The 144,179-nt window shown below is 37.0% G+C and overlaps 3 protein-coding genes across 3 annotated transcripts; 1 reads left to right on the plus strand and 2 right to left on the minus strand.

Annotated features, from left to right (window-relative positions):
- Positions 1 to 10,394: 10,394 nt before the first annotated feature.
- Positions 10,395 to 76,424, minus strand: rnf144aa (ring finger protein 144aa). Its single transcript, XM_006626121.3, has 8 exons — positions 75,743 to 76,424; positions 39,641 to 39,790; positions 38,577 to 38,681; positions 25,937 to 25,997; positions 22,441 to 22,645; positions 21,416 to 21,563; positions 21,076 to 21,165; positions 10,395 to 17,729 (listed from the first exon to the last, which is right to left on the minus strand). The coding sequence occupies exons 2-8, from the start codon at positions 39,773 to 39,775 to the stop codon at positions 17,598 to 17,600; spliced, it is 876 nt and encodes a 291-aa protein (XP_006626184.1). The 5' UTR covers positions 39,776 to 39,790; positions 75,743 to 76,424; the 3' UTR covers positions 10,395 to 17,597.
- Positions 76,425 to 79,367: 2,943 nt separating this feature from the next.
- On the minus strand, positions 79,368 to 87,661 carry rsad2 (radical S-adenosyl methionine domain containing 2). The gene is made up of 6 exons (XM_006626120.3): positions 87,031 to 87,661; positions 85,123 to 85,284; positions 83,208 to 83,437; positions 81,767 to 81,916; positions 81,528 to 81,560; positions 79,368 to 80,425 (listed from the first exon to the last, which is right to left on the minus strand). The coding sequence occupies exons 1-6, from the start codon at positions 87,344 to 87,346 to the stop codon at positions 80,261 to 80,263; spliced, it is 1,056 nt and encodes a 351-aa protein (XP_006626183.3). The 5' UTR covers positions 87,347 to 87,661; the 3' UTR covers positions 79,368 to 80,260.
- A 759-nt stretch (positions 87,662 to 88,420) lies between these two features.
- On the plus strand, positions 88,421 to 98,577 carry cmpk2 (cytidine monophosphate (UMP-CMP) kinase 2, mitochondrial). Its single transcript, XM_006626179.3, has 5 exons — positions 88,421 to 89,128; positions 90,381 to 90,495; positions 91,064 to 91,265; positions 92,296 to 92,529; positions 96,387 to 98,577. Exons 1-5 carry the CDS (start codon positions 88,457 to 88,459, stop codon positions 96,505 to 96,507), a joined length of 1,344 nt encoding a protein of 447 aa, XP_006626242.3. The 5' UTR covers positions 88,421 to 88,456; the 3' UTR covers positions 96,508 to 98,577.
- The last annotated feature ends 45,602 nt before the right edge of the window (positions 98,578 to 144,179 follow it).

The raw sequence follows: 144,179 nt of genomic DNA on the forward strand, positions 1-144,179 counted from the left end.
ATTGTGATATATATATTAAAGTTTTAAATGTTGTGAAGATTTCACAGGTCTCAATGTGAGAAAATGTGAGAATATTGTCCAGGGACACAGGAACAATCCATGGTTTATTTGCTTCCTCGTTATGCTCTCTAAAACTCAGAACCAAATAATAAAAGTCTAAGATTCTATTTATTATAGAAGCTTGGAAAGAGAAACAGAAAATCACCCAGTAGATATGTAAAGCAATAACTTAAACAACAGGAAATTGAAAGATGTACAGATTACTGTTTTAATTAGACTTTGCTCAGGTGTTTTCAGGATGTTCCAGATGTTTTATGGATAGTAATGATTAAAATAGGAGGTGCTCATTTTTGTGCAAGGAAATATTAAATGTCAGGTCAAATTATAAACTCTGTCATTATACGTGAAATGTTTTATCACCCTCGCATATGGTACCCATTTTATACAAGTAAGCCCTCAGTTCACTGAGAAGAACAATCAACAACAATCTTTTATGTTATGCAATATAACAGCCTTTAGGATGATATGGTTACCACACCTGAGAATTCAAAATCTTTGCACTTTTGTTGCCTTTCTGTTCAACACATGGATTGTTTTTTTCTTGTTTGGTGCTTTAAAGTTACGAGCCATTGGTCTTAATTTTAGGGCGCGACTCTGCGAAATGTTATTTCAAACAAGCAACAGTTTTCCCCTAGAGCACTATCTGAATATTAAGAAGTTAAACAAATGTGTCACAGGTACATCTGACTTACTGCAGGTGATGTGCTCCTAGGCATCTGAGGTATACACACACAGAAAAGAAAAAAATATTGTGGGAAAAATGTGTGGGAAAATCATTGAAGCCAATTCATTTCTCAATATTTAAATAATAGAAAATACAGAACTGTTTTTTATCCTAAAATGACATAACCATGGACAAACTGCACGATGCAAATTATTGTAGAACCACAGTCACAAATTACATTTGTCATTATTCTTGTAAATGAGGTGGGGGTAAACACAGTTCAACGGCTGGATAAGAATTAGGTGCATATTTAAAAGATTTCTGTTCGGACATGTCATGAAGAGATTTTGTGATGTGGTCTGTTATTGTGTATTTTAATGTCATGTGAACTTCAAGGTTGGTGCATTGAGAACCTACCCGGTCTGCAGCACATTGTAAAAAGCATGAAAGTATCATTTTTTCATGCTGTGAAAACTTCCCATGCATTATTGGCATTTTGACTGATAAAATAGTCAACTTGAAAGGTACTGTATGACTTTTTTCACACAGCTTAAAATTATTGTTGGATGCTAGGTATATTAAAAACAATTATTTAACTGAAAGCAAATAAATGCTTGTAACTTTTGTTGTGAGATAAAGAGTTTTACACTTCATATTACGTTATTCTATTTTCTTTTAATTGTATTATTTATAGTTTATTCAGTGGTATTCTTATGTTTGAAGAGTATACTATATTCAACAGTTAAACTTTCTATCTTGGCTTCACAGATTGTTTTAATTATCACAAGAAATGTATTGATTAGGATGATGTCGTAAAATACAGATATTTCCTTATGGACATATGAGTGGACACATTTAACCTATTTCAATAATGTCTGAAACTGAAATAATCCTGCACTGAACTTGATACATAAATGGAATAACAGTTGTGTATTCCAGAAGTTTAAATTGTATAGCATTCTGATGTTTTTAAAAGCAATTGGTATATAAACAGCTATTTCAATGTGAACATTGAAATACAGTACATAGTCAGAGTCATCACACTCATCATACTGGTTTAACACATTAAGAGCTAGATCTGATTCAGGTCTGAAAAGTCTGCTAAAGAGAGCATCATCCCACATGAGCAGGAATTAATAAATGAAAGCTCTTGTGAGTTTCTCCAGAGATTTCCAAGACAGTACATCTCAAAACATGCCATTTGCTATTTGTGAAACTACTGCTTTGGAAGACAAAGGACCCCAGTGTAACACCATCAACCATTAACTATTAGTCCTCTGCTGTGTGATGTCATCTAAAGCTTTGGGTTTCAAGAGGTCATTGATTCACAGAGGTGGTTCAGGCCAGTGTTTAAGAGGGTTGATCAGATTAGAGTCAGAACATTAACCTTCAAGGCACTGGCAAAGGCACCATTTGAAGTCTAATTAGGGAATTTTACCATCACATGTTCCCACTGGGAAAACCACAAAAGCTTTGTAATATTATGAAGCTATACTGCTCAGAATAGAAATATGGCAAGAGCTTGTGATATTCTGAATCAACTCTACACAGTATGAAAGAACAACCTAAAAATACCACAGTTTGACTTCCTTGCACAGTTCTGAACCATAGAAGTAAAGAGTAGAAGTGAAAATTCAGTATTAGATAGATACTTTATTGAGCCCATGAGGGAAATTGAAGAGCCATTATTTGAGACAATCAAGATGACATTGTATATTTTTCCCCATACTAGATGATACTAAATAAATAAAAATTGGTTTGTACAGTATATTGTGATTTTTGGGAAGTCTTTAAAATTTGATAGCTTATATCTAAAGAATGAGATATTGTCAGAAAAGAAGAAGATGTGTTGCAGAGGTTGTGACTAAAGATGGGGGGAAGGGTAGAGACATCAGCAAGCCACAGTCCAGGCCTGATCAAGCTGGTCAACTACCACTGGAGATGTCACAATGCTATGAGAGACCAAAAAATACCCTGGTAGTCAAAGATGGCATAGAGCTGACAAGTTCACTAAGAAGTTTTTACAGTAATATTAACTTGCTTTTAAATTATTATACTGATATTAAACTATCAAAAAACTTTTTTTCTTTTACAATTAAACAACTCCCAAATTTCAAGCTTTATAGGACTCTAATGGCACTTGAAGGGGAAAGCCTGGCTTAGTGTATACGTCTCTGACAGACATGTTAGGGGTTCAAGTTCCCTCTACGGACATTACAGTTGTACCCATGAGCAAGGTATTTTACCCCCGTTGTTCCAGTACACCTACCTGTAGCTGTATTCAGTACGTGGGGACCAGCATTGCTAGAAATAACCGTATGGTGGAATAGCTTCCCGTCCAGGGGTATAGTCGTTGACTTTCAAACTATTGAACACCATAGTCAACAGGATGAGCTCTATCCTGATGAACCACTATGCTATGGTATGCCTGCTTACCCACAATGCTATGCCACCACCGCCTCCCCACTTCAGTATTCTTGTTTTAACCTAGATCCTGATTTTCAGTCAACTGCCTGAGCCACATAAGGAGGCAGCAAACCGAGTAGGTATAATGACACACGACACACACACCTGGAGCTCGGAAAACTACTCTTCATTGCAGATCTCTGGAAACAAAAATGATTAAACAGCATTGAAGGGACATGACTACTCCTTTCAAGGTAATGTGGGATTTAGACACAATTCTTTTTAATATGGCACCTTTAACTTTCACAGCTTATGGTTCTGAGGTCACAGGCCAGTTTTCATGTGACTGAAGACGAAAACTAGCATTTTGAAGGAACTATATATAAACTAAATTTCTACAGTATATACATTTAGTCATTGCTGAGCAATACTTGAGTGACAATGATGTGTCTTCTAAGTTTGTTGAACTCCCCCATTAAAAACTAAGAATTCTAGTGAACTAACAAACTCAGCTGAATCTTTTTACTCTTTTTAATGAAGTCAACAAGGGAACACGATCCAAGTATTCAAAATCCTCTGGAGCACTGACAAATAAAAAATGAAAAAAATATTTATTTAACAAAATTGTGGGATGAGATCCTCAGATCAATTCTTTTTAAAAAAAAATCTTTAATAGAAACATGCATTTAGTATATGAAAATGTCATTCTAAAGTACAGTACTACAGTGCAGATATACAGTAGATCTGTAACTCTATCATATACATCACAGAATCCCATAAGGTTTTCTGCGATAAATATATAAAGTTAAGCTGCATGAAAATAGATATGTATCTGTCCCTTCAAGAGGCACAGACACTAGACTCTACTGCCTTTTTGTCTGCTGTGTTTTGTGTGATGAAATGTCCTGCATGGGCTAACTGTTCTGTCAAGGCTGCTCTTTAGGATACAGTAGGGCTCTGTGTTTAATCCATCTACCCGAGGCCCAAACTATAGCAAAACACTGATCCACCTGCCAAATGCAAATTATAAACCCAGTACTCAGTGTCAGTTGTCCATGATGTAAACACAAGAATCCTCTTGCAAACAAAAAGCTGTCATCAAGTATTGGGCTTGTACTTTGTTTTTGGCTGGTAGGATATTTCTGGGTATTTATTCAATTTCTGGGTTTTAGGCAGACTGACAAACTTACAGATTATTACTGCATTTGCATTTTTTTGGGGATAGTACTTTCCTCCAAACACTTAATTTTTATGAATAACCCAATTTGCGTCTTGAAAGCCTTGCTATTTATAATCTGTCTCATAGATTGCTTAACCTTGTTTAATGTTAGAAAAGGTGTTTTATGCCTAGCGAGTTTTAAACAAATTAAATTTAAAAGTTATCCTTCCAGAATTATCTAATAAAGATACACAGATTTCCATCAAATATTTCATGAGATAAGCACTATTAATACAAAACTTTTGATTTGCTGTTAGAAAATTGTTCTTAACCAAAAACCCAATCACTTAACTTGAACTTTAAATTACTTAATTTCTAAGTAATGGGATTCAAGTAATGAATAATTCTAAAAAATGAACACTTAATTAAAATGTAGAATATTCTGCTCGATAATGATCTGGTTCATTTATCTTGATATTATTGTACCAGTGTAGCAGAATTCAATTATCAACAATTGGCTTTGGTTAATAATTATATATCATGGAAACTACATTATCAAGCATAAAAACATTAATTTTAATCTAATGTAGTTTAATATCTGTAAAGGCACAACAAAATTGTCATTACGTCAGTATGGTGTTGAGGTTATACACTCTTTTTGATAAAGTACATTAGTTCCCCCTGCTGGAAATTATTGGATGTCTTTCTTGTGGAATTATGTTTGAAATAAATGACATGATGTTTTACAGAGATAGGTAAAGTGAGAAATGAGTTAAATAATAAGCTTACTTGACAAGTAGCTTTTCTGGATTTTGAAAGGTTGAGATTGAAACAGCATTCAATGTTCTAAAATATGATTTATGAACTCCTACATACTGTGTACCAATTTTCTTCTAAAATCACTTTTTCTATTTTTTGTTGGACTCTCCTTTTTAATGGCTCCAGCTGGAAGTGGAACTTTCTGTGGTTAATTATTTTTTAGCTGGTGGCTTTGAAAGAAAATTAATAAACACAGAATGTCATGTTACATTTCCAGAGAAATGCCTTTTCATGTTTATGATATTATTTTACAATGAGTCAACTGAGGGCCAAATATGTACTCAATTTTATTGAGCAAACAGATACAAATATTGAAAAATTCAACATTTCAATTGAATTGATTTCCAATTGATTTTTTTCAACTTGAAACATGAAACATGATGAAAATTGAAACATAATGTTCTATATTTAATAAAATGTTATTATACAGATTTTTTACCTTTCCTATTTACAGTCGAATTGTACATCACACAGGAAAAGGTCTCTACCAGTTACCATCAAAACCAATATGAAAGAGAAGGGTGCTCAGAACATTTTGTAGCACTTTGAAAAACAAGACAATTAAGGTCTTTATCATCCCCTTCCACATGATTTCCAGGTGCCTCCCATTAAAGGAGTCACAGAAATAATGTTCTCCAATCAAACAGTTTGCTAAATTGTTAAGCTTTTTAACCCCACTCTTAACATCACACACAGTTAAGCACGCCTGTACTTTCAATTAGCAGGCAAACACAAAAAATCTTGGGGCAGTTACAAAATACCAACAAATAAATTATAAACAGCTGAAGAACATTGTTTAAATATAACATAAAGGACTGGCAATTGCAGTGTAATTTCCAGTGTCAGATTATATAGAGTGTCATCTATACACTTTTGTGTTTGAAATCTTAGTTCACCTTTAAAACTCAACATAATACATTAGAATTTTTTTCTAAAAAAATTTTAGAACAGAATGTTTTTAAACAGCACACTGGAACATAGATGAAAAAAAATTACAGAGTTTAAAATTATGTAATAAAGTATGGTAACTTCTGAATGGGTGTTAGAAAAACCATTGTAAATCCATCCGTTTGACTCTCAAGAGACAACGAAACCTGAACTCAGTGCTGTCCTGTACTATGAAAGAGATCAAATAAAGTAAAACCTCTGAAAAATAATCCATTTTTATCTCCATTTTCCTGTTATATTTGTTACTGATATAAGTTGAAGCAACTCATTATCAGGCCTTGGCTTCTGCATCCTGTTCTACGGCCACCTGCCTTAGCGGAATGCCTGCCTTAAAGCCAGTGTCAGCTAAAGCCTTCAGCTGCGTTTCCTAAGCAATCCGAGTTCAGGAAATATGTTCTAGTGCTTAGGAAAACAGCTGGGGTGCACCTGCACGACATTTACAGTGTCTAATCTCTTTCATACATTTCATGGCATATCCATCAAAAGGTACAAAGATTGCAAAAAAATTCCAAAAGCGTATCATCACAGTTTCAACTTATGCAGCTGTTCCTTAGACGTATCTTTGTTCAAATTCAGCGAAGGAGGATTTATGTAGACGATTTCGAGTCTGAAAAACCTCCAGATTCAGAAAGCTAACGAGAAGTTTTTATGTTTTTGATACCAGAAATATTTCAGCATGAAATGTATCTTTTTCATATCATGTGTTTCGTCCTCAAGGGTAGTGCTTGATTTGTTTTGAATCTTTTAATCTCACATTTCTTGTGTCATGTATAACAGTGACTTCTAAAATATAAGATTTAAATAACATATAAGGCTATACAGCTTTAAGAGGTCCTGTTCTATCAGAGATACCAACCAATGTAATGACAACAGTCTAATTTGAGAATGGACACTACAAACAAAACCTGATTTCCAACAGAAGAGATTGTTTCGCCACTGAACTGTTAAAAACTGAAAAAGATCAACTATTAATTAGTCCTTGCCTTGAACCAATTTATATATATATTTACTAAAAGGGTCCTGACCCAAGTATTCAAAATTCTCAATGCTCATTCTTCAGAATGACCACTGAGGACACAAGTAGAAACTATAGTACAATACATGGAAATGTATTTGGAAACTGAGGAAAAAGGCACATCTTTACACAGTGCTGAGGGAGTAAGGATCATAATGTTGAAGTTGATACCCTTCTTTCAAGACATGACTGGAAGAGATCCTTGGTCCAACTAGTTATTAATTAAATGCCACAAAAGATGTATAGTTCACATGGTCTTATCTTATTTTTAACCTTCTTATGTTCTTACTAGAAAATTAATGTTGTAGAATACATAGCTCTCCTTGTTCAGGAGAGAAACAGTATTATGCTATAGCATTATTGGGTTTTTGGCAATTTACAGACTCTTACCAAATTATAATGTGTTAAAGATTTAAAACTGAACTAAGCTATATTTGTTTTTCAAAGACAGAGCATAACATCTTCTACAGCAAGTATAATACAAGGACATTATACCCAGAGGAAACTATTGCACATGTTTGATGTCAGAAACTGTAAACCATGAACTTGCCGGTGCGAGTGGCTCATTCTGGCATTTACTGTTTAGCACTTTATTTAATTTTTCCAGACATCCAGACCCATGTATTATGAACTCTGTCACCGTCTTAGTTGCTGATGGGCTTTCTTAGCAACAGAAGTTTCCAGCTGAACTATCTGATTGACTCAACTCCTTGAACCAAGAGCAGCTGGTGGGACGTGATACATCATTAGACCCTTCTTTTTCATATACATTTTTATTTGAAGCTTGTCTCCTTTTCCCTAGCACAACATCTGCCTGCAAATAAATTAATAAAAAACGTCTCTGCCGCATCTCACTGACTTAAAAAATGAACACACAGGTGTCCACATGTTTATCAGAGTTGCAGATTTAAATAACAAAAAGATTGGATGGGTTGAGAACTGATGTTGTGTTACTAAGTGCTAGTCATTTCTAGTCTGTCCCACGAAACTAGACAGAAGAATGTTTGTCAAATGAAAAAGAGGTTCTTGATTTGACCAAGCATACAGCACAAACCTGTCTGGAGAAGGATAAAGAATGATCGGAATAAACTTTTATTTATTTGTTACTTTAAATTTTGTTTTGGAAGACAACAGACAAAACCCTGCTTAAGGCATGTCGTAAAAGGTTTGGATTTATTACAGAAAGGAACATCAAACTTTTTTGTACGCAGCCTATAATGAATGTAATACAACAGCAGCCGTAGTACTGTTCTTTGTTGCTTTTCTTGTATGTATCACAACAGATAGTGAAATGAAAATGCAGTGCAGTGCACCCAGAAAGCTCTGTTGCTAAATAACCTTGAACTTTGTGAATTAGTGTTAAAACTGTTGAATTGTGTCCAAAAAATCAATAGAAGCACAACACAGATGCATGTACAGTATATCATTTAAAAGATCATCTTATTATAAAAGCTTTTGAGATGCAAAATCATTTTCAATTATCACATACAAAAGGATAGGTAGATCTCCATTATCAAAATGTCACATACCACAGATACTACATGGTTTCCAAGGAAACTAGACATATTTAGCATTTGAACTAACATACATGTATATTCCCCAAAGGAAAAAAAAAAACACAAAGGAACCTATTTTGATGTCACTCAATTCTTTTGGTATCTTGGAAAGATTGACAGCTGATATTTAAAGGTGAACATAGCTTAAGCACTGCTTCACGAAAGCCTCATTTTGATGAAAGAATGAACTCAGAATATATAATAGGGGTTATGCCTTCTATTTGCTTCTACAGGCAGCCTGTAGCTATCAGTAAATTACAGATAAAACATTCAGCCTTTTTTTGGTTCATGGATTTGCTGAGTCATGTTATGTTTTCTGCTCTTTTTATAAGGCTGTTTTGGTGCCCTTGATTTTATTTGTCAGGCCATCTATTCGCGGTAGACAAGATATGAAAAATTAAATTAAAAGATCAGTTTAATTTGATGGGGAAATGGGGAACACAAGTCTTCATTCGTGTTCCCCATTTCTCCATAACAATCCATAAACACACTCTGGATTTCTCCAAATGAAGAATTATTACTAAAGTTCTGCATAGAATTAAATTAAGCAGTATTTTTAGAAAAAATCCTAAAACATGGCATAGAATCTATGTTGAACTGTGTTTGAAGAGTAAATGAACTGAAATATTGCAGAATTTGGATTAGCTGCTTTAAAATGACATAGCATTATTAATGCTAGGTGTCACTTTGATAAAAAATATAGTAGTGTTTCCCTTAAAACTTTTTATATTTATCTCTCAACAATGCATCCACAATAAAACTTACTTTTTGTGATTTATATCTTCTAGAAACATAAATGTTCTAATACTTCAATACATTTTGAATTTAACAATATAAAAGCTCAGGGGCACGCTGTTAATGGTTTTTTCTGAATTTTTAGGTTATAAATAAAGTGCAATTTCTACATACCGTATCAATCATCCAATTCAATAAAATATCAATATCTCTTATTGTCGACACTAGAGGGCAGGATTGATGCATGAATACCCTTCTTATTTTGCAATCAGTAAAATTGCTTTTGCACGTGGGTATACACATAGAAAAAAAATAGAATTACGGTATGAAAAAACCACATAATATTAAAAAGGGGCAACATTATATATACAGTACACTCCTCATGTGTATGTCTGTAGTCATTTTTTCATACTAAGAAACTGTTTATCATTTAGATTTCCATAATTTCCACAAGCTCCAGTCTGTAAAGACCCATTATTTACTGTAGCTACTTACTATACATAACCTTAAGCCTACAGTATATACTGTACAGACAGAAGAAAATACTGTGCATAGTAAAAATTTGATTTTATAAGTTCAAAGCTAATAAAATATGGAAATCTTATTATAGCTCCTGTCCCATGCCCTTTTGAACTGTTTTATTATGAGTTGTGAGCAAACAACTTACATAAACGATTATAATTTATAAGGTAATGCATGAACATAACAGTCATAACATTTTAACTTCTTTTAGGCATTTAACACCTCTTAAAGGTAGCCAAACTGTTCAATTAGATGTTCAGTTTAATCCACTATTCAGCGTATTTGATCAACGCATACAGACGTGAGAAAACGTTTGTGAACCCTTTGGAATTAATTATATTCCTGCAGTAACTGCTCCTAAAATGTGATCTCATCATCCTCTCTGTCAAAACTATAAACACAATCTGATTAAACAAACAACACGCAAACATTTGTACGTTTAAATGTTCACTGTCTCTGCTGGAACACGTGTGTGTGTGATATGTAAAAAAACTCAATACAGACACACAATGCTTGTTTTTATTTAATATCACAGTGTTAGGGGCACTATAGAACACTTAAATACATTTAAGGGAAACAAACTAAAGTTTGCTATGTACAAGACTACTGATGCATGCCAATATACAAGGTTATAATTGCACATTTATAACTCTGTTCCATATATAGCAAATAGAAATACAATTATTTTCTATAAAAACAACAACATAATAAAAGTTTAAAAATGATGGCATACATCAAAGGCAAATTAACTTTTAGGATAATTTACATTGCTTTCTGAGTACATTGTAAATTCCAAGGTTTACATTGTGTGGGCCTGGCAGCCTAAAAGACCATTATGCACTTGTTTCAGGAGATGTTGCTTTTACAAAAAATGTGGTTCTGAAATCTCACATATCAAGAAATAGTCATGTAACTGATACACAAAGCCTAGGCAGCTTGCAGTATACATTAAGGTTTTTCATGAATCAGAAACAAAACATGTTAGTTTTGGTGTAAATGGAAAACAAAATGTATACCAGTTTATGGTTATACCTCCTAATCTCGAATGATGCTCTGCAAAATCCACTTTAATTTTGATATGTTTGCATATGTAAAATCTGAATTAATTCAACATCTCTTTTCTCCTTGTTCCAGTTTAAGAAACAACACTGTTAATAGTTTATCCCCAGCGTCAAACTACAAAACTTAATCAGACTTATTACTGAGTGACAGATGAGCAATTTTTATTTTGTAAACTCAAATTGCATCTGTGGCACAACACAATCACAATATACTAGTTTATAGATCAAAACAGCTTATTATATGTATTCAAATTCCTTCAAGGAAAAAAAGGTGTTATTCTGTCTCACAGAACTTGATCAATGGATAAAATATAAACTATGAAACCCAATTATTTAATTATTCAAATTAGGAACTTTAGGAATCCACCCATCTCAGCTGTTCCCTCAGCTGAATGAGCTATTTAATAAATCTTAATGATAGTTCAATATTATCCGTTCAATAATAATAATGAATAAGCAGGCTTACTGTTATAAAATATATATTTTGCCTAAAGCTGTTTCTAAACTGCAGTTGACAGAATCAAACAATGCCTATACAGGTATAGAAAGTCTGACAAAATTATAACTGGCATAAGGCAGAACTGAGGCCATGTCTGAGCTATGTTTGCAAATTTTCGCACTGAGACAATGCAAGCTGGTCAATGGAATCTATTTTGAGTTTACAGAACAGGAACCGGGAAAATTAAGATGTTTTAAGAAGCCCCTGTATATGTCCATTAATAAAATACCAACAAGGAAATAAAACAAAATGTACATGTGAAATTGACATACCTGTAGATTCCACACACCACAATGTTTAAATTTAATTGTAGTACAATTTTCTGATTTTCAGACCATTAAATAAAAAAAAGTAAACATTACAGACGTAGCACATAAACAAATCATTCTAAAGTGGGAAAGTTAATCCCCACTATCTTTGTTAGATGTAAGAAACCAGCTGTATACATGGCACAAACACAGACGTTAGGTATCTTTCACCTGCATTAAATAACACTAAACAATTTAAAGCGCCTAAAAAACTGTGTGTATAACAAATTTGCAAAAGCAACAAAGTGCAAAGAGTGACACACATATAACAAACAAGTTCTTGTAGCTCAATTACAAAATATTGTTAGATGCTACAGGAAGGAGTTTATATGCTTAACATTTGCAAATGAGGTACCTGAAAGTTAAGGCCTACATTATTATATGTATGCAGATGGCTACAGTGTAAATCCTAGTGCAGTGCATTATTCATGGCATGTCAATGGCTGACTGGATGACTTCCTCACATTTTGATCCAAGAAAGAGAATAAAACCAGAAACATCTCTGCTTAATGATCACTATACCCTTAAACCTTCGTAGTGTTCAAGAGCAGTGCACTTCATTATAACATTCCTGGGGTAAAAAACAAATAAACAGTATAAACTATTAACCAAATATGTGGGTTTTAAATCTTTCAAAATGTATAAACCTTTATCACAGTTTTCCAATCTAACACAGCCAAAATGTTTGATGGCATACCACATAAGGAATGTTCAGTTCTAACTGTAATTTAAACTAGATTAGAACAAGTCTTTTCATCATATTACACAAGGGTCTGAGGTCTACATTTGTTTTTGCATCCCAGACAGGAGATCCTATATCATTATAAAGGACAATGTAGACACAAGTCAGTGCACGGTGAAAAATGGATGATGTAAATACTGGTAAACAAACATTTTTATAAAAAAATAAAGTTTCAATGTTCATAAAACAATTTTACTAAGCTAGAAAACTAACAATGTTGAAGCAGCTTCACTGTAAAAAATGCAACAGTTTCATTAGCAAGTAACATCTCTAGGGACCTTTTATGTTAATGAGAACAATAATAACAAGAGAAGAGTATGGACAGTAAATAACCGATTTAGCAGTTCATTAAAAGGTCTGTAAATGTATTTGGAGATAATTAATTATATAGGTAATTTAATAAAAAATATCACTTTATTAATATAACTGTAAAAATAAAAAGGAAACAATGCATTGGACTGTACAATATTTTCAGTCTGAATACAGGTTTTTCACACACAAAAGCCATAATTTTCACTCACCATGCAAACTGTTAATTTTTTGCTAAGAATCCTCAAAATGACATGTACAGTAGCTCCCATCTCTAAAATTAGATCAAAGATCAGCAAATCACACTGGATGTTATACAGTATACACTGATGGTTTTATATGATCAGCTGGTCTTGGATACGTTTCTTAAACATGTAAAGGTATTCAATAATGCTAAATATCATGTCAATCAATTTCCAAGTCACCTGTGCACTGCCACGTGTACTGATGAATCTACAGTACACTAAAAAGATGTCCCTGATGGGTGCTACATATTCCATTAAAAAAAGTAATTACATTTAAAAAAAAGGTTTCATCTCAGGCACAATTCACTTTAGGCTCTGTTTCTTTGGATTTTTCTAGACTAACAGAAGCCAAGATATTTAACCTGATTAAACTCTAAACTGAAATTATGATCCTTGTCCCTGATATGTAAAATGTCAATTATATGTAAACCTATGCTTTATGAAGTCTAGAAACACAAGAGTTTCCATAATGTCTCCAGTATCAGGCATCAGATATTATTCTGCAAGTCTGTACAAATGTGCATAGATTTTGTGATGAAGCTTAAAGGGCATATTGGAACATGAAGATAAAATACCCAATAGTTCAGGCAAGGTCTGTAAGCATAAATATATGCACATTTATGCTCATGTCACAGGTGTATTTAACCAATATTGGAGGACTGTAGAACATTTAGATGAAAATAACTGGTCTCTTACAGACACCAAAGTATTTACAAAATTATATACAGATCAATAACTGTGAAACATACATGTTAACCATCTTGAGCCAGATTGCTTCCAGCGTTTTATCTATTCACACCTTGGAAGCTATGCAGTGGTTTAGGTAAGCCTAAATATTTGATTGGCATAAAAATCAGACATGTAAGACATTGATTCAAAAGAGCAACTCCAACTACAATTACCAGAAAAGAAAGGGATTCTGTAAGTATCTTTTGATTAACAGCTTGTGTATTTCCATTTCTTGGTGAATATTTTTACAAACCAATATTCAGAGGACATTCATTTTTTCCCCATCTGTAATTTGACGTCACCTAATATTTTGAACTTCCTCTGAATTTGAAATTGCCAGTGTCAATTTGAGTTAGCTCAACATCACTGCCATAGTCTTGACACAAGCAGTGGGATAAGTGAGGAACATACAAGCCTTCACCTAGTGCACATCAGACCATTCCTTTGAAACTGTAACAGGAGTGCACAAAACAGAAAGTGTTGGTGGAACACATTACCCAGCAATATTTTTCAAGCTGATATGCAGGCTTCCTTCAAGAAACACCTGGTCGACATATTCAGATCACTTAGCTTCTAAAAATCAAACGAGTTACATGGCCTATTTCAGTCTGCAAAAGTTCTTAGGCTCTCCAACATTTGTGTCAAGGAGCAGGAGCCATTTGTGTCTTATTCTTTTTGTGAGTCCCACTGTAAGGCAGTTAGCATCAAATTAAGGAACTAACAGCTCTTCTTGACAGCAGTGTAAGTTCACACACAGCAAAACACACTGTGTGTGGACTCTGCTACATGGCATGTCTAGGAATCCTGTTCAAATCCTATGACGCACAAGGTTCCGCAATGTCAGCTGTGTCACCTGGCGTGCTGCGTTCTGCTACTCCTCGGCCACAGAGCTTCTCCCACAGCTTCTCATTGCATAGCCTAGACTGAAACTTGCAATCTATAAAACAGAGCTCTAAATTAGTTCTATTTCTGGTACTGCCTTTTCTCACAAAAAATATATATATACAGAAATAACTCCTAATAAATCCTAAGAGGTCATGACGACGTACACCAGTCCATCACAGGGCAGATACAGATACAAACATGCACACACTCACACCAGGGCCAATTTTCCCTGAAGCCATTTAACCTGTCAGTATGTCTTAGGAGTGTAGAATTAAACCCAGGCTCCAGCATAGAAATGTTCCACTGTGCCACACCCTTGAAGTGACATACACTTCAAAATGCACTAGAAAATCAACCATGAAGAGGAAAGTATAGCTTTAAAGGTGCACTGAGAGATGCAGGATTTCCATTACATTTCTAAAATGTCAAAATCCAGAATATTTTTTTTAAACCAGCAAGATTTAAGCTACAAGGCTATATTCAAACTACAAACCAACACATTGGCTGTTTAAAACACTCGTAAAGTGTTTCTATTTGTAGGATACAGGAGTCTTGAACAATTCTCCTTCAAGACTCAGCTGCAGTCATCTTATTGAAACTCAGAAAAACAGTTACAAATGAGAACGGTTAAGTGATCCAAGATCTCATCAAGCAATTTTGGGACGGAAGCTAAGGTTCAACAATAACTCCAAACAACTGATTTGCAATGAAATCATCAATCATATTAAGATGGTAAAAGTGTTTATGCACTTTTATGCATCCTCTATCCCTGCTTCCATTTTAATTTTGTTCTTCAGTGGTCTTTTGCAACATCAGTATACACAAACAGTATCACTGCACAGCATTTCAGTATATACTGTATATAAGAAGAATATGTTTGTCCTTACATGGGGTAGTGCCTTCAGTATTTGCCAAACAAGTTTCCGTGAGCTAAAGACTAAATTAAATATTGATAAATACCTCTAAATAAACGACTGTCATGATCCAGGAGAGCTGCAGCCATGGACATTTTACACAGTAGGTGAGCGAAAGTCTCCGTTGGCTAAGACCAAGGTCATTTAGATCAGATTTGATACAGCAAGTCACTAGAATCTGAGGTGGGAAGGAGCAAGATTCCGCTGTTGCTTTTTCTATCAAGTATCGTATAACCTGTTCAAAGGTATGCGCATAGTTTTGCATATAATTTATGCCAACAAAACCTGATTTAACTGAATTAATTCTGAATTGCATCTATTGTTAATTTTATCTTTGCCTTGGTCCCAATATGCCATTTAACATAGTTTACAGTAACACGAACAGTCATTTTAGTTTAGAAATGTTTTTGGGAAACAAATCTAAGAATTCTTACTTTTTTAAAACCCGTGTCTAAATTAACCCACACAGAATTAGATGCTATTTTTATAACAGAACACAAACCACCTTACGATTCCAATTTTTTTTAAAATAAAACTTCACCATTAAAAGCAAGATGGACCACTCTGTGTAAAGTGGTAATTATTCTGTGAAACTAAAGAGGGTAAAAAAAGGAATTTATTTGAATAGCCAAATACACTGGTATACTTAACCATTCAAAATTCTTCCCTATTCTGATATGACTTCAGTTATGTTTCTCATGTGTTTTTTGTTTTTCAAATAAGGACCCTAGTAAACAGTTCTGTACATTTAATTCCAACACAAATTACTGAGTTCAATGGCAAATATATCTGCAAGAAATTAAAAAGTAGGAAGTTATTTACAACAATTTAGCCCTGTGTCAGAGAACTGTCATAAATTCTACATCGTGTATCTGAAGATGAGATGAACCGTGATGAGGGGTTTGTGTGTGTAGGTGGTACACCAAGGTGTTGCACTGTTGCTTCATAGTCACCAATATTCCCTATGCTTTGTTCTCCAGTGCAAATCTGCTCTTCACTAATGGCTTAGAAACCTCCATGGCAATTTGGTGGTGTGCATTTTCCCTTTCCTCTGAGGGATTTATTCAATGCCTTCAGAATGAAGCTGTACTTTAAATGCTATTAATGCTATCAATGAAAACAACAAATCTTATTTCTCTATGTGAAATTCTATCAAAATAAATTGTACAAAATAGTGGTCGCAGAAAAACACTGAAGCAGTTATTTTGGAAGTAGTTCATTTGAACTTAAGAAAAAACACAATGTGTTGGCCAGAATTACTGACGGGTTAGGTTTCACAGAGAGTTGACTCTTGGTTTTGCTCATTGAATTTGTAATGCGTTATTGAAAAGGCAGTGAGCACCAGCAGGCATCAAGCAGACTAAGCATAAGAATTAAAACTGAAAAAGACACTAAACCACATCCCCAGAGTAAAGGGTTAAGAGTGTTCAAGCAACAAAATTCCCAAATTTGTGAATAGCGCTGGTGAAGGGAATAAAATGGCTTGCATATCAATGAACAGTGTAGCACGCTTTCTGTATAGATGTAGTGTTGTTTTGATGGGTTAGATCACAGACCAAGATTCAGAAATTCTAGGCTTTACATGGAAAAATATGACATTTGAACACAATACAACATGACAGAATGCCCAGAAATCTATTTAATTGAACAGCGATGGCATTGTGTTGAAAAAGATGAAATTGTTTTGCACCCCCTCAGCTTGAAAACAACTAGCTATCTGTGCTTCTCTTGCAACAGGCATTGCCTCATCTGAAGGGCCACGGCCATAGTACCGGCCTTGCAGACCACAGCGCAGCTGCATGGCCTCGGTGCGGCCCTACCTTCACACCGACTCCCTCAGCGTGGGGGTGGGGGAGAGGGGGGTGTCTATGACAGCTCCGTGGTCTCCCAAGACTCAGGGCGCCAGAACAACACTGAAAAGCAGGATGGTTCAGATAAACCCAGGACAGTGCCGTTGAACTAGAAAGAAAGCGCTCTGAACACAAAAAAAAATAATTGATTTACTGCCGTCTGGCACTCTCTTAAGTAGGCAGTGGGTCATCGTCTCCTTTGCTGCATTTACATTTGCAGCAGAGGACGAATGGCGTGGCAAGGAGTAGGAATGGAGACGCCACCAACAGGAGCAGGCCAAAGCCTGCAAAGATTCCCACAACCTGGGGGGAAAGGGGAGATGATTAGGGTTCTTTTTTATATACATTCACACAACAAAACACTGTGCTCAGTGCTGCATGCGTAACTCAGTCACAAAGCACATCACAGGTCCATTTCTAGGACAGTCATAAGTGTAATGAACTACTCTGAAATCCTCAGTTATAACTATCACTAGATTTTGCATGGGTAGGTAAAACAGATGCAAAACAAACACTCTGAAGACTAATTCTAAATTATGAGTGGAATTGTTGACAAGCAGATTTGATTCTTAAATGTTTATTTAGCTCACTTCTGTACAGTCTTTTAGAGTACTCTTCGGCTTCACAATTCACAAAGGACACTGCTGTATAGAAACATACTGCAAGTGATCTACTGTACCTTGCCTCATTTAAATCCAAAAACGATTCTGACAAACATTTAATTTCCAGCAGATGGCACTGGTTAGTCACAGAACCAAAAGAGCCCTGTTCCTGGATAGTGAACTGACAGACCTAGTCTGGAATTTGAGTTCCGAATATTTTCAGTTATTTTGTTCATCTCTTTTTGCAGTTTTTTTTTGTTTACAAAAAAGTATATATTTTGATCTATCGACAGCTTTATTTACAACCCGCTGGGGTTACTGGCAGACACAACACCTACCTACTGTACATATAAATATTTTTGATGTAACAATACACAATCAAACATGCTCCATAGATGATCAAGATGGTCAGTTGGTCAGTTTCATGAGATTAATGAAGCAAAATCTACACACCAAACTAATTTTCCCTGAACTGGAAATATATGTGAAACGAATAACGGATAAGAATAATATAATTTAAAGAAAGGTGGCGCAGTGGTTATGATTGCTGCCTTGCAGTGCTGGAGCCCCGGGTCTAATTTCGGAGCTGGGGTGCCCTCTGTGTGGAGTTTGTCTGCTCTTCTCATGTTTGCTTAAGTTTTCTCTTGGTGCTCTGGTTTCCTCCCACAGTCCAAAGTTATACTAGTAAGTGAATAGGTTTCTGGGAAACATGGAATTGGTATGAGTGAGTGCACGTCTGTTTGTGTGGACTGGAGTATCATCTGGATTGCATCCTGCCTTGTGCCCATTACTTGCTAGGATAGGATCTGGCTCCCCTTCAACTCTGGATTAGAGTAGGAAGTTAGAAAATGAAAACAAATACTGGACACCAGATCTTAACTTTCAGAACAAGGTAGTTGGGATTAACACTAGACCACAGACGTCATCACTAACTGGAAGGGATAAAAGAGCACTCTAACATAGATCTTTAATTATTCATTCAAAGACAGAAATGTGCTGCATACTGCAAGTGATAGAGAAGCCACTTAGTGTCAGCAGCAATAATGCTGAAGAAACACAAAAGCTAAAAAGATGTCTTATATGACTCATCCTGTCCCACTGGGAAACCAATGTTTCACCATTAGTGGAGTTCTCCAAAGATTCCATTAAATCTGACAAAAATATATTAGAATACACCAGGACGAGAAATTATTGTTCAATTCAAATCGTTCAAATTGTAAAGCACCACGTTTATCCAGTATTTAGCTTAGACTATCTAAAGTGGACATTAATGGTGTTTATTGGATAGAGTTAATAAAGTCCTATGAACAGCTGCTTGAGAGTGCAGTGTTAAGGCCATGCACAGGGTCCTGGCAGGATATATAATGCAAAATATGTTTTTCATCTACCCATTTTCTAATCACTTCTTCCAATTCAGGGTCCCAGCGGAGCCGGAGCCTATCCCAGCAAGCTACAGACACAAGTACGGTAAGTACACCCCAGGTGGGATGCTGATCCATTACAAGGCAGACACAAACACTCACACCAAGGCCTATTATACCAGAAGCCACTTAACCTACCAGTATGTCTTTGGACTGTGGGAGAATATACAAACAGCACCCAACATCTGGAATTGAACCCAGGGCCCCAGTACTGTGAAGCAGCAATGCTAAAAACTGTGCCACCATGCAGCCCTGTTTTTATCAGTGCCTTCATTTTGTTTTGTTTTTTGTGTAAATCAACAGTCTGCACCTAAAACTCAGAACTAAACTCCTGAGATGACTCATTTAGAACATATTCTGAGAAATGCACATATTTTTGGATAGCCAACTTTCTCAAGGGGAATATTAATTCAAGCATTTGCTGGTCGGAAAACGTCTGCATTGTTGGCATTTAGTTTTATTGGTTTTATTTTCCTTCACATTTTATACAGAGGACCCCCCCCCCATCCGAGTCAATCTCACCCTTTTATTATGGGTGCTTTTGTTATTTTAAATGGTAGAATATGTTTTCTGTGGAGTGTGGTCTAATTGATAAAAATGTAACGGCAAAATAAATATCCATCAGTATACTCTACATCTGGTGCACAATGTTAAAATAAGAAAGGTTACAAACTCAAGGAGGCCATTTGGCCTATCTGGGCCCTTTGGCAGTTAGTAGGTAATTGAACCAAATCATTTCATCGTGTTACCTGAAGGAAACCAGGGTATGATTTTCAAGGATATTGGTGCATAGCTTGCTCCATACTCCCACAACACTCTGGGTGGAGCGTCTCCCATTCACAATTTAAATGTCCTTCCACACACTTTCCTCTCATGTCTCTTGGTTTGTGTTCACTGTTCATTTTGAAGAGATCGACTGGACTGAATCTGCCAGTGCCTTTGAGGACACTGAGAATGTTGTAGTTCACTCAAAAACAAGTTTGTGATGTTGTCTGAACATCCTTTTTAATTATGCTTATGCTTGAATTGTGTAAGCAAACGGATTTGCTCCAATAAATACATTGCAATTAGTTTCTAATTGTATAATTAACCACCATTCCAATGGGGATCACCTAATGATTGCTGAGATTAGTGGTGTGGCATGACTTAATCTCATGAGTAAAAACTGGGAAGAGATTAAAATAAATCCTCAAGATGTTCATTACATAACATGTTTTATTTTTTATCAGCCAATGCTAACCATCACAAGCTTACCTAGACTACTACAATGGTTATGAAGTTATTCTTAACTAACACTCCATTGTCTGAAACTATAACTATCAATATACTCAATAATGCAGTATGCTTTTTTGGATAGAAAGTGTAATTCTGCTTATAATGTAACAGCCAAATTTTCTCTTGCAAAACTATCCTAACATTAATGATCGTTTTTGCTTTTTACAACATTAATGGACACCTGGTTAACTCGTCCTTAACACAGACAGGACCACTAACTTCGATCAAGATGTAAAAATTTGAAAGTCAAGAGCAAAAAGAAAACTTCCACTGCATGAAAGTGTAATAATGTTAACACAAAGCAAAGCACTTCAAACCCATTTGAAATAATTAAGCAATTTATGCACCTACTTGCGTTCTGTGCCAGATTACAGATGCTCTGGAGTGGCCAAGTTTGTTACGGCAAGGTCCTTTGTCATAATGTATCAAAAGGAAGTCATCCTGCAGTGCAAAAAGCTCCATTAATACTAAATCTGATTTGTAGCCTATAGGACAGACAAATAGGAACAAGACCAAAAGGGAATGTCTGATGACAGTCCACGGGTTGCCTTACACAATTCTATAAAAGGAATACTGAATACTCTATAATATATATATAATTTACATATTTAAGTATTAAAGCAAAATTTCTTTGGTTGAATTGGGAACATTTAGTGTTCACAGCCCAATTTGTGGAGACATTTATACTCACATCCAGAGATTCAAGACAGTACCAGCAGAAAGCATGTTTGCAGTTTTTGCACATCATCTGGGCACAGCCTTCATCCCGTTCAATGTAGACTTTACATTTTGGACACCTCTTGATAGGTGCATCATCTTCATCATTCTTGTAGAAGGAACTGAAAGATGAACCCATGAAGAAACAAAAGTAAAAACCCACCTCACTAATGCTGGGAAGTTTGATGCAATGTTTTGGAGAAAAAAACTAAATTTGCTCGATTTGGCGAACGTTTGTTGAAAGCTACCGGGCTGTATGTAGGAATTCACTGAGTTAAAGCTAGTTTTACCTGTTAAGAAGTACTACAGCACAGGACTGATGGGCCTGCACTAATATGGACTGTTGTTTCAACTCTACACAATTTGTGAAAATTCTCATATGGTCATAATTTATGTAACTATCAATAGTTAATCATACAATTTGTACAGGAGGAAAACTGAACGAAGACATAGGTCACAAAGTGAACTAGAGAAGCTAATAAATTTCGCTCTCTTTCTCACCTACTCATCTACTATCTTTAAAACTTTTGTTATTTTTTTCAGGGTAAAAATAAAGTGGTCGAAATCCCGGACATTTTTGGATATTTGAAAATTCCCCCTGGATGGAGATTTAAGGACCAAAATAGAGCACACGTCCAGGAACATTCGGATGCATGGTAACCCTATCGGCCACCGTCTCTAGCTCTGCTGCTGAACCTGACACAGACAGCACTGCTAGCATTAGCAAGCGTCGGAAAACGGCTACAAGGTGGTACGATCCAAATTATCTAAGTGCTCAGTGGTAATTTTATTGTATGTGTGTGAGAGTGTGTGTGCATGCGCACTCATGTTGGTCATTGAGATTTCCTGTGGTTCCTACGAGAAGATGACTCGTAGGTGGTGCTTGGATGCTTTGGTTTGATCAGGGTTGGTATTTGGTCCAAAAAGTTTGAGAACCACTGGTATGTAGTATATGCAAGCCAACAGTGAACAGGGTGAGTTATACAGTAAGTGTCACACCTGGTCTCCCCTGGAAGAAATGATGGGATGGGCAGGTGTTCCTGGCACATCTGCCCAGGGTGCCAGCTGGCTTTACAAGCAGAGCAGAACTCTAGGCTGCAGGCGGCACACTGCACCAGTTGGGGCGTCTCCGTCTCCTTCAGCTGGCACACTGCCTGGCAGGAAGAGGAAGGGCACCACGTCCGACATGGATCCAACAGCACCTCTGTGGCAGAAAACGCATACGGTCTTATTACCAGATCAAATCACAGGGCAGCTGCTGAGTATTGAGCGACATCAATGTAGTAAAAATAAGCAAAATAGCGGCAAAAATGTGCGGTCTCAGGTGCCTGTGAGCTGCATACCTTTTAATACTAAGTCTTGAGGCTTAAAGAATCAAACTGAATTGGTGGACGTAAAACACATCTAAAACGCTGAAAAATTCATGACCTTGAGCAGTTGTGCAGTATAAGAAACTGTACATGAACATTTTGACCAAATAACAAAACAGTATTAAAAACAATTTTCCTAAGACATCTGGAATTCTGTCTTTTTTTAAGAAAAAAGTATGGTCTCTATATGTTTATTTCAGTATTCATGCTAATTTCAGTATTTGAGTGATAGAAAACACCTCAGGGTGGAATGGAAAACCTGCTATTCTGTGCAAATACTTGCCATACATTTCACCTGTCTTAATCAGCCTCACTCAAGTCATAGAACAAGAACATTGCAGGCACCTAGATTAACATAAACCAAGAAGATGATTTCACTACAGACCAGACAATCCTAACGGATTCATTCAGCTCAAGTGTGGCCAGTCTCCCTGACCAGGTCGCATTGTTCCAGCTCTCTAGTCACATGCATCACATGCAACATATGTCAAGTTTGTTTGGCAAGATCTGTCAGTTCAGCATACATGTATTTATAAATTGTGTTACTATTTAACAGTATATGACATTAATATCATATTATAATGGTAAATTATAATTTATAATGGTAATATAAATATATTAAAAGTGATGTATGGGATGGCTTAAAACAATCGTCTTAGGGAATTACTTATTTTAAACTTCAACACTTTCAGATACTGTCAGGAAGAGGATATAAGCATATCCTCCTCAATATCCATACAAATCATCATGGTTCTTAAATCAGCATTATTTTACTGAATACTGGGTATAATACTCGATTAGAGTTTGTGTGCTGCATTCCACTTATACTTCTTTAAGATAAAGGTGCTGTCTCATTATGATGATCATAGAACAGAAAACCAAAATATTAAAAAAACAAAAGTTTCTTTTTTTTTCAGCGAAAAAAAGCACAGTGTATAGGTATTTGCCACTGATTTTATATTTAAGGAATATAACTTAAGGACTTAAGGAAGTCCTGTTATGTCATACATTTGCCACTCAGTTTCTGTACTTGAGCACAAGCACGCATTAGGTCTTTTATGCTTACTTTCAGTGACACCTAATTACAGTGCAAATCAAGCTCATGAAAAAACAAACTACTGGCTACTGGAGTCAATAATTTGACCACTATCAAGTTCTAATACAAAGCCATACAACACAGGACCGAAGAAACAGGTGACCTGAAACTTTCAAACCTGTCCCACATCTGACTAAAGAAAAAAAAAACATTTTGGTAAGGCTTTTATAAATGTAGTATTCATTTTAAACTATCCATAAACCGAATACAGTAAACATTTTACATTTAAATCTGAGTGATCCGTCTTATATGCAGTGTGGTACTGTCCATCACATTAAATGAGAAGGTATACACAGATATCCAGTATTTTTTACATTAATTATTTAAAATGACATTTTATTTAAGTATGGAACCCAACAAAGAACACCATTAATATAATCTGCTGTTTTTATTTCATACTAACACAAAGTATTTTTGCATTGGTACATGATGCAGTAGGAAAAGGGTACCCAAACTTTAAGACTGTTTCTGAAACATGCTTAAAGAAGATATGCTATATTTTACTTAGTCATTTGTTCCTGCCATTGAAAGTATGCAAATTGCCTGATAATTACACAACATGCCAAACAGAGCGAATCTGCAAATGAAGCTGATCTCTAGGTCACAGCGTATGAAGGCAAAACAGCTTTTCAGCATCTGTCATGTTCTGTCTTTGCAATGTTGGCTTAGCAAAACTGAGACGACAGGGCGAGGGCACGTCTTCAAACTGAAGAATTCAGATCATGGTCATTCTTGTTCTCTCCAGCAATGACAACCCACATATAACTTGACACTGCTTTGATGGAACCATCTCAAGGCAAGAGGACGAGTGGTGTGACGAGGAGTCTTTTTTTTGGAAAGTAAAAACACCTTTAGGATGCCTTAATTTGGAAATTCTCCTTCAATGCTATAGGGGTTCAAGAAGCGTATGCATATTAATCCATTTCAACATTCTTATTTGTTTGCATGTAAATGTTCCTCCAACGCATGCAGAATGTATTTAGCTCTATGCAGGTGTCATATGCTATATGTTTAAACAGTCTATAAAGGTGAATTTAACAAAACCTGAAAGCAGTCCTAATGGAAAAGAGACATTTCTGCTCACGTTTGTTTGCCAGATGTATCCGTTTAAATTTTAACGCAATAAATTAAATCCAAAGTATCAAATTAAAAAAAAAGATTTGATTACGTCTCAAAACGCTTACAGCTGTGCTCTAAAGATCTACTGCTGGTTTGCATCATCTTCTATTTTAATCTTGGTCAAAGTCCAGAAAATCATATGATGTGTTGTACAAACAGCAAGCCTGTTCCCACTCTAAAAACATTCAGATACTCAGAAATTTGATATATATATTTTTTAACTAGTGTTTAAAAAAGCTCTCTCCTACACCTATGTATGTTGTTTTGTATTTTACAATTAGGCACACTTATCCCCCATAGAATTATTTAAAAACACTTTTTTTACATTTTCTAGAGGAAAAAAAAACATTTAAAAAGAGCAGTGATGTTTACATTTTGATACATGGAGTAATTATAATCCATGAACAAATGTTGAGAGCAATTGTCAAATATTTAAACACTCCCTTATCCTAATTAATGAAACACTTTTCACACTATTTGCAGATAAGTCTCATCAAGTAATCTTGCGACCTAGAAAAGCTTTTACAAACTGTAGAGCATGTATTACACTAATCCTCAGACAAAACAATTCACATATTAGAATTAAAACTTAAATAATGGCAGAAGAGCATGTGTTAGTTTCAAAATAAGTAGGCAACTTTTTTTTCTTTTTTATGAAACAGAGACAAACAAAAGTCTTTATGGGATTTATGGATGCAGAATAAGCTTGCAATGACAAAGACTGGTTTGCAGGTTATCAGAGCTTGTTGCCCTGGATTCCTTTCTAAATCTCATTATATGAATAAGTAAAGTCAATATAGACAAAGACAGTACCATATGGGAATTGCATGAGCTACTTTCTTCCACATTAACTGCTTATTACTCAGCCATACAAGGATTCTCTCTAATTGACTGCATTAGTGTTACTTACCCCTTTCAAACTGTAACGTTCTGTACCTTTGCATAATTTCTGCAGCAACCATGCATTCAATCTGTTGAAACACAAAAAAAGTTCATATTAAAAGTAACCTGGAAGGAGTCCATTTTCTAAATACATAATTTCTCTGTTCATTGGAGTAATTATTTCAGGCAATACTGCAAGAACACTTCCAGTCACCTCAAGTTTAAAGTTTTTGTGTTCGGCACATGTGGTGTGTCAGAAGTAATTCAAATGTGATAACTTTTCCGGTTTTAAGTGAAAACCATAATTTTCCAAAGGAGAGCACAGGGTGACTGCTCTGCATTTATTCTCCTTTTTCTAAGAATAACTAAACAACAAATTTTCTTTTATATATCCCTTTAGTTGAAAGTTTCACTCAACTCCACGACCTTAAGAGGGATGAGAGCCTGGCATGCTTTTCTGATGAAAATGTGGTCGATGATAGCCAACAACCACTCCTCCCAGTGGAAGTCCGGCAGTACACACAGCAGACAGGCTGAAGGAGGGACACAGATCTCCCCAACAACAATGCTCACAGGGCATTTGTGTTGCTGTAGTGTGGGAGGCAAGGAAACCCAACCTGACACTCAGACCAATAGGGCTTAGAGAAACCTGTAGTCATGCGTCTTGTGAAACTGGAACACTTGTAACCTTGTAATTCACGTTCTGGTGAATGTCATATTTGGTCTGCATTTGGGTTGAAGCAACTTTTTTTATTGTAAGAGACAGCAATTTAAACACAGTGGCAACAATGCGGGAGTGGGCGGAGCTGCATCGAGCGTAAGAGACGACGCCCCGACCGAGGGGGCGGAAGCACCGGTGTAACGCAAATCCAGTCAGGAAGATTCCAGAAATCCAAGACGGAAACCCACTGATCATATCCAGAGCGGATGTGTGCAAAGTTTTTAAAAAGACCAATCCATGCGAGGCTCCTGGCCCTGATGTTATCCCTGGCCGTGTTCTGATGGCATGCGCAGACCAGCTGGCAGATGTCTTCTCGGACATATTCAATCTCTCTCTAGCTCAGTCTATAGTTCCTTCCTGCTTTAAGAAAACCACCATTGTCCCTGTTCCTAAGAAACCCAGAGTCAGCTGCCTGAATGACTACCGCCCTGTTGCACTCACATCAGTTATCATGAAGTGCTTCGAGCGGTTGGTCTTAGCATACATCACCTCCTCACTGCCTGACACCCTAGACCACTGCAATTTGCAAATTGCAAGAACAGGTCAACAGAAGATGCTATTGCCACTGCCCCCCATACTGCCCTCTCACACCCGGATAAGAAAGGAACATACAGTGCCTTGCGAAAGTATTCGGCCCCCTTGAACTTTTCAACCTTTTGCCACATTTCAGGCTTCAAACATAAAGATATAAATTTTTTATTTTATGTGAAGAATCACCAACAAGTGGGACACAATTGTGAAGTGGAACGAAATCTATTGGATTTTTGAAACTTTTTTAACTAATAAAAAAATGAAAAGTGCGGCGTGCAAAATTATTCGGCCCCCTTGCGTTAATACTTTGTAGAGCCACCTTTTGCTGCGATTACAGCTGCAAGTCGCTTGGGGTATGTCTCTATCAGTTTTGCACATCGAGAGACTGAAATTCTTGCCCATTCTTCCTTGCAAAACAGCTCGAGCTCAGTGAGGTTGGATGGAGAGCGTTTGTGAACAGCAGTTTTCAGCTCTTTCCACAGATTCTCGATTGGATTCAGGTCTGGACTTTGACTTGGCCATTCAAACACCTGGATACGTTTATTTGTGAACCATTCCTTTGTAGATTTTGCTGTATGTTTGGGATCATTGTCTTGTTGGAAGATAAATCTCCGTCCCAGTTTCAGGTCTTTTGCAGACTCCAACAGGTTTTCATCCAGAATGGTCCTGTATTTGGCTGCATCCATCTTCCCCTCAATTTTAACCATCTTCCCAGTCCCTGCTGAAGAAAAGCAGGCCCAAACCATGATGCTGCCACCACCATGTTTGACAGTGGGGATGGTGTGTTGAGGGTGATGAGCTGTGTTGCTTTTACGCCAAACATATCGTTTTGCATTGTGGCCAAAAAGTTCGATTTTGGTTTCATCTGACCAGAGCACCTTCTTCCACATGTTTGGGGTGTCTCCCAGGTGGCTTGTGGCAAACTTTAGACGAGACTTTTTATGGATATCTTTGAGAAATGGCTTTCTTCTTGCCACTCTTCCATAAAGGCCAGATTTGTGCAGTGTAAGACTGATTGTTGTCCTATGGACAGACTCTCCCACCTCAGCTGTAGTTCTCTGCAGTTCATCCAGAGTGATCATGGGCCTCTTGGCTGCATCTCTGATCAGTCTTCTCCTTGTCTGAGCTGAAAGTTTAGAGGGACAGCCAGGTCCTGGTAGATTTGCAGTGGTCTGATACTCCTTCCATTTCAAGATGATCGCTTGCACAGTGCTCCTTGGGATGTTTGAAGCTTGGGAAATCTTTTTGTATCCAAATCCGGCTTTAAACTTCTCCACAACAGTATTACAGACCTGCCTGGTGTGTTCCTTGGTCTTCATGATGCTCTCTGCGCTTTCAACAGAACCTTGAGACTATCACAGAGCAGGTGCATTTATACAGAGACTTGATTACACACAGGTGGATTCTATTTATCACCATCAGTCATTTAGGACAACATTGGATCATTCAGAGATCCTCGCTGAACTTCTGGAGTGAGTTTGCTGCACTGAAAGTAAAGGGGCCGAATAATTTTGCACGCCCCACTTTTCATTTTTTTATTAGTTAAAAAAGTTTCAAAAATCCAATAGATTTCGTTCCACTTCACAATTGTGTCCCACTTGTTGGTGATTCTTCACATAAAATAAAAAATTTATATCTTTATGTTTGAAGCCTGAAATGTGGCAAAAGGTTGAAAAGTTCAAGGGGGCCGAATACTTTCGCAAGGCACTGTATGTGAGAATCCTGTTTATTGATTACAGCTCAACATTCAATACCATAGTGCCCTCCTGTCCTTGTCATCAAGCTCCAGGACCTGGGACTGAACACCTCCCTCTGTAATTGGATCCTGGACTTCATGATGTAACGTCCGCAGGTGGTGAAAGTTGGCACCAACATATCCTCTACCCTGACTCTAAACACTGGAGCCCCCCAAGGCTGTGTGCTCAGCCCTGTCCTCTACTCCTTATTTACCCATGATTGTGTCACCAGGCATAACTCAAACTCCATCATTAAGTTTGCGGACGGTACAACAGTCATTGGCCTGATCACAGATGGTGAAGAGTCTGCATACAGGCATCATGGTATCATGGTGGCAAGAGAACAACCTCCCTCTGAACATCAGTAAGACTAAGGAGATGATTGCGGACTATAGGAAACACCGGGGAGGAGATCACACCTATCTATATCAATGGGACTGCAGAGATATAGTAGAGAGTAGAGAGTAGAGAGGGTCAGCAGTTTTAAGTTCCTTGGAGTTAACATCTCAGTGACTTAATCTGGACCAACCACACCAACACCGTGGTCAAAACAGCACGGCAGTGCCTATTCTTTCTCCGTAGGCTAAAGACGTTTGGCATGCCACATATCAAGGCCAATTTCTACAGGTGCACTATTGAGAGCTTCCTGACTGGCTGCATCACTGCCTGGTATGGGAGCTGCTCCGCCCAGGATCACAAAGTACTGCAGAGGGTGAAGTCAGCGCAGCTCATTACAGCTCATCTGCTCAGCTAGATGTCTTAAGAAGGCCAGGTACATTCTTCAAGGACCCCAGTCATCCCAGTCACAAACTGTTTTCTCTCCTACCGTCTGGTAAACGGTACCGAAGCATTCAGTCAAAGTCCAATAGATTCCGGAACAGCTTCTACCTCCAGGCAATAAGACTGCTAAACAGCCAACCTGCAGCTCCGTTAGCAAATCACCTGTAATGGCTACATGGACATACAGTTTTCAATGTATTCAGCATAACTGCACTACTTGGACATAATATATTGCATTCACTATGGACACATAGCAGCTCTATTCATTTTGAGTTTTTTAAAATTTCTATTACATTATTATCTATTATCATGTAACCTTATTTTCATAACCTTAATTTTGTGATTTTTGTGAGCTCGCAGAAAAGACATTTTATTGCCAGCAACTACTGCTTGCACGCTGTATTGTTGTGCATCTGATAAACTCTGATTTGATTTGAATTGATTGATTGAAGGGCTGATGTTTACACGTTTACAAGGGGTTAAGATATTCTACTTTGGTATATAAACTCATGGTGGCAGATGGTGTTGGGTTAATTTAGAAGTCTTTGTGTTGTAAATGGTAAACTGTTTTGTTGAAGTCTCCCAGAATGATACTGTTGTGGTCCACTGCGATTTCTCATGTGCTCATGCCTCACAAGCCACGTGCCAAGATGTCACACTGACATCAAACCTACTGTTGATTTTCTCTCTGCCAACCGAAAGGTTTTGGAAGGCATACATTTGGCTGCACTGAACTATTCCTAAAACCCCTGATTTAATTCTTCTCAACCTAAACACAAGCTACAGATGATGTGGATCAGCCCTTGAATTACAAATTTACCATGAGCTCCAATTATACAGTTTTTAGGATTATAACCTCCTAAACACCTACTTTTATAAAGCTGTTTCTCTTCTTGCACACCTTGTTTAGTATGGTTATGTGGCTTAAGCTTAATTTCTTTGACATTTTTATTCCTTTTAAGAGGTATGCTGATAAAATGAAAACTTAATTAAACAATTATCTTGCATTTCAACCTAGTTTCCCAACATTCTTTAATAATGCCTTAGGCTACATTCATCAAGGTAGAATTACAGTTTAGGAAGATAAGAAAAGCTGAAAAAGACAGGAGGACATCCTAGTTTTAGTTTGTTCTAAACTGAAGAGATCTGACTCCTTTAATATGTCTGTACTGTATATGGCAATACCCAGAGAGTAGGAATCATAGGAATCATACTTCTTACTTGAACACAATATTCAGAAACTGACATTCTATGTCACAATAGTGTATTATCAAGCATGAACACCACTTCCCTTTAAAGTCCATATTTTATATTATACAGTATATATAAGAATTATTTGCTTTACGGTTTCTCACATTAAGCTTTTTGTAATTCTTGGCAAGGAAACAGAACCCACACTAGCGCACAGATCCCTTCCATGCATAACATTCTGTAGCTTAGCATCAACTAAATAATATTATATGCATTATATACATTCCTATTTCCTATGCAGATAACTTGTCTTTATGAACTTTAAATTTATTTTGCCAAGTGCAAGTCCAATCTACGATTTGTTTCAAAACCTTTTGATAACCAGTTCCCCATCCATGTGCAAACTCTAGCAATATAGACATACAGGGTTCAGAGTTATAAAATCTTCTTGTTACTCAGTCAAGGCATTCTAGCAAGTTAAACAAGACCTTTTCTTTCTAAATTCGTGTTGGCCATTTCTTAAAATTCATTTGTTAGTGTGCTTCTGTTTTATGACATTCCCTGAAGGATGACCAGAAAAACAGTCATTTGAATTTAGCTCTATTAATAATATTCACCTGAAATCATCATTTTAATTTTATGACATTCCTCCTACATTAATGGTAGTGTAATTACAATTCATTGCCTTTTTTATAGCCCCGTTTGGCATTACAGATCCAGACTCCTTCACCCTGCACTACCTTGACAGAGATTGTACACGCTCTCTACAATACATGTGTCATGCAGCAATCTATTCATCATGATGCAGTTCTTAAGTGCATCCAGCAGACTGTCATGACTATTATCACAAAGGCTTCATCCGGAACATACCAGCCAGCAGATTCAGGTATGAATATTCCATAAGCAGAGGTCCTCTAAGCCTTATATCAGAAGCTGAATTCATATGGGATCATTTTTCAATAAAAATCATTTTGCCCAATTGAATATAGTTTCTGTGAGGAAGATGTTTGAAAGCACCTTTTTTCAATGAGATACTGTATGACTATATTAACTGTGTATTAACTGTCCTGGTAATAGGAACACCAGAAAGGTTACAAACAAGAGGAAGCCATTCAGGTCATTTAGCTCATTTGATTGGAAGTAAATGATTAATGCCTGGATCTCATCCAGTGGCTTCTTGAATGAAACCAGGGTATCAGTTTCAACATCATGGGTCTAGGCTCCCTTGCCCCTTGGAATAAAGGGTTCCTTTTCTCAGTCTGAAACACCCTTCTCCTTAGGTTCTACTTATGTCTTCTAGTTTGTGTTTCACTGTAAATATTGAAAACGTCCCATCAGGTTCTCTTCGTCAATGCCTTTGAAAATTCTGAACACTTGCATCAAGTCTCCTCAACATCTCCTTTGTTAAGACCAGACGAGAGTCAGAACAAACTAAAGACATGACTATGGACAAAATGCTTAGGAGGGCTCCAGTCATATGTGCTGATTGTTTATTTTTCATTTTCTAATAAAATTTAGTTTTTATATTTCAATGGTAAGTTTCATGCACATTTATTCAAAATCAAACTAGACTTCACCTGTCATCAAAACAGAGTAGTAATTTACTTACACACATAAAGACTTAAGGATTGACCTGTTTACTGCTGGTGAAGTGCACAAAGATGGTTGCGCAGGTTCTGGTTCTAGTTCATTAGCTACTGCCGTTAGCTACAAAGAAAATGGACAGTGTATTGACTAAATGTGCATCCTTTGGGCTACCAATATATGCTTTGGGAGCAGCGAAGTGCAAAAATAAAAGAAAAATGAAGGCCGTGTCATTTCCTGTTAAATCCATTGAGAAGCATTCATAATTGAAAGGCATTATGACATTTGTGATTGCGAAAGATTGGGAAGTTTGCAGCTGCAGAACATTTAAAATAGCTTCCATGTTTTAAAATGCAGAGGCAGGATACAAAGACAAGTCGTTGTATGCAAAATCTTTAGCTGTACCACTCTCAAGCTGTTCTGCAGAGCTGTCATTTTCTTTATTGAAAAGTGTGAAACATTGTCTCTGATTAACAGCAAAGGAAATAAAACTAAATACATTGGTATTATTAGTGACTACGAACAGCATTGCTCCCTGGATTTTCATTGAAGATAGTAAAGTCTTTGCCAAGAGAAAAGGAAGAAAAGCACTTTAAAAGTGAGTACAAGCAGTGATGCTAATCCAACTGCTTTACAGTTCTTGTATAATTTAATATGTGTATGAGTTTTATTTCATCCTTAATTCCACAGAAAATTCAATTTCACAAAGAATAATGTTAGGCTAAACCACTGCTTGAGCACTGGTATGTCTATTGTTTATATAGGCCAGGAGCGTAAAAGGTTTCACAACAAATATGGCTTAATTAGGTGTAGAGTCTAACATACTGTTTTTCACTTGCCGATGCATGCGAAAAATGTGTATTACGGTAGTGGGGAGGGCAAGCTACTTGTTTGCCTAAGGACCAACAAAGGGTAAAATCCAGGCCTAACAGGATTCACTTGCTTTGAACAGGTTGTGTAAGACATTTGCTGATGCTCACTCAAAATATGACGTGATTGATTTCCTGATTTAAGTAGTACTCCACAGCTCACTCTCTTGGTTCCTCTTACCTCTCAGTTGTACCTTGGCAATCTAAACAACCATGTAACAGCATCCATATTTGTCTGAGTCAGAAGTTTAATTTTAGTTCACAATGCCAGGCAGAGAGCTAGCGAGTGTGTAGGTAACAGAATTCTGCTCGTGATTTTCTCTGCAAGCTAATCATTTCAATTTTGTCACCATCCTGAATATCGGGACATATTTAGTAACAGTACTATAGCTGGGATGACCCAATCCGTCTCACTTGTGTCTGACCAAACCAGTCAGACACTGTGCCCAGACTGTTTTAAGATGCAAAGCTCAGCATAAGCTAAGCACTGTGCTCTCTCTCTCGCTCTCTCTCTCTCTAGTCCAAAGGACATCCCTGGCAGAGAGCCAGCCAGCTGAGGAAGATTGGACCATTACGAAGAACCCAGCCCAGCTGCTATTCCCAGCAGTTCAAGTTCAAACTCTACAAGAAACACTGAGCCAATGAATCTGAGTGTAAGCTTCCATATTTACATTATAGTCCAATGAGATTTACTGTAGACTTGTTATTCCAAGCACATTTGATAAAATTGACAATAGTGAATGAATATTTGTCTTTGAGAATTTGAATGTAATTATGTATATGAGACTTCTAAAACGAGGTAGATAACAAATGTCGGCAGATTTATTTTAACCTAGATGTAATTAATAACTGTCTTTTTAATCCCTGGGAGAACAATCAACCCAAGTGTATCACTGTAATATGTTATTGCATTTGTTTCTTTATTATGAATGTTTTTTGTTTAGTGTTGTATTTATAAATTGTATTTTCTGAAACCATGTACTCTGACAGCTTAATTGATCACATCAGTTTCAATAACTGCTTATCCAATTCAGATCACGGTGGCCCAGAGTCTATCTTGGGAAGCACTGGGCGCAAGGCAGGACACACTCTGAATGGGAAACCAGTTCATAACAGGCCACACACAGACACAAACACAGACACACTCACATCAAGCCAGTTTTACTGAAGCCAATTAAGCCACCAGCATGACTTTGGACTGTGGGAGGAAACCAGAGGACCCAGAGGAAACTTATGCGAACACAGGGAGAACATACAACGGCATCTTTTGACGGCATCTCAGGAATTGAAACCAGGGCTCCAGCGCTGCTAGGCACCAACGCTAAACCATCAACACCCCAAACACCTTCACCAATCCTAACCTTGTTGTCACTAAACCTTCTAACCTTTCCCTTTCACAGGATGAGCGATCCCTCTTCAGCAAAGGCCTCAGTTTTGTACCAGTTCCCAAGAAGCTGGACATCCCCCAGGCCAATATCGACCTTAACCACTTTTACCGCAGGATTCGTCTCGGAGCACATTTTACTGATGATTCCTCTTCACAGGCAGCTGACAACAATCCAGTTATTGATGTCATTAACAACATTAATCCCAAACAGAGCTGTTGGACTCCCACCTCTGGCCGTTTTCCACCAGTCGATTATTTAATTAACCAATGGACCAATCAAGCTCCCAAGACACTCTCTATACCCAGTAAACACAGCTCCAGCCTCACCCAAGGATAAATTCAGGCGCTCCAGTCTCTCTGCAACAGAGATTATATCATCATCAAACCAGTGGACAAAGGAGGCACTGTTGTGGTATAAGGACCTATATATCTTTGAAGCCTCTAGACAACTAACTGACACTTCTGCCTACCTCCCTCTCCAACAGGACCCTTCTACTGACTACCAGGAGGAAGTAGTATCCACCATCTCCCTTCTTATCAGCAGTAACGAGATCCCCCAGGAGGCGAACCGGCTCATCATTGAATATCCGCAGTTATCTCAATTTTACCTCCTCCACAAAATCCACAAACCGGACACCCCTGGATACCCCATCGTATCAGCATGCAACTGTCTGACTACTTACATCTCGGCCTTTCTCAACAGCCTCATGAGACTGCTGGTTGAAGGTCTTCCCTCATACATCAAGGACACCAACCATGCGATCCAACTTTTTAATGATTTCCAATTTCAGGGCCCCGAATGCTACATTTTTACCATGGACATCACATCTCTTTACACCGTCATTCCCCATAATGATGGCCTTACAGCCCTCAAGCACACGCTGGACAAATACACAGTGCTTGATCCACCCACCATCACCCTGGTACGCCTTGCAGAATTGGTCCTTACACTGAATGCATTCTCATTCAATAACCTCTTTTACCAACAGGTGAGTGGAGTTGCACCAGCTTAGGACAGGCTTAGGAACCAAGCTATGCCAATATTTTTGTCGGCTGGATATAAGAACGCTTTTTCGCTTCCCACACTGGCTATGTCCCTGACCTCTACAAGCGATACATTGACAGCTGCGTCGGTGCCGCCACATGCTCAAACGACCAGCTTGAGTGCTTTCTGCATCATTTCACCAACTTCCACCTGTCCCTCAAATATACAGTTAACGTATCTTCCACTACTCTTGCGTTTCTAGACATCAACTTCTCCATCAACTACCCCCAACTCTCCACTTCGGTTTATTACAAACCCACGGATTCACACAGCTATCTCCTGTATAACTCATTTCTCCCCAAACACGCTAAAAACTCTCTCCCTTTTTCACAGTTCCTTCGGCTACGACGATTATGCAACAACTTCGACTTCCAGAACCAAGCCCTCAAAATGTACTCCTTTTTCATCAACAGAGGATACCCCAGCAGTGTTATTGACAGGGCCCTTGCCCGAGCCAAAAACACCCTCCGGACCATCAACTCAATCAGGAACCCCGCCGCAACAACCACATTCCTTTGGTGCTTCCCTACCACCCCAACAAACTTCCTATCTCCAGGACCATTAACGATAACTTTTCCATCCTACAGGATGATCTCTCCGTTGGGGCCCTCTTTTCTGACCACCTACGCATGTTGACGCAGCTACCCACCTGAACTACTACAACACTAAACCTTGCTGCCTCAGACTGGTTATTGCTGTGAGTCCTAACAGCCATAAAAGAGCTTTTACAATATAATGTTCAAATTTATAATTGTTTCAGCACCTAAGAAACCTTCATATCACAGCAGATCTAGCAAAAAATTTAAGAATGTTTCATGGCACTGTGCTCTTCTATTTTTTAAAAAGGTCTATATCTCCTGTTTCTGCAATTCAATCTCAAATTCTGATGTGACCAGTTTTAGGCTTTACTGTGAGCACTACATAATACTCCAGCCATGCTACCTGCAATATGAAAGACCTCAATGAGAGTTTCAGCTCAATGTTGAACTGCATTCAAACCAGTGAGAGACGGGTCAAATGGAGGTATAATTCACAAACTCTATATTTTCAACCATCCTGTTATTATCGCCGGCTTGTAGTTTCTAAAACGATGCAATCTTTGAGGTAAAAGATTTAAACATTATCTAACACTCCTTCAGATACCTTTTGGCCAATATTTTAGCATGGAGAACCTAAGCTTTTTCAATTGAAAATCCTTGATGATTTTCCAATGTTCAGTTCACAACCCCATTATACAGGTTTCTCAAAACTATACAGATGCAGCCATTCAAAACGAGCGGGGTACGCTGTGGTACAACGCGTTGGGTGTGTTGCATACAATTTCGCGTCATACCGTAGTTTACCATATGCAAATTAGATTATGTTAATAGTATCCGGAATCACCTTGTAAAACTGCCTGGTGGAGCTAATAAAGCTTAACCTCTCATGTACAGCATTTGAGCTGTCAACAGAAAACACCTGGTTTCGAATCCCAATCACTGCTGAGGGACGATCTTTATTCAATTAAGAATTCAAGTTGTATACTCTTTAGACTTTTAAATTTAAACTGTGTGTTACAGCATGTTTATCATTATACATTGAAAAGCGATGGGCAAGAGCGGTCTCGCCCCCCTCCCGACCAAACAAACATTTGTGTCTTATCGTTATTAAGTTCTTTAGAAACGCGATTCCATATCATATTCCCTATTAATCCAATTCTAAAAGTATGCTTTTGTTTACTCCGATAACGGGCATATTCGCAGAAAAGGTTAAAATGATAAATTTTCACAAAGTGTATAAACATACAGTAATATGGTCAGGAGCAAGTAAAAACATTTAAAAAAATAACCACATGTAAGACTTTGATGCTTAAAATGTTCAGGGAGAAATGGAATACTGGTGTGTATTTTTTCTTTAAACTACCAATATCAGCAATATACAGTTTACATAATATGTTTATGTTCCTAAATTAATATCGTTAATGACCTTCAGATGCATTATGCTCCTCTTCTTTTTATGCTCAGCTACTAAAATTTCCCTTTAGTTGTAAAATTCCATATAAATATTCAATACTAAGCGGATTAAAACATGCACAGTAAAGAGATTAAACGATTAAATCTTTCCACTACTGACCAATGCACCACGAGTGCCCCTGTCAGTCATTTTGGCCAGCCAATCATGTACCGCAGTATGACATAGGGTTTGTACCGCGCACTTTGAATGGCTGCATCTGTATGTAGTTAACCTGAAACTAAAATAAGGAACATCTTCAGTGCTGTTAATGAAATGGTTATGCCTGAACTGTCAGGTTTTCTTCTTTTTTAGTTGTTATGCAACTTTCTCCTCAGTCACATTTGTTTACATTCTTGTACAGGGAAGTTACAGATATAAAATTATTTAATTTTATCTGCTTCGTTGGAATAACAGCAACTCCTTTACTACACTCTTTCAGGTTTCCTGTTTAAAAGAAAAAATATCTAGGGGTTTAGTTATGAAAACAATCCCCAGTCTTTTGACTGAGACAACACAAAATCTGTTACATAGAAGTTTAGTTTAAACCCTGTGTTTTATGTACTGGAACCATTCTTGAGCCAGATCTCTGTAAAACTATTTTTTTTTTCATTTATAGAAACCCTCAAGGAGAAATCCTAAGATAACGGAGCCCTCTAGATTTTAGCTGTCCCTGAGCTGTTTTCATCAGAATATGAAGGTCAGGACCAGGTTTGTCCTGCTCTTAGTATCTGATATATCTGAAGTTGTTATTACAATAATTTATTTGATCTGACATTAAAAGAAATTACATTATGCTAAACAGAATGAAAGAGAAGTCACCCCTTGAAAATACCTCATTTTCTTGTAAATGTCCTCGCTTTGGGCAGGCAGAATCAGGGCAACTAATAGCGGTTTCTAGGCCCTCTTTGATCAGGAGTTCCACATACTGTTTCAGGCACTGTGGGGAAACCAGAGAAAAGCCTATAAATAACTTTGACTGTAAATGAAGAAATAAATGATAAATAAAGTAAGACAAAGCAAAAGACAAAGGTAGCAGTCTTCTTTAGACTTCTTATTACATTGCACATTAATATGAAGAAACCAGTTTTACAGTTTAGTAGTGTTTCAAGCAAGGTTATCACAGCCAGATATGCGCATTATCCTGAGCAAGCTAATGCCTGCTTATGTCAATCATTAATAAACATCATTCAGTTAGGCACTGCTTGAGTTCCATTGTGGGGAATAGTAAACTGCTTTAAATTTAGCAAACACGTTTACACACATAGGCAAAACATAACATTAAATTTAATGACTGGAAATTTAATCTACTTTGCTGTTAAATTGGATTTCCATTTATTGAAGTACATTATTTCTAACCCTTTCAACTTCCTCAAAACAGGAAGTTATTTTCATCTTATGATTCCTGTTTCTGAAAGATCTGAAAGTACACTAATGTATCATATGTAGTCTATGTAATATACTACGATTTATGTATGTTTATAAACCTATTTTATTCCAAATCCTATTGTAATTGTGCAATTCTCAATTCTGCTGTCTTTTAAAACTGTTTTTTAAAACTATTGCTGGAGGGGCAAATACCAGTTCTCTAACAAAGCGATCACAAGCTGCAAGCATGCCTAGTTACTATTTAGAGAAGTATTTGTTCAGTTCACTGGGTTCCTTATTTAATTTGTTCCCCTCTCTAGACCTCGGCATGCAGACTCAAGCAGGTTTTCTAACATCAGCCTTAAATTGGCAACAGCTGAAGGCTGAGGGGAGAGAAGAAACTGGTCCACTTAAAACTTAATTGGATCGATTTAACTCTTCTCCCTGGTGAAGAGCTGCTTATGAGTTGGGAAACCTTGGGCTAGACAATTATTTTAAATTACTCCAAAGTGTTTGCAAATTCATACAAACCAGTGTACAGAAGATGCATTGACACTGTGAGATTGTTGTCATTTGCTCCAATGGGAATTCTCCAAGACACAGTTTACAGGACAGCAGTGGCTCAAGAGCCAAATCCAACGTTGGCCGATATCTTGTAGTAGTCATTGTGTTCACCCTAACCTGAAACACAGGAAGCAAATAAAGACTGGCCATTTCCAAATATAACACACCCCGAATGAGCTTCCGGCGGACATGCACTGTAGAGCATTACAAACTGACCAACTCCCTTCACAAAAACTGTAACAATAAAGCCTCTACTTCAAGGAAGAAAACCAGACATTCCTTTCAGAGTGGAATGCATGAAATAATAATAATAATAATTGCTTACACTTATATAGCGCTTTTCTGGACACTCCACTCAAAGCGCTTTACAGGTAATGGGGACTCCCCTCCACCACCACCAATGTGTAGCATCCACCTGGATGATGCGACGGCAGCCATAGTGCGCCAGAACGCTCACCACACATCAGCTATCAGTGGCTCCCCACTGATAGCTGATGTGTGGTGAGCGTTCTGGCGAGTAATGTAGCCAATTCATAGAGGGGGATTATTAGGAGGCCATGATTGGTAAGGGCCAATTGGAAATTTGGCCAGGACACCGGGGTTACACCCCTACTCTTTTCGAGAAGCGCCCTGGGATTTTTTAATGACCACAGAGAGTCAGGACCTCGGTTTTACGTCTCATCCGAAGGACGGCGCCTGTTTACAGTATAGTGTCCCCATCACTATACTGGGGCATTAGGACCCACATGGACCGCAGGGTGAGCGCCCCCTGCTGGCCCCACTAACACCTCTTCCAGCAGCAACCTTAGTTTTTCCCAGGAGGTCTCCCATCCAGGTACTGACCAGGCTCACACCTGCTTAGCTTCAGTGGGTTGCCAGTTGTGAGTTGCAGGGTGATATGGCTGCTGGCTATCACTGGTGAAATGCACTGGTGCTGATGGTCAAACGACTGACTTTGATCTGGCGATATAAAAACAATCTAAAATAAGTTACACTTGTTTTATTTTATAATAAATGTATACTGCAATTATACATACTTCATGTCATGTATTGGTATTTAATATTACCAGATCACATAAATATAGGTTGCAAATGAAGTACCTTGCATCACTGCATTATTGTGGTGATAATACAAAGCACGACAGATTTTTATTAAGCTGATAATCCTGATTACCGCTTATAACAGAAAATTTCTGAAAACGCACTGAAAATAACACAAGCTGTCTTTAATGCTGTTTCCTCTGGTTGCTATGGAGGGTTTATTTCTGGCACCTCCAGTACAGATCTATGTGTTTCTTTTTTTTCCCTTGGGAATACAAGAACAGGGCAGCTTTAGACTCAAATGTTTACAGGAAGTTCTCCTACAGCCAGCGTCATCAACGTCAATACTTTGCTTGGGTTGCTAGGAAACCAGTAAGGCCGATGGACATTACTCCCTTTATAGGCATAAAGAACAAACTCCTTTAGATCAAGCCCAGAAACCCCTGTTATAAGCTCAGTGTTTTTTAACACACACTGCCCAAGTTAATTTGTACATACTAAAGAAACTTTGTTTTATTAAACAGGAATGACAGCTCCCCAGTGTATCTCAGAAGAGCTGCAGCAAATCAATGCAGAAAAACTGTTCCAAAGGTCAAATGAACTATTCCATTTGTAACACTTCAAATTTACTTAAATCTTCAGTGTGCCTGACAGTAATTCTGGGATTGTTATGTTCCCAAAAGATTAATGTAAAGCTTTTATATTCATATCAATATTTAAATATCCAGATGAATGGGGAAAAATAAAAGGGACAAGCTAAAACTAACAACTAAGTATTGCACACTATAATGTGTACACTGCAGCAACGTGTAACACCTGAATAGTAACACAGTATTTCAACAAACCAGTAGTCTGATCAAATTAGTGCAGTTTTATAGAAGATTAATTGTATGAATTAGCCATACAGACTTACTCCTGAAAAATGAAAATGCTTTTAGAATTCTTCTAGTGATTTATTTTTAAATACAGGGCTTACAGCACTTAAATAATTTCTAAAACAAATGAATGAAATGAAGATGAAGAAATTAAGAATTAAGAAAAAATCATAATGAGGAGTACCATACAGACTCTATTAAAGATTCAAAGATTATGAAAAATTATTAGAACGGAAAAGAGTGAGGAAGTAACAAAACTAAAGTAGAAACTATTGCAAAGCATTTTGTTCAGTAGTGTAATAATAAAAAAATAGTAAAAGAGTTTAGTATACAATAAGGGATCAATAACAGAAGAGTTCAGAAGTCAGTAACAGTAAATTTAATCAAGAATTTTCACAAATATAATTAAAGCGACCATATTATGGAATCAGCTTAATCAGTGTTGGATAATTTTAGTTTAATAATTTGTTAACTGACACTGAACTTCTGCAGGGGCCTGAATGTATCTGAAGATGGAAGGATTTCTTATTTATTCGATTTCAATCCATACTATCTTTTATACATATAAGTAAAAATACCCACATTCAAGGCATGAAAATTGATTTGTTATAGATAAAACTCACATTCTGCAATTTTCACATTCAAAATAGACATTCAGACATTGTAAAGACAATATAACAAAAATAATTTCTAATGAATAGATTTAAATTTTAAATGCTCAGATATTTCACCATTAAAAATCTCAACACCTCCTAAACTGGACAAACATGCTTCTTTATTAAAAAAAACATGCCTTTAAATATTCACCATCTTCTTTACATGTAGGTCTATACATATAAGTGAAGATGAAGCAATATGTATCTTGACATAACTGCAAAGAAAAGGGTCAGGAAATAGAAGAGCTTTTACTATAAACTGGATTTTGTCCCAAATGTTTTACGAGAAACAGAAAATCCTTGGACAACACCACAGGGTCAAATTCTTCTGAGTGTTGAACAACCACATGAATTCAAAACAATTACCTGGTATTTTTTTTACCAACACACACAATTTATATCACAATTGACATACAGGAACTACAGAGAAAAACTACTTAAAACCACACAGCTCACATTCACTGGAAGATACAAATGTTAGCTACATTTATTTTCTTGTTTGATTTTCATAGGTAGTAAAATCATCTTCTGATATTAAAGCAGGAAAGGTATTTATGGGAATACAGGTCACACAACATTTTATCTCAGCCTAATGAATGTTTAGCTTGTTTTCAGTTTCAAATTCCCAATTTCAACACTACAGGGTTCAGGTAAAGAGAAACTTGCCAGCCTATGTGCTCCTCCTCCTGTCTTCGCAAATCAAATGTCATTGTCAAACTCTACTTCTTACCCAACTCCTAAACGATACATTACAATTCACATGGGTTGACATTTAGTTAATCTTATTTTTTTGACATTGTATGCTTACAAAATAGACACTGGAGATTTTATGTCCTTCTTTAACAATTTAGTTTCAGATTAACAGCAGCAAGAGCATGTCTCATAATTAAAAAAAACATTAATTTAGCAAACGTATTAGCATTTCTTTTCATTCCACCTATTGAAGGTTTTCATGTTCACTAGAAATGACTTCTTGCCATGAAAAAAACAGTTTTGCTTTTCATTTACATGGAGAGAAATTACTGTTCACAATCGGGTCCACTGTTTAGTAAGGCAGGACCAATTCTTTCCACAGTCACAATGATGGGAGTCCATCCCTGAAAATATCAGAAAGAAAAGTGCATTGGAGAAAACATTATTGGGGGTCTAGCATCTTAAATTCTCATAAATTAGTTTTCAGAACATTTGTATTTATGGGTGTTGAACTGCAGGTAGTGGAGAAAATAATGGAAACACTTTGGTGAATGAGGGACACCAAGTGTATTGAGAGCAAGGGCATCCACATAGGGGTGACTCATGAAATAAACAAATAACATTCCAGCAGGGCATGCTCAGGGTCATGTATAAAAATGCTAGACAGGCCTGATTACCTATAATTATGGTTAGCATGACTGCAAGAGGAGACCACAGGGATAGCCATCAATTGCATTAAAAAACGCTTCAGAACAAGATGCAATTGAGATGTGAGTCAGAGCACATTACCTTATTATTTATAAGACCTTTATTGATCAGGCAGTACCAGACAACAAAATGGAGGGGATCATATATATGCACAGCATTTATATTCAAGAGCCCCATATTACCAGACAGAAATAATCAATAAATATTGTTTATCTGATGTTCTTGCCTCTATCGATTATTAGGTGTATGTCATAGCTTCATACATACCAGAAATTAGGCCATGTATTTAAAGTAACAATGAAATATGCATTTAATATAAAATATATGGAACATACTGGCTGTTATTAAGCACCAACTAACATTCATTGCATTTAAGTCCCATCCTTTTCTGCTGTTTCTCTGGGCCAGTTTTCCCAGAAGCCATTTACCAGTCCTACCAGTATGTCTTTGGATTGTGGGAGGAAACTAAAGCATCCAGAGGAAACCCAAGTGAACACGGAGAGAACATTCAAACTCCATGCAGACAACACCCCGGGTCTAGAACCGAAACAAGGGCCCCAGCACTGTGAGGCAGCTAACCATTGTGCCACAGTGCTGCCTTTATTTTTAATTTGTCAGAAACAATTTTCAAATAGTCATATCTAAAGAGGGATTGCTCTGATGGCTTTCAATTGTTACCAGTTCATCCACGAGGGAAAGAAGAACTTGATTTCTAGTGAGATATCTGAATTATATATATATATTTTCTATAGGACACTTAAGGTGTAAGGTGTAAATCCATCATGACATAAATATGAGCGTCCAGGAAACAAAAAAATTGTGAACTCTGACTCACTAATGTACTGGATAGTTACTGCTCTTGGTTGTCTTTAAGTTCCAACTGCTCATTTTTCTTTAAACTGTAATTAATTATATTTGCAAGATCCCAATCTAGTAAAAATACTCAACTCATTGCCTATGAGCATAGGATGAATTTTAATACCAACCATAAAACCATAATGATTTGTGATTACTGCACAGTACATACTGTACAGTGCATCTCCATTCTTCTGAAAGGAATACTCATTTGGATATCTCATTTCACTGCTGGAGAAACTAAACCTGCAACCTTAAAAATGGCTCCTCTAAAAAGCATTAGAAAACTCCTCAATTTACTACAGTATAGGGATGCCACTAACGATTATTTTGTAAATAATTAATCTATCGACTATTTTTATGGATTCATCTAACAACTAATTAAGTCCAAATAACGCAAGTAGGCACATAAATGTTTTCCATTTTAAATTCCAACTTGAATTGGGATTTACATACATGCCTATTCATAGACGTTGTGAATATAGCTGCTAGATTATTTTCCTGAATCCAAGGGGGTTGGGTTGGCTTGGCTACGTATCTTGTTAAACAGGACTAAAGAGGCTAAAGAATGTTTGTAAAGAATAAAATGATATCCATAGAAAGTATGGGGCAGGGAACAGCAACTCATGTTGAGAAGACTGAAGTGGAACAAATATACAGTACTATACTTTGGAGCTGCAATGTGTGAAATAATTATATATATAAAAATTTAAACATTTCTGTAACAGCTAATTTTGGCACTGCAGACTCTGGTACAGGCTCGCTCTCCATTCTGAAGGCAACATCTGCACAATGAGCAATCTTTTTTTAATTACAGCTGTTTGTTATTGTCATTACATTTAAACATTATTTAGGCATACTTTTTCAGTGCGACTGAAAAGTGTATCTGTGTATCGTGTCTTTGCAGTTTCTCTCAACATCTGATTTCTTATTGTTTGACAATTTCTTGTCACATATTAAATAGGACTATAAACGTGAATAAAGCATCTTTAAATTCCTGATGTTCATTGCCAATTTTTCTATTTTTGGAAAGCCAACCAACCATCTTAAACAGTAGGCTACAACGCAAGTGTAACATGCGGATTCTTAAACCGGCAAAAATCCTGTGTTCTTCGGTATATTTAAAAACACATCTTCCTGAGATGTCAGCCTGATCATTTGTTGAATGTGATTTATTTACAATTTAATCACCGTAGAAAATACTTAAAAATAACTTTCAAATAACTTAATAAAGCTCTCATATGTTTATATAGGATTTTACTGCTCCTCAATTCTGAAAGGCTGCTAATTTGTATTTTTCTTTTGAGCCCACAAGGTGACAGTTAAAGAGCCATGTTGCAGACCCCTGGCATATATATATATATCTGGCAAAGGGTTAAAATGCTACTCTGCCCTTAATAAAGCTAGCAAGTGCATTTAGCAGACTAGTTGATTGGATTTAGCTAGCCTATCTATCAATATTTGGAGGGGCCTTCTTCGGCAGAATGTGGTGAAGCTATAGCCATGATTAGCCTACTCAAAAACTGTACAGAGCATTATAGCACCCTAATAGCGTGCAATTTGGGGGGGTAGGGGGAGGAGGGTGATTAATCGATTAAGAAAATACGACTAGATTATGTTTTGCGTCGATTAGTCGATTACATCAATTAATCATGGTAGCCCTACTACAGTGAGATGTAACAATAAATATTAAAATAAAACCTAACAAGTAAAATATGTAACCTTATACATATTAAGAATCCAGTATTATTTTCTGGTAGATGACCTAGACAAGTAACAAATGATTTTTGCATGTACTGTATATATTCAGAGCACCGTAAGGTTTTCTTCCTTCTGTGTATTTTTCAGTTCTAAAATTATTAGAGAACAAAATATTCATATGTAGTCTATTCACGGATACTGCAAGTGTATCTAGGAATATATCAGGAAGCACATTCTGGTCTAATAAAAGCTCCATGTTCTTTAAATGCAACAGAACCTTTTGTGTCCACTTGCTCTCCCTTGGATCCAAGGACTATAGTACAAAGCAGTGCACTACAGCTTTCTCAGAGTTAAATGGCTATGACTAAAGGTTTTTCTGACAATAGTTTAAGAATTGCATCTTCCACAGAAACATGGGTTTCTTATTCTGCTGTTCAAATGACCTTAACATGTTTTGGGGAATTACTTAATGAATAGTTTAATTTTCACTGATTATTACATTTTACCAAGAAAACCACAGCTACTGAAACCTTGATGAACACTGATAAAATAGATGTCACAGGAGTAATTTAAGATATACATTCGCAGAGAAAAAATCTTGGACTCAACAGAGTAAACCAGCAGAAGACAGAGAGACCCAAAGTCTGCCTCTGATCTCGGTTCAGAGGTGTTTTCAGCCTGTTGGTCTACCCCATCGGACCACTTCAGACCCTCTGAGTATAACGCAACTATGGACAGTAATTTAAAAGCAACAAATGACCCACTTGTCTGTGAGATTTATGTGTGACTTATGTAGGTGAAAGGGATTGCTACATTCCATATTACAGCTTTTAAGTCCACACAGTGTTTAGGGCTTGGACTTCACATTATACACATTTTACAAGATTTTAATATTTGTATGTGTCTTCTATGATCCCTTTTTTTTCAATTCAAGTTCTGTTATCAGTATAAAGGTGGAAAAGCAGAACAAAACATTCTCAGTATGTAATTTCTGGACAGTCTCCAAGACTAGAAATTTTCATTGGCCAATCAAGAAGTACAGCATCACATTTCTTTAAGTTCACAGAGCTAGGCCACCAAGAAACAGAAATTAGAGAAGGAACTGATATTAAAGCAGTTAATGAACACAAGTAAGTCATTTGAAAACATAGAACATAAGCGTTTAGCAGTAATAACATATTCCCGCACATTTTATCCTATCTCTTGGTATTATTAATCTTTCTTAGATCTAGACAAGTAGGTCATTCTGAAATGAGAAACCTTCTACTTGAAGAGGCAAAAATGAAATGCTGATAGAGAAAAAATTTAACCTTGAATCCCAGCCACGTTTAGAAAATTTAATCATATGGTATTCCGAGTGGGAATAGAGACAGGTCTGTACAATTCCCCTGGCTGCCTCAGAGTCACTATAAAATATCTTTTGAATTTACTTTGAATGAAATGCTGTGAAAAATATCCATACATCTAAATGATTTACAGTGAACAACATGTTTAATGTATTACAACAATGTATGGAATATTTTTCTATTTATCTCCCCAAAATACTTCTGTACAAGTTAGTTAGCAAAGGAAAAGGGACTCTGACCCTAAAAAGGACTGGGCTACAGCATGTTTGCTTTGGGAGTTTGTTTATAGCAGAGTTTGGTTTGCCAGTGAAGAGAGACACCTTCAAGAGAATGTCGTGCAGGTAATGCTATTTCTCAGAAGAAATGACAAGTTAATATTAATACAGATGAACTGTGTTGAACTGGGAATGGGCAACTGTAATGAATGTATAAAAAATAGCATTCTAAAATGAATTTGCTTTAATGGACAATAAATAATACAAAACAATTAAAACACATAACTATATAATTACGTATTCAATATATTACCAAAACTGTGGATTACTTAGATTTAAATCCTTTTATGTATTGCTATGCAATTTCAAATTCTTACAATTCAAGGTGGTCTTTCTTAATTTGATTACTTCAATAATACACCCGAAGCACAATATTGCTATCTCATGTTGTAACCTACCTCAAAGGGCATTGAAGTATTGCTTATTATGAAAAGGCTGCTAAGTGAAATTAAATTTCATGAAAGAAATATTTTATATACCATAAAAGGTTAATACAACTCCAGCACAGATTTGAAAACACAAGCTATGGTCACCTATAAAAAAACAAAATCCCATCTTATTGTTCCAGTGCTGCTGCTGCTCTTATTTAACAGTCAAATACAGTCAAACAATTTTTGCAAAAGTTTATTACATGATTAAACAGCTTATTTTTTTAAATGAAACTTCAGTGCATGCAGCAGTTTCAAGACCAAATATATATATATGGAAAACAATACAACAGAGAAAAGAGTGTTCTAATTTGGTTTTAGCCTAGATACAATTAGATATAAATAGAAATTATGTAATCTTTATGCTGAAAGCTCCCCGAGTTCAAAAGGGAGTCATCTTCTTCCACCTCTCCCCTCTCAATGGCACCTCTCATTAAAACACAAATATGTAATATGTATAATGTGCTGATCTTTACAATACATTGTTCTAAGTTTCTGCATTTGATGAATCAACATTGAAAAAGAAAGTCTGAGGCTGTCATAATATCAAATACATTTAGAAGGATTCAGTACCTTCAAATCCAGACCCAAGTTAATTAAAAAAAAACCTCTTATATTCAACCAAATCCTTATTATAAAGTAAAATCAGGAATATTGTGCATCTATCCATGTTTTATTATGTCACTAATACTGATATTGTTACACTGACAAAAAGAAATGAACTGCAAGAGACAAGTTTACTGTTGTTCATTTAAATTTTCCTACAAGGTGTTCTTACTTCTGTTTTTTAAGATGCTTTGAACTACTGTTTTTATAGTTCAATATTACTGAGTCTGAATAGTTTGTCAACTATATACTGTTTGTGACCCTCTATTTGGATTTGCTTTGTTTTTTTATTTCAGCCTATCAATAAAGTGAAGATCACAGACTGTAGCTTCTTCTCACTCTGTCATAAGTTAAAAAAAGTGCTAAACACTTTTCCTTTTTTTGTTCTGGATATTTCTTTCTAATGCATGTTATGAACATGCCATACTGTACAAATCTGAAGGTTTAGACTTGATGTCCAAGGGATTCCCTTGAATTCAAGACCCTACCAGACCTGTACTGTGTTTACTTCCCAAGATATTTCAGGATTATTAAAGAGTACATCCATTCTTCACTTGTCAGCACTTGGGATCACAACCATAATGGGAACAGACACCAGGACTTGGGATGAATAAAGATTTTGAATTGAAATTGAAATAACTTTCTTTCAAGAAAGTAAAGCGCTTGACTTACAAGCTGGAGATTGGCGTTCAATACCTGTTTGGATTGTTATGATATCGACTAATCTGTTAAGCATTTATTTTAGTTTTTAACCAATTTATTTCATCGTTAAGTAACCATAGCACTGCAGAACAAATTACAGCCTTCACCAATACCACTCATCCACTTAAGAACTTTCTCTTTTGCAGGAAGAGATTTTTCTCCAAAAAACGTTGATGTTTTCCACAACATATCTTGGAAAACAAGTGGCCAGGGTAATGAATGAATCTTTATCCTGATATCTCTAGGTGCTGGGATTTTTATTGGATGCAGTGCTCAGAAACCCCAGAGGTTGTTTTTGAAAAGAGTCTGGTGTGTACTGGAAATTCAACTACTGAATAATGTAATAGACACATAAATGTAATGTACTATAAAGGAGTGTAATATTAATATTTTCATTTTTGGAATACACATGGCTTCCTATGCACTCAGTAGCGAGTAACAGTAATATAACGTTAATATTACAGGAGACTTTTAAGCGATGGAAAAGGTCTGAAGCACATAAGTGTACGTATTTTACATATTGGGTACACAGTGACCATGACTGTCTGTAGTCATGATGTATTTACAAGCCAATTTTTCATTTGACCAGAAGCACTGGTCACAGGTCATATTTGATTAAATCATGTGACCAATCAGCTTTGTCCAGCATGAACTACAATCCCCACAATGAGATACTAGAACTTTTAGAAGATTTAGCACTTTCCTATCAAACTGCACTATAGATAAATGCATCCCTAATTACATGACATTTTAACTCGGGCACACTGGACCATCACATTACAATGCAATTAATGCAAACCCCCTAGTTTCTGAAGCAACAGACTCGGCAGACAGCACTATGGACGTTACTTACTGTATATCAAATTGCATTTCATTTTGTCTCTTGGTTTTAGAGCTAAGGTTGTTCTTGAGTTTGTAAAAAACAAACACCAAATGAAAGCCAAATCAATAACCTTGTCATGAACATAAGCATTTACTACAGATGTGATGAAATAATCCAAGATGTTTCACACTTCTACCATGTTTGGTTTTAGAGAATTTTCAAACGTGTGAAACGTAAGAAAACCAACACAGTAGCCAAAGCCTGCCAGTGCAATTTTTTACACTGATAGAAATTAGAGAAAGAGATGGAGAGAGAAATTACTGTAGGCCTTTAAAATCCAGTTTTGTTTTTGTTTTTTACCAGGAGTTTGGATTTCATGGGTGTTTGAACATAAAGGTGGAAGCAACAGAAAAACTGCCAATAGCAACAGAGGTCCAGAAATTTCGATAGCTGTCCCTCTATTTATAATAAAGTCAAATATAATCATGTTTGAAGGAATGTTTGTATAACGGAAGATATAATTATCATAGGATATTTTAATTTTCCTAACACAGATTGGGAAAAATCTACTGAGGATAGCAGCAGCCAAAAATGAAAATGGAAAATATAAATATAAAATATAAAAAATAATGGGTTTCTGAGCACTATATCCAATAAAAATCCCAGCACCTAGAGATATCAGGATAAAGATTCATTCTTTACCCTGGCCACTTGTTTTCCAAGATATGTTGTGGAAAACATCAACGTTTTTTGGAGAAAAATCTCTTCCTGCAAAAGAGAAAGTTCTTAAGTGGATGAGTGGTATTGGTTGCGACTGTTTCCTTACTCATCCTATTAGAACGCCTACTACTTAGAAACCCTGTTCTGATCTACGCATTTCAAACACTCAAGACAGAATGGAGGGTGAGAGAAGCATTCGGGAAGTGTGATTCCAATAATTTAAGCTTTGAAGTTTACAGTATTTTAAAACCCTACATGTAGAATCCACAACAAATGCTTTCACTTTCAGGGCAAAATGGAAGAAATGGAACAGAATATGATAAAGAAACAGAAACTGTTTAAAGATGATTTGCTTGAAGCATTAAATAAACCAATTCCAACAGCAGACAAATCCGAGCCTAAAAAGCAATGATCCAAACGGATCAATTAAAAATATATGTAGAAAGTACTTTAGAAAAAAAAGGCTATTAGAAGGGTCAAGAGAGGCGTTTACTGCAATGGAGATGTCCATTATTAATATGACAACACCAGAAGCACAGTAAAGTGCCTCGGAGACAGCGAATGGGAATCTTAAAGATACTGAAATGGACACATTTACGAAATTAATATTTTACTCAGGTGTTCACCAAGGAGGAATCAATACCAGAAAATAAGAGCTAAATAATAAGAGGTAGACATGTAACAGGTATTGGGAACACCGAGGACAAACAAACATATACAGGGAATGATGTTAATCCTATATGAGGAAATAAACAAGGCTAACAAAATCATCCCAGCTACCACCCCAGACAGGGGCAATATCAGCTGACTAAATAATTGCCTGTTTAGAAAATTGGTGACAAATCCAAGAACTTATAGAATAATAAATCATACAGTACCTGTAGTTAATATTATGAAAATGATCATCTGAAATCAACCTAAAGCTCATCGACAAGGGAATAAAATTCTAGAGGACAGTCACTGTGGATGAAAGGGCAGATAGATCCTAAACGGGTCCCTATCCTACTGGGAGAGGAAGGAGGGAACTCAGTTGAACTGGCAGCACAGTACTGTATGTGATCTCCTGTCACAGCCTGAAGAACAGTGAGTCTGTCTCCCAGTAATGCTCCATCTGTTTACAGCATTTGTAAATATTTTAGATGTCTCTGTTGTAAATGTTTGTAATATGTCTGTAGATTTTATTTTATTTTGTTTCATGTCAATTTTATTATTTCTATTTGCTTTGGCAACACTGATTGTACCCATCGTTTAATGCTAATAAAGCACCTCGAATTGAAATTGAACTGATTTGAATTCTGATTGTAAAGAATACCTTGGTTAAAAAACCGCCTCTCCTGGTTAGCGAGTGCATTTTTAGAATGTGGAGATATGGTTCCATTCATTTGGTGGCATCCAGGTTTACAGAGAGATTTAACTACAGGCTGTATTCTATTTAGTATAGAAGGTCTCTTATTTAGTCTTTGTAGGCGCTATTTAAAAGTTGAATACTTGGTAACAGTTTGGGGTTTTATGGGTTGTTAGAACACAGGCCTCTGGGACACCTTATTTGTAACTGTGTACATAGCTCAACTTATGTTGTATATTCATGTTTTGTGTAGTTTCGTGCGAGTATTGTCACTGTTAATACATATCCGTTTAACCAAGTGTGTCTGAATTATTACTTTTCATCAAAGCCATCAGAATTCACATGCCTCTAAATATACCAACTGCTTATATTCTTGCAAGAAATAATTTACAAGTTGGAGGTTATGAATGTTTATTTTACTTGTTTATCTTCTTGGTCATTTTCTACATTATGGTAACCCCTATTAGTACCAATATCAACAATTTATTTCTGTGTACAGTTAGTGAATTAGTCAAATTAGGAGATTATATCAGCAAACAGTGTCCAGATTTATCCAGATTTAGAATTATAGACAGAAGACGGGGTTAAAGATTATCTGGCATCTAGCAGATGGTATTTAATGTAGGCACACTCTAGAGCTACATTCAAGTGGAAAACACAAAAACTATAAATGTAACATTGGAAACACTGAGGTAAAAAAAGGCTGTTTATGTAAAAGAGACTTGTCTAGTGATGTGAGGAAATCTTTTTCATCCTCTAGATAATGTGAGAAGCAATATAAATATTAAATATTACAAATATTATATATGTATTCAAAGGCACAGAATTTAAATCAGGGGATTTTATCCTACAATTGTACAAGTCACTTGTTAGGAATCAAGTAGAATATTATGCAGTATTCTGGTTACCACTTTACAAAGAGAGATATTATTGCTCTTACAACAGTTGGAAGTGTCCTACTTATGACAAGCTGAAGAGACTGAAACGTTTTAGTCAGAGAGGACCTGAGACAAGAACTAAAATTCATCTAAGGCTTTGACCGTGGTGTATAATTTACAAGGATGATCTACAAGTTTACCTAAAAGAGCTCACTTAAACTGAATTATAAAACATTCTTTTCTGATTTAAGGACATCTTGGCTAAACAGTACTGCAGTACCTAGAATTTATATAGTGCTTTTCTGCACATGCCATTCAAAGTGTTTACACAGTTAGTGAGAACCTCCATCACCATGTACCGCTCCCAGCTAGATGATACGATGGTAGAAAAAAGGTGCTATCCGTGGGGAGGAGAGTGAAAAGCCAGTTTATAGAAGGGACTTATTAGGAGGTCATGACTGGTAAAGGCTGGGGGGAAATTTGGCCAGGACACCACTGTTAACACCCCTCCTCGTTTTGAGAAACGCCCAGGGATTTTTAAAGACCACAGGAAGCCTCGGTTTTATGTCTCATCCAAAGGGTGGAGCTTTATATATGTATATGTATTGTTGCATGGAAAGGACTATTGTTATTTTGAGTGTTATTTGTTTTTTTATCGTCATACCAAAGACAAATTTCCACCCTTTTGGATGGACAAAAAAGTTATATAAAGATAAACAAAAAAAACGTAGATGACAGAATAGCATTGTGTTCTTAGAGTATGGGACGACACAGAGGTTTCGCTTGTTATGAATCTAAGAACTCAAAAAACCAATTAAATTGACACTCATACAAATATTATATTCTAACTACATTTTTAACTCCTGTATGGCTGCAGTATTAGAAAACCTTTTTGTTTCAGCAATTTAAAATTTCCATAGACCGTGTTTCATTTATATTGGTGTGAGAAATATATACTACAGAACAAAAATGTATAAATGTGATCCTATGGCACCAGTGAACATAGGCTTCATATTAACTGAAGACGGGGCATATCCCCTACATATGTTATTACATATTCCCTAGAAATGTTTTGGGGTTTGACGTCAGGCAGTTATGGTACTCACAACCACTGTGCTATAATTCCCATAACCATGATGTACTAGGCCAGATAATACATGAGAAATGCCTTACCCTTAACTAGTTCAGGTGGGGAGCTGCGTCAGCATGCATAGGCTGCAAAGGAACAAGTAATAGGTTTATTCCATGCTGGAAAAAAAAGAAGAAAGAAAATAACGTTTCGGCCTTGGAGCCTTCTTCACGGCCGAAACCTTGTTTTCTTTCTTCTTTTTTTTTTCCAGCATGGAATAAACCTATTACTACTTCCCTTAACTAGGCTACTCACCGAGCACAAATGTAGGGTGTAAACATAAGCTCAGAACCTGAGAGTTTCTAGAGAAAACACCTACCAAAGTAGTAACATAACATCACTTTATTAGCACTATACAATTTCTTGCATTAGGAATTGGTCTTTTCGCAAACCCCAGCTTGCTCTCCATGAGACACAGACGCACAGACAGGGAGAGAAGCTTGGGGTATGCGAAAAGATGAATTCCTAATGCAAGAAATTGTCCAACTGAGTAGGATTCCTCTGCCTGCTGCAAGATTTGAACCAGCAACCTTCCAGCCACAGGCACAGATCCACAGATCCACCGCTCCGCCCCAATTTATACATGCAACAGTAGGCAGGGGATAATTTCAGCTTAAACTTGAGTGATAAATGCATAAAAGGAATATTTGATCGAACAGTCTAAGAAACTTAAACAAAAAAACTTTGTTGGAATTAAATTACTGAAGGTTTTACAAAACTCAAACAAACTATTGATCAGGATTTTCAAGATTTAACATTATTTTGAGGAATATCCAATATGGCAAAGACAGCTTTAATAGAAAGATATTTTCAAAGTTCAAGAGAGTTTGATAATTCCTTTAAAGTGAGTTGCTGGGTTTGTTACGGAAGGAATTGTCAAAATGTGATCGCTGCAGCCTTTGTTAAATATATAACGGGAGTAAGGAGTTCAATTCCCCTGATGTTGCTGAATCGATTTTTCCCCTCAAACTAAGCTAAGTTTATAGACTGCCGTGATGAATAAACTCAAAATTGTTTAAAGCAGCAACCAAATACTTGATGTTAATGGGAGAAGAATATAAACCATCTTTATATTCTGTGTCTTGACAGACCTTGACAGTCATCAAGTCTTCGTTGTGAAGAAGAGGAAGTCAGTTCTTCCTCAGCGTCCTTAATCAAACCCGAATATACCCGCACAGATTGTATAGGTAGAAGCATACCAATTCTTTGTTCTTTGGCACAGCTTGGTAAAAAGAGCAATAATTCAGGCACACTTAGTTAAACAAATATTTATTAACAATAACAGTAACATAAACATACACCACACAAGTTACTGTACTTTTTAAGTCTACATACAAGGCGTTTCAGAGACCTATGTCTAAACCACCCAGAAAACCCCAGGCTGCTATCTGACTCTTAAATAATGCCGACAGAGGCCAAAGAAGAGGTTAACTGCATTCTATACTAAAAAGCACATAACCTACGGTTAAATTGTGATTCTGATTCTTTCCTAATAGGTACAGTATTGCAAGCTCTCCTGGGAAGATTCAAATATTTAGCTCCAATCGTGTTTTTCCGGATGATTATGAAGTAGGGACTCTCGTCTGGGACAAGCTTCAAGTTCCTGTGAAGTGTGGTCTGACCTTCTTTAACTTTTTCCTTTTCTCTTCTCTTCTCTTTCTTCTCCTGATCTCATATGGTATATTTTCTGGGCTGTTGACTAACACTTAATCATTTAACCAAAACTTAATTAACTATGGTCAACTAAGGTAAACTTTACAATTGCTTTGATCACAGACTCTGGAACCCCTACATCTCAGAAAACATCCCCTCTGCTTTGAAGTTGAAAATGTTTACACAAGTGTTACACCCTTTATGTAGATTCTTAGAGACCTCCATTATCACCTACCTCTGTCTGAAGCAATAATATACAGCACAATGAAAATGAAATTAACAAGTAATAGGTTTATTCCATGCTGAGAAAAAGAAGAAAAAACATTTCTGAAGAAGGCTCCACGGCCGAAGTGTTGTTTTCTTTTTTATTTTTTTCAGCATGGAATAAACCGATTAGTTGTTCCTTTGCAGCCTACGCATGCTGATACAGCTACCCACCTGAAAATGAAATTAGCTAACCCTGCTAATAAAGCATTCAATACAGTATTATTTTCACAATATATTACAATCACTAAATATACACTACGAACATCAAGCTTCGTGTATACAAATCAAATCTCATTTCTGGAGAAAAGCTTCCAGTTTGCTTACCTACAGTAATAAAAGCAGCTTTGCAAACTTGCAATTAGCAAAATTAGTTTTCTACACTGAGAGGCATTAAAAATGCAACAAATTATTATTGCACCCAATAGTATTTGAAGCTTTTTAATACCTCTCAGTAAATTAAGCATGACAAAATTACATAAATAGAAACAACAATAATAATCTAAAATATCTGCTTTTCCTTTTTTCTTCCTACCCGTGACTGAGAACAAACATACGCTAATCTTTTTGCTTGGAAAGTCACCAGTGACTTTCTGTTAACTGTACTTTGAACTATAGATTCAAACAAAAAAAAAACGTGTCCAACTCGAGACTGAAACTCAGCTATAATAATAAAGACTTGTAGACACCCTTCCTTCCAGGATGTACTGTCAAGCCAAAACCTTCACTGCAAAGCGCAACTCCCTTAGAAGAGGTGTTAGTGGGGCCAGCAGGGGGCGCTCACCCTGCAGTCCATGTGGGTTCTAATGCCCCAGTATAGTGATGGGGACAATGTACTGTAAACAGGCGCCGTCCTTCGGATGAGACGTAAAACCAAGGTCCTGAGTCTCTGTGGTCATTAAAAATCCCAGGGCGTTTCTCGAAAAGAGTAGGGGTGTAACCCCGGCGTCCTGGCCAAATTTTCCATTGGCCCTTACCAACCATGGCCTCCTAATAATCCCCATCTATGAACTGGTTTCATTACTCTGCTCTCCTCCCCATTGAGAGCTGGTGTGTGGTGAGCGTTCTGGCGCACTATGGCTGCCATCGCATCATCCAGGTGGATGCTGCACATTGGTGGTGGTGGAGGGGAGTCCCCATTACCTGTAAAGCACTTTGAGTGGAGTGCCCAGAAAAGCGCTATATAAGTGTAAGCAATTATTATTATTATTATTATTATTATTATTACACAAACAGCAGGGCTTAAGTGTGAACTGGACAGCTGACAGGTCCCACTCATACTGCTCATCCCTGCTGGCCCCTAGCCAGAACAGGACCTGGATTTAAGCAAGACTGGATTGAAACCCATAACATTCCAAGATGTAGGATTCTTTCTAAAATCACTGAGGGGCATTTTACTGGATTATACAGCAGGGAACCCCGAGTTCATGGGAAAAAAAATATTGCAATGAATCACCGTATATAGTGCGATTCATAAAATGTATTTAAAGAGTAACCAAATTGAAATCACTGTGCAAAGCAAAATAATGGAGACCACAGGGTTGTGTAATATGCAAGTGTTTAATTACAAATGGGAACCATACACAATTTTTTTTTAATCCTGAGCAGAAGAATCACCCTGCATCTGGGTAGGGTTCTGGGTGCTGGCCCAAAACAAGGTTATCAGATGGTATTAGTGTGATTTACTTGCTTTTCTGGCTTTGATGTCTTGCCTAGCTGCTTATAGGGCTGAAGTGGGGCATGTAAATCTCACATACCCAGCACTGCAATATTACCACTTAACCACACTGTAGAAGGTGTTGCTGGGGTCTGCTAATTTAGCCTTCAACAAAGGTTATGCTTAGATGCAATACAGCTGACTTGCTTTAGCAGCCCCAGTGACTTAATGCTACATAACAAAAGACAGGACCAACACCCACAAACATATCAGAAACAGGATAAAGCAGATCAATGTCTGCTGCATATCAAAGGACAGAACCTAGAGCAGGACAGAGCAAGGCAAGAAGTAATTACATATCAAAGAACAGGATAAGCAATCAGATGTGAAACAAACTTCTTTTTGACTCTATATAAGCTTTGGGAACCCCTTGCAATGGGTCTGTTCTGCGTTGCTGTCTTTATTGAGCTCCTATCCTATCCTCTGATGAAGAATTTCCCACAACAGGGCAAAGATAACAATCCTACCCAGCCACCTAGTGTGTGGGTAAAAGAGGCTTATCTCTTTTCTTGCCTCCTCCTCATTATTTCCTCTAGTCAGCTGCCTATTTGAGGACTGGATCTCCTTAAAGATTGGTCTCTCAGTCACAGTAGCCTGTTCTGTTCTCTTTTCCCACACCTGCATGAGTCAGGCCACAAACTGAAGCTCTCATCTCTCTGATCCTCCTAAACAGTCCTCAAATAATCATTTGCTCCCAGGAGACGGAAAAATCCTAAATGAGCCGACTTGGCTTCCCTTGTTGAAATGTCTGAGGCATAAAGACTTGATGTACAGTATTTATTTCTAAGTGTGTCTGTAACCTGTGGTGGCTAAAATCGGAATTTCACCTCCCTTCCCCTGCCGATCTGCCACACTTGTTAACTCAAGTATATTAATCTGTTTGTTTAAAGCAGCAAATCTGTGAAGCATGCTCATCAACCAATTTCAGCAGAAAGTAACCGGACAGGTTTGCTTGGACTGTAAGGTCAGCCACATTCAACTATGGCTTTTAAGGATCCCAGAATGCTGTTTACAGGAATTACATTTGGTGCTTATGAAGGCCAAACAAGAAGAATCTCCTATATACAGTACCTGTAGAACACACTAGTGTCGGATAAACCAAGACTGGATCATTTTTAGGGAATTGTTAAACGTAATACCTGCTATGGAGGCACTTGTTGAGATATTCTCCTTTTGCTCCTGGGGAACTCTGACTGGTAATTAAAATCAGAATTGTGTCAATTGACAAAACAGAATTGACAATGTCCTCATTTATTATTTATGCATAAATGCATAATTTAAACAAAACAATCTCGGAGGAATTCTATGTCCACCAATACTGTAACCATAAAATTGCCTGTACTAGTAGTTTGTCTTTTTGCATACCCCAGCTTGCTCTCCATGAGGGAGACAGATAGGGAGAGAGAAGCCTCTTCATTTTGGCCATGAAGTCAATGATGAAGTGGTTGATGGCAGCTGAAAGTTCATGCAAAAGGCTGCAATTAATAATAAGTGAAAGAAATTATGTAGTATTTTTTGCAAAAGTATTAATCCACTTGAAATGATTCTGTTAAATTATAAATGGCGTTCACGCATTCATAATGTGAATACTTTTAATCAAAACCTAACTGCTGAAACTGGATTTTTATGGGTAAAAACTGGTTGGCCAACACCGCAAAAAGAAAATCCAAAATAAAACACAGATTGCGTAAGTACTCATCCACTTGAATCCATAAAAAGGCATCTTTAGCATGAAAAAAGAAAAGCAGAAAAGAGCAAAGATTTTCAAGCCTTGGGTGCCAGGATTAACATCCTTACACTTTCAAGAAGTGAGATGGGAATCTTTAATGACTATGAAGTTGCCAGAAAAGTGTGGACCATGTTTGATTTTGCACCTGAGGGACAGCACTTATAGCACAACTTGTCAACCACCACTATACTGGTGCACAGGCTTGGACATTCTGGCACAAAGAGAAGAGGTCCATGCATTTTCTCTAGACTGTACAGAATCAAATGAAGATGCATCTTACATCAGCAAGGTTCAGAATACACTATAACAATTCTGGCGAAACTCTAAGCGCATGGCCCTATTGCCAAAGACCCTATCAAGATTATTCACTTAACCTACCACAAAAATAAACAGATCCCCATCAGAAAGCTGAAGAAAACATGTAAGACAAGGTGGCCATTCTGTGGACTTTGCAAAACCCTGACAAACTTGAACTGATAGTGTGTGATCCCTTGAATATAGGAGTTTCTTGTTTAGGTGTAAACCTCTAACTGCCAATTCTAAAGAAGTACTGCAAATCAAACAGTAATTAATTTGTTGACAAAGCCTCATTGCTGGAACAGTATATCATACCCGTGACAGCTATCAAAACCTGAGCACAGAATTTAACATGTCCCCAAAGCAACTTAATGGGATACTAAAGAAATAGATCATTGCTGCTTTCACTTCCTTTGACCAATTGAAAATGTTAGACATTGATATCAAAGAATTTAAAACCTTTGGTGAGAATGAAATCACAAGTATTGCAAAACACTTCAAAATACTTACATCAAGGAGTATTTTTCTTTCTTGTCAAAGAAGCTCACCTGTTATGAAACACAGTACTTGAGGGTTCCTTCACATCCTCATCACTGTGCCAACAGTTAATGAAAGTGCTGCAGTTGTCACAGAATGGATATTTGGTTGAAAACAAACAAAAAAAACACAGGAATTTCCCAAGTCCCTGGCCACTGAACCTACAGCAGTGCTCCAAATACTGAGACAAACACAAAGAAACCAGACACACTACATGTGAAGCCAGACACGCAGAACTACATGCTGACCAGAAGCATTCCACTTCTTAGTGTCCGTGTAACTGAGTGAATCAGTCTCCTATTCCAATAACCAAGAAAATGTGTCATCCTGTTAAGAAGTTCCAATCCCGCCCTGACCCAAGCTTTTCAGCACGAGAGATGCCCTCCTGACTGCTTGGTTAGAACCTAATACACTTCTCCACCTCATTCAATTCATCAACTTCCGCTTGGGAACCTTACAGGCACCATCTTCAGTAAATCAGCACAGGGAAATTTAGCAGGCCAAACTGAAAGGATACTGGCTTTATTAAAAAAAATAGAGAACAATAAATTCATAGTTGCAGATACAAACGTTTCAGGTTTTTGTCAGCCTGTTGACATACAGAGTGTGACCAGAGTGGCCAGAATAATTTTTGGTGAAAGCAAAACCAGAATTTTTCTGGTGAAAATGGTCTCGCAAATGTTACTGTTTGCACAATATTGTTTCCTTCATATAATTGGTTTTAAAATGCCTTGTCTGGAGCTGGATGAAATATTATGTAGTTTAACCTGTGCCAGAATAATGTAAATGATAAATTTACATGCAGTTCTTTCATATCTAATGCAAAGAACTCAGCCAAATTTCACAATCCTGAAATTGCCAAATCATCATCTGCACTATTCATCAATGTATTTAAAACAGTAACAGACCTTTGACTTACATTTTTTCTACTATTTACCCAACTTATTTTAGCTTTAGTTTTCAAGCATAAAGTGGGCAAGTAAACATATGGTTACAAATTACAACACAAAAATGTTTTTCCGTAATTTCCAGTAAAACTGCTTCTATGAAAACGTCAGCAGTTTCACCAGGCTTCTAAGGAGCACTTTGCAATGTTAAGGTTAGTGTCTTCCAAACTAAGAATGAAATGTGCAATTAAGAGCAATGCATTACTGAATCAGCGTGGAAGAGGGAGGCAGGCCCCTCCTTAAACTGGAAATTGAGTACGATGGCAAAGGAGCACAACAAGCACAAAAACAGAAGAGCTGCAAGGACAGTCAATTTAAGGTCACGAGAAAAGGCCCTTGCACTCAAATACCTCCTCTTTAACTGGTTATTCTGTAACCAAAGCAGAACACAAAGTTAAACTAAGACAAGTCAGCAGATCGTGGCTCTAAAAACCAACTTTGAAAGCCTGTTCACAATGCATAATGATAAGAATGCAGTGTGAAAAGGGAAGATGTAGGTTTTTGTTACATGAGAGAAAATTTAAAAACATGCTAAATGGATTCAGCATAATGAATTCTAATTAGAGATACCTGTAGCATGCGTAACAAGTTGGAAAACATTTATTCCAAAACCTAAGGAGCAACATGTGAAAGACCATTTAATTTAATTTGCAACTGCAAGCAAAAACCTAGTAGCAAATATTCCAGTCTATAAATTTAGTAGACAAGCATTGTGTTCCAGTGTACTCTTGTACTCAGTATTTCTATAGATATTTGAAAAGTATATAAATGTACTTTATATAGGATTTAGCATTGGAATTAAGGCTGGCTTCAATCCTGAAAGACAATATTTATTATATTACACTACTGTATACCATTTGGAACATAAACTACCGACTTTCAAACTGATTAATACACATGATTTGTTAGCATGTTTTTATCTCAAAACTATTTTCTGTTGCAATGTGTTTTTTGGGGGGAAGTTAAATTTAGATACAAATTCCTCATTTGTTTCTAAAAGAACTAACAACAGACATACAATATTGTATCTGAACTCGATTTTCAGATAATACTGACAACCAAATGCAATTAACATTGGCTTGCATACTACTGTATGTTCTGGTACACATACAAGACCTAGACTTCTATTTCAAAAGCTAAATATTTTATTTTCTATGTTATAAATGTGCACAGAGCACAGAATAATCCTTTTTTCCCCCTAATATCCTGAACATTGTTTTGATTTTGGGGAAAAAAGCCATTGGAGATTAGAATCCAAAACAAGTCTCCTATAAAGTACACATCCACTTTTGCCAGGCCAAACCAGAACAGAGTGATATAGCAAATAAAATGTCTTAAAATACCTTTCAGACTTAATGTCTACCCTTACTTGCAATATGATGCAGAGCGAAATATCTTTGCTTAACACCCCGTAATTCAACACCCTTCATCTACACATAGGCAGGAAGGAAAGAAAAACATAATGAAGAGCTCAGTATACCACCCCCACAAGTAAAAGCTTTACTGGTATTATTGCCAGCATCTAACTGTGACTCCAAACATAGACTAATATCATTTCAGTTAATTTTCATTTCAAAACATAGCCTCCATAAATGGAATATTGCCCACAGGGCACAAGGTAGGGAGCTTATTTATTAGAGCTTAAAACCTGCTCCCACCTGCTCCCCGTGGATATTGCCATACTACAGTATCTCCAGAAAAATCAGTTTCTTCTTTCCTTCCTCGTGACTTGCAGTTAAGTGTACATTTTTGTACGACGCATCTCCGGTAACTTAGAGCATGTGGACATCTCAAAGATTCTTTCAATGAACCCTTTCCCAGATTCGTATCTCTCCATTCTGAACCCCCTTCCCCTCCTGAGCTTCTGTTTGAATCAGCCCAGCACCACTGGGTCAAAAGTGTGAAAGAAGACAACATCCTTCCAAAAAGTGAGCTGGGTTGTGGACCCAAGCTTCCACTGAATCAGCTTTAGTATGCAATGCTATCACTTAAAGTACAACTATCAAATTAAAATGGTATAACAGGAATTGTTAACTGCTGAAGAGCTGGGATGGTTTGACATCTCTCCTCTGAGAGCACTGTCACTCCATTCACATTTCTGTTAATTTGTTTTCCCACCACCTGTCGCTGACTTCTTTTGGAGCCTGTCTGTCTCCTTTTCTTGTTTCAGTGAATGTGTGATGTGGATCAAGTTTTGATCTGAAAGGGGCAACACTGTATATTTTCAGAGGCAGCATCTTTAGTGCTCAGATGACTGAACTGAAGATTATAGGAAGGCCATATTGACCACAAAAGGTGTGTTGCACTCTAAAGCAGAGTCACCAAATATGTTATGCTCCTGCTGTTACTTGTGATGGCTGTATTAATATACCTGCTAGAAAACCTGTACTGTGGTCCAGTAAACTGTGCCTCCCATGAAACTACACCTTTAATGCCTCCACACTATCCATTCATGCTGTATGACTGCCACTACACTAGCATCACCTCTTTTCCCTGACTTCCTTACATTCCACATAACCTGGACTCACCCCACCTCTGAAATTCCAGTGTTCTCACAGGGTGCAGAAGGCATCCTCCTGGATGCTTCCGTTACACCAGACCAGACCATGCTTTTGGTCCAATATTAACTCAAAGAGCAGAGCCCTAAATGCTCACAGGTTGAAAGGCAGAACACTGCCCTTATGTAAGGAGCATTGCCTCTTTCCATTGGCAACCAGTGACTTGTCATCTTCAATTCATTACTCTTAGTAATGTGAGTGGACTAGCTTCCTAACCTCGTGTTCAGGGCAACCTTAAGACCTCATGTCCACGGCAGCACACATTGAAGTTCCAAAAATGCCTTCTTACCACAAGACAACGTTCCCAGTTTGAAGGGAACAGCACAGTGCACATATTAGAGGCTGCAGATGGCCTGATGGCCACTTCGCTCATCCTCCTTCTGGGGTTAATGTAACTCTGGACAGTCCAAGTGCAGTTCAAAGCCTTTCCTCCACACCCATCATGTGTCAAGCACCATCACCTCTTGGGCAACATTGTGCTGGTGTAAGGACTCAGCCAGTCTGTGTCAAGGTGTTCTCACATGGGACTTCAGGCGAGAGTGATATCCTCCAGCCTCAGTTGGGGACAGGTTTGGAACCATGTAGAGGCACCAACACTAGATCAAGAAGCCAATGTTTGGCAAGAGGCCTGCTGCTCTGAGCAGAACTGTCTCTAGCTTTTTTTCAGGCTTTTCACATGCTAGGCAGCAGTCTGAGTTTCCAAGGGAGAACATCTGACCATGCCAGAACCATCTAACCCTCTTTATCCCAAACATATTTACTGTTTCTGTTGTCTACACTGTGTGGTGTTGTACCTACTGTGTGTGTACCAAGAGATCAGCGCGACTAAGAAATCCAATGTACGTGTACATATGGCTTTAAACTACTCTACTTAAACTTTAGCCTTGTAAATGAAAATGTAGTATTCCATGGACACTGAAATTAATGTTATCATTATTCTAAAATAATAGAAATTTCTAATAATCTATCTTGATACTTCATGACAGAGTTGAATTAAACTAACCATCGCAGAAAATTAAAGAAGTATTGGAAGCAGTATGCATGAAAAAGAAAACTGCACCAGGTTATTTAATGAAAGTGCTAGGTTAATGGTATTACGTTAAACAACATCACAATGCATCGGAAATGCATAACATATTAATATGTAAATCAAGAGAAAACCAGTTGTCTGAAAAAGTAGAAGCAAATATTTTGGGGGCTTAATATTAAGAGAAAAATCTGTTTTTGTTACTTTTCACAATAAGAAGTTTAATTTTTAACTGATTATAATTGTGTCACCTGCAGCACTTTCCAAGGCTGTTTGAGCAGGAAAGGTGATACACCACTAATACCAATAATTTTTAAGTAGCCCAGTACTGCTCTACAAATCTAGTTTTAAAAACACACTCTACAAATATCAAACATTAAATAAGGAAGTGACAATGCTCATTGTGTTGTAATTGATTTATTCATGATCATTTTAAAATTCAGAAATATTTCCCTATTTGTTAGGCATAATACCTGTTCATAATTCTCAAAGAATGCTTTACTCTCCTTTTAGTGTGTTAAACTAAACATGGCCTTCATTTTTCAGGTAATTCATTAAGGTGAAGGACATAGGGTCTTTGTGTATTATTCGGAACACAAACCTCCACTGCCCCATGCTGTATTAGATTAAAAGAACAAGTAATAGGTTTATTCCATGCTGAAAAAAAGAAGAAAGAGAACACAACGTTTCGGCCGTGGAGCCTTCTTCAGGTGTGAGTTCAAGGCTCCACGGCCGAAACGTTGTGTTCTCTTTCTTCTTTTTTTCAGCATGGAATAAACCTATTACTTGTTCCTTTGCAGCCTACGCATGCTGACGCAGCTACCCACCTGTATTAGATTAAGGCATGTGTTCTGTAACATCTTGATTAAAATAAGTGATGTTTCGGCTAGCTCTATAATCCAGACAACACATTTGTGGTTATCAGAGATAACGGAACTGGAAATTGACAGTGATTTTTTCCCCCCCCCCGATGAGAAAAACATAATTATATGTAACTGCATTTAAACTGTTGTCACCTCTAACATTGTTAGAATTCAAATATTAAATGTTTTTGGATTGTTTTTTTATAACTAGATTTCTGAGATTACTATTTACAGTTTGACAGATAAAATTACTCCTACTAATTCAAAGAAAGTTTAATAAATGGTTATAGTATTTGCTATAGCATGACTTGCTAGTCAGAAGTTATATTGCATTATTAACTGCATAAAATGTCATTTGGGAAAAAAAATTCAGAAGATGAACCAGATTAAATTGAAGCCGACGGAATGTATTGTTAGAAAGGCAAATAAAAGTTTCATTTTGAAACTGGATGAGTTGGAAATGCCAAACTAATTAATTAAATGTGATTTTTACAGATTCTGGTTAACATCTTTTAAAAATAATTACAGAGCTCTGAAACCAAAAGGGTCTTTAACAAGCCTTTAAAGGCAATTCTGCGGTGAATAGTCTTTTAACTTAAGAGTTATAATGGAGTTTAACTCCATTATAGTCATATTACAGTACTGTGGATGCAATCTTTAATGTTCTTGGTACAAATAATTCTCTACATTTTTTCTCGTCTAAACCCTGCTGACTATCAGCAGCAGCAATCATATGCCTATGAAAATTCCTTTAATAACAAACACCCTATAATATCTACTATACAAAATCTACATTCCACTGGGAGTTGCATTGTTGACATGGCAATAAAGTATTGAATTGAACTGAAATTGTAACAGGAGAACAAGGACTTGCAGAATGTAGGTTTTTTTTATCCCATTCTGGAGGCTGCGACACAGTCTTATTTGTAGTTAAACCAGCCCATTCACATCCAAAGGAAAACCTTATAACACAAAAAAATAATGCTAAACCATCATACGATAATGACTGTACGCCTATTATTAGGTAATGGGTTTGTATGCATTGTAAGCGCGGTATGTTCCTCAGGGGAACTGATGCTTGTTAACAACATGACACAGAACATTTCACACTCAGCAAAAAACGTACAAGGATGTTTTAATGGAGTGTAATCCACCAAAAAAAAAAGAGTGCATTTTGAGTGCTTGGTTTTGGAAATACATGACATCACTGCAGTCGTAGCGGAGCAGTGGCACTGTGGCTAAGGATCTGTGCCATTGACCGGAAGGTTGCTGGTTCAAGGATGCTGGTTACATCCCTATCCTGGGAACTTTTCCTTATCAGGAAGACAAACATCCCTAAATCAGTGCAGCAACATGAATGGCTTCTCTGTGGCTTGTACCACAGAGATGAGAGAGAGAGAGAGAGGGAGGGGGGGCTTACTGGGAAAAGCACAGCAACACATAATTCTGTCTTATTAATAAGCATTGCTGCTACAGTAACAATTCAGAAATGTCAACAGAAATGCAACTTAAAGTCTGTGACAATTTTGACCCGGGTAACTACTGGTACAACTACGAAGTACATCTACCATCTCAAATCTGTATACATGAAGCCAATGCATAGAGCCTGCAGCTGCAAAACCAAATCTTCCTGCATTTATACTAACCTAAGTACCCTAAATCTAAGTCCTACCACTTACTCTGAAAATACTGCAATTCCTATTTACATCCACAGTTTTTATCCTGCAGTCCTACATCCTAAGGACGTTTTCTAACTTTATCAGTTTTAATCGGTTTCTCCAAATCCTAGTACATCATCCCCACAAGTCACATTCTGGTGAATATCATTGTCTTACTTACATTCCCCCAGTGTCTTTAACAGTAAAGTGTCTGTTCTAATCCCTGAATCATTAGAAGGTTTAATATTACAAGGCAGGGCGGGGGGTGGCTGTGATGATATAAACAATACAGTTTATTCCATTATATCTTACTATAATAGGCATCTACGTAATCTAATTAACAATAAGACATGCTTAAGAAAAGTAAATGCTTAATTTCTCATAAGTCACAATGTATTTTTGTGTTTAGAATTATTTCAATGTAGAAGATCTAAGCGAGTCATTCATGCTTCTTTATGCTCCTTTTCATCGAAGGAGGTGTCAGCATCCACAGAATGAAAGCACAGTTTGTGCCCAGTACCATTTTGGTGCTGCATACTTCACATACCACAGACAGCATTTTCTCTTGCACTGGTCATTAAATTCAAGGGACAAATTCCAATCTGTTGTCTAAATGCAGTTTTTCAAAATGCACATGAAAGTAGCCATGTAAAACATATTCTGAAGATACTTTATATAAGGAACCTTTTTTTAAATCTCCACATTCTGTTCATCTTCTAAGAAAGAAATTACAAAAGCAGAGTGAGTTAATCTTCAATGTTGAAATGTGGAATAAAAAGAAACAAGGAATCTGGCCTTGCGTATTGAATAAAGTGTAACAAACAAGGCCAGTTCGGAAACATTTTATTCTATTTTTCAGTTAGGAAAATCTTAAACACCAACTGGTAATCATGTTCATAATGTAAGTGTATTGTAGCAAAAATGGGGATCCAAAATATAAGTTATTTTTTCTCATATTAAAAAAATATTTTACTTCATATGGATGCATACATGTATTCAAAGACATATGCCCGTATAAGACCGTACAACTGAAAACTACTTACGGAAATAATGTAACATCTTGCTGTTATTGACACATTCACCTTATGTAAATATGTACCTTCTAAAAAATCACCACAGCTCAATAATGTCACAAATGCACTCTAGTTACTACAGAGCTAATGAAAACAGATGACAATCATCTTGTCCATTTAGCTGAAAAGCCCATCACAACAACCCTAAAATAGTTTCTCCTCATTCTCAAGCTTAGAAAGTACTGAATTTTTGGAAAATGAAAAATGATTTAATGCCATTCATGTAATCATCCACCCCCATACTGTCAAAAACAGAATGCTATTTCCAGAAAGCTTAAAAAATGAAGCTTAGAAAATATCATACTGAATGGAGCCAGCTGTGATAAAAATGGCATTCAATTTCATGAATATATTTGGAATATTTAATAAACATCCACTGATCGGAAAAGAAGGTACAAAGGAGATGTACAGTATTGCTAAAGTGTACTTGGAGATAGCTCTAAGAATACCCTAACTCAATGAGCTTTATAATATTTCTTTAATTTTATATGATAAATTAATGGTTCTTAATCTATTGTATCATCAAAGCAACATAAATGCCAGCACGACCTGAAAGAATGATGCTTTCAATCAGTCTAAGTTTATTTTATATATACCGATATGCTCAAATGTCAATATGTTAATGTGGTATATAACCAATTCTAAAGTACTCTGTTTATATTTTAATTTATTTTGTGAATTATACCAACAATACTATTCCACGGAATATCATTCATACCATTTATTTTATTATTATTAATAATAATAATCATCATCATCATCATGTTGCTTTATTAGCCCTATACAATTTCTTGCATTAGGAATTTGTCTTTTTTCGCATACCCCAGCTTGCTCTCCATGAGACACAAACACACAGACAGGGAGAGAGCTTGGGGTCAGAGCGCAGGGTCAGCCATTGTACAGCGCCCCTGGAGCAGTTGGGGTTAAGGGCCTTGCTCAGGGGCCCAACGGAGTAGGATTCCTCTGCCGACTGCGGGATTTTAACCGGGAACCTTTCCAGCCACAGGCGCAGATCCTGAGCCACAGAGCCACCGATCCGCCCAACACAAAGGTGTGGGTTAGCGTTAGGATTGTGGATTCACCTCTTTAAACGTTTGCAATAATTCACCACCTTTTGTTTTATGTGCAGTTTAGACAAAGCTTTTGAGTTTTTTTTTTTTATTTGGCATTAACAGCTTTGCGTTGATCAGTGGTATGAATAAATCCCTTTTGATTACACAAAGTCTGAAAATAAAATGTGAAAATGCCAAAGGGCGTAAATACGTTTTATCACCACTGTAAGTTTCAACAGCAATTCATTGAAAAGGTATTTGTATTTATTAGGTTGCACACCATTATATGAAGAATAGCTGGACGAGAAAGAACTTAAATGCTCATTTCTCACTTATTTATACTATTTTATTTATTTCTTAATCTCTGAATAATCTAAACTATTGCCGAATTAAATATACCCATGAAATTCCAGAATAACAAATCAGGTGACAAACAAATCCAGTTCAGATCAAAGCAAAGTAACATTATCCCCAACAAAAGCCAGACACACCTTATCACTACTATTGATTGATATTGGCTATAGGCTAACTTACACCTTCAAACTCCAGAATATCTTCTACAAGAAGGCTAAAAATAAGCAGTGAGCATAGCACAACAGAAGATGACAACTACGAGTGGCAGTGTGGAATGAAGCGAAGGAATGTCTCCCAACAATTTATCCTCTTCAGGCAGTCTATTTCTTCTCAGAATGATTCCATTTTCCCCAGCAGTCTTCACAGTACTGCAACAGAGCCCATGCACTATGCCAGTAACAAGTTACAACACCTCTCAGCAGAATTCTCCTCTGGGTTTAGAGTGGCGCTGTGTGGCTCTGGGCCCTCTAGCAACCATGATGGAAACCTGGCAGGGTAAGTGTAGAGCTGGACGATTCACTGGTGTTGTGTAGAATCTTACTGCTCTTTGAGCTTGGCGGACTTATCCGCTGTCTACAGAGAGGCACTGATGCACACTCAGCACCCACGAGCAAGAGCAGGGAAACCCACGCTGATGTCTAGCAGTGGAGAAAAAAGGAGGTATCGAGATGGAGAGAGTGTCACTGGGCTCATGCATTGAGTCAGAGAGAGAACTGATGTCACTCTCCCCCCCGAGATACTTAAAATGGTGTAAATCTCTGCAGCAGCAAAGAATACGGCCTTGTGGGATAGTAGAATTCTCTGCTGGCTGTCGCAAAACGACCAGGATCGAAAACCCAACAGTGGTAGGGTGAGCTGCGCTTGTCACATTTGCAATATTGTTTAAACCAGGTTTTGTTTAGGTTTATATGAAACACACAGACACCATCATAAAAGATAGCAGCCTAACCATGACGTACAAATCTCAGGCATACATTTATTTAATACACCTTAATGAAAAACTGGAATATAAATAATATTTATAATGTATAATATACGTAGCATACAATCAGATTATCTTAATGTTCAGGTGGGTAGCTGCGTCAGCATGCGTAGGCTGCAAAGGAACAAGTAATAGGTTTATTCCATGCTGAAAAAAAGAAGAAAGAGAACACAACGTTTCGGCCGTGGAGCCTTCTTCAGGTGACACCTGAAGAAGGCACACACCTGAAGAAGGCTCCACGGCCGAAACGTTGTGTTCTCTTTCTTCTTTTTTTCAGCATGGAATAAACCTATTACTTTTATCTTAATGTTATTCAATGTCAGCTTTAAATGGTAAAGTGCTGACAGAAAATGCTAAAGCAGAAATGCTTAAACCTTACAAATACAGCTTTATATCTATTCGTTTTCCTTGCCCTATTTTACAGCATCCTTGTGTGCTTAACTCAAGTAACAAGGTGGCTGCCAAAACCTTTTTTTGTTTTTTAACCCTAAAAGTTGACACTTTCAGGTGAAATAATCGCACCTACTGGTAAACATAAATGCTTACAGAGTTAGAGCTGAAAACAATTACAAAATGTCTAATTAGTAAAACATTAGTTAAATCTTGGATTTAAATTAAGAACTCGGGTGGAACACAATTTAGCAGAGTGGGCTCACAAAGTCCTGGATTTGACTCAAAGATCTACTCAGCAAAATACAATCTGGAAACTGTAAAGCAGACCTCACAAGAAATGCTTAGTTTTACTTTATGTGACACAAAGCCAAAATAAATTACTATTTTTCCCATAATATTGGCTGAACCATTTCTTCTTTTTAAAGCAGTCAAACATCTAAAAGATTACGGAAGGAATTGTACAAATAAATGTTTGCTAGATTTGTTAAGTAGCATTGTAGCTATCAGAGACTCACGCAGTTCTGCACTGATTAGATTACAGTGAGACCTCAGCATCACAATAAACAAACGAATTAAAACATCAGCTATTTAAATAGTTTTTAAAAAGCTTAAAGAAATTCTCAAATACCTCCACATTCTTACTAATACACAACTAATTCAAGATCACAAACCTCTCTTAGCTTTATGTACGATTCAGCCTGACCCAGACAATTCAGTTCTAATGCTACTCTGCAACATTTAGGTTACATAATCTAAAACAAGGCTATTCAATTTCCAGCCATTACAATCTATTCAATTCCAAAGTTTTGCTGTAACCAGTTCCTCGAATACTGAATTAATAACAAGCAGGATGAATATAGTAATCAAGGTAGTGGTCAAATCAATGTGCAATGCAGTGGTTTCGGTCAATAGAACTGATCTGGAGGACAGACAGTAATTTCAGTACTTTTAAGAGTGCATGGACAAAAACCGGTTGACTATTTTTTCTTAGGTGGGTAGCTGCGTCAGCATGCGCAGGCTACAAAGGAACCACTAATAGGTTTATTCCATGCTGAAATTCCATCTCTTTTCAGCATGGAATAAAACTATTACTTTTTTTTTTCTCTGTAACTCACTAATTTGTGAATAATTTGTGAATATATCAACACCTCATATGAAAAGTAGTGAGAGCTCAAATTTTAAGGAGAAGCCACAGGCTTGATTCCAAGGCCTGTCTACCAGTGGAGTTTTGCATTAAAGTTATGAAGGCCAAACAATACTTTGGCACCCATCCACCCAACTATGTATAAATGTCACGGCTCTTCTTGCTGTTCACATCCCTCTCTCCACTCCATCTTCACCCTCGTGGCAGATCCATGGTTCATGGATTGCAAAGGGTGGAGGGGTAGGGGATCTGAGAGCTTTATTCAAATAACCCAATTCAAATAACACCTCCGCTATAAATTAGACTTTAGCCAAACTACCGAGCAGAGTATTATTGCCATAGATCTTCGAATATTTATGAAATTATCAATAAAATTAAATTAACTAATAATATATTAAATTACAAATGACAAAGACAAAAGACAATACTGTTTCATGTTGAAAACACTATGATTTTAAAGTTTTTGTATTGCAATTAATCTGCAGATACCAACTACATCCTTATTAATAAGTCTAATGTAAAAACATCTAAGCGCACACAAGCAGTAAAAAACATCCTTATCTTCCTGTGAAGATATCCAAAGGTAAGCAGATGGAAACTTTAATGTACAAAAGACTAACACGCCAATTCATTATTAAAATGTGACTAGTGTTGTTAAAATAATGCAGCATATCCCTATATAACAGATAACAGGAGTCTGGATGAACTTGTAAAGAACATAAGCAAGGTTACGCATAGAGGCAGACTGGAACCTCTATCCTCTTGGATAGTTGCAAATAGATCTGAGGATCTCATCTAGCAGGTTCAGACTCCCATCTACCTTTAACAAATAGGAAACACCTCAAAGTGTTGTGCGGCATCCTTCCAGGGTGATCACAAAAGTGAAGAAAATATTTGGACTTTTCTATTTCCCAGTGGTTGTGGAAAAGGCAAAAGCTGAAGAGAAAGGAGAAACTATAGCATTGGGTTACATTATGTCCTGACACTTTAAGCCAAGCTATATTGTTGTGAAAATGAGCTGTGCTTTGTATTTTTTTTTTAAGATCAACAACAATCCTCTGAAGTAAGATGCAACAAATGCAGCAACTCTTATTCTCAGTTTAATGTATGAGAAGTTATAAATGAGTGCTGGAAATCATTCCTGTCAAAGGAGAATGGACTATAATCATCATCACATCACTTTCAATAATGGCTTATCCAATTCAGGGTCACGGTGGTCTAAAGTCAATCCTTGGAAACACTGGGCATAAAGGAGTATATACCCAAGACAGTATGCCAGTCCATCGCGGGGCACACACAGAAACACACACTCACACCACAGCCAGTTTTATAAAAGATAACTAAACTATCAGCATATCTTTGGACTGTGGAAGGAAACAAGAGCACCCGGAAAAAACCTATATGGACACAAGGAGAACATGCAAACAGATAACGCATTAAAACAAATAGCTAATTAATAATAAAGCTTCTACCACAGCCACAGTTTACAATAATTAGTCACTTCACCTTGACATCACTGTTCTGTCCTGCTCTTCAAAGATAAGTGTCCCATAAAACCTTTAAAATTACATTTTTATTGTGTTGTGTGAAATGTGTCAGAAAATACTGTATAAAGCATAATGGTGCATGGTGAAAAAACATGTGTTATATTAAATAAAATAGGAGCTATTTCTTAGGCACCAAAATGAGGGAACCTGCAAAAATACATATTGACAGATTTGCAAGATCCAAGATTAGGTGAGTTTGAGTTCCTGTAACGTTGTACCCTGGGATACGACTGGAAATGTGGTAAGTGGAAATGTAAAGTTACAAAAACTCTTGAAGGAGAATTTCTCAACTTCTCAAAGAGCTCAGAAGCTAGACAAGACTGGGCCCGATATAAATACTGCACTGAGAGAGTGGCTTTGCTGGACTGGTAGATTGTACTCTTCCCTCTGAAACAGAATTTCCAAATCAGTTAACTAATATGGTGACTAGGGTCACTGTGTTGTAGGTGTTCCCTTTGTGATGTTAACTGCGATCTGGACTTCTTGGTCTTTAAAGGTCTCAGGACACTGTTCACAATGGTAGGTGTGTTAGCCCTTGTAGTTAACTGTAGTGACTAAAGTCATTATGGGCTTACCCAATCTGACTTCTGAAATACTTTCCCTTAATTAAATTGTGTACGATATTATACTTATACTCCACCTGATCAGCTGTTAGTGGCTGGTGCATACCCAGGTGGGTGACGCACTTCTGTGAACTAAATGCTTCAGTAGAAGATCGAACCCATTAAGAATTTATTCCCAGATCTTGCAATGTTTTTAAATTAAGGTACCAACATTAATCCATGATAAAAGAGCACTTTCCACTCATTTAAACTATTCAAGCACAACACATCACCTCTGTGGTTTACGATAACGCAGTATCTACCATTAAATAATTAACTGTTCAAAGCTGTATTATAAGGTTTAAGGTCAACATACTTTGATGTTTAAGATGTAAAATATCCAGTTACTGTAAAAAAAAAACTTGGTATTACTTTTTTCAATGAAACAATGGGAGCCGGATAACTACAGAGTAAAACTTTTTTTAAAAAATTTACCACGTTAATTTCAAACTGCATACTCAAACAATTCCAGGTCACAGCACGTCTGCTGTCTGCAGTAATATACTCAGCTCAAGCGGGCATCTAAAAACTTGACTCAGATGAAAAGAGCAAAATGGAGATCCCAATTCAGATAGCGGGTCTGCCCTTAAATTTCACCTCAAAGTTACTGAATTCATAGCTATGCCAGGGCTCAAACCTGGCGATACTTGCAACAAAATTACAGCTGTAGTCCTGCCTGCGGATATTCACGCGTAATCGCCCGGAATACGCCGTTGTTACTCTATACTAATACTCTCTCAACGGACGCTCCCAATTCTGCTTTTTGCACCCATAACACGGACGACCCTAATAATAACAGAGCCGATTCCACTGATCACACTCAACTCAACTGGCTCTCACGAGTTTAAAATCGATCTCGACCAAAATCCAAGACTACGCAGAAAACCTTACCTGTTTTTTTTGTGTATTCCGCCGTCCGTACTTAAACGCTGCCAAATCTTTAAAAAGCGTTGAATGATGGATGTTTCTTTCGAGTTTCACTAAGATTATCTCCTAAATCGTATTTTAACTGTAGTGCAGGAACTGATGCGATCTGTTGTACTTGCAGAAATGCATATATTACAAGAACTGGATACAGAAAGTATCACAGGGTATGGTGACTGACTGACATTGTACTTAATATATCCATGGCATTCAAGCCCAGCAAAGGCAGAATACAGTAATTCGATATACTGGGAAACTGCGGATGAAAGACGATATCAATCGGGGTACGTTAAATAGAAAAAATAGAAATGCATCGTTCAACAAAACAGGTAGTTGAATAGCGCGCAAAACAAGCATCAAATCTAGCAGCTACAGAGCATCAGAGCAACTAGAGAGCTGAAGAAATTATTTGCCTCTGATTTCCTAGAAGCAACTGGGCGACGTCCATTTTTGGAGCTCCTCTATCATCGTTGTCTCAGTGTTACATCCACATAATTACCAGGGTTTGCCGTGGTAATTCTTCTTTGCAAAATTCAAAGTGGGCGAGCCTCGCTCTACACGCTCTGGAGACAACCAACTACTCGGTCTGGCTGGAAAGACGCCATTTGTATGTATTTGCGAGTTGCAATGCTGGGAAGAGGCGACTACAAATCCGACACAAAAAATCAGGAAGAGCGCCCCTTGCCGGCCAAAAGTATTGCACGTAAAACAATTGAAGCCTACCTAATGGCTTTCGACTGTTCGCTAACCATTTAGGGCTGTACAGGTACATAGATTAACTTTTTTTACATAAAAATATTATTTACATTTAGCCAAAATCGATGTACAAATTCTTTGTATAGAGAAATCTATTTTATTCGAAATCACGTCATTTCACCATTTAAAACCAGTTCATTTTGATTATTCTCTTCACCTTTGCTTTTAGGATAACGTGCACAACGTCGCGTAACAAAAGACGTGCATACACATTTATTTTAAAAAAGTATCGAAGTAAAGTAACACCACGAGTAAATCCTACATAAACACACATTCTGCTAAATGTACGTATGTAAATATAAGTAAACTAGTACGACAGTTTTTAAATATGCATTCAAACTATTCAACAAACTGTTTTGAATGATAAAGCCATTTGCTGATAACACGGACTTTCAAAAATCATCAAGGAATTTTTGTAATGAAGTGAACGAGTTGTAATTTAATGGCGATGTTGTTTTTTTTGTAATTCAGTGGTATAAGCAACACTTTTTGTATGAAAAGAAATTTCGTAATGAACTATTAAGATTTTTATATTCGTTCATCTGAAGACTTTAATTCTAGGGCGTTATCCCTGAGCAATTGACCTCAAAATGTTTGGACAGAACATGTTGCATACAAATCACAACATACAGTGAAGTGTTGTAGTGAGAAGCAGCAGAGGAACAAGTAAACCTTAATTGCATGCTGAAATGTTCAAATGGAACAACCCACCTGCATTAGGTTTCACAGTCAAAACATGCTTTTGACTTCTATTTCCCCATTTTCCAAATTAAACTTTACTTATTAACATATAAGAGATAGTTTTCTATAACAAGCTAATCCACTTGTGGAACATGTTTGCTCCTCATTCAGTGTAACATGCTGAGGCAAATGGTACAGCTTTTTTCTGTTAAAATCAAGCACGTGGTTTCTTGTATTTATTTCAGAAAAACATTTTCTTTCCAGGAAAGGTGAAAAAAAATAGACCTCTGTTTCAAGTTGGTGTAAAATAGTTGTACTCCATTATTCACTGGTTAACAATGAATGGTGCACTGAAACTAGTGGGTGACACTGCATCCAGTATTCCTCAAAAATAAAGCTTGGAGTTGGTGGTTGAGACAAATTGGTTAATAATAATAATTCCTAACACTTATATAGCACTTTTCTGGAAAATCCACTCGAAGCGCTTTACAGGTAATGGGGATCCCCTCCACCACCACCAATGTGCAGCCCCACCTGGATGATGCAACAGCAGCCATAGTGCACCAGTACACACATCAGCTATTAGTGGGGAGAAAAACAGAATGATGTAGCCAATTTATAGATGAGGATTATTAGGAGGCCATGATTGGTAAGGGCCAATGGAAATTTGGCCAGAGTATACCCCTACTCTTTTCAAGAAAAGCCCAGGGATTTTTAATGACCACAGAGACTCAGGACCTCAGTTTTACATCTCATCCAAAGGATTGTACCTTTTTATAGTTTAGTATCCCTGTCACTATACTGGGGCATTAGGACCCACATGGACTGCAAGCTGAGCACCCCCTGGTGGCCCCACTAACACCTCTTCCAGCTGCAACCTTAGTTTTTCCAAGGAGGTCTCCCATCCCAGTACTAACCAGGCTCACACCTGCTTAGCTTCAGTGGGTTGGTAGTTATAAGCTGCAGAGCGATATGGCTGCTGGCTATATATATATAAAATATTAATGTCCATCTGGTCACTAAAACAATTTAATCCTAAATGAGAGGAATTTGATATCTGAGTTTTGATATCTGGCATCTATTCCAGGGTCCACGCTAATTCCTAATCCTGTCCTACTATTTAAGAGCTGCAACTACTAAAAGTTTAAATTGAAGTTAAATTACCTAAATAAAGAAAGAGATTAGCTAGAATGAATACCAGAAAATGTGGTTGTACTCCTGGAATGGGACTGGGTTCGAGGACCATCAAGAGCTTGCAAAAATATTTTAAGAATGAACACGAGAGAGTAGAATGAACAGAGATTGAATAAATACTGAATTGAGAAAATGCTGGGTTGGGAACCAAGAGACAAACAAAAACACACACACCCAAGAAAAAGATGTGTAAGATGATAAAACAAACCCACTGTCTGTGGGAGTAAGTGAAATGAGAACAGACGAAGACGGGGGTCTGTGGAAGAATCTGGCACAAGCTCTTCTCCAGCGTAAAGGGTAAAGATGATAAAGCTGATGATGAAACTTATGACTGTATAAAACCTCCTTTACTTAAAATGGCCTTTTTTCACCTGCACAGTATGTTTGCTTTCATAGTTTATATTTATATTATCCCTGTGGTGGACTGATTTGCCAAAACTCTTGCCAGGAAAAAGTTGTATTCTGATAATAAATGGATGGATATTTATGTTACTCTGTGTGTTGCTTTTACCAAGCTCCTTGTGCAACAAGCATTATGGATCACTATAATGGCTGCTTACTTATGCAGAGAAAAGTGCTCTGTTGAATTAGAAATTACTTCAGCTTGAGACAGACCTGTGCAAGTCATTGATTATGCAAAAAACAGTAAAAGACAGTTTACTTTTCAGTATATGGACTAATAAATACAGTATTGTTTGTATTTTTATATCATCATTGTTATTCATGAAGGAGGTACAAAAAGGTTAAAATGTCAATTTCTTCTAAAACATCACATACCAATACACTTCTTGTGTTTGGAGAAAACTATATATCTATACAGTATATAGCAATACTCTCCCAGAACAGTGCAGTATTTGATTTCTTCATTTTATGTGGGCTTCATTTAGGTGATTTATTCGACACTTTAAATGAAATTCTAAAAAACAAGTCATGCAGCCACATGATTTTATTTTTTTTAATATTGAGTGGTCATTTTATTCTGTCTTTTAAATTCATTGTACATATCTTTAAAAACATATATATATATAATTAAAATCCATAGTGGATAATTTAATTAAATATTATTTAGCTTATACATTCTTAAAAAAAACACAACATAACGCAAATGCTTACTGTACACAGGAATACAAAAATAATAATCATAGCTAATTAAATTAAGAAATACCATATAATACAACTGAACAGTTCAATACAGGTATGGCATCTGATGTAACACAGTGGGTAGTGTGAAGTAAGGCTGTATTTGTGATGACAGATTATGTGCTGTAAGAAGGAACAGATCACAGGAAGGACAGATGCTGTTTGAGCAGGAGGTGGGTCTTAAGAAGGTGATGGTAGATACTCAGAGTTGCAAGTGAGGAGAATCAGAGGCAAGAGAATGAAGAGAGGGAAGTGTTAAGTGGCCAGCAGAAAAGTGAAGAGAGAATATAACAAATACAGGGGTCTGGAGATATGGTAGGACAAAGTGATGAAAATAATCTGTTGAACTACTACTACTACTACTCTTACTACTACTAATAATGATAATATAATGCCTGCAGATAAAAGTTAATTATCAGGATCACTTACTATAAATAAACATTCCTTATTTATAAGGTGCAAAATGTAGGAATATATTTACATTTTCAGCTATAACACAAAATGTATCATGGTGCTAAGTATAAAATTATTAAAACATACACTGCAAAATGTATATAAATACGACAAGGTTTGAAAATTCCACAAAATATAAGTGCAAAATCTTAGTCTCAACATTTTACATTTTGTAAATCTTCTATATTTTGATCGCTAAACATTTTATCTGGAATACAAAATACTGTATATGCTGCTGGTGTACAAAAGCTTTCCTATAAGTCACCACTCCAGTTTCATATCTGCTTTGCTCCAGGTGTATTTTCCACCTCTCTTTATGAACATCTTCTCATCAAAGCCGCTAAACATAATGGCGTTCTCAACACCTACATCAAGGATGGACTTTGAAGGGTCTTTTCTGCCTCCTGTGCAATCCAAGAAGCGCATCTTAAAAGGAAAAAACAAAAAAGAAATGCAAGTGAAAGGAATTATAGTGTGGCCTGAGTGTTTTAAAAATGTGCACATGAAAAGCATTGGTACTCGTTCTTTGAAACAATAAAATATAGTTTATTGTTTCAAAATATTGTCATTGTTATTTAAAATATTGCACTTGGAGACACCTTATCTTTCTACTGGATTCTTAATCAGTGCATTGTTGAAAAGTTAGAAGATATAATGAAAAATTACCCTAGACTCTGCAGTTAGAGCTCCCTTATAGTTCCAGAAAATACCTGTAGCTAATTTTCCTCTGAGGACTCCATGAAAAAAAAATGACTTGGCTTTTCCTCTCTACTCCTAGTTGTCAAAACTCAGATAATGTGCTAACTCATTTCCTTGTGCAGCTTTGTGACCGAAAGGGCAGTAGGGTATTACAGAACAGGCAAGAGGACATAGAACTGTTTCCTGTGCACAAGGAAACATTGTTTTAAAAATAGTTCTTAATATTATTTTCAGACATTTCGAGTTGCCTTGATGACTTAAGGTGATGTAAATGAGAATATCTTTGGCTTGGAAAGTGCATGGAAGCTTCCACTTACACCCAATTTTTTAATTGTGGACTAAACCCGTCACAATGACGGGACTTAGTGCTTTAGACGAGAACTGCAATTCAGTTTTAGATTTGCTTATTATTAATCTGGAGAGTTTGCTCATCAAAGCACAGGCTTCTGTATGCAGATGTTTCACTTAAGCATTCTGAAATTCCATTAATAGCATGTTTCACTTGCCATAATAAGAAAATGTGACCTAACCAATGCAGCAGAAGAATTAAATAAAAAGACATGAAAGACAAGATGTCTGGGGTTTGATTTTCTGTGGTGGACAAGTTTCCATAATAAACTGCTAAGCAGTGTGTAGGTAACTACAGATGAAAGTGAAAGCCCAGACAGCTGTATTGCAAGGTAGAAAGACATACTGTATGTGGTACAATGTAGGTCAATGTGTATCTGCAGAACCATGCACAGTAATTTAAGTAATCATCTGTAAATATTCAGAAAATTGGACAACAGGCTCTTTATGTAAGATATTAAACAGTAGATTAAGGACTTACATATTCATCCAGGATGAGGTATGAGTCTCTCATCTAAAACCATACAAAAAATGTTAAGCATTAATATAATTTGAAATATTGGGTACAAAGGAACATTTCTTATATAAATTACCCTTTATTAAGCATTACTGAGGAATAAAGAGATCACAATTTGTCAATAGTGAGCAATCCTCTTATGATTCATGAAGAGGTCTGTGATTGATCTATTTTCTACGATTACATCACCAGCTGTACTGTACCTTTTGATTTGATTCTGGCACTAAACACTCCATGTCACTGTGGCGGTCCAGGAAGTCCTGGAATTGTTGGTCACTGATGACAAACTTCTCAGCCTCCCTCAGGGCATTTTCACCAGCATTCTCCCCCTCGATAATCAGACACTGAAATACCTGCAGGGAAAAAGTACTATCATGACTAAGACTACGATGACTGGCACTTTAAAACTGAGTTAAGGCCTATAATTTTGAGATATAATAGCATAGACAATATTACAGGTTGCAAAGCATTTAACAATATCAAAGCCTTTTACAGCAGCATTACCACCTGGTAACATAATCTTAGCATCTCCAACTAAGCAGGTTTGGGCCTGTCTAGTACTGGAATGGGAGACCTCTAAAGACAATCAGGTTGCTGCTGTAATTGGTGCTGGTGAGTCACTTTCCCTCTGGACAGCAATTTCGAATTAACGGTGCTCCAGTATGGAGATTGAGGGCAGTGTTGTAAGAGGTGCTGTCCTTCAGATGAGACGTTAAACGAAGGTCCTTACTACTTGGTCATTAAAAATCCCATCGCTCTTTTCATAAGAGTAAGAGTGTTCATCCCAGTGTCCTGGTTAAAACCCATACTGGACTTGAACGGTCTACTCAACCTAAAGTTCTCAGTTAATTCAGTTGGTGGTATAATTTCTTCATTCTTCATCTCATCTGTTGTAATAATGAAGCTGTAGGACTTCAGCACTGGATAATGTGGGTCTACTCTTACACTGCATGTGTAAAGCACTTTGGGATGAAAATTAAATTTGAAAGTGAAATGCAAACAATAACTTCATCTTACTTACCACTTTCATTTCCACATAAGCCTAGAAAACATAATTAGCACATCTTCTATTCCCCTCCTGCTAAGTACTCTAGCAAGGTTTAATTGTTTCTACCTGTTTAAGAAAACTGCAATGATCTACTCCCCCTACAATAAACTATTATTAAGTGAAACCTTATGAAAATCCCTCTGTGAGGGAAATGTATATCAAACAGTTCAGAGTCTAAGATACATTTTGTGGCTATTGTCTTGAATTGTCTCCTTACCCAGTATATAGTTTAGTGGAGAAGTGTTTCTGACCTATACACATTTTAGTCTAATGAACTGCATAAACTGTACATTCATCAGTCACACTATTTCTGAGACTGGATTAGCTAGTCCTTAAAGAAAGGCCTAGAGTATAAACCTTCTTTGGAATTCAGTATGGAATTTGCATTTTGGCAGCTAACAATTATCTTATACAATTAGATACAGTTTTACATGATTAATATAATAGATTTAATTGAGCAAGTATGGTACTACACTGCAGGGAAGAAAATGTGGAGGCAAGTCATGATCACACAGTTTTAAAATATCAAACGAAGAGCAATAGGAAATTACATCATTCACCTAATTCAAAAACAGGCATAAATTAGAAGACCTTACCTTCCAGCGCACTGGGTTGAGTTCCCTGATACAGTCTCTCATATCCTCTCCTACGTTAAAAGTGTTAATGACTGAATTAATTTTAAAAGCCACTTTGTACTCTTTACACCAGTTCCGCACTTTGTATATGTTTTCCAAGTGGCTTTTCTTCCCCTGTCTTCGGCCAATCAGAGAGTTGGTCTCCTCATTGAAACTGTCACAGGAAATCGCCAAAATGTCTAGATATTCCCCTGCGGAAGGACAGGAAGTCATTCAGGTTACAACTGAGTTCAGAAGCAGCAGCTCAAGAATACTGCAAAATACAAAGTGGCTGTCTGGAATACGCCCTAGAGAAAGTTTGTTTTTCTCACAATAAATTTCTGATTTCAATTCATGTTTTTTGGGGGTTTTACTATTAAAAACGTATTTAAAGAGATGAGCTCAGGATCCCTATTTACTGAAGTTTTTCACATTCCACCCGGCTGCTTACCAGAACTAACTGCAACACAGGGCGACAGTGAGCTCAACAAAGCTCTCACAGTAAGCATCTTTTCCCAATAAAGAAAAATATCCTTCTGAATATCAGGAGTCAATTTTCACTGTGAAGCACCAGCGCAAGATTAAAAAGCAAAACTGAATTCAGAATTATAGCAGGATTTATGTGACTCTTTCCTCAAAACATTTAGTTTTTTAATAAACACTGCATTTAGAGCAGGATGTTCTATTAAGATGTAAAAAAATAAGGACATCTGGGCCTGCTCTGGGATAGGAGCCATTTTGCTGCTATAAGGAGTTAAGTGGTACTCTACCAGTAGGTGGCAGTCTTCCACTTAGAACAGAATTTACAAAACAATGTTACAGAATTGTGAGAGGAGACACTGATCTCTCAATCCCCTAACTGCAATGCACCACCATTTTCAGAAATAAATATTATGAATTAACAAAATAAAGGGCTGATTTATCCTACTTTTTTCTTTAAACTTTAAAAATGAACAAATTCTTTATCGTTTTGATTTATTAAGATTAAAATATACTTGTAAGGAAATTGGTATATTGAAATGACGTGATTAATCAGCTCTTCATTTAATGAATGAAAGCTAGAACTAACACAGCACTTCACTGTGTTACTGTATATTACTGGATGAGGACCTTTTACACTCATGGGATGGAAAGTATTTTCAATATTTTAGTAGCAGCAAAAAAGACATCTACAATCAATTATGATGCAGCTGCACATAAATCACTACCGCCATCTGCAGGATCTGAACATACATAGAAGTAACAAATACATCGCAGAACAATGATGTCTACAGTGCAGTATACAGGATGGGGGAGCACAGTAAATAGTAAGAACAACTATATATTTTAGCCACTCCTATGAAATATTAACCTTTTACCTTTTATTGAGCTAAACGTATCACAGTAAGAATTCAATAATAATGTGGCCCTGAATATGTGAGGCTTTAAAGGCTTTTGTATTTGAACGTGAAAAGAAATTTGGGTTAATACACACACACATTATATGTGTATGTAGTTGAGGATTCAAAAATGATTTGTACAAATGTTTCAGCCCTTACTGTAGTCACTGACTCTGACTACAACATGTACAACTGTCTTGGACAGCATAAAAGAAATGGGCTCTGTGGCTAAGGATCTCTGCCCATGGCTAGAAGTTTGCCGGTTCAAATCCTTTGGCTGCTGGAGGAATCCTACTTTGTTAGGTCCCCAGGCAAGGCCCTGAACCCCAACTGCTCCAGGGGTGCCATCTAAATGGCTGACCCTGCACTCTGACCCCAAGCTTCTCTCTCTGTCTGTGTGTCTCATGGAGAGCAAGGTGGGGTATGTGAAAAGACAAATATCTAATACAATAAATTGTATATGGCTAATAAAGTGATCTGATCTTATCTGCAATGGAGTTTGCATGCATGCAACTTACCATATCGCTGAAACCATTTTTCTCTTATCATGCTTCCATTGCTTACAATGCTGACGCTTGGCAACTGCAGGTCTTGTTTGCAGAACTGAACCAACTGTCCCAGAAATTCACCTCTTTCGTGTAAGAAGGGCTCTCCGCCAGAAAAATTGATTTTTTCCATCCCTAAAACAAAAAATGAGTAACTCACCAGCCTAGATTATTTCATTTCCATCATTTCTGTACCTGGGGTATACTCGCCTGTTGCTTATTTCTTCTTAAACAATTGCTTTTCCTCCAAACTTTGAGATGATTTTACATTTAGCTAAACCAAATTGGTCCCAATGAACATTTGACTTTTTCATTTTACTTCAAAGTAAATGTAAAAAAAACTCCCTTAATTTCTAATTATGAATAATGATTAATTGCAATTATAGTATAACATACTGTATGTACTTAATTTTAGTATAATACACCATATGTCATGACATGGGAAGAGGGAACAGGTCAGATAACCAGGACTGCCTAACATGTGGACCAGATGTGAAATCATGTATCCCTGTCATCACCACCATGATCATCACCTACAAAACCCAATGTGAAATACAAGCAGGTGGCTTTATTTACTATTCAGGTGGGGAGCTGCGTCAGCAGGCGTAGTCTGCAAAAGAACAAGTAATAGGTTTTTTCCATGCTGAAAAGCGAAGAGAGGCAGGAGGGGCAGAGAGCCACTTTGTGCACTTTGCACTTCCTGAGTGGCCTCTCTGCCTCTCTCCCCCTCCTGCCTTCTCCCCTCTCCCAGCTTTTGTTCTTCTGAGCTATTAAATCTTCGCTGTCTGCCCTGGCTTTCTCACACCTGAAGAAGGCTCCACAGCTGACACGTGTTTTCTCTCTTCTCTTTTCAGCATTGAATAAACCTGTGACTTGTTCCTTTAATTACTGTTGTTAGGGAATGAAGCGCTGACAGTAGCTTCCATAGTAACATTATTTAATCAGATCTCAGAAGCTTAACAAGGCTGGGATTCCTCAGGACAAGAGTACCTAAGAGTAGGGATGTTAACCCCTCCTGCTGGCTAAATTCCATTTGGGACTGCACAATCTACTCTTTTGAAATTTCTTCCTTAATTCAGTTGGTGGAGTGATGGAGTAAACTGCAGGGATGCCGGTGGAAGTGATGGGTGATCTGATTTACCTGCGAGAAGTCAAGCGTTGGGGGATCCTTTAGGGTGAAAAGCGACATACTAATGACTGCAATTATAACTGTTAATGTTGTTGTATAGAAATAGGTGTGTAGATGAAGACCTGTTTAAATGGATCCGGTTCTTGGCTGAGTTCCTTAATAAATGGTATAATTCTCCAAGACCCCATGCCCAACTTCAAATATTGTACGCAGACGTAGGGCATGCAGTTCGCCAGCTGGGTCCCTACAGAGTGACGCGGGAGTCCCGGGTTCGAGCCCCCGACGGTGGGGGGCCGACCTAATGCGGCAAGGGCGCCCACCTGAGCCCCCGTTGCGTTACAATATGTATCACATAAGAGTAAAAGATGCACATACTGAAGCATTCGTGTGCTTTCTTTTCGGGTTCCCTTGTCTTGTGTAAAAAAAACTCGGGCTTTCAAGTTTTTTTTTACTGTACTCTAATCCCGAGCAAACGCATTAAATGCAGAGTGAACATACACAAAAGTAATATCGATTATCCATATCGTAATAAGCGAAGGCACAGGCATGTACGCAGGAGCTGCCTACAGTACATCGTTAAGTATCGTGAAAAGTTTTGTGGAGCGCTTGCCGTGCGAATTACGGAGATGGAATACAGGTTTCCATACATGAATGCATGAATACATTAATTCCATACAACACCGGCAAATATTGGATTTATGTTGTACTTACTCTCTCCGACAAAATCTTATACCGATACACTATTCACATACCTGATTGCTTAAGCAAACGCAGACCCTTCTTAGCTTCTTCTATTGGTAGAACAAATGACGTTTTTGCCGTGTGGAAACAAAAGCCGCACTTGTAGTTGCAGACCCGAGTAAAATGGTAATTGACACTTGTTGGAATTGGCGTCTGGATATTTCCTTTGCAGCTGTCTCGTTCAGTCTTTCTCGCAGTGCTTCCTCGCAAACTTCTCACCCCGATCCAGATCCAGACCTTCTCTGACAGACTTGCAAAGACCTTGGAAAGATTACTCATACAGAGCTGCAGGACCATTTTCATAAAAAATAAATCAATGGCAAACATGTTTGTTTGTTTTTTCACTTCCAGACCTGTCCAGTCTCCCCCGTATTTGTCTGTGACAAGTGCCACTAACAAGAGGCATTCGATGTTTTATAGACTATCGCACAGGTCACGAGTTGCGCGTAACATTACTGTTTACAAGCTGCGCCAAGTTTCGATACGTAGGTATCGAAAATGCACCAGAATAAAAACATCTGATAATACATTGTTCGAATATCTGTAAGCACAAGTATGCAAGCAAGAATAGAAACTCAAGACAGTGCTAAAACGTCACCAGTTAATATGCCATAACTTTACGTGAAAGGGTTCTTAATGTTATGAGCGTCTTTCAGATAACGAATGAATGTAACTTTGATTGATGCTATATTATTAGGGTAAAATGCTTCTGTATTTACAGTTATGCAATATATTGGATCATTGTACGGCATTGTTACTAAGGCTTTACGATTCCTATGAAATACTGAGGTAAAGAAGTGTTCTATGAACTACAAGGCTTACTGCAGACTACTGCACAGGGAATTTTGCGCAGATTGAACTCATCACGGCATCTGAGAGCAGTCCACAAGTTGTAACATGAAAATCAACAAGCTCAGTGGTGCCGCTGGTACTCCCTCACCCAGTATTAGTATAACGGTTATGTATATTTCTGGTTCTTTTCATTCTTTACCACGTAAAACTGGTGCATCAGATATTCAATCACATAGTTATGAAAAGTAGTATTCAAACAACATAGTAACGAATAAACGCATAAAAAACTCGATTCTCAATTAGAAATCAGTAACCCAAAAGTTTAGAATGCTGACGTGCTTTTGAGTCCCTGTCTAAACACTTCGGTAACGCATTTTATTAAATGCTACTATATATTTTGAAATGATGCGTGATATTTTCTTCGTGCATTAATGTTGGCTACGCCATGTCATTTAAGGAGCGCTGCACTTGTGTAACACCCTAGCGAAACAAACAGCACAGCAAAATAAAAAAAGACTTCGGTTTGCCTATGCAATTTCACTTTCGTTTCCATACAGCAGCGAGTGCTCTTTAAAGTTTAAGTTTCGATTTTCTATCGCCTACGTCAGGTTAGTCGTGTGCATTTCCGGTTGTGTTTCTGGTATCATGATACCCATCAGACGAGTGGTACGGTTTCTTAAAACACCGTTTCAATACCAAGCCTGTCTTCTGACTATGGCAAGACCTTTGACTTTGTGTCATCTAAACCGATGGTGTCTCCGAAAGTTCGCAGTAGAACTTGGCGGAGGAACGTATCCCGTCTATTTTGCCTTAAACGCAAACCCCTCAGTTAAAGATTACGAAGACGATCTGGCATTTCAAAAGTTATTCGATTGCGCAAAAGGTTATTCTGTTCACGTCTCCACAGGAGACAGAATACAAAGAGCAAGATTACATTGCGACCTTCAAAACACATTAGTTTCCAGGTTACCCAAAACCTGCAACGTTTTGGATCTTGTCGACTTTCAGCCAGACGTGAAAAACTCTGTGATTAAGGGTTTTTTCATTCAGGACTCGAAGGATTCTCAGCAGACTGACCGAGTACTTCAAGAACTGTTTCAGAGGCATCCATTCAATCTGTGCACCTATGTCCGTGAAGAAGACGACAAGTTGTGGTGGCAATATGTTTGGTCTCAGACTGATCACGGGGAGATGACAGTGGTTAAAAAAAATTGTGTTGTACCTACAGAAACACCAGTTACCCACCCGTCAGAGACCAATATTATAAACAACGTTGTTTTCTATAGCTTTGAAGAAGCTTACAACGTTCTAAAGGAGGTAGGGTTTTAAATACTATTCTGTGTTTGCAGTTCAGATTACAGCATGACTATCATTCAGTTGAAAAATATTTTATTTGAAATGACGAAAACTAATGCAGTTCTTCTAGACTTGATTTGGCGTATTAGAATTAAATGTTTTTGAAGTGACTGCTGAGAATGTCTCTAATAAAAATTGCTTGGGTTGAAGTTTGCCCTACTGCCATAATGACGCATCTTGGTTTGCTGACTAAAGGGGAGTAAATCGGGCAAAGTCTCCGCCTAGTGGCAACGACGTAAAATAGACTCAGTCCTGTACCAGAAGATAATATTTGTAATCATGTTAAGTCAAATATATGCATACTTTATATGTGAGTTTTGGAGTTAAATACCCCACTAATTTATTTTAGTAACGCACCTATAAAGTGACTAAGACTTATACCAGACAACGGAAAGTTTAATACAATAAAGACATTATTGCCGCAATGCTACTTGTGGAAGTTGAAAAGTATAAGTAATGCCCTTCCCTTATTCCAAAACATACAGTATTGTAGCGAATTCGGGTTCTAGGGCTTCTGCCCTCACCGCATGGGCTCAAACCCGGCTCTCCGGCGTCGCTCAACAGGGGTCTTGCCGGCTGAGCTAAAAAGGACTTTCCACAGATCCCTGTTAGGCGCAGGGGCGTATTCGTAATAACATATAAAGTACGAACGTTTAGAGTAGAAATTGCTGTACTCAAAAAGGCTACAAATTAAGTGGAAACAGAATGTAAAAAGGTTCAAAACAAGAGGAGGCCATTCAGCCGAATTTGCCGGTTTGGTTTCTAGTAGCCAAAGATGATTCCAGGGAATCTGCTTTACCAACAGACCAGTTGAATGTTTCCGACCCAGCAGTCCCTTGTGGAAAGAATTGTTTCCTGGTTCAGTCCTTGAAACACTCCCTCTTTTCCATGTATGTCTTTAAATCATACATTCACTGTTATTCCCAGAGTCTTAAGGAATTTAATACATTGTATATATGCAGTAATTACAAACATTGACTTGAATGCTATACTTTTCTGAACATTTCTTAACAGTTGGCATGCCTTTTCTGTTGTCTCACAACAAATGTATGTGTTGCTGGTCATTTATTGATTTACAGTCTATAATATGCACATTTACTGTATACTGTACATGTCTAGTAACTTGCAGTTTAAATGCCCTAAACTTGCTTTTGCCAAACTGCCAAACTTTATCAGGCTGCCATTTATTAACTCATTGTCTTCTCTCCCTCAGTGTATAAAGATAATCCCTGAATCAAAACAAGTGTTAGAGGCAGCAGAACAATGTTTAAGTTCGGAGAAAAGGGGCACCTTTCCTGTGATTATAGTAGAAGGATTGGATGCAACAGGTAAGGTTATGGAGGGTGTTTTTAAAATAATAGTAAAATAATATCTTCCAAATAATTTCTATAGCACAAATCCCACCTGTTTTACAGTAAATGTCCGCTTCTAATTCTCAATTAAGAAACTGGAGAAATTAGATTTAGTTTTGTGATTAAACAAAATTAGTCTTTTGAAGAGAGAAAAGCTTGTACTCTGTTATTATCCTTTATAGATTTGGTCTAGAAAAAAAAAAGCCCTTCTATTCATGACTTAATACTGATTCTTTATAGATAAGAGTTGAATTTCTCCAAAAGTGAACCTATTATTGGGCTGAGACCTATGCAGTCTTTACATCCATACTGGTCTGGTCAGTAATGAAATTTCAGTCTGTATTTCGTTGCGTGTCCTCAGAAATGTACGAACAAACGAAACAAAAGAAAAATGAGCACATCCCTTCAACAGATTAATCTTGAGAGGGGAAAGTAAAGACAAGAATGCATATGAATGATCTGAATTTGACATTTTCCATTTCTGCCCATGTTGTCATCTCCCCACCCTCATTATCCTCTGTTGTTATCGTTGTTATCGATGTAGGAAAAACTACCTTGACCCAGTCTCTCAGTCAGGCTCTGGAAGGATCTCTGCTGAAGTCTCCACCTGAGTGTCTGTCTCCATGGAGAGTGCGATTTGATGCTGAACCCCCTCTGATCAGAAGGGCTTTCTATGCCCTAGGGAACTACATCACTGCAGGCCAGATAGCAACACAGTCAGCACATTCACCTGTTATTGTTGATAGGTATGTAAAGCACCTCTTCATCAATACAGGTAAAATACTGCCTGCTTCAGAGAAAGGTCAAAATATTTTTTTTAAATGAAATAACAGTATGTTTTAGATTCCAAATCTGTTGGCACCCTTAATGACTATTTCTTATTTAAGAATACAAATACTTGGACATATGGAGAACTAAGTCTAACAATGGAATACGGACTTTATGTTATTTTAAGATTTTATTTTGGTGGACTGGAATGATTTCAAAAATTAAATTCTGTTTTTTAATTTGAACGCAATGTATAACAGTGATGGGAATGTGGATTAGCTTCAGAAACCCCCTTTTATTTGAACTAGAAATAATTCTGTTTCTTACTTCTTCCAATATGAGTTTTTAAATTTGACTTTGGACAGCAAATCATTTTCATCATTTTTCTTCAGTCTTGAATTGTGTCTTTCTTATCTGAAGCAGTAATTCTAATTTTGTATCTAATTAAATATGCTCCAAAAGAGATATTGCTCAGGACTTCAGTTCCTTACACCTCGTGTTTTTCTAGGCCAGTCAGTTTTACACATTAGGTCCCTTCAGAGAGACATCTGGTACCATCGCACAGCTCAGTTCATTTTTCATTAGTTATGATTCACATGCTGAAAAATACTGAAATATTCACATACTGAGAATAAATAGGATGTGCATTGACACTTCTGCAGTGGCATGGTGGTGCTGGGGTTAGCATTGCTACCTTGCAGCACTGGGGCCCTAGGTTCAACTCCTGGGGTGCAATCTGTGTGGAGTTTGCATGTTCTCCTCCCGTTTGTGTGGGTTAGCTCCCACAGTCCGAGGATATACTTGCAGCTTAATTGGCACTGGTGTGAGTGTGTGTGCTTGTGTGTGCCCTGTGATGGACTGGTGCCTCATCTACTGTAGGATGTATCCTGCCTTGCACCCAATGCATGCCTGGATAGGCTCCGGCTCCCCGGTGACTCTGTACTGGATAAACTGAGTGGAAAATGGACGGATGAATTCACACCTCTTAATTCACTCACTGATCTGCAGGTATTGGCATAGCACCGCAGCCTATGCAATTGCAACCGAAGTCAGCGGGAAAGCGGAGAATCTCCCAGCCCTGAGCTCTGACGTGTACCGCTGGCCCTCTGACCTGCTCAAGCCAGATCTCGTGGTGCTGCTGACAGTCAGCCCTGCGGAGCGCCAGCGTCGGCTGCAGGCCCGGGGGGGCAACAAGACGAAAGAGGAGGCAGAGCTTGAGGCAAACCAGCTTTTCCGGCAAAAGTGGGTACATTATATTCTTATTGCATTATATGTAATTATTACTTTATATTTTCCCTGCTAACTAGAAGCTACAGTAGATCAATAGACCAGTATCTATGACAGAGGTACATTTTGGTAACATGAGCTTTGCAGTTCTTGAAACCCACAACCCCTTTTACAAGCGGTAATTTGATTTATTTTCCCAAAGGGTCCAGCTTCATCCCTGTGTCAATAAAATGCTCGCAAAAAGGGGAGTTTAATGGGGGCACCTACCTTCAGAATGAACCACTTTGTAGCAAAATAAATAACTTTAATTAGTTAACCTTTTAGAGTTGGTTAAATGTTAAACCTTGCAAGTTATTACGTAGGGTGTCCGGGCCAAATTTCCTTCTGGTGTTTCTCAGTCATGGCTTCCTAATAATTCCCACCTATGAATTGACTTCTTATCTCTGTTCTCCTTCCCACTGATAACTGGTGTGTGTTGAGCGTACTTGTGTACTTTGGCTGCCATTACATCATCCAGGTGGGGGCTACACATTTAGGGTTGTGGAAGAGAGTCCCTATTACCTGCAAAGGGCTTTGAGTGGAGTGTCCAGAAAAGCACTATACAAGTGTAAGGAAATGGATGTTGTTATAATAATAGGCATCCAGAAGTAAATTCTTCTAATGGAAGAAATTTCTATCTTCCAGGGATGCTGCAAGGTAGTGATGAGTGTGTGTAGTCCTAAAAACACAGCCCTCTGGTTTTGTTCAGCTGATAATAATGACTTATTTTGAATAATTATATGGGCAAGAAGTGGTATTGTAGATCTTAATTAGCCTTTTGGAGCGGTGGCACTGTGGCTAAGGATCTGCGCCCATGGCTAGAAGGTTGCCTTTTCAAATCCCGCGGCCGACAGAGGAATCCTACTCCATTGGGCCCCTGAGCAAGGCCCTTAACCTCAGCTTCTCCAGGGGTGCCGTATAAATGGCTGACCCTGCGCCCTGACCCCAAGCTTCTCTCTCCCTGTCTGTGTGTCTCATGGAGAGCAAACTGGGGTATGTGAAAAGACAAATTCCTAATGCAAGAAATTGAATATGGCCAATAAAGTGATCTCTGTAGCTGGTCACTGAAGAGCACGTGTTAAGTCTGACAGAATTTGGGCCCTTGAAGACTGGAGCTGCACATCCCTGATGTTAAGACTGCAAGCAAAGCTGACCAAACAATAAGGATTGTGCCAGGTCTGAGCCTGTGCTGGATGGAGGAGTTGCATCCTAGACTGCATGACATTCGTCCACATAGGAAACATTCACATGCACACAGACGGTACAAGGAGAGTTTAGAGGTGTCATTACCCTAGCCAGTCTGCTTGTGGACGGTTGTGTTGTAAGTGGTAACACCTAGAAAAAATACCTCAAACAATCAATACATGGGCAGAACGTGCGATCTCCAAACAAAAAGTTCTCCAGTCCAGAATAAAACCTGGGACAGGAGAGCTGTAAGACAGCATTGATAACTGCCAATTTCACTTTTTTATTCTTTACAGTTAAATTATTTTTATATATATAAAAAAAAACAGTTCTCATTATGGAATCTTTTATATTTTGCACTGCGTATTAATAAAATCCTCTCATCTAATATGTACTGATGGCGGCACTTCTGCCTCTCCTGTTTAGTCCAATAGAAACTTATATACAGCTGTACTTCAGCAACTTATATTACCACTGCAATTCAACAGTTTGTTGCGTAATTTGTTGCTATTATCTATGTGAATGATCCAAAATAGAGTGTTCCTACATTCCAATAGGAATGTACAAATAATCTCACATAGAGTTTTATAGAGTTTCCCAGATGCTCAGTGGTACAGTACATCACACTTGGCCATTCATTGCATCGTAAAGCCAAGAGTGTATTTTTGGAACTTTTATTTAAATTTGCTGTCAAGTTTCCATGTTGGTTTTTTTATGATCCGAAATAACTTGTGGAAATTGCTTTGATTCCCCTTGTGTCTGTTAACCACTTCCTTTCAGTAGCAGTTACTGTATAATGCTGCTTTATAATGTAATAGAACAAAACATTACAAAACAAACAAACAAGAAAACAGCATAACACCTGGCAGAGTGCATTTTAAAACATATTTTTTAACATGTCTCCTGTTTATTCCAAGCAAGCAAGGGTGGGGGAAGGGAAGCAGATCTTAATGTTGCTCTCCCATATGGGAAAAGCAGTGCTGGTTGCTGCTGTTGTTTTATATATCATGTGAAGGTAATGTGAGTGTTCTGCGATGGATTTAACATTTGCAAAAAATGTTCAGATATGCTTTGAACTTTGACACGTGTTTGGATATTGCTTTCTGCTACACCTTTCTCACTAAACAGGGCATCAAAATGAATCTGATATCTCTTGAGTCAGTCCCACTTTTAAACCAAAACTGTCAGGAGTGGTAAACAAATAGGCAGAACAAAGGGTTTTGTGGAACTTAGTTGACCTTGGAATACCAGGGAAACGTGGCTCTGGCAGTTGAAAATGATTTGTGGGAGGCTTAGACAGAGCTAAATTTGATTTAATCATGTCTGCTTACTTCCCTGACTTCCTCTGTGGAAACATTACATTTAAACCTGTAGTTCACTGCCCCAGAATGCTAAACTGAGTGCTTTTCTATCTCTCCTCAGAAGATCAATAGGAAATCCAATCTTTGATAGTAATATCTTCTTACCCTTTTCTAGATCTCTTTGCAGCTTTTAAAGGGGAAAACAGTATGCACATTTCAGGTCGGTTTCAGTGTAACGTAATGTGAACAAGAGAATTTTACATGTTTTTGAAGGATACAGAAATGTAATTATCTTAAATAAATGTATCAATTTTCTCTCTTCACATTAATTCTTGGGCATAATGTCAATGCAATGAAAATGCAATTTCCTTTCTTGATGAATTTCCACTTTTAGGTTAAATTTCCTGTTATTTCCTTTCTGGCTGAGAAATTGATCATGGAATTGTAAAGGAACATCAATACAAAATATAATAAGTGTAGTCTTAAAGTATGACAGATTCTTAGGTAATTCTAATGAGCCATTTCATATTGAGGTTGTGCCATACAATGGCACCACAAGATAAAAATAAAATACTAGTAAATATTTCCAGAAGCATCCAACCATATTATTTAAAATGTATTTTGTTCTAAAAGTCCTATTATAAATACAAAATATCTATTTTGTAGAAAACAATCATTTACAGGCAGTATTTATACTAACATTGTAGTATTACTATCCACTGAGATAATTACAGTATAAGATTGTTTGAGAATTCCAACTTTAATGTAACCCAGCACTAAGCTCCAAACATTTTAAGATTCCCTTTCGACATGAATCCAAGTCCATGGGAGAAACAATGGGCACAGTTCATCATTGTGTAGTTGGTGAGTCTCACTCAAACACCTTCTTGGGAGGATGAGGGGTAAGCGTTGTGACTTTTATATTTTCAAATTAATTTCCAGTTCTGCATAAGTTAAAAACAAAACCGCTCAAGACACATTGCTATTTGTTATGTCTTAATAGTAATCTCAGGGAGAATAGCCATGGGAATGGATTGCCTTATGGATAAGGGTCTAAGTACTTTTCCAGGGCTTTATACTGTTTTACAAGTTTCAAAAGAGGCTACAACGTGACTAAAAGGCTAAGAAGAGATAAAAACTAAATTGCTGAAGACAAAAAATAAGACCTAAAAAGATCTCAAGAAAAACAAGTTAAATGTCCTTATTAAATATGTTTTTTTAAATTCATTATTACTTGTATTATTACTGTATGTTCATACACCGTGTTCTCAACTGTGCTATCTAAGTTGAGGTAATGTAGAAATGAAGTAAAGGATTGACTGGCATCATGATTCCTCCTTCATGTAGGGTGGAAGAAGCCTTCAAGAGAATTGAAGATCCTGCCTGTGCTGTGATTGATGCCGGTCCAGCGAGAGAAGAGGTTTTGAAAGAAGTGCTACTTTTAATTAACAATAAATGCCACTTGTGAAGATGTGGTCTCCACCGGAAGAAGCCTTCTACTTCTAGAAACCTGAATGTTTAAGTAGCACTAGATGGCACTGAAGTGTTGGTAATCGGCATTAGAAGCCTGCGTTCAAAAACATAAGCTCAAGACTATGGAATTTACAAAAAAGCACAAAACCAGAATACAGAACTCTTCAAACTCAAAGATATTTTGTCACATTGTACATGTTGAATATATATATACATACCGTATATACATCTATGATAATTGAGTATTGTAAAGCCCCTTTTTTCCTGTTATTTCCTTTCTGGCTAAAAACTGCATGGACATCATGCATATCTATTTCTGTTTTTACCTTTATTTGGTTAATGAAATGAATCAATCGGTAGTTTCTTAAATGAAATCAGAACACTTGCCTGGTCATTGTGAGGCACAGTGAATTATGTCCAGAACCTGTTACAATGAGAAAATATTTCAAAAGGAAAGGTGGTCCACTGCACCTCACTGTTAATGCAAGACAAGATAGGAAACAAAATGTACTTACAGTGAGAAGAATGCAGCTGGCTTACACTGCAAAATTAAATCATCATATAAAATCAGTCACACACAGTTCTTTAACTTTGAATTTTGTTAGATTTGAAAACTAATTAACAAGCTTGAAGTGTTCGCTCTGTTTATCCATTTGATTTCTTTCCATATGAACACCATTCTTTCCATTTGTCAACTGAGACATCTGTCCTGTGTAGATAACAAGTTGTCATTATTTTAAAAAACAGTTCTCTTACAGCAATAAAAAGATGTTAATTAACTTCAGCTTAAGGTTTTGCCATTGGTACAAGTTTTTCATACTAAAGTATGTGTGTCTAATATAAACATCTGCTGTCATTTAAAGCGAAGAAGACACAGAGCCATTTTTTACAAATGTTTTAAGTAGTTCTACAATGTTCTTCTTGTGCACGTGTGGGCAGAGGGTGTGGGAATTGTATTTAATAACTTGTGATAGGATGCTGTTCTTACTGTATATATATATAGCATATAAAAAAATAAACTACCTAAATTTATTCATACGTTACTGCAACCTGATGCCTGTCTTAAGAGCACAGGGTGCAAGCTGGGATTGAAAGCACATGGCTGTTCTTACCCTGGACAGAAATCCAGTTCATTGAGGGTCCACAGAGTAAATGAAAATGTATAACAGCCTGTGGAACCTAGCCAGTATATCTTTCAATGTGGAAAGAAGCCAGAACATGTAGAGAAAAGCTGTACAAACACCAGGAGAGAACATGCAAACTCTACACCGAAGGTTTTGCAGTCCAGAATCAAGCCCAGGAGCTAAGAAGTATTGAAGCACAGTACTGTCTAATGCAAATGCATAATACAGATTTTTGTCTTGTGCCTTGGGATATGTTTTGTTAAGTCAGTTAAATTATTTTCTGCACTATAATAAAACATCTGAGTTTCAGTCCCTAACTCTCCAGGCTTAAAGTGATTAGAGCAAATAGGCTCTGTGTTTAGAAGATTTATTAGTTAAACGGTTAGTATGGCTTGAAAAATAGACATGAGACAAAATGATTTACCTTAGACCAGTCTTTTACGAACATTCATGATGAGAGTAACTGCCATTAGTAGATGTAATTTACATGACAATTAATGGGATATAGCTTATGTTGTTATATCATTACATGCATGCAGAGTGGAAATTTAATTTATGTGCAACATAATAGAGAAGCAAGCTTTATCAGTGTTTCCATATTAAATACCTCTGCATTGTTTTACACAACAGGAATGTCCCTAAAATACAATGCAGGATTTTTTATTACATGCAACCTGAATATTCATATTGTTTCTTTGCATCTCTCAACAAAATTGTACTCATGGAAGTGGAAAAACTATTTAATATCTGGGTATTGAAGAGAACGAAGTAGTGAAGCCAAGTATAAGCATGGCAGCATGATCATGACATCTGTTTTTGACCCAAACTTTTAGGGATTTTGGTAAAATGTTTTCTGGGATGCTGGCTGCGACTGCACAACTGTTGTCTCAAACAATAAAGAAGAAATACAACAGACCACAATAAATTTGATGTTGCATGAATTCTTACTTTATTGTTTTCTTAACTATCTCATTTTTTTAAGAAACTTGAAAATCAAAAACATATTTACAGAAAGTGAAAGACATTGTGGTTCTTGACATTTTTATGGCTTGTACTAATAAGTAACCTTTATGCTCCACTTGTCTTCTTATTCACCTGAAGTTACACATATCAGTCAACTCTCAATGTCTTGATTGGAATTTCCAACTATGCTGTGGCTACATATATTGCATCTGAATATAAGGGAAAAAGTGAAAAATGTTGCAGTATGGCACTAAATGCATACAACTTCCCTATGGAAATCAAAAATAGTGCTGAGACCTGGAGCAAGTAGGCAAGTGCAATGCAGGTGAAAGTGCTGGGGCATAAAGGCCCAGCAGTGATTCAGAAATGCAGAATAAGCTATATAATTGAAATACTTGACACTGATCATTTTAATGCAAAGGCAGGTATGAAAAGTGCACAAACAATATTGTATGATTTGACCTTATAAATGAGCAACAATGTACATTGCTATCTAAATGTGGGTAAGAAATCTGAATGTTGTATGCCTTTAATAAGTATATAAGTGAAATACAATTGATTTCTGAAGAATGGCTGAGTGACATGGCCATTATAGCTTTATTGATTTTTATTTTCATGGCTCCATCAATGCTTCATGATTGCCCTCTTGTGGTATTGTTTGGGTCACAAAAAGGTGCAATGTGGAAATCAAGGGCAATCAATTTCTTCAATTTAATTGATACATATAAAGCAATTAAATTCTCCAGTCGTAGAAAGATTGTCTTGTTGTTAAAAATGTGAGATGAAACTCTTTATGCACACAACATATAGCACAAATTAAAGACTGTCATCCAGGACAAGAATTTGAGGATTTTTCTAAGTAACCTTGTAAATTGTAACATTGTAACTGACCTTGAATATTCTTTGAGAATCCTTTACATTATTCATTTCATTTCTGAAATGTTGGCTCAAGATAATTACGTGTTCCTTGGTAGTGTAACAATGAAGAGTTTCTTTATTGTCTTCATTGTCTCATGTTATTTATAAACTTAAACTCATTACAAATATTCCTGAGCTGTAGAGCAGGCGTCTCCAGCTGTGATCCTGGCAAGTCCCAATCCAGCTGGTTATATGGACCACCCAATCAGCAAGATTTCTGAAGACTAATTAAAGACCTGGAACAATCCCATCATGATCAATTAAGCAGATGATTTGTTAAATAAACGTTTTTTGGAGATTCCTTAGGACTAAAAGAAAAGTAATCTTCAACCCTGAAGGACAAGAGTTCTCTGAGCTGAACAGATTGCTTGCTTCATTCATCAATAGCTTATACTGTAGTTGTTGTCAATCTTTAAATACAGAAGACCTATAAACTAAGTGGAATGGGGCTCTCCAGGGTCAGGTCTGGAAACTCCTGCTTTTCAGTGACTAGAGGCTGCTGTCTAGCTAATCTGGTGAAGATACAGGACTGCCAGGATGATTCCAATAGCCTCTGGGCCACTGATATGATGCCAAGCTTTAACATTTGCCGACTGTTCCTGAAAGTTCCTATATTGGCTCTAAATTGGACCAAAACTCACCAGGGACCAAACTGGATAAAAGCCAAAGGATTCCATAACTTATTCCTGTAAGGCTCTAGCTACACATTGTCCTCAGTGTGTTGTGTATGTATAGCTTCTCCTGTTCCATTGCAAGACAAAGAGTAGTCGGCTCAATGATTTTATATCTAGGGAGATTTTTTTTTGCTTCCTCTAGATCAGTGTGGGATTTCAGCTGCTGAATTACAATTGGGTATTCCAAACAAGGGGATTAGTGGAGATGGTGAGTGGAACAATTTATTGCTTACTGAGCAAAATGCTTTCTTTTCTTGACTGCAGACTCCTACAAACAACATTTTTTTTTCTCCAAATGGTCATCCATAGAAAACCACTTCCAAAAAACACTGTACCTGGGCACACATGTTTTGAATGACAGTAGTTTTAGTATCAGAGTGCTGACTGGGAGTGACATAGGGTCATTTTATCTGCCTGAGTGCTGTGGTTGAAATAGTATACTCATGACTAATTGTCGCCTTACCTAAAACCGCTACTTAGGCTCTTTTGTTTCTGTTTAAGACAAGATACCACTAACCTGATAGTAGTTGCAATACACTGAAGAATCAAAGTTTGATTATTTAATGCTGATTAATTTATGGGTGATATACTGTATTTTTGGTTGTGGAAGAAATGCAGTTCTCTTTGTCAGTTTGTGCACTTCTAATTGAAAGACTTATTTTTGTATTTGTGTCGTGTTTTGTAGGTTTTCTAGTTAAACAAGTATAGCCTCGACAGTTTTTTTCCAAACATTTACGTGCTTTATGCCTATGACTATCCTTTTCAATAAAAAAGTTAAGAATGGAGGATGATATGACAGATCGAAAGATTAAGATGTGTAGACTATAAAGTGCAGAAAAATTAAGGAGCAATGGGGTATGGCAAATACCTCTACTATTGGCACTGTTGCTGTATTTCTATTTTTCATTGCTATTAGGACTAATACAGTATATACCTAATTATACAGTGTTTGTAGACATACTGTACAGTATTGAAGGAATGTTATACATTTTAGAAAGCTAACAAACTGCTTATCTTTTACCTCCCTAAATGCTTAAAACCCTGGCAAGTGTAAACATACCAGGGGGCATCAATACTGAAGGTCAGTGGAAAAGTACAGCTCATGTCTTAAATATACTAAAAAGGGAAGTCGAATGTCTTGTTTTGCGAATGTAAGCAATAACGAACGTCTTAGTAAGGAGTTGTTTTCCGCTACCCAAGCTTGACTAAGAAACTAATGGTTCGTTTTAGGGATTAGGTGATCTATGTTAAAGGTAGGAAGTTTGTTACTGTGTATAAAAAGCGCTGAGCAACGCCTATCGGAGAGACTAGCTTTTGCAAGCTGATCTCACATACTGGATGCATACTGTATACTGTATGCGAATAAACAGCTCTTCTTTCACCAGCACCCGGACCCTGACATTTTAATGTTTCTTCAGTATAGATACAGTAAATATGAATGATAGGTCTGATTATTAATTAGCTCTTCATAGTTACAAGACTTAGGGGATGGAACTGTATTACAATTTCTTCCTGCCATTATGCACATGTGGAAGTCAATAAAAATGTATTTGCACAAGAAGTTTGCGGAACAAGAGGTCATTAATATTCATACCCTTATTTGCAATGTACTGTGTACTCTATATTCCCACTCTAACCTTGTATGACATCCCTTCTTATATGTAAATAGTATTTCTACTTTATTGTTAATTTACAAAAAAACTTTTATTTCTGTTTCTATTTTTTCATGTATTTCACTGCATTATCTTTACAGTTGGGCAATTCATTATGTTGGAGGATAAATGCAAATGCTCTTCATTAAGGGGTTAAATAATGATTGAATAATTTAATTTAAAATCCAATGTCCACATACTGTATCTTATTTTTTTTCAGTACTCCGTTGTTTGGTAGGATTAATTGTACCAGTCTGACAAACTGTGTAACTGGTCACACAACAAGCCAACAACCACAATTTATTCATATACAGTATGTATTTTTTAGAAAATAAATGCTTTACAGGATTAAAATGATATTTGTAGGGGATGATCTTTGTAGGGGTGTAACCCCGGCGTCCTGGCCAAATTTCCCCCTGGCCCTTACCAGTCATGGCCTCCTAATGATTCCCATCTCTGAACTGGCTTCATCACTCTGTTCTCCTCCCCACTGAGAGCTGGTGTGTGGTGAGCGTACTGGTGCACTATGGCTGCCGTCACATCATCCAGGTGGGGCCGCACACTGGTGGTGGTGGAGGGGAGTCCCCATTACCTAAACAATTATTATTATTATTATTATTATTATTATTATTATTATTATTATTATTATTATTATTATTATTATTATTATTTTCAACTATGCTTCTTCAAAACTCACCAGAAGACACTTGCTCCTACTGTGTAAGTGTACTTCTCTACACTTGCCAGTTCATTTTACTGCATATGCTTATAATACGTTGGTATTATGCTTCATTAACTTTCTATCAAGCCTGAAAATGTTTAGAACTTTCACAAATTGTCCAAAGAGGGTTTTTTCCCCCAGACTCCCAATATTGTTTCACAGTTCATGGAACAATTACATGTGGTTTTGGAAGAACTTAGTTTTATTTTTTATGTGCCCCTGTGAGATATAAGGAGTAAACTAAACTATTAAAAAAGTCAGCCTTCAATTAGTTCATTTCATAGGAAATGCAGTTAACACACTGCATTTTCATTTGCTCCATTAGAACCCACATGAAAATGAGCACACCATTATGAATGTCTTTATTTTAAGAAACAGTTGTAATGTGCAGATATAATTGAGAAAGACCTAAGTTATTTTGTCTGAAACAGCTTGAAAACATTTTAAAATATATGCTATTTTCTGACTTCCATTAGTCTGGGAGTGGTTTGCTTGAATCACTTACCTTGGGGATGAAATGCTCCTGTGTTCTCATTTCCTCTGCAGCTATTTTATGAACAAGCCCCTATTAGCTGCACATATGCCAATTTGTAGCAGTTATACATTCTTCTTTTTTATTGCCATGGTGTGGCTTTTTTCCCATGCTGAAGTTTAGATACATAATGAATGTATAGCAACAATTTCGGGAGAGAATCAGATGAGCCTTTATTTTCTGGTTCTGCTTTTGGATGGGATTGGAAAAGGCACAGAGGGTCTCCCTAGTGGATTACAGTAAGGCTAAACAGAGATATGCTTAATATTTAAACATGCTGTGAGATCTCATTATAAATTTGAACCAGATTGGACCTCCTCAGGCCCAAGCTCACTTATCATGCTTGGCTGCAAACTAGTCATAACTCAGCTGAAAGTGACACACCACTTATTGTCTATTGCCTCTTAAAGTAATGCAGAGAGTGCAATAAATCATGATTTTCTGTCGAATAAGGCAGAAATTCAACTAAAATTGCCATTTTTGGAACTAATTGAGTTTCAACTGAGATCTGACAGCAGAAAGGAAATTATGATTTGACAATTGGTTGCCATTCTCCATCAACAAAACAATTTATAAAAATAATATAAATAAAAACAACAAAAAGCAATTCATTCTAGTTTTTCTGTTGCAGAAATCTAAGAATAATTTTTAATAATTTTCTAGATGGAAAAAACATTGTAAGTATAAAGATTTTCATATGTTTCATATGTTGGTTGTTTAGTGCAAAATTGAATTTTCACTATCAGTATATTAGCATTTCTTTGTGTAAAGCATTGTTGTCTTTGAAATAGGAGGTAGACTTCAGCTTCATATATTCCCCAAACTGGAAGATTTCTACCTCTTTTTGAAACCTTTCTTATAAATAAAAATGATTTGAATTTTAGCCCAGAAGCTTATTGCATCAGGCCCAATAAATCCTGCCCCTGTTTTACTTTCATCAGATAAACATATTCTCTGTGGGTCAAAAAGGAAAGTGATTATTTGTCACATTAAATGCCAAATACTTCTTGTGACACATATACAGTAATAATCAATATGCAGAATTCATGCCATTATTTTCTTACTTCCTGTTTTTGTCACAAAGTATTAAACCAGAAAAAGCGTAAGGTTTGTGAGATGTTAGATCCTAGTTCCTTATCCAACCTAAGCCCCATGAATCCCTCTGCATCTTTTTAGACAACTCACCATGTGGCTTTCTAGTTTCACAAAATATAAGATATACAGTATATCTAATTTGCATTCATCTCACTGCTATCCCAGAAACACTGTGTTCATGGCAGTTCATCTAGTAATCACCCATCTCCCTAGGCAGAAACTAACTAGACATAGGGCTTTAAGCAAACTTTTCCAGATTTTTCTCAACAAAAAACTACAGTTTTTTGTTGGACAGATACCTAGTGCTATTTTTTTGTGAAACTGTAAATCACACCCTTTTCCAGTTTGTACGTTTTTTTGCCATAACCTGGTCAGAATCCCCGTTTCGACCCGAGAGAGTCTCTTTAGGGTGATCGTATTAGGTTTGTGTGCATGTAAAACCAACAAATTGCCAATTATTTAAAATTGTATGATGAGAAGAACTGGTGAAGAACATGTCCTAATTGTGCAAACATTTCTATTGAGAAAAGATCATTCTGATAATTCTGCTTTTACTAGCACATCTTACACTAACGTTTTAAAAGTAAGTCTGTGTTCAGTGACTGACATCAGTGAAGAAGGGACCTAAAGGATTAGTGCAGACAATAATTTTCATAACCCTGCATCACATCAACCTACTTCACAGTTAAAGAGAGGGATATGAAGGAAATGAAGGAAAAGGCATTTTGATTGCTTAAATTAGTAGTTCTTTCCATTCCAATCCCAGCTATCCACAAGACTTCCTTGTTACGTCTGTGATTATAAAACTGGCCTACTATTTACATGTCTTCAGAGATTTATGATACACAGTATATTACATATATCATAACTGTACAGTATATAACTAATTGATGTATGCTTACCTACAGAAGTACCCAAAAAAACAAGAGCACCATTTCACAAGTGTCATGGGTGTAAATCTAAATCACAACAGAAATAATAATGAATTAAAAATGTGTCTATTATGTTAGATCATTTATGTAATTTAACATAAGATTTAAATTGTTTTACTTTCTAGAAGTCTTAGGATGGAGACCATTACAAACTGAAACTGAGCAGACTGTGTGAATTATCATTCAAGGATTCAAGGGAGAACAGATTTATGACTTGAGTTATTGTAGCAGTGAAACATGCAGGAGCCATAATTTGGAAATAGTGCTATATTGCCTTTCATTAATAGCCTGGGAGAGTGCAGATTTCAAACCTTCTGTCGTGCTTTATTTACAATACATTAACTCCCATACAGCCCCAGATATGTCTGTAATTAAGATGTATTGAAAAGCAAAAACCAGACTAACAATATGACAAATGATAGCTGTTACTCCCAATTGCTAATTTTGGAGAAGACCTTCCTTTAGTGCATTAAGGGGCTTTGTTTCCCTGGTTTATGGTGTTTTATTTTCTCTTTTAAAACCTGTGACACACACTAATGATTTCTCATGAAATACAATGGTATTCACTTGTGAATACAGACAAGTATGATAAAAGCAGCAAGTCCAAAACAAGTTCTTAGGATTGCATGGATTAGAGGTATTCTCAGACCACCTTTAAATGCAATGCACTAGTCCAGCATCTAAACAAACAACTTAGTCTAATTACTAATCAAGAAAACAAATTGTTCTACATGACTGTAAACTGGTGTATCATTTTACTGTTTTTAAGTCTCGTCAATGACCCCAGACATCAAATGTGGAAATACCACAAATGGAAAGTACAGAAGTATGGTAAGCCAGGTTTTGCCAGATTGTTTTTTGGAACTTGGCAATTATTTCTGATAACTCAGCTTCCATTACATCACAAAGGTGCTTTTAGTTTGGTGAAAGGAGAGACATTCATGCTCTGGTAATCATGGCTTGAAAATAACAGGACATTCATAGTCCAGCCCACCGATATTACCAGTCGCTTGAAGCGAAAACTGTCAACCCAAAATTGACAGAGATCTGATCAACCTCATGTAATGACCTAGGAGGGATAAAATGAGTGATCACTAAAGGTCAGCAGCAACTCACCCAATTGATTATTACAGAATACCCCAAATCAATTATATGACCAGATGACTGAGCTGCTGGTTTCAGTGCAAGTGCACCAACTGTGGTAATATCAGGACTCAAAGTTGCTTTTGAACCATCCTGTCAGAAACTTGTTGTCAAATGACAAAGTGATCTTCACCTGCTTTGGAACAAGTAATAGGTTGATTCCATACTGAAAAGAGAAGAAAGAAAACACAACGTTTTGGTCGTGGAGCTTTCTTCTGGTGCTTTGTTTGGTTTGTCCCACTAAGTATAGTCTGCCCTCCATGTCCTCCACACACCTCTTTCAGATGCACAGCATCTCCCAGACAAACTGACAGTCCAAAGCCCAGGTAAATGTAGAAGTTTGGGGGCTTCTTGTAATACCTTAGCTGAAGTAGACGTGTGTCTATGCTGTAAAAATTACAGCACTGTGACTTTGCAAATTCTGACAGACAAGTCATTTACCCCCAGAGTAAAATTATACTATAGGTATGATGCAATAAATTCATGTTTGGTTATCAATTCTGCCACTAGATAAGAAAGAGATAATAAATAATGCAGCCTCTAGAATTCATTTGGGGTGCCTCGCAATAAAAGTCAGATATATATTATTACAATCTTGTTATGTACAAGGAGTGAGTCAAGTAGAAATTGCATCTTGACTTAAAATAACTGAGTTGGTACCCAGCAAGTACAGTCATTTTCAACAACACAAACTCAGGACTATCTTAAAAAATAAGGACAAATTCAAATGAAGTCCCATAGTGTAGTGTTTATGTTAATTATAAAAATCATAGTCTCGTTTGTGAACAATGCCATGGTGTATTTTATTACAGTCATCTCTTTTGATGTTTAACTCTTCCTATTCAAAGCAAAATCTAAACTATTCCTCTCTTAGACTGTTAGGAAATTGTAGTGAGGACCCTATGCAGAAAACCAGGGCAATCTCCAGAGACGTAGTCGATATAACAATCCGAGGTCCGAAAGCCGAAGGTAAACAAGCCGGTGCAAAAGTACAAAAAACAGAAGCGGAGCTGTAAGCAGTGAGGAAGCCGAGAGTCGAAACAAGAACAAGAACCAAAGTACCAAAAACAAAACCAGCAGATGTATTCGGAGAACAAACCAGGGCCAGGAAGCCAAAAACCAAGTAGTATGTATGTAGCAAAAATCAAAATCCCTACTACTGAGCATAGGGGAGTGTGAAGCAGTATTAAATACGCTGGGGTAAATGGGCTAATTGGGAACCGTGCCGGAATGCGAGGTGGAATGAAGAGTCCTCCAGGGGTTTGGTGTAACATAGACATACTCAAAACCTTTACACTTTCAAATTCCAGTGAAAAATGACATACAGTACTGTATGCAGTGTGTTTCTGTATGTATGTATTCCTAGGAACATCCAGAATCATTTTGTATATATATAAAAAAAAACATTTGGCTTGTAGAAAATTAATAAAATTTCTTGATCAAACTCATTAATAAAGCAAGGAATAAATTGTCTTAAATTGCTAGTAACTTCATTAATTAATCCAATTGCTTCTATAAAGGACCGATCTGTTTTGACTTTATATAAATCAAATTTTGAATTGACAATGATTTCTTCATTTTATGAATCCATTCAATCTGGAATTGCAAATTAATGTATTTTAAGATTTGGCCTTCTCGCAATCCATGTTAATCCCATACAACCTGAGAGAAGATTGGACATGCAAATACGCTCCACACATGCACAAGCAGAGGCATTTGTTATTTAAAATCCTGCTGAGGGGAGCGAACTAGAAGAGCAGCGCTCAGTCTTGTGAATGTCACTCAAAGCCTGCATGTCACTGATGGCACTGATGGCCAACAACTATATCACCCTGCATCTCACAAATGCTAATCCACTGAAATAAAGCAGGTGTGAGCCTGTCCAGGTCCTGGATGGGAGGTGCCCAGGGAGAGCTTAATTTCCTGCTGGAAGAGGTGTTAACGTGACCAGCAGGGGGATCTCACCCTGCGGTCTATGTGGGTCCCAATGACCCAGTAAAGTGATGGGGACACTATACTGTAAAAAAGGTGCCATAGTTCGGATGAGATAGGGAGAGTAAAGGTATTAACCCTGGTAACCTGGCCAAATGTACCCTTTGCCTTCACCATTTATAGTTTCCTAGTAATCCCCATCTATGAATTGGCTTCATCACTCTGTTCTCCTCCCCACTGATAGCTGGTGTGTGATGAGCATATTGGTCCACTTTGGCTGCCATCACATCACCCAGGTGGGGCTACACATTATTATTAGGCAAAATGGGCACAAAGGGGGGTAAACCAGCTCCCCCAACTGTTTAACTTTTGAAATGTAAATAGTAGATGTAAATGCTGAAGGACTTTAGAGGTCTGAGAGGAGTACTTTCACACCCTAGACGAGCCATTGAAACCAATGTCTAGAAACTTTACTGCATATTCCGTAGCAACATGCATTCTATGTAAACATAGATAAACCTTAAGAACAATAAACGTATTTTGCAAAAATAATAGCTAGGGAGACCCAGGATTAGCACACACCTTTTCATGGAGTAGGATGGGTATTTGGTCAAATAGCACAGATCCTGTGTACACTTAATAAGAAAGATCCAAAACACTTAGAAAGCGAGTGCATCCTTTTTTTCTTTACTTATACAGGAATAATGAGAAAGGAATTCCAAACCTAACCCTAAACTTAATCTAAAGCATACAGTAGGTGGAATACAAACCTTAGTATCTCTAACATAGTCAATGGAAGAATGTTAACAGGAAGGGTGTGGTATGTCCCTAATCCTAATAGCCTGTCCTCAGGACTACCAGACAAAGAAATCATTGATAGGGAGAACAACAGGAGAACAATTGGTTACTCCAGGAACACAACTAAAAAGAGGAAGTAATTGTATTCCAGGAAAGGCATACAGAGGCTTTCCTTGCCCTAGGAACATAAGCCAGTGCTCTCTTTTTCACCTACTGTTCATCAACATTACCCACAATGAAACAGAGGAAATGTTACCCGTTCCCTAAAAGCCTAAATTAACAAATGCCACCATACAACAATGGCTGCCTCAAAAAAGCTAAGCAGATGAGCTAAGCAGATGCCCTTACCAAGAGCAATTTACTGTACATTACACAACAACTCAGACTTGAGAAACTGTAGTGAGGTAACTTTGCTCTTTTGACTCAGATCTTCAATCTCCATTGTCCCTATTCCATGGCTTCCTGGGCTAATTTTGCTCATGTGGTTGATCCTGAAGTTTAAAATCTTCAAGTTATCAGATCTCTCCAAGTAACACTTCCTCATTCATGAACATCAATGTTAATAGCTGTTAATAATCCAATTTACTCAAAAGGTCCTCTACATATGGTCATTATTGTAATGTTCTAATTAATATTCCAAATGTTCATGTAATTGTAATAACAATATCCCCTTCACTTGTAAAGCGGTTTTCTGGACACTCCACTCATAGTGCTTTACAGGTAATGGGGGCTCTCCTCCACCACCACCAGTATGCAGCCCCACCTGGATGATGTGACAGAAGCCAATGTATACCAGTATGCTCACAACACACCAGCTCTCAGTGGGGAGGAGAACAGAGTGATGAAACTAAATCATAGATGGGGATTAATTGTGAACAATAATTGCAGGAGTCTATCACATATTTGCCAGAATGTAAGTGGCAGATTTAGTGTTCTGCTATTTATCAACTAATTAGGGAAAACCAGGGGTGGAACAATGTCCAACTAAGGTGCAACTAACTGCAGCATTTAATACAAGTGGGATTAGATAATGATAGCTTGTGATGGAAATAATTACACAACTTAATAATTAACATAATATTCATGGTGTTTTCAGATCTGTTGTGAGTGATTCAATGACAGGTGGTGAGAGACATGTTGCTGTCTCTTGATCTTGACAGTTCCACCTCTCATTATTGTGAAACAGCAAGAGCTTGTTAATATTCATTACTACAATTCATAGTCATTACATTTAAGACACAAAACCTGAAAGGTTTCCCCTGTAAGATACATCTGTCTCTCTGTTTCTCTCCCCAAGCAGGGTTGGGAAGCCAGTATCTCTCTAGTCACCCAGGAGCAAAGAGCTGCTTGACGGCATCACACAAAGAAATATACAGTGCTCATGTGATTCCCGAAGAATGATGTCATGAGAGCCGAATCCGACTCCTGTGGAGCGTGTTGTGAAAGACCCTATGCGTGACGGAATAATCCGGAAGTGTCTGGAGAATGACATCAGGGAAGGCACAGCAAGGTAAGGTCAGGATGACAGACAGGGGGCTGTGACTGAGGTGATCCGGTACATGGGGGGAGTGCAGGCGAATGAGTCCAAAGGAAGTCCAAAGGGGGAGCTTAGAAGCTTGTTGTAGTGATAGTTTGAACAGTGTGAGTGATGGTTGGTGGAGATGGGGAATGGTGGAAAAGAAGAGCTATTGTTTGTTTTTGACATGCTACCTAATCAGGGGGCAGAGTGGTGGGTCTGTACCCGTGGTTGGAAGGTTACCGGTTCAAATCCCACAGCTGGCAGAGGAATCCTACTCCGTAGGGCTCCTGAGCAAGGCCCTCAACCCCAACTGCTCCAGGGGCGCTGTACAATAGCTGACCCTGTGCTCTGACCCCAAGCTTCTCTCTCCCTGTCTGTGTGTCTCATGGAGAGCAAGCTGGGGTATGAGAAAAAACAAATTCCTAATGCAAGAAATTGTATACAGCCAATAAAGTGATCTTATCTTAATCATTACCCTCGTGTAGTTTCATTTTACATCACGTTCTTATTTGATGTTTTCAACACTTTTGCTTAGTTTTCTCTATTGTCTTATTAAATTAAAAATGTCTGTTGAAAGTCAAACGTCTCTCTCTTTATCTATTGATATTGTCAGCAACTAACCCTTGTTACAGGCTTTGTAAACAAGATGAAATGACAATATGCTTGCTAGATGACAAATGTGTTAATATTTTTATTGCAGCTTACCAACAGAGCAATCAGAAGAAAACAATATCAAAGCTGTACGCTATTATTTAGGACAATAAAATTGGCAAAATAAAGGCAGAATGTGATATCAACTGATAAGTGGATGAGTATGCAAATGTCAACAAAGTTCCATAAGGTATAATTTGTTACCACTTCACAATGTTGGAGGTTGTGGTAAGCATGCAGTGACTCAGGCATGCTCTGGTCCTTCTGGTCTTTCATGGATACAGCAGTAATTCAGACACCTAGCCTTAAATGAGATAGGACATTCAGTCGTACTTCTTATATTCTCTGCTATGTATTTGGGAAATTTTTCCTTTGATCAAATTGAGCCAGAAGACAGATATATACTAGGAATTCTTCTAACCTCTACTAAAAAGGCAACTACAAAAAATAGCTTATTAAAGGACATACAGCATCTGAGCAGTGGATTGATATTGTGATATAATATATAATCTAACAAGTAATAGGTTTATTCCATGCTGAGAAGAGGAGAAAGAAAACAAATTTTGGGTGTGGAGCCTCGGAATTCGTTCTCCCATGCTTTATCAGCTGCTGACTTTCCTCTCTTTCTCACACCTGAAGAAGGCTCCACAGCCTAGAAATGCTGTGTTTTCTTTCTTCTCTTCTCAGCATAGAATAAACCTATTACTTGTTCCTTTGCAGCCTATGCATACTGATGCAGCTACCCACATGAACTAATGTATAACCTATGTATACATATACATTATACTGTATATAATATAATGTATATAATGAAAAGGGTAGTATTTTCTCTCATATTACATTCTGAAAAATTTTAGCAAATGCTGGTTAACTACAGATAAAATCAATGTCCCTATTAAGACCTGATTTAACTTTGTGAAATAAATGAAGTAATATCAATAGCTCTGTGTAGACGGTTTTCTCTTTTTCTGTAATGACTAATTTAATATGAATTTGACTAAATATGTCTGCATATTTAAATCCAAAACTTCACTGGCCCAATGTACAGTAAATAGTTCTAAAAAAAACAAACAATTGTAAACTAAAAGATAAGATGAAATAAAAAAAGCTAAATGTTCTATGTATATTTTACACGTAAACTGATTCATCAATAAATAAAAAGTTGAAAAAATGTGCTTGGGGCTCCAGGCACAAAGGAGTTCTCTTTTTACAAACATGCTGTATTTGTTTAAACAACCCTCTTATCCATCTCACATTGTCATAGCCTTCACTAAATGACTGAGTACCTTGCTCGTCATTTATTACGGGCTGGCATTGCATATGCTCTGTTTGACTAATTTTTCAAACACAAGTTTGAACTCTATGCTCTTTAACATACTGCCTTCTCAGAGCCAGGATTTGAAAATGACGACAAGGATGATTGTGAAAAAGTGACTGGTTGTACAACACCCACACTGAGATAGCAAACTCATATTGAGAAGAGAAACATTCAGTGAAGTCACTCTTAAGAGCATCCTGTGGAGTGACCTTCACCAGCTCAGATTCTGCCAACTAAATGCCCTTGAGAGATCTACTGAAATGGCAGTTTAGCTCCTAAAGCCTATTCAGACTCCAGTCTCTAAAACAGGCTGCCAAACTGACAGTTGTTAAAAACTGGACTGCAGTTAATTACCACCTGGGAAGCATTTTGAATTACGTGAACATATCAGATGGGAGATGCTATGTCCTGTGTACTGAATATTTTCTTAAATTGTTGCAATGTCTCTTGAAAATAATTACTGCAGCACATCAATAAATCAATCTCCAATAAATAGTATCCATTCATCCATTTTCTAACCACTTTATCCAATTCAGGGCTGTTGGCGAGCTGGAACCTATCCTGAAAAGCAACAGGCTCCAGGCAGGAAACACCCTGAACAGAATGTCAGTCGATTGCATAATAAATAGTATTGTAATGAAATTCATAAGTAGCATTTTCTGGAATAAATCAAATGTACCAGTTTTAGTAATTATTTATGCTATGATTACATATCCCTTTTAAGTTTTGCAAAGGCCTACACAGATGTTTTGATGGTATAGTAAGAATGTCTTCTTAACAACTCTAACATGCATTTTATAGCCACATTCCTCAAAAACAAAAGAAAATTCTGATTTTGTCTCTAATTTTCCTTCCCTGCATTTGAGTTTATTATATTAAGCAAGTTTAGTAAAGTTACTAAATCAGACATTGACATTTTTTTCTAGTAAAGTATTGTAAAATTAGCATCTGGATGTAGACCTCCAATGTAGTTTTGTATGTTGGATGAAAAGTATATTTCAGTATAAAAGAGTCTGATTTCTGCTGATCAATTAAATAAACTTTTAATTATGTATATAATTCCTTCTTGCTATCACAGAACCCATTAAATTAATAATAATTAAAGTAAATAACATTGGAAAAAGGTGTGAGGCTTGTAATTTAAATAACTAAATTTCCTTTTGATAAAAACCTTTTCCAAAAGTCAGAATTAATTTACACAATCAATTATTTTAAAATGTTTAAACATAGTTATAATCCTGATGTACAGCTCTACATAGAACTCCTTTTCAGTATTTTCTGATGTTTCAAAGGGAAGCTTTCAGGCCATTAGGATAATCAGATATAATATTTGTGGAGAACATATCTACTGCATGTTTTTGTATGCCTTTTTTTTCTTAACAGCATGTTATTTTACACTCAAAGGTCTCCGTTTGTGTCTACAGTCTGAGAAATAGAAATCAGATATGATAAGGATTTTAAAACATTGTCAGTGAACTACACCATTCTAGAAAATCTGGACATCTCTTATGTCACAGCAAACACTCACAATACTATTTGATGAAGAAATAGATTGTAACATCATAATGAATGGTTTCTGGCTTGGTAAAGAAATAGTGTTTAGAAATGTGTCAACGGAGGCATGCTACACTGTTGATGACGGGATTATCTTTGGTGTTTAATTGACTTTGTTTTGGTTCATGGAGAGGGTAGAAGTCCCAAAGTGTCTTCCAACTCATATTTCACACTCTTGCCCCCCAAAGAAAAACGTGTCTGTTGTCTGTTTCTTGAGAATTAAACCTTCGATCATTTTAATCATTTGTATTTTTTCTTATTATGTTAAAATATTGAAGAAACTAGGGCTTATTTCCCTCATCGATTTCCCTTATCTTGTATTCCACGGTTTCTGAATTCTTGTATCATATGCTATATAAAATAATATGTGTTCTGTATGAAAATACCACACTATTGACATGATCTGAAAACTGGCAGAAGTAAAATAGCAAATACTTAATTTGGCCATTTCCTTAAGGGCACTGCCTTGTTAAAGTCACATTTGATAAAAGACGTTTGTTAATTGGACGGTAGTCTATTAGATGAGACAGAATTGTAAATTCACCCCCTGGAGTGTATGGAAAATAACCCTCTTAAAAAAGCAGACCAAATATGTTGCTGATAGTTTTGGATTAAAAATGCAGAGAATGCAGTTTAGCACTCAGGATTCAGGAAGGCTATTGGAAGAAGCATGGCAGAGTAGAAAAATTAATAAATTAAGGCTTGGATTATTTTGTGTTTGCAAAACTATGAATTACATACTCTAAAGTCTAATGGGCTGTCTCTGTTAGTGCAAATACTAAAAAAACAGTTGTCTTCAGTGTGCTTTGTATTTTATTCTTTAAATGAAGAGAAGATAACACAGATGATTTTCCCTCAATGTCCAATATCTGATTTTTAACTATCAGCAGAATTCATAGTCAATGAGGCTGTATAGACAATCATTTAAAAAATAAACACTTATTGTTGGTCAAATCGGTGCCACTGGTCAAATGCCCCTAGGACTGAGTGTACTTGAACAAGAACAGTGCCAGTTAGCTTATAGTGCTCATATCGGCATCACTCTCATCTCCACTCAGCTCTTTTCTGTAAGACACTGTGGAACCTGCAACACGTACAACAGCAAACAGCTTCACAACTCACATTGGAGGAAACCATGCAGCCCATTTATTCCCTGTGCAGTGAGGTCAGGAAATAAAATGTCAGTCCTAAATTAGAAGGCATAAAATGATGACTATACAAAAGAAAGAAAAGTACATATATTTTCCAAAAAATTATAAAAATAAGGGTGGCTTGGTGGGGCGGTGGTTACCCTTGCAGCCTGGCGGCACTGGGGTCCTGGTTTTATTTACAGTCCTGGGTGCTATTTAAGTGGAGTTTGTGTTTTCTCCCTCTGTTCCCGAAGGTTTCCGCCAGGTGCTCCAGTTTCCTCCCACAGTCTGAAAATTGATCATAGGCGTGAGTGTGTGTGTGTGTCTGTGTTTGTGTCTATGTGTCTGCCCTGCAATGGACTGGTGTCTCACTCAGCGTGTATCCTGTTGCTTGCTGGGATAGGCTTCAGCTCTCTCACAACCCTGAACTGGAAGAGGCAGTGAGCAAATGGAAGAAATTTTAAAAATAACTTTTTAATGGAAGTAAAATGTTTATTGTTACTTAGAATCATTACAAAAAAAATGTGAATTTTCCATACAATAATTATACAATGACATTTTGCAAGGTAAAAGAAAAGTAATCTTAATTTATACAATGAACACATATTTTTAAAAAGCGGGTACCTTGACATTCACCCTACTAGATATGCTTTTTACTTAATTATGAACAGTTAATGCTAACAAAGTAATTGTTGTGTGTAGCTTACAGCTACAGCCTATATTTTATAAACATATATTATGTTATCTGAGTGTCCTGCTTTGCAAGGTAAAGTGACAAAGGATTCACCTGCTTTAGGCTATCATCCTCATCTGCTTCCATTTGAATGGTCGACTCTAACCTCAGGCAATCAATACTCTGCTCCAGACACAGAGCTTTGCACTCTCCCTTCAACTTAAAAAAATGTTAGAAAAATAAAACCAGAAGCAGATCTGACTCTGAACGATCTTTCTCTTGTTTTATCTTTGACAGTCCCTCTTTTTCTTCCCTTTAAACTCACATCAAACACATTTAAGGTCTGATATCAAATATCTCCTTTTTTTTCAGAAGCGGTGATACCTGATCACTCTCGTTTTTCTTGACCTGTCAAGACAAATGTAGGGGGGATATATTGTGTGATTAAGCAAGACTGGGCTTAAAGAGAAGTGAAAGAGCAGATGCTCTCATTAAAAATGCAGAGGAATAAGAGTTCTTTTAGCCAGCAACTGTCCTGTGGTTTGTGCTTTAGATTCAGTCAAAAAGCAGCCTGAAGCCAATTTTGCTCCTTGTGTCAGGTGGACCAAAAGGGAGTTACTGAATAAAGTAGGCCTAACATGTACTGATAAGATATTCTATTTTGTCTTCAGACTCAAAAATACACACTCACACACACAAAACTCAGACAACAGAAAAAGCACAGCTGGCTTGGAAGTTTAAGTCTCTTTTGCTGTCAGGCAGATACTCCTCTGTCAAGCCAGGATTAAGACATGTCCAGGAAAAAAGAAACACAGTTACATCAGAAAGATGTAGAGGATAAACTAGGTATCATTTTTAACAAGAACGCAACAATGTTTAAAGTCCTGTAGTTCTTCAAAAGGCTCTGGAAAAGAATTCTTCTACTCAAAGCTAGATGGTGAATCTCTGCTATTTTCTCTGCTATATAAGTACTGTGTAGGAGTAAGGTTACTGATGGATTGGCTTTCTAGCCTCTGATGCTGACCCTTTTACCTTTCCTCAATACAAAGGAAACATGTACAGACTTGTCTGAGATACCAGTATTCCAAACACTTTTTTTTATCTTAAAGCAGTGTACATGTACTGAAAGATGTTTTTTTCATAAATGCGATTTAACATGAAAAACATGTATAGGGACTGCCCAACAACTATTGATGGTGGTCCATCTGTGTAGGTGGTCTTATACTCAGTTCTGAATTTCTGAATACAGCTGGAACAATTTCTAAAAAAGCAAAACGTAATCAACTCTGAAGTGAGTGTTAAAAATGCCTTACCCTTTCATTTATGTATCCTTTACATCCAGTTTGGTGAAAGAGAAAAATTGTTTCAAATTTGTTGGAATGCACTACTATATATACTGTAATACTGTTGAAAATATAATAAAAAAAAAATCTTGCTTGCGTAACAGTTTTGACTGCAGAAGTTAAATAGCTTACTCCTCTGTGTGTATTTTTGGTGAACTGCAGGTTTCTGTAGGAAAATGAGAGTACTCAATGACAAAACACAAAATAGGATTTTACTATTCTGCAATGGTGTGTCTTCCAGTCCGGGGGTTACAGCAGTACTCAATATGAATGAACAGCCTTCTGATAATGCATGGATGGGCGATCGTCATTGTACAGATCAATGTTAGCATCACTTTATTACAGTAAATCTGCTTTAGTTAAATGCAGCAAGAAACAAAATTACAGAACACTTACATGTTGAAAATATCACAGCAAACATAATGCAAAAAATGCAAACATAACAACATTCACAGAGTTTTCAATTACAAGCAAAAAATATGAAACTTTGCAATTTCAAGTCAATTTCATTTTAACTAATTAATGAATTACATTCTAAGTGTATCTTTTTGGAAATAAGCTACATTTAAATGAACTAAATTGTTCTAAAGGAAACAATAGGTGTAAACAATTCAAAAAGGGGCAATATTGTATGAAAACTTCTGCTGTGAAGAAAACAAAAGTGCTTTGATGATTTATATAGAATATTTAAAAAATCCTTTTTGGCAGTTTTGAGTCAAACATTACAACTCCAAAATGGTCTTTTGTCTCTTACTCTTAGTTTTGTAAGTAATATTTTGGAAAAAAAACATTTTTTAATAAAAAATATACCTATCTAAATTCCTCATTTAAACTAAATTTAAAATAATCATTGTTGTTTGATAATAATACCAAGGAGCATTCTGCAACATAAAAAGCCATGATCGGTGATGAATTTATTTAAAAGATATTTTGTTCTGCCATGATGTTCAGAGCACGAGAATATAAGTGAAACAGAAGTTCTTACCATGGGGACATTTGGCTCTGGCTAGTGATAATAAACTGAAGAATAAATGACTCATGTTGATGCTTGGGGATAATAACATTTCCAGTATCTTCATGGAGAAACAACATAAATATTAAAGTTAACTGAAATACTTGTGCTGTTATAGCTACTCGTTTTGTAATGTTTGACCTTGTTACTAAAAACTCAGTGATTTCTATTTACTGGTTATAAAGAAATCATACATTTTTGTGCCAAGCACTGCAACAATTTAGTATTCAAATAACAAAGACATTCACAGAAAAGGTTTCATACTGTTGATTTTCTGCAACTCCTTCTTGCTTATTTCTTAACAAAAACAAGACATGATTTTCTTTTAAAAGAGAAAATTCTCCAAAACCCCTAGAAACAGCACAGTATGAACATACAGCACCATGAGCAACTGAATTCTCAGTCTGTTGAAATAAAGACCCATGGTACAGTAGTCATTGTATAATCGAATATCAACATGAACAGAATATCAGTGCTTTCTATCTTTGGTAACTCAAGCCATTGTAAAAAGGCTTCATTCGGGGTTAGCTAAATATTTTTATTTGAGGTCTTTTTCTTGTGAAGATGCTATCAACTGACACTATAAAACAAGAAATTTGAAGAAGTATGCTGACCAGTGAGATGGTAATCAACTAATCTACAACTACCTTTTATGGCATCAGATTTATGTCTGAGAGCTGTTATTTGTTGAATTGTGAGACATGTACCTCATAAATTTGTATGATACTGAATAAAGAATATAACATACGGTTGTGGACTGATTTTATTGTTTACTTAATTTATTTTTACTTTGCTTTATTATGTTGCAAATAATTACTAGAAAGCTTGCCAGAAGAATACAAATAGTGAATCAAAATATGTCTGTTTACTGTACTGTATGTGCTTATACAGTATATAACTCTAAGTATGTAAAACAACAGTTTTCATGGAATTCTTAAATATGTAAGTAATTGTGCAGTCCCCATCTTCCTTAAATATTTAAGGATTTAATTAAATTCTTGGTTTTACATTTTTACTGTAACATGCAGTATATGTAGCATCTTGCAAAATCATTCACCTCTCTGCAAAGTTTGCATATTTTGTTGCAGTCTAAACTTGCAGTAATGAACATTTAAAATAGGACTTTGCATTTAGAATCTAAAAATCTATTCCAAAACATGCTGAAATATGTAAATAAATTACATAGATATTTTCAAATGCACAAGTATTCCACCCCTTTCCTACATCAACAACCTAAATCAGTTCAGATGCAATAAAATAGTTTGACAGGTCGCAAAATTAGTGCAATGGTCTCTATCTCTGTGTGGAAATGGTTTAACTTGCCCTTCAGAGTAAATATATCTGTCTTTAAGTTATCCCATATGGATATTGAAATTTAGTGTTATAACAAATCAATCACAGAGACCAAGTTGCTTTCAAAATAAGTCAGGGATGAATATCCACAGATCAGGAAAAAGATACTTATCCCTTTAAGTATGCTGATGTCAATTAATAGGAATTGGAATATGTGTCATACCACCCAGGTATGTCAAGTTACCCATCAATACTGAGTAGTGAGGCAAGCAGGAAACTGGTTAGGGATGCCCTGTGAGGCCAATGGTAACTTTAAAAGATCTCTATCTATAATGGGAGTCACTGTTCATATTTCCCTTGCCCAAATCTGGCCTGTATGGGTGAGTGGCTATACTGAAAAAGACCCATCTTAAATCTGTGAGAAGAAATATTTCAGACATCTCGCACACGTTTTTATGGTCAGGCAAGAAAAACATTGAACTGATGTTGAACAATGACCTAAATGCAAATCGTTTCATCTGGTCCAAACCTAACATAGCACATCACCCAGTCAACACCATCCCAACTGTCAAGCATGGTGGTGGCAAGATCATGTTATCGGTATGCTTCTCAGTAGCACTATCTGAACTAAAAGAAGTATCTGGAACTGAGTAATGACTGAGGAAACTACTTGTGAATACCAGATGGAAACCTGCTTGAGTCACCCTAGAATCGAAATTCGGGTGAAAAATTTAAATTTTAACATGAAAGCTCAGATTGGAGGTGTTTTACAAGAATGCCCTTGAATGTCCCAGTCAAAATCCTAACTTGCATCCAATAAAAAAATATGGTTAGACTCAGAGATAGCAATTCATAAAGGATGCCCAACAAACTCGTCAGAACTGGAGGAATTGTGGGCTAAATTGCATTATCCTTCTGTGAAAAGCTAGTAGAAACTTATTCAAAAAGACGAGGTAAAGAAATTGCTGCCAAAGGCACTTCCACTGGCTAGTGACTTAATACTTACAATACAACTATACATTTCACTTTTTACATTGGGACACAAATGGGGGTTGGAGTGCCAGCAAGCAATCCTTTAACAGGCAGGTCTAAATAGACACAAAGTTGTAACATACAAAATCAGTGCTCTTTATTGGTAATGTGAGGAAACTAAACTAATTATCACCATAGCAAACAAAACCAAAAGAAAAGATTGAGTTCATTTTTTAACTACTACCTATACTTCTTGGTTCAGCTGCATTGAACTGAAAGCAGTGTATTAAGGATGTTCTCTTGGTTATTACACCACTCTGTACTGAAGTAATATGCATGGTCAATACCAATTGTAAGAAATTCCACTTTTAAATTTGTCTCAATCTTTGAAATAAAAATGTTTTGTATTGCGAAAAATAAAAAGATAAACAGTGCTGTCCTCTAGGGGAATTTAAAGGTTGGCACTAAATTAACACAATTCTTGCCAAAGACTAAGCAATTTAGTACTGTACTAAGTGAAACACTGGGACAATGTAAGTTCCAAATGAAGTAACACCTTATTACTGAAATAATATTATAGCCACTAAATAATTATGAGTTTTTGCCACTGGGAAATGTGTTAAACTAAATTAATATTAAACTAAAACTGCATTCCAACCAACCACAATATACAGTAATAGATCTGTTTCCTGTTCAAACCACAAAGAAGGTGTCACAAGTATTACACCTAATACTGCAGAGAGTCTGAAGGATGCGATAGGGTGTATTACACTATATAACCTGTAGAAGGAAGTGAACTAAAATTAAAGGAAATCCATATAAGTAAACATGACTTTACTCTTAAATGTATTCAGTTACATCTAGCTCTCACTTGAGTTTTTTTCAGTTTATTGTAATGAGTAGAGTAGAGCACAGTTATTTATTGCCATATGTACACGTTCATTGGAATTTGCTCTGATCTTTCGGGATACACACAGTACAACAAACAACACCACACAATGTAGACAACAGGAATAACAAATATGTTGCGAAAAAATTAAATATGTAGTAGTGAGACCCCCAAAAATAAATCAAATAAATAAAAGTGTGTTGTGCAGATGTGTATTTAGGCACTGCACTTAACTATTGAGGATGCATACTGCAGTGGGATAGAAGCTCTTGAGTCTGTGGTCCTTGCTTTAACAGTGCGGTACCACTTGCCAGACTGCAGGGGGAGAACAGTTTGTGGCCGGGATGGCTGGGATCCTGAATGATGGATTGGGATTTATTGCAACAGTGGATGTTGTGGATCTCACCGATTGATGATAGATAGATACTTTATTGATCCCGTGAGGGAAATTGCAGTGCAACAGCAGCTTAACACACACAACACAGCCACAGTGTAACGAATTATATAATAATAGTACAATACATACAATACACTACAAGAGTTACTCACAGTCCGGACACACAAGAGGAAACTAGAACAGAACAGTACACAGAAAATCATATCACACGTATGAATATAAATATAGATGTAACCATGGATATAAATATAAATATAAATGTATTGCACAGGTCCCTGGCATATATTGCACAAAAGTGGTTGTAAACGGGAAAAAGAAAAAGAAAAAGAAAGAGAACAGATGTAGCAGTAGATGTGTATATGCGTTTAGTCCAGAAACAGGTCACTGTCGCTGTTGCCTCTGCCAAGACGCAAGGTGGATGCGTTGTACAGTCTTATGGCAGACGGCAAGAATGACCTCCTGTAGCGCTCCCTGTCGCACCGTGGATGAATCAGTCTATTGCTGAACGTGCTCTTCATTCCTGCAAGCCTGTCATAGAGGGGATGGGAGAAGTTGTCCATGATGGCCTCTAGTTTGGACATCATTCTCCTCTCAGCCACTACCTCCAAGAGGTCCAGGTCAGACCCAATGACAGAGCTTGCTCTCCTGATGAGCTTGTTCAGCCTTTTGGAATCTACTGCTCTAATCCCAGAGCCCCAGCACACCACTGCGTAGAAAATGGCACTCGCTACCACCGACTGATAAAACATGTGTAGCATCTTACTACACACATTGAAGGACCTGAGCCTCCTCAAGAAGTAAAGTCGGCTCTGTCCATTCTTATAGATGGCCTCGATGTTCTTAGACCATTCCAGTCTATCGTCGATGTGCACTCCCAGGTACTTGTACGAGTCCACCATCTCCACGCCACTCCCATGGATGTAGACAGGAGTAGGTTTGACCTTTTTCCTCCTGAAATCTACCACCAGTTCCTTTGTCTTTGTAACATTCAGTTCCAAGTGGTTCACCCCACACCACTCCACAAAGCTGCTGACCAGTCCTCTGTACTCCTCCTCCTGCTCACCCTTGATACATCCCACAATTGCAGAGTCATCTGAGAACTTTTGCAGGTGGCATGACTTTGAGTTGTACTTAAAGTCCGAAGTATAGAGGGTGAAGAGGAATGGAGAAAGAACTGTCCCTTGAGGTGCCCCTGTGTTACTCACTACCAGTTCAGACACACAGTTCTGAAGTCTCACAGACTGTGGTCTGCCCGTCAGGTAGTCAGTGATCCACGAGGTCATGGAGGCATCGACTTGCATCTCCTCCAGCTTCCTCCTTAGAAGTAAGGGCTGGATGGTATTGAAGGCACTGGAGAAGTCGAAAAACATGATCCTTACACTGTTGTCCAGGTGTGAGTAGGCCCTTTGCAGCATGTAGATGATCGCATCCTCCACACCAACACTGGGCTGGTAGGCAAACTGTAGGGTGTCCATTGATGAGCTGACCAGGGGTCTCAGGTGGGATAAGACCAGCCTCTCCAGTGTCTTCATGATGTGAGAAGTCAGTGCAACTGGTCTGTAGTCGTTGAGGACAGAGGGGCGCCCTTTCTTTGGTACCGGGACCAGGCATGATGTCTTCCAGAGCACCGGGACTCTCTCCAAGCGCAGGCTCAGGTTGAACAGTCGCTGGAGCACTCCGCTCAGCTGATCAGCACAGGCTCTCAGAACTCTGGGACAGATGTTATCTGATAAATCACATCCTACTGTATAATCCTCTGTGCTGTTGCCACAATCCTATGTAGTGCATCTCTGTCATGCATGGCAGTATTGCTGCATCACAGTGATGCCACTAGTGAGGACACTTCCTATGGCACTGTGGTAAAAGTTCATGAGGAACTGCTTCCCCGTTCTGCTTTTCTTTAAGCTCTGGGGAAAGTGCAGGCACTGTTGTGCCTTTTTCAGACTGGCTAGTGTTGTGAGACCAAGCTAAACTGGATGAGATCTGCAGGCTGAGGAACCTAAAGCAGCTGACAGTTTCCACCGTTGTGCTGTTGATGCTGATTGGGGCATTGCCCCTCCCCTTTGGGGTCTCCTGAAGTCCACAATGAGCTCTTTTGTCTCGTTGACATTCAGGGCCAGATTGTGGTCAAGGCACCATCTTCTAAGATGCTCCTAAGATGCTGGACTCATAGTTGTTGTTGATCAGCCCAATAATAGTGGTGTCATCTCAGAACTTAATGATGCAGTGGCTGCCGTAAGTGGCTTTACAGTCATAGGTGAACAAGTAGTGTAGCCTAGAACTGGGACAGCAGCCTTGGGGAGCTCCAGTGTTTAGGATCACTGCAGAGAAGATATTGTAGCCATTAGTTACCACCTGAGGTCTGCCTCTCAGGAAATCCAGTATCCAGTTACAGATAGTGTTGCATAAACCCAGATTCCTGTCTAAATGTTCTAGGACAGTATGTAGTGATAGAGATACTATATGGCACTATTCCTATTTGGGTAGTAAGCAAACTGAAGTGGGTCAAGGGAGACTGCTCAGCGGCATCTGACCAGCACTGTACGGTCTTTACAGTGCTCTTTAGCTTCTGCTTGTAAACAGGAAGAAGGAGCACGGAGACGTGTTCAGACTTCCAGAAAAGGGGCCGTGAAATTTAGAGGTACGCTCCTTTAAGTTGCTGTAGCAGTGATCCAGTGTGTTATTACCTCCAGTGGGAAGAGAGTTGTGTTAAAAGTACTTTAGTAGCTCTTTTTTAAGGCTGCAGTGGTGAAAGTTCCCTGCGACGTTCAGGTTAAGTGCCTGAACCTGCTGTCTCTTACAATGTCTTTATTGCAAATTTTGATGACATTCAACTTCCTTCACATATAAAGATGTTAAATTTGATTATTAGTTGAGTTGAGAAACGTATACAGTACATTACTTGTAATTCATCAGAATTTATATTGTTGCTAGGGGGTGAATTCAAGGCACCAAGTTATGTATCAATGGATCAAAGGGGAGTGTCCCTACTACGTAGGTAGTAGCCAGATACTAAAACTGTCTCTTTGAATTCTACTTCTTCCTTTTGCATATACTGTATACTGTAAGTCATTAAAAGGTGGAATTAGAAACTATAAAATGGTTCTGCAGCCTTAGCATTATGATATGTAATTAATATTCATATTCATTGCATATACACATACCTGTACTGTATGTGTGTAGAAATATTATTATAAACATGTTAATGTTAAAATATTAAAAAATTTTAATAAAGAGAGTGTAGTGTTGAGCATCTAAGTCTAAGATTTTTAATAAGAGAAAAAATAGCTTAATCTTAAGATTTTAGATAAATTGTTTAAACTCCAATACATTTAAATTATAAACCTGACTACCAGCTGAGTGGTACAGTGGCTCAATCCACAATGCTTGCACCGCTGGAGCCCTGGTTTCAATTCCTGGGGTGCTCCATTTGTGGAGGTTGTATGTTCTCCTCTTGTTTGAGAGCCTCCTCTGGGCGCTCTGGTTTCCACCTACTGTACAGTTAAAAGACAAGTAGGTAGGTTAATTGGCTTCCAGGAGAATTGGCCCTGGTGTGAGTGTGTGTTTGTGTCTGTCTATGTCCTGCAATGGACTGATGTCTTACCATTCAGGTCTCGGCCTCTCCTGCGACCCTGTACTGCATAGAGAATGTGTATATGTGTATACAACATTGCATAATACATGACTTCCATACATTAAAGTTAATAATTTAACCTAATTCAAAACCCCAATATCAATGTTAGGCTTTCATATTTTTGAGTTAAATGTCAATTATACAAATTCCTCTTTTGAAATATGTTATTGTTCAACTGTAAAGTGTTTACAACATATAACATTTATTACCATTGTGATACTGCATGGGCCATTTCACAATAGGGAAAATGTCCCTAGACACACCCTGTACACACATCTTATAGTCAGACTGCTTTTGACTGTAACTCTTTACGATACGAGCTCATATGTGGTATAGCTACAGGTGTGGTGGTTGTCAGGTGTAGGGCAGTCAAGATAGTACCTGAGGAATATATAAGTTGCCATGGGATTGTTGTCTTTAGCCCTCTGGCTGTGCTGTGAGCCAGCATCCAGCACTATAAGTATATGGCTGAAGAAGTAAAAGCACATCCATTCTTGTTCTGTCAGCAGTCTGTGCTGTGCTGAAAAGGCTGGCACAGTGACAGCATAGCCTATACTCAGCCCTGAGGCTAGTGAAGCAGCTGAGTGGCTGGGTTGCAGTTTCACGGATGTAATCTGAAAAAATAGTCATTTTACACCATGTAATAGTGGCTGTTGCAATACAAGTGATCTTCATCCTGCAGGCTTGTAAAGCAGCTGTAAGATGGAGGTCTGTAGTTCCATGCTGTATTTGAAAAATAGTCATCTTGAGTGTATTTACTGTGTTAGCAGCAAAACTACACTTCAGTCCACAAATTAGCTAGGGTCTCCAGCCGGGAAGCTGGCTCAGTAGCATCTGTGCAGTATCTGCCTATACAGCTAAAGAGACAAAGTTTTGCATTGTTCATGCTCTAACTTTTTCTCCCGATCATCTTCCAATCCTTCTTGGTTTGGCTCTCTATGAATGTGACCTGGAGCAGGTAGCACAGTCCTCGCTCCAGTGATTGCCAGCATTCAGTCACCTGTGAGCTGTGCATCTGGTCTGCCATGTTAGGTAGGGGAAAGCTTCCAGAAATTCTAAGAATATTGTGGAAAGTAACACCCCTCAACGACTCAGCCCCTTGTGGCATAATACTATGTCACCTTGAAGGGAGTATTAACCAATACATAAGAGAGATTTATGGAATCTTCCTGTACATTTTCTATATTGCAGGTTTTTCTAGGTAATAAAGGAATACCTTTTGAACAAAAAAGAACACCTTAACTAAAGCTTTTCGTTGAAGCCTTTCTGTAGAGAATTCTGGGAAGAGACTGATATCAGAGTTGTAATAATATTCTTTCACAGTTCTTTTCTTAAACCTGAAGGGGAGATGATTCTATAGTTGTACTGTGATTCTGAGGAATACTCTCAGAACAACAACATACACATCCTCTTTAATTGTTAAATTGCTTGATTGTTAAACCCTAGCTAATATGCTTTTATGAAAGATCCTCTTGTGCTATATATGGGAAAAGTGAATTATAAAACCTGATGTTTAGGTCAGTTTATACGGGCTCTTATTCCTCTTTTCCACAGGAGGACTATACATATCCACGTGACGTGTACTTTAGGCACAAAGAGATTAGTTCTATTAGTTCAACTTCTTTTATAATTTAGAGCACTATTTAGCATTCAATTTATTGTCCAACCAATAGTTATTTTATGTTAATATGGATCTGATTTTTTAAACAATGTCTTCTACAAAATACATTTAGATAATTTCTTTGAGATTATTAAATCAAATCTACATCCATCATATTATCCATGATTGTACTGTCACATTTCATATTCCTGTTGCTGTACTATGATCTTGCTTACACTTTTCACTAGCAAGCATATTATAAATCATTTGAAAACTTAGTTGACAATGGTCTGAATTGCCAGGCATGGATTTATCCATTTTTTTATCTTATGCCTTTTGAAATATTTTTGAAGTTTTCTTAATTTGGTACAGTACCTGTCTTATAAATCCCCTGCTTCTTGCTCATACTAACATACACTAGTGACTAAAATATACTTTTTTAAAGACTTCATGACTTTAATCCAACTGAAATAACAATGTTCCAACATCCATCCACCTCTAGTCTTCAATAGCATTATTACTAATAATATTATTATTTTATTGTACTGTATATTAACAAGATACAATAAAAACTGCCACTCTATAAGCAGAGAGAATTGGAGATGTAACAGGCATAGTGTGTTTAATCACAGAGCCTCTGCTCTGTAGGACAGGGCAGGGAATTCTTTCCTTTAGTTATTTTTCTCACTGGGTTTATTTGAGGATTATTGCTGTTTTTTTCTTTTAAATTGGAGATTTCCTTACATCTATATTGAATTTCATGTCAGACTTTACCAAAGTATTAAAAGGTTGATGAGATTTTACAAGATCAATACTAGATGCAAGGGCTGTTCTCATTGCTCTTATACCAAAAGCTAATTTTATTATCTACTGTGAGTGAATTTATTTGTTGTTATCTTCCTTCATATGTATTTATTTTTCATTATATATAGTGTGCACATACACACATAAGCTGAGTCAATCAGTCAAGTGAATTTGAAGACTCTTGCACCCACACATACAGTATCTGCTACAAAATCTGATACTGCTACTACTACTACTACTAATAATAATAATAATAATAATAAAAATAATAATAATATTAATCTTTTTCTCTTTTCAGCATGGGATAAATCTTTACTTGTTCCTTTTTATTTTATTTACAGTTGAATTGCTGCCTCACTGCACTGGGGCTCTGGGTCCAATTCTGGACCAGCCTGTGCTCATGAGAGTTTCCTCTGGGAGCTCCGGTTTCCTCCCACAGCCCAAAGACATGCTGGTAGGTTGATTGGCTCCTGGGAAAATTGCCTGTGGTGATCATGTGCACCCTATGATGGGCTAGTATCTTCACGAGGGTGTGCCCTTCCTAGCTCCTGTTGCTTGCTGGGATAGGTTCTGGTTCCCCCCTATATTGGATACAGTGGTTAGAAAATAGATGGATGATTATAATTATGTGGATTGGTTTTTGGGTGTTTTTTTCAACCATTTCTGTTGTAACTGAAGATTCAGCCTGGATGATCTTCCTTGACAAGTCCAACAATATCTCAGTCTCAGTTGACTCTCAGTTATTTTGGCAATATCAATGAAGCTACAGAAGCTTTGCCTTAGCTATCCTGAGCTGTTCAGACACCATGTCCACACCTCTTGTTTTCATCCCCATCCAAAATGCTTAAAACCTTATTGTATTTTCAGAGTCTTAGACGTTTTGATTCTGTAGAACTAAGATACCAGTATTTCCAAAGCGAAACTCTTGTCTAGCACCATAAGGCTGCAGGGAAGGATGTAGAAAGGATGAGGAAAACATTATCAAAATAATGCTTCAGAGAATTTTGTTCTGAAATAATTTGTTTCATGTTATCATAACAGCAAAACATACCAGTAGCTAAAATACTGTTGAATGTTATCTCTTGTGATTCCACTGCTTTTAACCACTGGATGAAATTGCATCCTTTCCATCACCACCTCCTATAACAAGAGGATTAATTTGGTACTCTTCTGATAGATTGTATTTTGATTGTTTTCTCTTAAAAATCACTTAATTTACCTTCAGAGCATCTTAACCACTCCTTTCACCTTCCTACATTCTGTCGTCTCAAATTGATGACAGGCCACAGCTAGGATACACAGTCCCAAGGTGCCTTTGGTAAGTACCAAGATATTCAGATTCTGCTTCCAAGTGATTGCAGAAAATCAATTTAAAGGTCAAGTACAATGACAGGGTCACACTTATCTCTGCCCATTGGTATCGGCATGTTGGAGAGCATAAAGAAGACCTTCTTAACCTCACAGACACCCCACTGTCTGGCCATCCAGAATAACCTTTTAGGGAAAACCCGCACAAGCCACTGTTTTCACATACTGTAAATTAAAGATGTGTGAGTGTGGCTCATAGGCTTAATGTCTAATTACATTTTGTAAAGGGCTGACATACAGGGCCCTAAAGCAAGGTAGATCTGATGAAATGTATGAAAACAGCAGTCCAGAACAGGTACAATGCTACCGAAATGGTAGTATCCCTTTTCAACCAAATTATTTTTAACTGAAGGAAACTAATTAATGAAAACAGAATCAATGTTGAATACAAAACTAATGAAATAACATTACCTTTTGCAGCTTGTGACTTTATTGAAAAATGTTGTACCAAAGCTATCTTGACACCATTTCCATATTTGTTTTTTAATGTACCTTATTTTAGGAGCAATGCAATGTTGTGAGCACCACTGAGATATCACTTTGGCTGCTTATACCTTACAATTATCAACAGTAAATTAATTAATTGCCTTGTGTTACATGATGAGTTTGCAATAATGATGAGAGTCTCAGAGAAATGATTTATGTTTATTATATGCAAAATTAAACCTTGTTTGAATTCCTTACCTTTTCAATCAGTGAAGACCAAAAACTATATCTGTACATTAAAATAACCTAACAGTAAATGACTTAGTCTATTATACTGAGTATAGTCTGAGAAAGACTCCCTTCCTTGCAGCATTTAAGTAGCATCTTTCAAATACACTTGTTCACTCCTTTATTGGTTTAAATAATTTACAGGTTATGCAGATACAAATGAGCAACAATATATCATCCCATAAATATTTGAAACATACCTAGGCCTTTTGCATTTATTTACTGGAGACAAATATTGTTTAAGTCTTGGACAAGCCTTAGAACATATTATTTTTCTTGCTCAGGAAGACAACTGAGGTGTTTATGGTTCCATGATTTAAAAGTATACCAAACCCACTTTCCAGTGTAGGAGAGAAAAAGTTTAAATGACATGGTAGCGCTACATTTTTTGTCCTTTTTTCAACATATCTTGCTTACTATAAGACTGCTGATTGTCACAAGTTATTTACGTGTATATTACAAGAATTGAATGGTCAGTGATCAGAGAATTATAAATCCTTCTTTTAGCTTTTTAGCGACTTTTGCTCTGGTCTTTGTTCAAATAATAAAGTCTCTGAGCCTTGCATGATTTTGATTTCTATCACTACTCATCATGTAATATCTTTCAGGAATTATTTTCTGCTGATGAAAGTCAGAATACTCTGTACTGCATTATCACTCATGCTTGGCTTTACTGATGTCACACACCATCACAGTCAAATCAACAGAATGAACCACTGACTGCATCAGGGTGAATTCTTCCTCAATGTCGTAATTCTTGCTCCTTTATGTATAAGCAAGTTCTTGCCATTTTGGGATCTGTTCACTTCAAAATCATCACTAATCCAGTGACAAGCCCTAGTGTACCTTTATTTACAGTTCACCTGAGCTCCACATATTATTTTGCCTAGCCATCGCTGTTATTTGTGCTAGTTTCCATTCAGCTCCCACTTGACATATTAATCACTTCCTTATGGTGATGGTACAGTATATCACTTACTGTAGGTACCGACTTTGATATATTTCAGGCTCCCCTTTAATTAACAACTGCTAGTTGTCTAGCCTATCCATATCTATTTTGTTTTAATTCATTTTCAACTCAGACTAAGGGTAATATAATCTCATACCAGTGGCTGCTGTGAGGTCTGACACTATTATTGTGCTTGCTTTGAAGTGTTCACACAACCTAATGATTGAAGTATGTTTTCCATTGTTACGAACAATTCAATAAGATTTCCATGTGGCACTATTGTTTTGGCCATAGAATAAGTGTACATTATGTGTCAAACACATAGAAATAGTTATTCCAAGAAGACTGCAGGGAACACAGACTTTTATGCACTAAAAAAATTATCATAATACGCCATAAGAGTAATCTTTGATAGTCTAGTCACCAGTATTACACTTCACATTTTTATCTGTGACAGCACAGCAGCTCTATAGATTTAGTTAAGGAACACAAAACAAAGATGCACGATCAGCATTGCAAACAAATTAACATTCTTACGAAAAAGGTTGTTTTCCAGTAAACAGTATTGTTTTTTGGAAAATGACAATAAATAAAAGTTTGCCCTTGTAGTAGAAAAACATTTTCTGGAGAGTACTTTTTGAAGACTGAATGTAATTCAACATCTCAAGACGAAAATCCCTAAACCCCCTAGGTCTTAGTGTTCTTTCACTAATGTAATTAATGAGTTTTACTTTAATAGCCAGAACAACGGACTGTTTTAACCCTGCTAGCCATGAGCATGTATTCTTGTATGGGTCTGTGATAGAGTCCTGGATGGGAATTAAAAGATCTGTATTTGGCTTGCTTTTCTGGTGCAGGAAGGAGATTTAAGCCCAAATGAAATGATTGTATCAGATAGAAATCGATAACAATCCATGCCTTCCTTAATCCCGCTGTAGCTCAAAGATCAACCCCCATTGCAGGCAATCTTCCAGACATCATTAGTACTCGGATCGATTTACTATTTTGTAGCCAGGCTAGACTATCCTAGAGATGAAAGAACAGTTAGCATACTATGTGACGTAGAAGGCTCTGGGTGTTGGAAAAGGCACAATGTTGTGCTTTAGTAATTAACTGGAAAGAGATGTCAACCTGTTGCGAACCAAACAGTGTGCCACATAGAAAATGTGTCACCAGCACAGGATACATCACACTAACGATATGGCAAATAATACATTCAAAAGTACTTAGACATCCTTCATAATACTACAGAATGTGGTAGCACATTTGAAAAATATTTTCATAATATTACTAACTAATGGCACAGGATATTTGTACGCATTTTTTTTCACCTTCTTCAGTGTTCTACAAACCTGATTAAAGATCCATAGGCAACCTTCTGTGATTTTTCTTTTTTACTTTTCAGAGTAAAATTCATATCTTTGCAGTTTGTACACTGATTATCCATTTATTAATATAACTAAAATTAGTATTTAAAAATGAACACACTGCTGTAAATTTCTGAACAATTGGAGTTATGATTAACTCTATAGAAGAAGCTTTATAGGATAAAGCATTAACTTTTATCAAGATTACTTGTTTGGCAATTTGACATTTATCTTCCCTGCTGTTAGTTTTTCAGGATGTGCACCTCATTTGTGCAACAACTCTGAAAGAAAAACCCTGTGGTTTTACATATTTGGATCACTATAATTAAAATCTTTTATTTGCTGCTCTGCTTTCCAATTTGTCTTTCTTGCAGTGCATGTTTCAACATTTGTATTACTGGGATTGGTAAAGAACTTTAAAGGAATGTAAACAGCTATTGAATAACAGTAGAAGCAATCAATGATTCTTTTTTCAGTGTTCATCTTCTATCCAACTAAATGATGCTACTTGCTGTTTAGTGCTTCAGAATCATTACAGGTGTGCCCTTGCCAATTGTAAAACTGAGAACTTTGGGTATTTAGAATTTATACACTTATTTATCTAAATGATGGACTAGCTCCATAAGCAGTGCTACCACTTTGTAGTCAGGTTTCTGAAGCTAATCAAGGCGGGACATGAATAGTACTAAGATAGGAGACCTCCAAGGGAAAGTAGGGTGCTGCTGTAGGTGGTGTTGGCCAAAGAATATTTGGCCCTCTCTCCCCTGGGCCAGAAGTTTCAAGTCACTGGTGGAAGTCCAAAACAGTGACAAGTGACTCTACTGTTGGAAGTATTGTCAGATAAAACTGAGGTCGTTTCTTTTTGGTCTTTAACCCCTTGTCCCACGGTTCAATCCACTCCGAACTTGAAAAATCCTGCCTACATAAGTTTCCCCATTCATTCAACTGGTGAAGAATTTTACTGGTGAAGCTCACGTTTCCACCTAATCTTCTGTGATGGAGGGTGGGTGCAAATGTACAGTGCCTGCTGGATGTCACCCAGTGCCTGCTGGATGTCACACAGTTAGGTGAAACACTTCAGTGTGCTTGAGAGATTCAAAGTTACCTTCTATATGTGGTGTTTTGGGATCCTTGGGATTAAAAGCACTATATAAATACGATCCATCTATCCATCCATCCATTTTCTTACTGCTTTATCCAGTACAGGGTTGCAGGGGAGCTGGATAATAACCTGGCTAGTAACGGGCACTGGCAGGATACACACATTGAAGACACAGACATGCCCACACTCATACCAGGGCCAATTTTCCCAACAGCCAGTGAACCTACCAGCATGTCTTTGGACTGTGAGAGGACATTAGAGCACCCAGAGAAGACCCACACATACGGTACAATGGGAGAATATACACAGTTCAAGGAGATAGCACCCCAGGAATTGAACCTAGGGCCCTAGCACTGAAAGGCAGCAATGCCAACAACTGTGCAATGACATATTGGTAATTATCTTCACAATCAAAAATATTTTTAACATTTACTAATGTCTTCAATTTATTGAGCTTTTATTTTTTATGTGTCTGCTTTATAACTTAGGTGAGCATACGTATTGAATCTTAATGCCAAATGAAAGTAATGTTCAAAATTGCCACTGGTTATTTGGATTAATTATTAGAAATCGAATATTCAGCAGTTAAAGGGATTTTAAGTATATGTTTCCCTAATGAATTCCAGATACAGACATATCAAGATAAATAGATTTTGAATTTAGGTAAATACAAAACATCAGAGTGGTTTGCATATCAGATGCAAATATTTAAGGATGCTTATAAACATTCTTTACGTGCAGGTGCTTAAGCTGTCTGCATGAATGGCAAAATTGTTCAGATACAATGAAAAAAGTACCACATCCCCAAAACGAATTAATTGCAGGGGGAGCTTTTATGTTATTGAAAGAAAACACAATACTGAAAAATAAATGATCAATATCATAAGCACTGGCATTAATAATAGTAATATTAAAAATCCTATGAAGGAGACAATGAGTTAACAAACAGTGAGCCTATTTATCTTATGAGCCCACTATCTTGTCAAATAGTTTCTAACCAATATGTTTCCTGCAGTACAGTGAAGATTTTCTATGATCTTGACAGCTTCCTACTTTCTTATCAACCAAACTGTGTTACCGTGCTCTGAGAATTAACTGAATTAACCTGTGGATGTCTTTTTTACAGATTGTAGGGCCCTGTACGAAAAACGCAGTTCATCTCAGTTCAGATTTCCTATGGCTTCTGACTAAGACATGACTAAGATACAAGTAATTAAAAAAAAAACTAAACTAATGATACTATAATTTGTTATTTTTGAATCCAACATTTCTTAGGTTAAAAAAGGGTAACCAGAAAGGTCATTTGATTTTTTGACAGCATCAATGTTTTCTTTTCACGTTTAAGTGGTGCCACAGCATTTGTACTCTTCCTTGCCAGTGTTATTTCAAAGGAGGATCAGCAGACAGGCTCCTATTGTTTCCATTTAAATATATTTTGAGTGTACACTTCACTGTGGAATTACTTTAAATCCCACTGTGACTGCCAGCTTACAGCAGGGATTCTGATCCCAAAAATAACAGGACTTAAAGCATCTGGCATTTACTATAAACTGATTATTTATTCCATTTTGCTCTTAGTGGTTCTTTTTTGTTGGAATATGAAAACAAGCTAGCATATCGTGACATGGTGTCATATTTTGGGCTCAAGTGCTCGATTTTGATTATTAGCTTGGGGTTTCTTATGCAAAATGAGTTGCCAATCACTCTTTTTAAATGAATAAGCTGCTTTATTTTTGAAAACAGCTTATGTATTTATAAGTTTATGTTAAACAGTACAATGAAAGCAGAAGGGGTACTGAAGTGTATTCAAAAATGGTAAAATATTACATTTCCCAATTGTACACCCACCTGACCAGGTTCCAAGCTGGAAATGTTTGAATTTTTCATTTTGACTTTTTGAGATGGAATTAGCCCCTGCTTATTTCTTTTCGAATCATACACTAACACAACTTTCCACCTGAGCATTTCTCCCAAATGAACAGAGAAATCCTTGTGAAGAGCTTTTGTGTCTAGAGAAAGAAATCTGCCAGGCTAGGTAGACCTTATTTTTATACAGTGAACATACTCAACCATTTTCCAAGTTTAAACTATAAGAAGATTACTGATGTGAAATGGGTTTTGTCCCCAAGATACTGTCATGGAAATATTAATTTTCAAGGAAGCCACAAGAGAGAGTTCTTACCTGAGTAAGGTCTTTATTTCAATATTGCAATATTGGGAGCCCTGTTGCCACTCTGCAAATTGTGCAGATGCACTTGGCAGAGTGGCAACAGGGCTCCCAACATTGCAATATTGAAATAAAGACCTTACTCAGGTGAGAACTCTCTCTTGTGGCTTCCTTGCTAGTTATATTTCCATGACAATACCTGCTTAGTATTGTAGATGCTATAATTGTTGTAATGACTAGTCAGCCTAAACTGATTTTCTCCAAGAGCCTAAGTGAACTGGTAATAGTGGCCACATGGTGCACAACTCATCCTGACAAAACCTTGTACCAGAGGCAGACACTCCACGTCTCTTTGAAATAAGAAACTATCAGAGAGTCAGTAGGCACAGACGTTAAATATTTACCATATCTGTCCAGCAGGGGTCACTTCTTGCAAAAGAAAAATCAGCCTTTTCATTTGTGAAGAATTTATATGAATTACTTTAAAATGTGCTACTACAAAAATATAATTATACAGTCTTCCACTGATTTGTTCCCTTCGCAACAGGAGATGTATGGTAACTACCATTACTAAAGTTCTTCCTAGACGTAACTCCTTGTCCACCTGACAAGCTGTAATCCTAAACTGTATAAATCATACCAGAATTACCCCCTAATTAATTAGCTATTGGCAACTCCTGAAATAAAGAAGATTACGACAGTTGTAACTAGGAACAGGATGCAAGGGGCAGCATCAGCATTTTGTGCAAACAAACACATCTGTTCAAGCTCTGAAAATGGCAATCCCCCACAATTTCAATATGTTCTGCCAATTACTGAAATAGGCTGCTTCATGCTCAAAACAGATTGATGATGCTTCATACAGCAGTATAAAGTATCTCACAGTTATTAAGAACAGTATTGTGTCAGTTTAATGTCACTGTTACACATGTATGTTAAAAAAAAACAGTCCCTAAGATCTACAACATACTGCTGATAGTTTCAGTTTTCCTTAGGGAACATTTTTTAAAGGATCATTCTAAGCCTACATATCCATAAATATTGTTTCCATTTTGAATGGCTACTAAAAATGTGAGTAAATATAACATTGGTGAGATTTGATCAGAAGGGTCTGGTTTGAGGCCACATTGGAGACTGGAAGAACATCAAATGCTTTGCAGTTACAAGTCTTCGCTGTCAAGACTGTTTATCATATGGCTGGTAGAGGCTGGCTGTTAGTTCAGCTGTTGTATAAGATAATACCATGCTGTCCATTTTAATGGAAGACAGGTTTCAGGTGGTGAAACCAAAAGTTAGAAATTTAGTTTTGTTTTTGAGCTTGAACCCTGTCATAACTGTCTTGACTAATAATGCACTAGCATGCAATTATGAGTAAAACCTTACTTACAAAACAAAAAGGGAATTCTATGAAAGACACAGCCATTGGGCTCAGGGTTGCTATGTGAGCAACACAAGAGCTCTAATTGAGCCTCAATATAAAGGTAATTAATTACCTGCCACTCCCCAGCATTAGACAAAGCCAAGAAATTGGGTAGAAGCTGGAAATGAATGGGCTGTGTTTTTTAATTAGTAAATGAGTGTGCCCTTGTTACTTTTGGGGTGGTGTTGTGACATACGCCGTGACATACGAATGGATGTGAACTGGCATGTGCTTCAGTGTTCTGAGCTGTAAGTTAAAAAATAAATCAGGTCTCCTGACTAAACCATATGGCTGCAGTTGATTTAATCAGAATTCAAGATGTTGAGTTTAACTAACATTTAACAAAGTTTGCTCATTTCATGTAGGTGGCCTCATACATTGTGAGGCACAGTGGACTGATCCCCTTTGACTGAAATAATTTGTGACTGTCAATAACAAACCTTTATTACATTTTATTAGCTAATTTGCAAGCATGCAAATACCTTGCTTTGAGTCCTGGTTCACCTGCTGTTTAAGTATTCTGTTCACAGGGCTTGGGACACATTTAACATTCTTCACACATTTCTATGTCCTGTACCATTTTGAAGAACCTTATGATGTGCCCTCATCTTTCATGTCTGTGTATTTTTTTCTATTGAACAGGATCTCAATCATCTCAGCTTAACCTTTAAAGGAAAATGTGATAATATGCTAATACTTCGTAGGTATGTATCTCAATTTGACACTTCTTTGAATTTCAGCTAAAAACAACAGATGTGGTCAGTCAAGCAGAACTAGTTCTAGGAGTAACGGCCTTACTCATTAATCTGACTAGGACCAAATGCAGTGCACCAGAGCAATTGAATGAACCCATTTATAGAAGCATTAAATGAGAAGATTAAAGTTATAATTTTATTTTTATGAAACAATGTAGCAATTTTCAACATTAGGGGTTTCATTAAAAATGATAATATTTTATTTGTATTTCAAGCTCATGAGTTCCAATTGAATTGCAATTTATTAATATGTTCAGCTGATATACGATCGTTCTGCAATCATGAAAACACACATCACTAAACACTACCAAACCAGCACTAATCAATTTTTACACATTACCATTCTTAAAAATACATTTTCATTGACTTTCTTTGTATATTTATTTGTGTACTAAAAAGTTTCAATACAACCACCTGCAGGAAGGAATTTATTTCTGCAATTAAAATGTAAGGGTAAGAGACAAGTCACTTAAGAGCATACAATTAATGGTTAAAAACTCTAGTTCTGTAGTTTTTAGTAGGTTTAGTAGTTTAGTTTACTCTATGGCTGTGTATCTTGCTGTACACTCCCATAATCTGCAGTATAAAGAAATGTCTCCTGTTCTCAAATTTAATGTACTTCCTCCTAGTCCCCATTTGTTTATTTTGGTTCATGTTTCATGTTGATTATAAACCAGTGACTCTGAATCACTTTAAACCAGATCAGTGTTTTAGAGGAAATTGCATAAACTCAGGTCCCCTGCTCACGACCAAAAGGATTTAGTTCTAGCCTAGCCTACACATTCCCAGAAATGTGAATGTGGATACACAATTTATTGACCAGAATTGTACACAATATTGGTAATAAGGTGTTACAAGTGTATTATATAATTTCAAAATAACATCCCTTAATTTAAATTTTATGCTATTAACTTTATAAATGGTTGAGTGACTCAGGGCTATAGAAATGTTTAAATTTCCCATCAAACGTATCCTATTTTGTAAACTGAAACAGTGGGCAGCCTTGAAGAATATTTTTGTAAACTGTCCCTTTATCTGTCTCACTTTAGGTAGTAATAACGGCCAAAGATCTAGGTGGCCCAAACGGAAGTAGTATCATTCAACTCTTCTTGGTTAAAACATTAAGTAAGCCCTTTTAGCTGTTCTATCAATTAAGCAAACAGAGAGAATGCCAAATAACTTATAATACTGTACATTCACCCATCTCACACATTCTATAGGGTATGATCAAAATACTGAATTAATAGTTACTGCATTTTCGGATCATTATGAAGTCACTGGAATAACTGAAAAAAAAGGTAAACAAATAGGAATGAGAACCTTCTTTCAACAGATCTAAGGGGCCAGGACCTGTTAGGTAATCTAATCACTAGAAGAAAGAACTAACTATGTTTTAAAAAAAGGGAATTGTCATTAACAGTTTTGGAAATACTGATTTCCTATATTTGGAATCCACAGGCTAAATACAATTCTTATTCTTAAACGGTGCATTATTTTGAATATGGGAATATGTTTACATTTGTTTGGTATCATCTAAGAGAGAAATCTAGTTTGTAATTTAATTTGAATAAGATCCTTTTACTTGATAAGACATATTTCTTCTCTACTTTCCTATATGGTACATGTGCTTCTGATCCCAGCGAAGACTTTCCTGTGTCTATCAAAGGCAGGATTCTGTCACTCTGGTAACCTGCTGTATTTGTAAATAATAGCAATGAACATTTTGTGTGTTGCATGCTATTGTAAATATCTGTTTAAGTTTGACACCCAGTTATTACTTTTTCCAGTTTGTTGCCAGAGTGGGATCTGTATTTTCTTACAATATCTTAACATTCTGTTTGGCTTTTATTGCTTCCTCACAGTTTTCTGAAGATTAAAACAATATGTCTATGTACAATACATGTTCCTTCATACGAAGCCTCTTCAGGTTCTATGTTTTCCATTTTAGCTTGTGCATGTTTTTGCAGCCTGCTTGCAATCCCCTGCATTTTTTCTGCAGTATGTCATCTGCCATTTCAACACTGGCAAATACTGCCCACTGCCCAGTCCTGTGGTTCATGTCTTTTTGAATTTCTTTTGCAGCTTCCACAGTTTTTACCATCCTCCTATTTTGTTAGAATCTGTTTGAAAAGAGTTTATAGTTTTCTAGTTATACATGAATCCAGATCAGATATATAAATCAGTAAGAACAGTGGTCCTAATACATTCAGTCTCTTTCCTGTCCATTAGCCAATTTGTTATCCATGTGCATGATTTACCTGGAATCCTTACCACCTGCCGTGCGATAATTAATCTTTTATGATGAACTTTATCTAAGTATAGATAAATATTGGATAAATCTTTTATGAACAACTGAAAATCTAAGATGTCTATCATACACAATGTTTGTATCCATTACTGCTTGCTAGAATTGTTTAAAGAATTCTATCAAGTTAGTTAACATCATCATTAACCTCCTCTCATGATAGACAGAGCTTCTATCCATACAAAGGCTGACAAAACAGAACCAAGAAATGTGCCTTGTTTTTATTGCATCCAATGTTATGGAAACAACAATAAGAACTAAACCAGATGATCATCTGTATGACAAAAAGCTTCTAGCAGATCGTTGACAAATTTAGAAAAGCTACATCTTGCTTAACTTGGGAAGAGATGTAGCCAAAAGGGTCACAGTTTTGTCCCTATTGAAGCTATTTGCCCTTAGAATATTTTGCTTAAGACTCAAACTCTCATCCCTTAATGTGGATACTTCTGTATGAATTTACCAAAGAGGAAATTTCCAACTGGACTGATATCCTATCCAAGGTACATTCTGTCTAGCTCTCCTTTTCTGCTGGATTATGTATGTATCCTCAAATGTTTCTTCTTGAAAGCATCATTTTCACAGGGTTTTGCTCTCATGTGTTTGAAAGCGTATCTTGCTTTGTTTAAGAAGCTTGCTAGATGCAGATTAAGGTTGGACTACCACAGATATATTTACTAACAAGAACAGCACATGGAGAAAAGCAGAGTAACCTTTCAAAAGGTTGTTTCCAATAGACCTTCAAGACTGATTTTTCAATCTGGCAGGGCTTTATGACTTCTTTTGTATGATTTCCCTTATTGTGCTATCCTGAAGATTGTTCTTCTTGAATGATGTCCATTTCACCTTTTGAGGTTAATGTCTACCAAGCACCAGATGTGCTCTATTGGATTACTGGTGGACTGACTTGGTCACAGCAGGGATCTTTTTCTGTTCGTCTCTCCACAGTGGGTGACTTGAGAAAACAGTGATCATCACTACAATTAGCCAAGAAAACTGTTGTTAGGGTTGACAGCTGCTTGGTACTAAACAGAAGCAAAAAACAAATACAGGGGTCCCTCTTAATATGACATTATTTGAAAACTTCCAAATGAATGAGAACCATTGGTAGAATGATTTTTTTTTTACTCTTCATGAATTATTTCTTTATGTTTATGTACATTTAAGATTCCTTCTCATATATTCCTCATCCAATTGGGAAGCTTTATAAAAAGGCAAATCTCTATTTCATATGAAAACTAAAATGTTTCCTGTAATTTCTGATTCTATAACCCTAAAATGTGGAACTAATAAAAAAGTAAGCACCCCGAGCTTTCAAGGTGATGTTAAAATGAGCCATTAAAAAAAATCAATATTGTATTGATTATGGGGTGTTTTACTAGGTAAGGCAAATAGTTTAGTCTTTTAATTTTGTTCCCTGAGGAAAAACAAGCAAGCACAAAAAAAACAACAAATGTTTTACAATGAAGGGAATGTTGTAGTGTAGATTAAGTGTTATAGCCATGCAATTATGGCAAGTGCTACAGATACTTCTAGATATGTTCTTTAGAAGCTCTTTAACAAAACATTCAGTTATTTTGAAAATATAAAATTGTCAATCTACAGTAGCCTTATTAACAGTACGTACTTCTTCCTGATGGTAATTTATTTTACAATTGCAAAGAATTCATTGCTCACACAATCGTAAAATGGTTTTGTACAGGAAACATTTAAAACAAATATTTATTGGGAGCCTTTTCATAGCTTTCCTGTGTTTTTAATTTTTTTACTGTGCAATGTCAAAGAATCCAGAGCAAAAGTGGGGAGGCTAAAGACTGAGTAGTGCCAAATCCTTCTCTACTGGAAAGGATAAAAACTCCAACCCTTAACTTTAAACCCCACACAAATGCTGAAATGTGGCAAATCACACACACGTATATGTAGATAAGATCACTTTATTGGCAATACACAATTTCTTGTATTGTAAATAGATGATTCCTTTGCTTGATTTATTTGAGGACTATTCTGAATTTTTAATTGACATTCTTTACCTATACATAATATTTTCTAATTCCAAAAGATCTATGGATTAACTTCAATTTGTGCTCTATATTTACACAGCAGTCAACAAAAGTTGAAGTAAAACCTATGCTTGCTACTGCCATTCTTTATGAAGCATTTATTATTGTTGAATATTGTTCATGAGTTAAAGAAAGCAGAGCTTATGACACAATGTTTGCCTGGATGTACATCATTCATATAAAGTAGAAATGGAAATTGGAAAGAGCAGTGATGCTAATACGGATCACTGTGGTACTCCAGTAATTACATTACCCCAACTTGTGCCGTGACCCTTTATCAGGCTTTGATTTCTTAAGTCAATTAACCAGTTCATAAACCAATTGCATGCATTTCCTTGAATTCCTGTAAAATAAAATAAGTAATAATAAAATAATAAAAAGTAAAATAAAAATACATCTGTATACATCTGAGAACTGAGGCAAGCCAGCTGTAATTAAACTAACTGTCCTGCCACTAGAAGTTGTTCAGGTCTCTAACCTGTACTGTAAATAGGTCCATATGTGGTGCATTAGTTATTTTGATAATTGGTGAAGAGCTGAGTTAAAGGTGGGAATGTAATTTATACTACATTCATTATATAAAGGGATTCATTGGTGTTGTGGTGGTTATGTATAGTATGTTTGGTTTGTCATATAGAGAAGATATTTTTTTAAAGAAAATTTCCATGCACTGTGTTTTTTTACTGTTTTTTCATGACTCACCAGACACCTGCTGAAAGGTAGTCCTGTTATGAGATAATCATTGGTAGAATTATTCTGTTCTTTACAAATTATTCCTTAATATTCTCTGATATATCCTTCAACCTTCAGCAAAACCTTTCTGAAAACCTGTCATATTACATGCTGTTTGTATACCTTAATGTTTTTTGTTCTAATGTTGAAATAATTTATTGCTAAAATTTACAAATATTAAGTCATGATCCTAAAAACCATAAGCAACTGGTAAATTCAGTTTCTTAAGCTTAAAGCATCAGGGGAAAAATAGGGGAAGTGAAGTCATGACAATAATTCTGTTAACCTGAACTACCGCTATTTGTTAACCTGCCTAACGGCTGGCAGGTCTCAAGGGTGTGCACTCGTGGCTGGCCAAGAAGTTTCATATTTCATACACACGCAAACACACCTACATTTTACTCCTCAGTAAGAAATCAGTCATACATGTGGGTGTTACTTTGCTTGTTTATTTGTATTTATCCGTTTAAAGAGCTCTCTTGTCTGTCTTTTTCCTCGTTGTTATGCTATATGCCCAAGGCGTCTGACTTCCGGACATGGTGACTTGGGAGATCCAAACCTGCACTCTGCTCTCAGGCTGGCTTCATAGTACTTGCGCTGAAGAGAGCAAGCGCCCATTTCCTCAATGGGAAGCTCCATTGTGGTGAATACAATTCAAAGTGTTATTACAAAGGAAATGTGTAATTTAAAAAAACTTATTGGTACAACATGGCGTCATAAGCAAAAATTAATTGTTATGGGGCAAATCGTAATTTTTTGGGATAGTATGTATGTGAATGATTTCAATTCAAGAGATGGTGGTATGTTCCAAGGGGGGCGGAGCTTACCTTATTAAGAAGCTTTTTAAGCTACAAGGGGAGTTAAGAGAGAGGATCTGAGTGTGGTGGGTTTCCTGTTGATTAGAACTCTATATGTATTATACTTATGATGTGTTATTTGTTTGTATCTTTTGTTTTGTCTTGAGATTTCACTCTGTATATTTGGTTTTGGGAGCATTGTCAAATAAACTTTCACTCTTGCACATCAGTGCTATTGCAACTGGACTATCATAGTTTGTGCATTTGAGGAACAAATTCAACAGCCCCTTCAGCCCTTCCCCTGACAGCTTTATTGCTGTGATGATGTTCAACTGGATCAGGTCATGTGGCAAGAACAACATGAAACCTTAATTGATGTTCCATTTTTCTTACACTCTGATTGCTTCCTCACTTTTATCTATTATACAAATTGTTGATTCAGTTATATTGATCAACCGACCCACAACTTAGTCTTGCAATTTTTTCTTCTATGCTCATCAAAGATCTTAGCAGTACTGGACTCTTCATCCTTTTTTGTTTATCATGAGAAATATTAATAGAAATTGTGGACACGTCTACTTCGCAAAGGATGTTGACCAAGAGAACGAGATCAGATCAGGGGTTGCTCTCTTTCCTCTTCTAAAGAAAATATTCACTGCTC

Source organism: Lepisosteus oculatus, chromosome 2 (assembly GCF_040954835.1).
Source record: "Lepisosteus oculatus isolate fLepOcu1 chromosome 2, fLepOcu1.hap2, whole genome shotgun sequence".
Classification (NCBI taxonomy): Eukaryota; Metazoa; Chordata; class Actinopteri; order Semionotiformes; family Lepisosteidae; genus Lepisosteus; species Lepisosteus oculatus.

Bases quoted from the DNA above. Each gene is read 5' to 3' on its own strand.
- rnf144aa (XM_006626121.3), bottom strand. From the start codon at position 39,775: ATGACTACTACAAGATATCGGCCAACGTTGGATTTGGCTCTTGAGCCA. The intron at 38,682-39,640 runs GTTTGTATGAAT...GTTTCCCCACAG, and splicing joins AATGCATCTTCTGTACACTG to TGCCTGAAACAGTATGTGGA. The intron at 17,730-21,075 runs GTAGGTGCATAA...CTTTCCCCCCAG, and splicing joins TAATCTGGCACAGAACGCAA to GTTGTGGGAATCTTTGCAGG.
- rsad2 (XM_006626120.3), bottom strand. From the start codon at position 87,346: ATGTTTGCCATTGATTTATTTTTTATGAAAATGGTCCTGCAGCTCTGT. The intron at 81,917-83,207 runs GTAAGGTCTTCT...TTTTCCCTGCAG, and splicing joins TCAACCCAGTGCGCTGGAAG to GTATTTCAGTGTCTGATTAT. The intron at 81,561-81,766 runs GTACAGTACAGC...GTATGGTTTTAG, and splicing joins TGCCAGAATCAAATCAAAAG to ATGAGAGACTCATACCTCAT.
- cmpk2 (XM_006626179.3), top strand. From the start codon at position 88,457: ATGATACCCATCAGACGAGTGGTACGGTTTCTTAAAACACCGTTTCAA. The intron at 91,266-92,295 runs GTATGTAAAGCA...ACTGATCTGCAG, and splicing joins TCACCTGTTATTGTTGATAG to GTATTGGCATAGCACCGCAG. The intron at 92,530-96,386 runs GTGGGTACATTA...TCCTTCATGTAG, and splicing joins AACCAGCTTTTCCGGCAAAA to GGTGGAAGAAGCCTTCAAGA.